The sequence below is a fragment of the Talpa europaea genome, assembly GCF_964194135.1.
Source record: "Talpa europaea genome assembly, chromosome: 10".
NCBI classification, from domain to species: domain Eukaryota; kingdom Metazoa; phylum Chordata; class Mammalia; order Eulipotyphla; family Talpidae; genus Talpa; species Talpa europaea.
Genome location: NC_140077.1, coordinates 14,261,903 through 14,406,081, shown reverse-complemented (window position 1 = coordinate 14,406,081; position 144,179 = coordinate 14,261,903). Strand labels below are relative to the sequence as shown.

General features: G+C 44.7%; 1 protein-coding gene across 1 annotated transcript; it reads right to left on the bottom strand.

Moving 5' to 3' along the window:
* Positions 1-71,690: 71,690 nt before the first annotated feature.
* On the bottom strand, positions 71,691-120,107 carry XPNPEP1 (X-prolyl aminopeptidase 1; the record flags this gene model as incomplete). The annotated part of the gene is made up of 21 exons (XM_084244556.1): positions 71,691-71,819; positions 75,071-75,169; positions 76,275-76,351; positions 77,311-77,484; positions 78,279-78,348; positions 79,656-79,716; positions 80,524-80,595; positions 82,042-82,119; positions 82,253-82,311; positions 83,498-83,548; positions 84,130-84,219; positions 85,945-86,155; positions 87,593-87,674; positions 89,952-90,047; positions 91,781-91,924; positions 92,187-92,279; positions 96,458-96,562; positions 97,765-97,828; positions 106,601-106,725; positions 113,769-113,857; positions 120,076-120,107. The coding sequence occupies 21 exons, from the start codon at positions 120,105-120,107 to the stop codon at positions 71,691-71,693; spliced, it is 2,001 nt and encodes a 666-aa protein (XP_084100682.1).
* Between the last annotated feature and the right edge of the window lie 24,072 nt (positions 120,108-144,179).

The window sequence follows — 144,179 nt, the reverse complement described above, 5'->3', positions numbered from 1 at the left end:
CATAACTGAAATAACAAATGCAAGAATATTTCCCTGCATAAAGCAAACTGCCAGCTGACATTCTCTGCTGTATCCACTGCTTTCCCCCACCCAGTGGCAGAGATAAATCCTAGTGTCATTTTTACAGCAGCTCTTATATAAATCTGGGTATTTTATTATTTGAAATTTTGCATTGACAAATTTCCAAAATTAGCTCATCTTATGTTCCTGCAAGTCATCATGTTGGGGTAATGAAGAATGCATGTTCACGACAGAGAATGGCTTAGCAGATGCTCTGGGGAACATCAGTCATTCGGGGTCCTCCTCCTCCTGCTGCCTTAGCCCCCTCCTCCATTCAATTTCCTTCTTAAGGAATGGTAATCTTTTTAAATTGAGTTTCAAGAATAAAGATGGAAAATTGGTTACCTCTCATGAGCTGACTGTAGTTACAGGGCTGTCCAGCCTCAGTGTTGAGATGAATTCTGAGGTCTGGTGGGCTTAGTGAGAGAGCGTACTGGGGTTGGTTGGCTGCTGGGGGTATACCCCCAGGCAAAGTATTAGCACTCATGCCAGATAATCCTTACCTGCCACTGTCAAAAGGGGTCAAGGGACAAATAGAACTTATAACCCATTATGGAGACCAAGTGTCGTGAGCCTGGTCTCCAGGAAAGTGCTGTTGCCACTATACTGGCTTTAAGTTATGTGGAAGATGGCTCAATCTTGATATTCTTGAAAGGTATAATTGGAGAGTTCTAAAACTCATCCTTAGAATTTATTAACAATTTAGCCTGAGGCAGACACTATTTTAAGCACTTTGCATGTATTTTCTTAGTCATTTTCAAAACAGTCTGATGAAGCAGGCTTACTATTATCATCTCCCTTTTGCAGGAAAGGAAATAGATGTAGAAATGTTAGGTCCACAATTACAGACACAGGGAGGTGGAGCCGGGAGTCTGAGTCAGGCCGTCTGAGTCCAGTGCTCTTGACCGCTGTGTGTACAGGCTGCAGAGGGTGGGAAACTCATTCTGGGATGTGATGGGACCCTTACATGCTGCATAATGTGCTCCTTCAAAAGCATCATGGCCAAGGTGGTTCAGCCCTGGCTAAAAGCATGTGTGAACTTTCCACACACTCTCTCATCTAAGGCCCCAAATTACTCCATGGGGTTTCTGTAATTATTCCTAAACACACACCTACAGGTTTACAAGCCAGTGGTCAAAACTGAATTTTGTACACATAAATCAGGTTTGGGATATGGAAAACAGGGCATTAGAAACAAGAAAAAAATGTGTAGATCCCTATTCATTCCCAATGATGGGACCTTTCAATAAAAATGCAAATTTGTGGCACGCTGTAAGAAATCTAGAGCTAGTGATGAGTTAACTTGCTTCTTTATGTTCAAATCACATCAAACCCTTCTTCACTACAGGTAAATATTTTATGGAACTCATTTGGGTTTATGATTCATTATGTATCTCATTTCTTTTCTCTTCAGTGATCCCTGGTTTATTTTAAACTATATCCCTTAGGAGCCCCATTCCAAAGGAGCTAGCTAATCAGGATATTGGATCATAATAAAAAGATAAGAGCCTCTTTCTAGCAGTGGGGGAAACACCAAAAAAAAAAAAAAAAACCCAGTAGGCACTTTATGGAAAGCAGTTAAGTCATTTTAGAGATAAACATTGAGTAAAATCAAATTCTTAGGAAGGGATGTAAATTAGAAGAGATGGAGTTATCTGATGATGGCATTTGAGATTTTTTTTAATTCAATCCAATAAAACAAAAACTCCTCTTTTATTTCAAGTCCCTAAACATACCTGAAATTGTATTTTTAAAACACAATTCATGACTATAGGAAAAGGGAGAGCTCAATAAATGAGAAGCCACTGGGCATTCTAAAAAGATGGAAAGCAGAGAGAATGGGCTGAAGAAGGAAACCACAGGTCCAGCAGCAGGAGATACCCTCACCCAAAGGTTCCCATCCATGCAGGTGATAGATACTGGGAAGAGGGGAAACCAGGAGTACTAAGCCCACTAAAGATTTTCTATTTATGGAAGTGAAATTCATATAGCATAAAAGAAATTATTTTAAAGTGAACAATGCGGTGACATTTAGTACAATGTTTCGCAACTATCACTTTAGTACAACTACACCCAGTTGTACTTAGTGCAACTATCATTTTGTCACACCAAAGAAATCCCAAACCCACTGAGCAGTCACCTACTATTCCTCCCTTCCCCACAATACCTGAAAATTGCCAGTCTGCTTTCTGTGTATGTGAATGGACATTTCATAAAATGGTATCATACAACATGTGAGCTTTTGAGTCTGGTCTTTTACTGTTTTCAAAGTTTCCACAGTATAGTATGTAACCATACATATCTTTTTCGTGACTAAGTAATATTCCAGAATAAATATATACCATATTTATTCACACATAGATTGGTGGATATTTGGTTGCTTCTATCTATTGGTTTTTGTGAACAGAACTGCTGTGAGCATTCTTGACCAATAATTTGTTCAAGGACCTCTTTTCAATTATCTTGGGTAAACATAACTAGATGTATAATTGCTGGATCATATAATTCTATGTTTATCTTATTGAGGCAGTACTAAACTTTTTTCTTAATGGCAGTACCACTCCCACCAGAAATGCTCCACTTTCTCCACATCTTCACCAACTCCAGTAGACGTCAAGTGGTAACTCATAGTTTTGATTTGAATTTCCCTAATGACTAATGATATTGAGCATCTTTGCATGAGATTGTCATCCATTTGTAGGTCTTCTATAGAGAATGTTTATTCACATCCTTTATCCAATTTATTTGTATTTTTTTATTGTTGAGTGTTAAGGGTTGTTTATATATCCTGAATAGTAGACCCTTGCCAGATACATGATTTGCAATATCTTCTCCCATCCTTAGGTTGTTTTTAAAATGTACTTTGGTGAAAAATGTTTTTATTTTTATAGAGTACAGTTTATCTATTCTTCTTTTGTTGTTTGTATTTTTGATGCCCCATCAAGCCCTTTGATGGCAGCCCATCAAAGCACATGACATTCTAGTCCTTTCTGCCCTGTCCAGCCTACTGATCTACCTACTCATAGACTAATCTTCCCTCTCCAGCCTATCTTGAGCCCTTCCTGGGTCATTCTCCCTTATCCCTTTAGCAGAGTTTACTTTATGTTTCCTCCCTCATCTCCATGATCTCCATAACTTCAAAATACCTTACTCAGTAGGTCCAAGGTACTTCTGTTCAGAGATTAAACACGGGAATTACCCTACAGATATTCTATATCCTTCTCTGGAGAGCTCCTTGCCTTTCTCTTAGCAACAAAGCCTCATGAGTTACCCACATGGACTTTCTCCACCTTCTCACCCCTTCTGCAATCATATCTCAGCCATATCGGGGAAGTCACCTGTGACCTTCATTTTCAAAGCTCTAAGGGAAATTTCCTGTTGTTGTAGCAGGTCCCCTCTGCAGCACAAGACATGGCTTGTCAATTTCTTTTAAATTCCATCATCCCCTATTGACTTCTGTGACACAAATTTCAAAAGGCTACAATGTCCATAAAATGGCTGCAGGCCCTTAATATCCATTGCGCATTCACCACTGCTCCATTTCACCAGAGCAGAAAGGATATTATCGCTGTGAGGACTTATTTGATTCACGTTTTATAATCTGGCTTATGGCCTTGGCCCTGATGTTCACAAACATAAAGCCTCTTTGACATGGTTTCACGTGGAAAATCAATCCAATATATAATGGTTCTAATTCTACAAAGAGCACTAAGGATTAAGGAAATGGGTGTTACATGTTTCAATACATAAGCAGCATTCCATATTTCCTTCATAGGGTGATGGATGATGGGAAGACCAAGAGTCCCCAGACAGAGCTCAAAGATGGGCAGGTGTCAACAGTGGTACCAACCAAGGCAGATGAAAACCAATCTTCAAAATTTCTAATTTACTAGAAGATTCCCTGATTTATGATGGGATTTAACTGCAAGACTCTTTAAATGGGCAGCTTTCCCCATGTCTCTAAGTGTTTATTAATCGCACATTAGCCAGGAAGCATCTGAGGGAGCTTACAAGAGCTTAGAAGTAAAGTGTAATTATGCTGATCCACTAAGAATCAATATAAAACAAAAAGGTAGTATTTCTAAAGTGGTTGATTTATGTCAGAAGAAGCAAATGCTTTCAACTTATAAGAATTCAGCATGCAACTCAATGATAAATGGCTTAATATAATGACTTTATTTTCTCATGAAAATAAAAAGGCCAAGAGTAATATTTATCTGCCCATGCAACTTGACTTAAGAGTCGAAGGGCATACTCACAGTCTCCTCTCTACACTGGTCCCTTTCTGGTCTGGTCGTGACAATATGGTTGCAGGAGAAAATATGGTTCCAGGCAGCATCTATGCTCGCATGTAGAGAGCAAAGCTTCTTGGGATGCATTTTTGATATAGTTAGAACCATGCAGAATTCTCACTCCAACACCCAGAAGAGATACTTTCATGTCTTCCACTTGCAATGGAGGGTTTAGCTTGTTGCAATACAGTCAGCAGAAGACTCCCCCACATAGTAAGAGGTGTCTTCTGGAAAACTGGATGTGGGGAATAAAGAGCACACAGGAGCCAGAGTGGGTGTGGCAGGGCAACACGATGGGAAAGCCTCACACTCGATGTTGGAAAACCTAGATTCTTTTTCCTACTCTGTAGAGAATATCAATAGCTGACATTTTTTAAGCATACTGCTGATAGTCTCTAGTTGTTCTCATTTTCTCTGCTCAACAATGCTATGTGGCAGACACTGAATTGAGACTTGAAACCAGGGAGTTTGAATTCAGAAGCTCAGAAAGCACTTCACTATATGCTTCCTGCCTGGTTAGTTGGGGAACTCAGGTGTTTCTTTTATAGGCATTTAGTGTGTTTGAGTAGGATGATGCCAGCTCCTTACTGCATAAGCCTGATCTAAGGGTTCAATGGAAAGATGTACAAGTGCTTCTAAAGTGTGATATCATAGCACTGTGCATAGCAAATGTGTCTATGGAGGCCAAGGATGGGAAGGGTGTGAGCCTCATATAAAAGGCCAGGCTTTAAGGCTGCTATGTAGCAATATAGGCCAAGAATAGCAAGATTTCCATATTTCAAGAGAAGCCATAAATCCACAGTTTTATGTGAAATATTTAACTTTAAGATATTGGTTCATATTTCTTTTTTTAAATGTTAGCAGATCAATAAAGCCAACCTGAAGCTATATGAATGTTTGGGGGGTGGGGGAAGTGTGTCCATTTTCTAGCCAGCTTTATCAAGATATACTTGACATATAACATTATGTAGGTCTAAGGTACATAAGGTAATGGCCTGATATATGCAGATTTGCAAAATGATTGCCACAATAGTGAAATATTCATCACCTCACAGTTAAAAAATTTTTGTAGTAAGAACAAATTTAAATCTCCCTTAGAAACTTTCAAATATACAATACAGTATTTTATGTAGTCACCATACGTTACCTTCCCAGAACTTAGTCACCTTATAACTAGAAGCGTATACCTTTGGATCACCTTCATTCACTTGTCCTACTCTGCCTTCCCCACCACTGGGAACCACCAACCTATTATGTTTCTCTGAGCTTGTTTTGTTAGATTCCACATGCAACTGAGATCATGCAGTATTTATCCTCCTCTGATTTATTTTACTTAATATAATAAATAAGATCCATTCATATTGTTACAAATGGCAGGATTTTCTTGTGTTTTGTGACTGAATAATATTTCATGTATATATATAGTTATATATATATATATACATGTATATCTCTGATAGATAGATGGATGGATGGATGTATCCGATGGACAGATGGACCTAAGCATATTCCATATTTTCTTTATCCATTCATCCATCAATGGACACTTAGGTTGTTTCCATATCTTGACTATTATAAATAATGTTGCAATTAATGTAGGGGTGCAACTGTCTCTTCAGATAGTGACTTCCATTTCCTTTGGCGATATACCCAAAAGTGAGATTATTGGATCACATGGTGATTCGATTTGTAATTTTCGAGGCATTTTCATACTGTTTTCCATTATGTTGGCTGTACCAATCTAATCTTTAAAATGGGTCTGGCAGCAGCCCTCCTGCTGGCTGGGACTAGGCAAGTGTTCCCCTTCACCAAGCTTCTCCCTTTGCAAGCAGCAGAGGCAGATCTCCTCCCAACACTGCCATCTCCACAAAGCAGGCCTCTCTTTAAACAAATCTGTTCCTCTCAGGGACAGCTCTTTCTGCCCATATCCTCTCCTTTTTATAATAAACCTGTGCAAGCATCCTTTCCTTTCCTTTTTATAACAAAAATGAGTGTGATGAAGATATATTGGACTAGGTATCTCAGTCCCCTCATCCCAAACTCTGTCCTACAACAAAAACTCTTACATGAAAAGTCATGATCTTGGTTTTGAACAGCTTGACTTATGTTTGAAGGTGTGGAAGGTCGATGGAAAGATGTCAGAGCATTTTTTGTTCACACTTGCCAAGGGAAAAGGGTTGGAAGAAGGAGTTAAACTTGAAGAGAGGGTCAGCTCTCGGAGGACAGGACAGGTCCAGCATCGGGGTGCTAGCCATGGAGGGATGTTGGTCAAGGGTTAGACAAACAGTCTGAAATATGGGGAGTGGCCTTTTGGTGCAGGGTGTTCTGGTTTAAAAAATAGAGTACTCCTAGGAGACTCGGGAGCTGTTTCAAATGCGTAAGGCTGTCAAGTAGGAAGGGAAAGAAAAGAAATCCATCCTGCATGTTCCCAGGAGTGGACTCTGCATCCATGGGGAAAAATACCAGAGGCAGATATAGCTTTAAGCTGAAAACTAGGAGTATCCTGGGAGCTGCGAGAGATAGACCAGGCTGCTCCACAGCAGGTGAGGAGACCGTCTCTACAGGCATTTGCACAGATGCTACATGTGCACTTGGTGAAAATGTGAAAGGACAGATCTGAATATTAGAAGCTGGAGCTGGAATGAATGAGGAGGGTAGGAGTTCAAGACCCTCAACTTCAGCCAAGTCTACCCAGCTTCCAAGTCAGACTGCCCCTCTAACCACCTGTGACATTAACTCCCACAGATCAAGCAGAGAGATCCTGGCTCACCAGCTCAAGAGAGAGCCTGTGGATCGGTATTCTTAGCCAGCAATCCCAAGTGATGCCTTCCAGCTCTCTGCCATTTCCTTTTTTATTTTATCTTATATATATTTTACATCATTTTGCATTTTTGCACAATGTATGCATTTTTATCTTGGTTGTAGTCCCCATACAATTCCCACCCCTCTTGTTTTGATTCCTCCACCCCCCACAGTGTGTCTCTGGTCACACTCATAGCAAGAATTTAGAAAACCTAAATAAAGGGCCAGGAAAAAGAATTATAATAAATTATAATAAAAATTATAATAAAATCAAAATCAACAAGCATCTCTGCCATGTCTTTCTAACGTGTTGATCTCATTACATTCTCACTCACCCTCTGGAGTTTGTGTGAATCTGCACAGGGGTAACGGAGGCTTCAGTGGGTCATGTGGTGAGTAGCTGAACAGAGCTGTCAGCCAGGTTTTACTCCAAAGTCTTCTGACATATGTACATAGAACCAAAGTGTTACCAATAAGGTCCGCTCCCAGAATCAGGAGTTCTGGTAAAACACAAAGGAGTTGCCCCCAGGAAGAGAACTGTGTGAGCTCCCAATCTTGGAACTCTGACTCTGGTCAAGTCTGAAAAGGGAAAATCATGATTGACAGTCTCCTGCCTCACCCTGAGGGCTCTGTGAGTCTGAGTGCAATGAATTCCAAGGGTGGAGATAAGGAGGAGAGGAGAGGATGAGAGAAAACCTGAAAAAAATTTTTTTTTCCAAGTGAACAATATTTATCTGACTAGTGCCTTGGGCTACCTACCCATGTTTAATGAGACTCTGAGCTCAGAGCTATGCAGTAGTTTCTATAAGGAACTGATTGGGCGGGTATGCGGTGAATATGTAAAGCAAACGCAATAATACAAATGCAATCAGAGGAACTGTTTCAGAGCAGGGGCAGTGCCTATGGAGCTCTAAATTTCAATTTCCAGCTGCACACAGGCAGGGCCAGCCCTTTGTGATGATCAGGCAGCTCTGGTCACCTCTTTAGTTTATTTTTCCCGGCAGGATAGGACAATGGAAATAAGAAAGTCAATTTTCTTTTCATCTCAAACAGATTGAATTTTGCTAAACTCAAATGCGCTCTGGATAAGTAAAGGTCAGTCCAGTCAGGGATTCTTTTTCTTCATTAATAAAAAAAATCAACACCTGCTTTGTCGCTTCCAGCTTTTACCAGCGATACTTGGAAATGGCATCCATGGGGCACCAGAGGCTATATCACCTCACCCCCTTTAGTGGGCAGCTCCAGCAAAGGCTGTTACTGTGTCCGTGTGTATGTATTTTACATAAAAGCATAGTAAGCGCACTTCCGCGTTGGCTATCATGCTATTAAGATGAGCGAAAATGTCTTTCTGTAAAGAACAATAGGGCCGTTGAGTTGTTGGCCAATTCTGTTAGTTGGAGTCTTCTGTGCCCTTCATGACCGGGAGTATCAGCAGGTCGTCGGGGGCCCCAGGACACGCTGTGCTGCTTCTTTCTTTCCCAAAGTGGTGAGATGTGTTGATATTCTCTTAATGACACAAAATAGGGAGGCTTTCCACAGAGGCTGACTGAAAACTCTAGCAGTAAATATAACCTGGTGAGGGGAGAGATGCCGTTGGGATAAATGCAGAAACCTGGAGCCCATCCACAGCCTGCCCCTTCGGGACCGGCCAGGCAAGAGGCAGAGCACCACTGGCCAACGACGTCCTCTGAGGACGGGGCTCTCGCTGGACCTGCTGATACAGCTGTCACCAGTTACATGAGGAACTTTATTAATAATGATTTAATGTTATGTAAATTTATGTCATTTTAGTTTAAATAGCCCCATGTGGCTGGTGGCTTATAGTGTGGATAGTGCGGGTACAGGGCCTTTGGGGTGGGATGAGCCTTAAAACACAGCCATCCTTTCAGTCTTACCCTCTTAGGTGCCAGGCAACCTGTGGCTTATTTCTGGAGATGCATCAGAGCCCTCCTGCCTGAGAGCAGCTCTGGTGAGTGCAGCCTGTAAGTCTTCTCTACCTCCCACCCAAAAACAAGAGGCTGGATGAGCACAGATGGCTGTATCAGCCTGAACTCATTTGAGCTTCCAGGGTCCAGATCCCAACTTAAAGACCGCCTTCCCCTCTAGATCTGCCTTTGTCATTGTGGATTTCTGAAATGTGTACAAATGTGAACACAGGCCTCTGTTCTCAAGGAGCTTATAGGCCAGTGGAGTTGCTAGAATTGAAAATGCCTTCACAACTACAACATGTTATGAAAAGCTTATAAAAAGAGAATTTCGCCCCATCCAGGGAGACAAGAAGACTCATCATCAGTCCAAGAAATAGGCACAGTTTCCAAGGAGAAGACGCCTTGGAAAAGGAGAAGACTCCTGCCACAGAAGCACATGGTGGGGGCTATGGAGCAGAGGGAGAGGGGTCTACAGGGCCACCTGCAGTGACTCCCCATCCAAGCTTCTCTTTTGAGAGTAGTTAAGCAGCTGTTTTGTAGGACATGAGGTTTGCTGTATTTCCAGGGTCAGTAATGCTGTCCCATAAGTGACCAATAGGTTGGACAGTATGTCCTGCTTTTCTCCACCCACACTGATATATGTGGAGCTTAGTGTAATCTTTAAAATAAAAGCAAGAGAAGACTCAGGAGTTGGAAGAGCTGAATGTGGTAACATGAGAGAACAGACTTTGGGCGATTGCTGAGGCTACTTAAGATTTTATTTTTATAATGGACCCTTCATTTCCTTCACAGTAGCTGTGAAAAATGTGGCCCATTTTAGTACAAATCCTCTTTGCATGACAGAGATGTTTCCAGTTTAAAAAAATATGCAAAGAGAAAGAAGCTAAAATACTTTTCTATTTTGAAATCTGATCTACAGCTGTTTCGATCTGGGGCATAAGCACAGTAACTCGGAAATGATGGTTTTGCTGAGGGTTTTCTTCCACATTTACTGTCCTTCCACCACAAACAAATGTGATGTTTTGGGGGACACAGCCCACTTGGCATAGTTTGTTTCTGATACCCCTTTAGCATCTCTGACATGTGTCCTGGCTTGTGATACATCTCCAGAGACGTAGTTACAACAGCACTTAGTCCAATTGTCAGGCAGCAAGAGTGGGTGCTAATGGTTTCATTTTCCCTGGACAAAATCCAGGAGAGTACATTTGCCCATCCAATATTTAACATTCTAATAAAGATTCCAACATAAAGACTGCATTTCAAGAAAAACACTTTAAACACAAAACAAACACCACTTGAAGAACCACACGCATAAAAAGGAGCAGAGCTGTTCTGAGGGAAATCAGTGAGTACCCCCCGCCTTCAATGTGAACATCTTCCCCTAGACTCCTTATTCCACAATTTTCTGGGTGCTGTATCTATTCCCGGCATAAGGGGAGACTTCAAGTTTCCAAAGGATTCACTTCAGGCTTCTCGCCAATTAGGAGCTGTCCTAACTTAAAGTAGAATTCAGTTTATAAGAAACAAAACCGGACCTTGCTGGTGGCACAAGGGGTTAAGCACCACACTATGAAGCAATCTGCAGCCACTGCAGCATGAGTTCAATCCCCGGCCGTCCAGGGAGCAACCCACATTGCGCAGCAGAACTTTCCTGACTTGCCCGCTGCTCCCCTCAGCAGTGTACTTTGGTCAGTCTGCCTGTTCTGTTCCCCACTCTGTCTCTGGTGAATCCTCTCACCCCCCGTGCCTCTGCCTGTACCCCAGCTATTGTATGCATAAATAAATAAATCTTTTTTTAAAAAAGAAACAAAACCACTCTTCCCTCCCGAGGTTAAAACGCCTCATTCCTGAACAGAAAGTGCAGAGACTCTCTTCCCAAGAGTCCAGTGTGGACCAGTATGGACAGGAGAGCCAAGAGTAGCTGTACCATAGAGAAAACGGGAGAATCATGAGAGAAACATCAGACAAATCCCAAGAGTGGCCCATTCTCCAGAATTCCTGACCAGTATTGGTCACAGATGCCAAGATCATATAAAACATGGTGAGTCTGAGAAACTGTCTGGCCAAGAGGGGCCTAAGGAAACAGGGCTGTGAAATGTAAGGTGGTGTCCTCGGTGGGACTCAGCAATAGGAAAAAATGACATTAGATAAACCTAAGGACAATGAACTGAGATGAGATATTTAGTTAATAATATCAATAGGGGCTTGTTAGCCACAATAGAAGTACCATACCGATGTTTAAGCTATGGGTAGGGTTTGGTGTGAGGTATATGGGAACTCAGCACTGGCTGCAATTTTTCTTTAAGTCTGAAACTTTGAAAAAAAAAAAGTGTGTGTTAAAAAAAACAGGCACACTTGACTTTGCAGGAGGTGAGATGCCCTTGTGTGAAGCAAGGAAGAATAAAGGGTATTGTTGTGCCACCTATGGGGGCTCCCCTCCTAGAAAAGGCCAGTAGCTGGGCAGACACTGTGGGGTAAAGCTGCTGTGTAGCCCCAGAGAGATGCCTCCCAGTCACCATATTCCCTGTAATGTCTCTTGGCAGAGATGAAATTAGTAAACAGGCAAATATAATAGAGATGTTATTTCAGAGGTACACGGTGTTGCAGGAAGTTGAGATGGGTCACCTTGAGAGGCGACGTGTCAGCCAGGGTCAGGGCATCCTCCCTGGCTCGGAAGCACAGGTGAATACACAGCCTGCATCACATCATCGCAGGAGTCAGTTCCCAGGAAAGCCACAGTCAGGAAGCCTTTTGGGAGGGTTCCAAGGATGAGAAGGAAAACAACTGACAAATGATCACTTTACTAACTGCAAAGACTGATTAATTAAAATCGCTACCTGGTTAGTATTTCGACATGAGTGAATATTTCTGTTCATGTAGGAACATTCACAAGGGACAAGCCGGCGGTGGCAAGTGACCAGTGATGGTGAGTAAGTAGGTTTCTAAATCCTTCACGTCTTCAACTGAAGCACCCCCTTTCTCAAGCACCAGCCCAGCCCACCAAGTCCTGCCACTTAGACAAACTGTCTGAGCAGACGTTTGCTCCTTCCATTCCCACAAATCTTGCTTCTCTCCAGGCCTGTTGTTTTAATGTGTATGCTTCCTGGTGTTAAAAGGTTGCAAAGTATATCTGTTGCTTTTCAGTGGCAGTAATTTAGTATCTAATGGGCAAAACTCAAAAGCCACCCCCAGGCTTGCAGAAACTCAAGGGTGCAAATGGCAGAGATTTCATAAAGGGAACAAATCTGACTCCATTATGGGAATGAGGTGGAGGGACAGGCGCCCATGTCTGCTTGGGAAAGATACACAAAGAAGGAACTTTAAAGGCAGGTTATTGATGCAGGTGAGATGCTTCAGAAAATCCAAGACTCCAGAATCAGAGGCAAAGCAGCTCCATGTTGGCATCAGCTCCCCTTGATTCCCCCAACCCCCATCCTAGAGGGACAGTGCAGGACATCCTGGCTCAATGCTGTGCTTGCAGTAGGTTTGCATCACAGCTGAGGAACCCCAAGTTTAGGAAACCCCAATCTTTTATTGATGTTGCCACAGAGGGAGACATTATTATCTTGGGCAACAAACAAAACTTCATTTGTCCTGGAAGGTAATACCATCCACTCCAAGGTCATTTGCTATATAGACATCCTTGAAAAGATTGTCCTGAACCAAAGGTGGTTTAAGACATGCAGAAATAGGAAACTAACAAATTGTTGTTACTCAATCATATAAAGGTACATAAATGATTCAAGGAAAGCACTAAGAAAAATCTCATAATCCACTCTAATCAGGAGATGGGAGGGAAAGAGGTGAGCTGAGAGGAATTTGAAAAATATTGATTTCACTATTGCTTAGAGTCATGAATCAATAGTATTAGTTTAAAATTATAAGAGTAAATATGAAGAAACATGACAGACACTCACATGAGACATAAGGCATGTGGCATCATTTGCAAAAAGCAAAATGCCTACCTAACTTTGTCACCTCCTTGTGGAGGCCCTCAGTAAAAACCAGACCAGATTCACTGTCCTTGGTGTCATCCCCCACAGCTGCTGAGGTCACACAGCTGGTTAGTGGCAGAACTGGAATTCAGGTCTAAAAGAGTTGGTACTGAAGTTGAGCTCTTAGTAACTCGGCTCTGCTAGCCACCCCCTGGTGCATCTAATTAAGCACCATCCACACCTGCTAGCAGAACTGTCTTTGTCCTTTAAATTTTCAAAACACATTTCTCCAATTCTTTTGGAGTTGACACCCTGACTGTGCCCCCGCCCCATTCCCTAGCACAAAACATGTACTGAAATCATTCAATACATGATTACGAACACAAATGAACTTTTGGGGATCACAGGTAAATGCAGACCAACCACAGGTCTTATAGTGGAATCTGTCATTTTGCAGGAGGAAAGCCAGGGTTGAGTGTATCCCTGGCCTGAGCACTAGATCACTATCTGTCTCTAATGAATTACATGTGGAGTGCCTGAGGGGGTAAGGGGAAGTCACACATAGACCTTGAAATAGCTTTAAAAGGTGAATAATGCATGCTCTATATTTAATGCATGAGAAAGCAAAATGCAGAAAAGAGGTCAAACTTGCATTCCCTGCAAGGAGGGTTTTTTACATCTTCTCACCAATAAATGAATCACTGGTAATTATTTATTTTTAAGTATATGAACAGCACCCCAAGGATCCATAAGACCTGTTTTTTCTGAACTTTGTTAAACCACCGCCCAATGGTGCAAACAATCTCAACCATGCCATGGATTTTGCACCCTTCTGGGAAGTGGGAGCCATAACTACATTTCCTATAAAACTGGCTACCAAGTTACAATTAGAGGAAAACTGAATCTCACTAACCCCTGACTGTGTAGCTGAAACCAAGACAGAGAAGACTCTGAAAAATTGGGATCTCTGACAGTGTAATTTTAACACTGCCAAATGTTCAGCCTTTTTCTTAAAATTCACTTAATATTTCACACAGATATTGCTTTTGCCATCCAATATCACCTTGGAAAAAGTTAATAATTTAGGGGCTTTTACATATTTTTTAAGGCCCATATGACAAATACATGAAATGTCACAACCAGGTAGCCCAGTCCTCCTGCAAGTTGTGTGTGATCACTCCCGTTGGCATCATCAGCACTGAGCAGCAGAGAGGAGGAGGAATACCCCAGGACCCCCAAATCAGCCTGCTCTAAATGGGTTCTGCCATGTGCCTCCTCCTGTCTTCTCTAGTTTCTCCCTGCTCAGCTCCATCCTTCCTTGGGTGGGGCAGGGAACATGGACCCTCCCCTTTCTATGGACATCATGCTTTACAAGTCGACTGTGTGCTGACCACATGGCAGGCTCTATCCCAGGTGCTCCACACCAGCTACCTACTTTAATTCCCTTTAGTACCACACCATGGGTAATACCATGAACTCTATTTTACAGCTGCAAAAACTGAGACACAAAGCAAGTTGGCTAAAGTCACACGCTAGTATGAGTCACAGTTGCTATAGACACTATGATGCACTGGCTCCTAGCAACAGCTGGGTTCTAGATGTGCAGCAGAGGGACAGGGGACTGAGTGTGTCCCTGTTTTCTGAGTCTCAGAGTGACAATCCTGTGCCATGTGCCATCTCTCTTCTCCAATACATCCCATTCTTGGTATTTTCTCTATGGCAACCAGGAATTCATCCATGACCTTAAAGATATGTTTCTGTCTTCCTAACTACTGTAGGGTTAAATTCATTAACCTAAGTGTGCCAGGACATGATGGTTTCCAGCATGCTTTTGAATGAACTTGGTGATGAGTCTTGAAATTCTAGGAATCAAACTGCCTTCTTTCAAACCCATGCTCTGCAGTTATCACCTATAGGTAAACTTGAGAAGTTAGCCTCAGCGAGAGCCAGCTCCTTCCTCATCTACATAGTGAGGATAGAAATATGAGAATATTATCAGGATTGGATGGGCAATGATTGGTCTTTAGAAAGTGTTCAGTGAGTGATGGTTTCACCACTGAGAGCACAGGACAAACTTTCATCCCTTTAGCTGTAGGATGGAGATGTCCCAGACTTTTACTCTCAGAGCTTCCCAAACCTTCCCCCTTTTGAAGATAGTGATAGCATCTCCCATAGTGTGAGACTCCAATTATGTTTTCCAGTGGGCTTTCTGTGGGTCATCTCAGAAGCCTAGGAAAACAAGGAGGGATCCAGGAAAGAGAACCTGTGGTGAAATGCACAGATAATTATCCAGTCAGGCCCACACCCTGCAAGTCAAACACCTTTTGTGGCTGCAGAGAATTGACTTTAATTAGCGAGATACCCCCTTCTAAATTGCCTCCCTGTTTGAGAAAATGAGCCAGAAGCGATTGATGAAAACCCTCTTTCCTATTTTAGTCAGGATCTTTAGAGATGGAACGAATAAAACTCTCATCTCATCATACCACCAAACGGGCAGGAATGTCTTCTGGGGAATTTGCTCTAAGAGGCCTGAGTGCATGACCGTGAATGTTCAGCTGCTCCACAAGAGGTGCGTCATTATGTGGCTCAAAATAGGATGAAATCCAGGCAAATCTCCCAGATGCACACTAATTGGAGCACAGACCTTTGTATAAACAGATAGCCAAGCTGAAACTTTCTGTGCTGTTTTGTTTTTGTTTTTTGTTTCAGGTATGCTATATTCCAGCTAATGACAAAGTGATCAGTACTTTTCCCAATTCCCTGACACACATCAAGCCAAATCAAACCCACAGCCCTACTATGACACACATGAGCACCTGACAGCCAAGGGGGCTTCCCTGCACCACCACTGTACCCCACTCACCCTCTCCTGAACCCAGAGCATCAGCTCGCCCTTCTGTGTGGTTTTCTCTGACATCTCCTGCTCTCACTGATATCAGAAATCAAAAGGAACTTACATCTCTACCAAACATTGATTATTTACTCATTTTCTATAAGAACTGGCAATTTTTTCTTCCTCACATTTACTGATTGAAAGACAAAGGCTAGCTCGTGTGCCTTCCATCTTTTCACAGCTTACTGATTTCAGTAAATATTTATGGGCTCATTAGTAATAACTTCTGTGTAAATAAACATTGCAAATTTTGTAATAACCGATCAACTTGAGTATTTCACAATGCAATGTTCCTTCCTCATCCCTGATCTTAAGAACTCAGTATTTGAAAGCCAGGCAGGATCTTAGGGATTCTTCATTCAGCCACCTTGTTTGGATGCAGGAACTGAAGCTGAGGGAGGCGAGGCTGAATAGGAGCCAGTGTAGGCCTGTAGACTTGGGGTGCCCCTCCCTTCCTGTTACACATAGCACAGGGCCCCAGGGTTTCACTCTACTGATGGTTTGTCCATCAGAGTTGAGCAGAGGGAAGACCAGACTGGGTGTCAGCTGGCTTGGGACCAAATCCTTATTCCTTCACTAATGCACTGTATGGTCTTGGAAAATCATCCAACCCTTTGACCTCATACTCCACAGATGCAAAATGAAAGATGATAAACTGTGTGTAATCTACAACCAACATGTCAAATCTCTCTCCCTCCATCCCTTCCTTCTTTTTCCTATGGTTTTGTCTATTTCTTGGTTTTGTTTCTTTATACCCACATATTTAGTATTCTCTTTTTTTATTTTTATTAAGGTAACTTTGGTTTACCATACTGTATAGTTTCAGGTCTGTGGCTTCTTATCTCAGCAACCACAGAGGTCACACCACACCCCCCACCAACTCTGCAGTCACCATCCATCCCAACCTGCTGGCCCCTTCCACCTGTTCCCTCCCCCACCTTCCCCTCTGGGGCCTGGTATTCTCTCAGGGTCTTATGATTTGCTTTTTTTGTTTCTGTTTGTGTATTAGCCTTTATACTTTTTATGTATCCAGTATTTCATAGAATTTTTAAAATTTTAAAATGTCATTTTTAAAATGTCATAAAATTTTTTAAATTTCATAGAATTTTTAAAATTTTTTTAAAACCCCTGGTGGCACAGCGGGTTGAGCACAGCGCTGTGAAGCTGTTCGAGGCCTCTACAGCACAGGTTCAATCCTGGCCAGCCAGGGAGATTCCCACATGGTGCAGCAGACCTCTCCTGTCTTGCCTGCTGCTCCCCTCAGCGGTGTACTTCAGTCTGTCTGCCTGTTCTGCTCCCCGTTCTGTCCCTGATAAATCCTCTCACCCTCCCACGCTTCTAGCCTATATCCCAGTTCTTGTATAAATAAATCTTTTAAAAAAATAAAATAAAATGTATGGGGCCTTCCTGGTGGCACAGGGGTTAAAGACTCAGTGCTATCAAGCTATCACCAGCCACTGCAGCATGAGTTTGATCCCCAGCCAGGGAGCTGACCCTCATGGCACAGCAGCCCTCTCCTGTCTCACCCGCTGCTCCCCTCAGCAGTGTATTTTAGTAGATCCACCTGTTCTGTCCCCCACTCTTTATCTGGTGAATCCTCTCATGCCCCGCACCTCTGGTCTGCACCCCAGTTCTAGTATGCATGAATAAAAATAAATCTTTAAAAAATAAATAAAATGAAATGTAATTAAAAAATAAATTTAGGGTGTGCATGCTCATTTAGCCATCTAAATGCCTCTTCATTCAACTGTACCTGCTTTGTGCAGTTGTCCTTGTAGAGCAAAGAGAGAATGAGATAAGAGGGTGGTCTGTGAAGTTAAGGTTTGTCACTGGGATGCAGACACACAGGACAATCTGAACAAGAGGGTAAACATTAACAGTGAAGGCATCTGTGTCTGAAAAGAAACACAGCTTGAGGCAAAAATACACATAGGCCCTGTCCCGCAGGCTGTGGATGCAGGAGCCCATGGGAGTGCAGCAAACCCAGGCCACAGAGCACCAGAATCCACTACCTTGGCAAGTGCCCCCGCTCAGTCTGGGGCTGTTTCAAACACTCTTCACAATGGCTGAAATCCTGCATAGAGGGTGACACTGTGTTGTGTTTCTTTTTCAATGAAAGTGTCTCAATTCTTTGCATAGAGGGATAGCAGTTATTGGGGCTATCCACATCAGTTATATGATTGTCTTGTGTTCCAAGAGCACTTTGAAGCTACCTTCCCCAGATACTTTATATAGGAACATATTGGTTCAGACCAGAGCTTGTGGTCTCCCTAAAGAACCAAGGGGTGCATTATTGGAGGGCTCTGTTGCCCTTGTGACAACATCTGTGGGAGACAGGGTGGAGGATGTTTCTGCATGATAACACCTTATTGCATGATCCCAGCAAAGGAGAAGGCTGGAGCAGGACTCTTTGATATCAAAGGACCATTGTTTTTACACCCCAGAAGATGCTAATGCAGCAATAACCAGTAAAATACATAGGGAATTACACATATTATTTCAGTCATAATTTTAATGACATCCATTATCGAAAAAATGGCATACAGAAATCCCAGAAGTATTTTATGTAGAAATAATATTACTCCTACATTAAATACAGATTAGACATCTGGAACAAACTGGGGGAAAAAAGTAACTAAACATTACTAAAGTTACCTACATCATGATTCTAAACACTTTAACAATATGCATGTGTGTGTTAATTTGTAACTTTTAGTGTCACAGCCTATGACAGGAGATTGAGCCTAACCCTCACATTGTGCGGATGAGCCTGCTGAGATCCACATGGCTTAAACAACAACATCTAATGGTTTGTGAAACACCTGAGACAAGAATCTGACTCTTTGTCCCCCCAGCACAGAGCTTCCAATCTTCCATCTTGTGCAGAACAGCCCCAATCATGGGCCACATCACAGAGCCAGTGGCTCTCATTTGAACGCCCATTAGAGTTTGAAGTTATGGGAAAACTCTGAAATAAGTTTATTTCTCACTCTTGGGTAGCCAGGGGCTCTGTTCAGTAGAGTCAGAAAAAAAAAATGAGGATTGTTGTTTTCTATTCTGTAGATGAGAGGTGGGGGGTAGCTGCCTGCTGTATGCAGGATTCATTAGAAATGAGTCCCCCTGGTTTAGAAATACTTCATAAAGACACTCATAGCAGGAATTTAGAAAACCTAAATAAGGGACCAGGAAAAAGACTAATTATAATAAAGCAAAAATCAAAATCAACAAGCAACTATAAACCAGAGACTACAGGGGGGAAGAGGTGTGAGTAGAATCAAAGTAGGGGGAGAGGTGGGAATTGTATGGGGAAGACAACCAAGATGAAAATGCATACAGTGTGCAAAACTGGAAAATGATGTAAAAAATATATAGAATTTAAAAAAATAAAAAACTAGTGAAAAATTGAAAAAAAAAAGAAATACTTTATAAAGATACTCTGTCAGAGTTGGCTTCTATACAGGAAGAAAATCAGAGTTGCAAATGCAAGAAACATGCAGTGTACCAAACCCAGGATCAAAGAGCAAGGGCTTTGATGTCCCTTGAAATGTATGATGGAATGGAGCACTGGGGTGCACTCTGGATAGGTTGGGTTGTTTTTAACTCTTGGGGAAAGGGAGACCTAAGACTACTTCCCCAGGCCTGGACCATGGCAGGCACATGCTCTGGCACCCCCACACTCATATTGGAAGCAGGCCACTCATTTTTCATTTCATTGGTTCCTTTAGACCTGAAGGCTGGTTCTGAGTCGAATTGCTTTAGAAAGTACAACTCTCTGCCACCTGCATACCTAGCCTGAGTTCTTCTCCATATGAGGACCTCTTAAAGATCCTGCCTTGTCCCAGGCAGGCCCAGAGGTCACCTCTGCCTGAGTCCTGGAGCAGCAGACAGTAATCACAAAGCTGCCTGAACAGCCTCTCAAGATGACTCCAGGTTTAACTTGAGTGCCCTCTGTTGCCTGGACAATGTTTATTTTCCCAGTGCACTGGTCTCCAGACTTGAGATTCTCCCCAAGATCAGCCTGCGTCATCTCCCTGTACTTCTCTTAGTTCTCTGGACCTAATCATATTACCCCTCACTATTTAGGGTCCACTGGAATTGGATGGAATAGAGCATTGCTCTTAGCGGTGTTACCCAGTGTTGGTTCCATCACAAGTCATGAAAATCCCAGAGAACCAGATGCAGTCTAACCTTGCCCTGCCCTGACACACCATCAGCAGTACCAGCAGGATCTCTGGTGCCCTTAGAGCCACACACTATAAAGAACCAAAGGGTTTAATGAGAGGATGACCCTGCCCTCAGAGCACACAAACCACCAGGACAGGAAGCAACCACGATGGCCCAGAGGCAGGTGTGATGCCAGTCCTGTGTTTTTGACTTTTGCCTTTTCTATCCCTCATTAGTTGGATGGACTTAAGGCTGTTTCCTAACTTCTTTGAGCCTTCATTGTTATCAGTGTAAAATGGAAATACTACTACTAACCCCATTCAGTGGTGATTACACATATCACGTTTCTTACTGTGGGGCCTGGCACATCATGAGCTTGTAATGAATGGTGGCACTCATCATTTTTATCATGACTAATAGAATATGTGAAAGTGCCTGGAATATAGTAATAGCCAAACAAGTGTTTGTGGAAGGAAACTGCTTATTTTAGCATTTCATTATTTTATCTCCTTACAAATATATAAAAAAGCAGGAGCCTAACAATCTTTTCCCTGCTTCCTGAATTCAATGTGTCTCTTCTTTCCAATCCTATGTAATTATCACTATGGTTTATTCAACTCTCAGAGAGCCCCATGGCATAGTGTCAAAGCGATGTGTAGGCACTTGTGTGACACTGAACATTCCCATGCTCCCCATCGCTCGCATCCTTACTACAGCCAACTGGGCGTTTGCGGTCATTATCCCCTTTTGATCGATGAAGTCATCAAACCAGTTAAGTGTCAGAGAAGAGGCCAGAACCCAGATTTTATGATTTTTCACCCTAATTCAGGATCCCTATTATAGACTGCTCCTCCAAATCCCCCCAAAACCTGTGAATCAGATGGTTAAAAAATCTCCAGCACCTATTAATATAACCCCTTCATCTGTCAAAGGTCTGTATTGAACAAAGCCATTCTGCAGATTCTCAGACAGCAACTACGAGCACACTCCACCCTGTAGCCCTCTCAACCCTCTGTCCAGTAGATGCCTGTGGTCTCGTGAGAAGCACAGCACACCATCATGATGACAGCAGCTGGGGCCAGCTATAATTTGTAGGCAAAAGTAGAGGAGCACTAAATCACTTGTACTAGAGTCTGAATTCATGAAAATCAAATGTGTTTTGTGTCATTCATTTGTCTTCCTTGAGATTCAAATTATTCACAGAAGTCTTCATTATTCCTTGCCTAGAAAAGACCTATAATCGCAACAAACAAAAAGAACACTTGGGCAAATAAATATGACTAGAATTTCCTATTTAAGATCTACCCCAGGTTGAGAGAAAAGCTCTCCATCACTCACACACACACACACACACACACACACACACACACACACATACCCCAGAGTAGTGGCATGATAGAACTAGAAGGAAGGGGCAAAAGAAATGACATCTTTTTTAATCATCTAGACTTGGGATGCATCTCTGTGGTTTACTAAGATGTCTTTTTTTTTTAAGATTTAATTATTTATTCATACAAGCACTGGGTACAGTCAGAAGTGCAGGAGGCTGAGAGAATACACCAGAGCCAGAGCGGGGAACAGAACAGGCAGACCAATGACATACACTGCTGAGGGGAGCAGTGGGTGCGGCAGGAGAGGTCTGCGCAACATGAGGGACACTAGCTGGCAGTAGGGGATCGAACGGGCACTCCAGAGGCTGTGGGCAGTCTCGCAGCCCAGCACTCAACCGCTGCGCCACCAGGGTAGGCCCTGCTAAGGTGTCTTAATCTTCTGACAACATCCACATGTTTGTGACATAGCTTAGATTAGAAAGAAACTTCTGGGACAATAATGGTTAAGACATTGCAGGATGGTGACCCATTAAGAAAGTCACCTCTTTTTTTATTATTTTTTTAACATCCTTGTTTATTTTTTCATATTATAGAGAAAAAAAGAAACACCTCACATTAAGTGGAATGAAATTTGGGGAAATTGTTATAAACAACCTATGCCATTAGATTTCTTCACAAAATAAGTGGCTGTTCAGAGAAAAGCATTTGTAACACAAGAACTCCTGGAAAGAGGAAAGTTGTAAATATATTCGCAGCTGTCTCCCCGCGGGGTTTAGGTTTGCTCCAGAGCCAGTTTTAGAGTCTTATTTCAATTGAAAGCTTTTACCGGATCAGAAAGGCATTGAGATTCCATCAGGTAGAATCCATTGAGGGAAATTGCCTCCTGTGATGATATATGATTCATTCATTCACATCTCTGAGCTATTTAGGGGAAATTATCCATGGATTCTATCATTAGTTTAAAAGCCACTGCAGTTGTTTTTCTGTCAATATAATTTTAAACCACACAAGATCATTAGTTGGAAAAACATATTTTGAAAAGCTCTATGACTAGTTCTCTCACTGGAACAATATGATTTATGTTGGAGAAGCGCAGCATTGGAAAGTAAACATCTAAGTTTAAATCATCCGTAGCTCTGACATTTGAGCCCCACTTTTCCCTTTCCCTACCCCACTGTCACTAGGAATGGAAATCCATGTATGAAACGATGTCCAGAAAGTGCCAGGATACTTCTGTTCTAGAAGTACAGAACTCTACTGTGAAGGTATTCCCATTATAGCTGCAAAACTATTGTGATGATAAAATATGTCTCTAACAACTCACTGAGCAAAAAAAAAAAGAAAGAAAGAAAATCCAAGATGTTCTTTTTTTTTTTAAAGATTTATTTATTTATTTATACAAGAACAGGGGTACAGGCCAGATTGGCAGGGGGTGAGAGTATTCACCAGAGACAGAGCAGGGAACAGAACAGGCAGAATGACGAAATACAATGCTGAGGAGAGCAGCGGGCGCGACAGGAGAGGTCTGCCACACCGTGTGGGACCCTCGCCAGCTGGCCAGGATCGAACTGGTGCTGCAGAGGCTGCGGACAGCTTCACAGCACTGCGCTCTACTGCCTGCACCACCAGGGGATGCCCAAGCCAAAATGTTCTTAAGCTTCATTTTTCTATTGTGCCATTAAGCAGCCTTAACCTTCATTCTCAGCTTTGGTGGTCTCCTTGAAAGTTGTCAGTATCTGACTGCGGACAGCCGCCTCGACTATGAATTAGGAGGCAGAAGTATGGATTACATCTCTACCCAAATTGCTGACACTGCCATCTTATTTTGAGTCTTATTCTTGACTTTTAGACCATCTTTTCTTCTCTCCTATAAGAGAATAAGACTTATAAGAATAAGTCTATGTGAGATGAAATTCATTGAGATCCATAAACTCTGTGTTGTGGTTTTGTCATCTAGAAATTTTAGGACAAAATCCTATAATTTGCTCAGAATATTATCTTTTGATCTCACTAGTGTCTGCACATTTGAAGAAGCAATCACCTCTTAAGTCTTTATATACTGACTTCAATGAAGAAACCTATCACTACTCAACCCAGCCAGAGATTCTGGGAAGACCAGTTGGTGGGAACCAAAGATGGTACAGCTGTTGTGGTCAATGGATGAGCCTTCATGAGTCCACTGGAGAGCAGACCCACTGCCAGGGTCCATGGGTTGATGGGCTCACTGTTGGACTCAAGGGTGGGTGGGTCCTATGGCAGGATCTGTGGACTGACATGTGTGGTGCCAAGGTCCATGGACACACAAGCTCAGACTGGGGTCTGCGGTCAGGTTTGCTTTTCAATGAATGAATGCTTCAAGGATCTTTTTATAGCTTTACTTAGTATAAATGGCATACAAAGAACCATACATATTCAATGCGTACAATCCACTGTATATATATATATATATATATATATATATATATATATACACATCTTATTTATCCATTCATCTATCAGTGACATCTTGTTTGCTTCCATCTTTTGATTGTTCTGAATATTTCTCTGAATATGGGTATATTCTGTTCAAGGCTCTCCTATTAATTTTATGGGGGCATATCCCAAGAAGTAGATTTACTGAGTTGCTTTGTAATTCTATTTTTAATTTTTTGTGGGAATGAATAGATTGTTACATTTTAATTCTTAAATTTATACTTATTTATACATTTTAAATTACTACTAGGAATGACATTCAAGACATTTTATAGGTCTTTGTGACTTATGATTACATATTGACATTAATAATAATTTTTATTAATAATAGTAACCATTTCCTTTCATATAAGTGGCAAGTATTTTCCCAATCCTTGTTTGCTTTTTAATTCTATTAAAGATGGTGTCTTTGTACACACATTTATTTTCAAAGAAGGAAGAGGACAAAGCCATCCTTTTTAAAATAAATGTGTGCAGGGGCCTCCCTGGTGGCACAAGTGGTTAAGCACTGCACTATGAAGTAATCCGCAGCAAGAGTTCGATCCCTGGTCAGCCAGGAAGAAACCCATGCAGCGATGCAGACCTCTCCTGCCTCGCCCACTGCTCCCCTCAGCAGTGTACTTCAGTCAATCTGCCTGTTTTGTTCCCCACTCTGTCTCTGGTGAATCCTCTCACTCCCACCCCGCATCTCTGGCCTGTACCCCAGCTCTTGTATGCATAAATAAATGAATCTTTAAAAAAAAAAAAGCTTTAAAAAAATAAATTGTGTGCAGTGTGAAAATTCAAAGTTTGTGGACTGACATGAAGCATAGTCTTACAGAAATGGTGTCCAGAGACTAGTATATCTGGCATTTGATTCTTTGTCTTTACCACAATCCTTGACAAGCAGGCACACCTGTTCTACAACCTAAATTCCCTCTGTCCAGCATTTAAGGAGGTGAATGTTCTTGCAGTAAAAGCAATAAATTTATAGGCAAAATGCCCATAAAGTCTCATTCAAGATGCTTAGTTGGAAAGACTTTGGTGAAAATAGAAAATTTCAACTATATTGTCAGTCAGCTGTTTGAGAAATAGGCAATCAAGTCTTATTAATGAGCATTTCCCACATCCTTCATGCCAACCTCCCTGCAGCTTTCTCCTCAAACACGAATACGTAGTCCCAGGGGAAATCCTGTTTTCTCTGGTTCTGAGATCTCTTTGCTTCCTATGCCCAATGCTGTTTTCTAGACCATGCAGCCATATTGGGGGAAAAAGGAGTAAAAAGAATTACCAAGTTTAAAAAAACAAATAAGACAAAAAAAATCTCAAGGTCTACTTTCATTCTTAGCCCAGAGATGTCTTCAATTTCTTATTATTTTTATGAGGTATTGTTGGTTTATAATACTGTTTGTGATTTATGGAAGTAGGTTCATACCTGTTCAGATCTATGTTACCACACCACATCCACCACCAAAATACCCATAGTTCTCCTCCATGTTAAAGATTCTTTTTCTTTTATCTCTTGACTATCAGTTAACTCCATTTTTCCTATTCAAATTCAAAAGTAACACCACTGTGTTAGTTAAGCAAAGAGGTAGGTGGAAAATTTGTATTTTTAATGTTAACATCAAAACCACTCCTTTACAATAGTGTTTTTCAACCTTTGATTCATCATCTCTCTCTCTCTCTCTCTCTCTCTCTCTCTCTCTCTCACACACACACACACACACACACACACACACACGACGCTCTTTTAGATAATTGTTTCAAATCACTCTCCAATGATATTTTAATATCACAAATATACTGTATATCTGTTTATGTACTATATGTATAACTGTACATCAAAATAGTGAGGTTTTAAGGGGTGGGGGGAAAAATACAAAACTAGCAGGCAAACTATAAATCAGAGACATATAGCAGGGGAGGGAAAGGGGGAGGGATCAAAACAGGGGAGGGAAGACCACAAGAGACTATGGTGATGGTGCACAGGTGACTTGGTGATGGGAACTTTATGGGGACTACACCTGAGAGGAGAAATCAAACATTGTACAAAATGAACAATGATGTAATGTGTGTTTGTATATATACATACAAAATATATATATACAAATACATATATGTGTGTATATATACAAATATAAATATAAATATAAATAAATAAATAATATATATATATATATATATATATATATATATATATAGTGAGGGGTCTTTTTGTTTTTACCATGCTTCTCCAACTGGAAACAATTTTGTCCCTTTGAGGATAATATCACCTCTGTTTGACAATACATGCTCTACAATGTTTTCCCTAAGAGGTTAATATTCACCTTTAGAATCACAAAATCTCAAAAACATAAGGGAACTCATTATTTTGCTAGCTGAAATTGTTCTGACCCATTGATTTGTGGTAGACTCATTTGGGAAGACTCTCTTTCAAAATATAAATGTTGGAATGCCCAAAAATAGATGACTGGATCAAGAAGATGTGGTACATATACACCATGGAATATTACTCAGCATTCAAAAAAGATAAACACATGCAATTTGCAACAACATGGATGGCGCTGGAAGGGATCATGCTCAGCGAAATAAGCCAGAAAGAAAAAGAAAAATACTGGATGGTCTCACTCATAGCAGGGATCTAGAAAACTTAAATAAGGGACCAGGAAAAAGAATAACTATAAGAAAGAAAATATCAAAATCAACAAATAACTATGAACAAGAGACACTCTATGGGGGTTGTAATTGTATGGGGAATATAAAAATAAAATTTAAATTAAAAAAAATTCCTATCCTATACCTGCCATCAAGAGGTAAGTTTTATAAATCAAATTACGATGTAGTGTCCCTTGGCATACTATAATAAAAAATGTTATATCAGAAAAAAAATATATAAATGTTGGAGTTAGATCTAAGATATGATATATCAAACTCTGTAGTTAGGGCCTGGATATTAATGTCAAGTGACTTAAGTGCACACCCTAAATTTTGAATGACTCGTTGAGTTCAATTTCTATCGAATAATAATTTGTAAAATAACTTACCTTTACTGAATGCTAATGAATGCTAAATTCCTTGTCCTAATTTTTTATCTGAGATCTCTTAAAATAACACCCTGAATTAGGTACTACTATTTTTTTACATACTGGGAAAATGAGGCTTAAAGGAATTGAGACATTCTCCCAGTGATACACAACTAATTTATGCAATCTGAAGCCAGAATCTTACCTCTTTATTATTAGCCCATACAGCCACATAATCACCTTTATACATAAGTAATCTATTGAGGTATAAATTTCTTGTAGAAGATGCATACCCACACACATTATTCCTTTTATACTTCTGGATAAATGTGTTTTAAGAGAAAAATCATGGGACTTAAAGTCAAGTAAATTCTGATTGAATTTTAAATCCTCCATTTTCTCATTATTTTGCCCAGGATTTTGTTAACCTCACTGGGCCTCGAATATTCACTTATAAAATAGGTTTAGTGGCACTTTGTAAATAAGGTTGTTGGGGGATAAAATGAGATAATATATGTAAAATTCCTAGCCTAGTGAATACATGTCAGGTGGCCAATAGTTATTAGTTCTCTTTCCCCTTCTTTCCTTTTCTTTCTCTGCTTTAACATGTCCAGTGAAAATAAGCTCACTGCTTCATAATGAGCCAACTAAAATAGAGTAACATTTATCTGTGACCAGTACATAGCCCATAGTAGTTTCCAGACAGGCACTGGGGCATACTTGTGAACACTGCCCAGCTGTATAGCCAAGCCATCAACATGCGCAATATATTTTAACAACACCTAAATAGTCACATTATCTGGGTGATGAATATCACGTGCAATCAGGAAATTTTAGCAGTGTGCAACATATCATGAATAAGAAGAAAGGAGATTAACACCAAGCTGAAATAAACAAAATTTGACCTTGAAAGAACATTCCAGAATATAAGAGAATGCTGTCAGGGCTGTAGGCAGTACTAGTCAAGAAGTAAGAGGCAGGATAAGAGTAACCAAGTGTGGTCTCCCTGGTGGCGCAGGCAGTTGAGCGCTGCACTGTGAAGCTGTCTGCAGCCTCTGCAGCGCAGGTTCAATTCCGGCCTGCCAGCAAGAATCCCACATGGTGCGGCAGACCTCTCCTGTCTCGCCCGCTGCTCCCCTCAGCAGTGTATTTCGTCAGTTTGCCTGGTCTGCTCCCCACTCTGTCTCTGGTGAATCCTCTCACCCTCCTGCGCCTCTGGCCTGTGCCCCAGTTCTTGTATAAAAATAAATAAATCTTTAAAGAAAAAAGAGTAACCAAGTGATGTTGTGAAAACCATGGGTTGCTTGCCCAGATATCGAGTGTCACAGGCTGAATTCCCTGGGAAAGAGACTGAGATGGAGATCTGCTTGCAGAAAATTTATTGGATCGTCATCTGCAGGGAAGGTAGAATCGTCAGAGAGGACTTGAACTATGACCGTGTCGTAACAGTGTCTTCAGCAGATTCCCCTCTGGGAGGGAGTGTGACCTTGGGTGTGGCAGGTCACTTCAGCTGAGAGCAATTCTTGGAGAGTGACTTGGATGAAATCTGTCAGCTGCCAACAATCTCAACAACTATGAGAATGAATATCTCAGTCCTAAGGGAAAGTGGCAGAGCTGACAGGTCTCTTGACCTCTCGCGTGTCAACAGCTACCTATCAGCACCCAACTCCTCAAGCCTGCATCTGTTACCAAGGAATGAGATTGAATTTATCTGAGACTCACACACAAGTCTGTTCTGTTCTTTCTTTTTCATCCCATCTCATTCTTATCCATGTCCAATACTCATGAAGACACCAGATCTGTGCCTAAGATACCAGCTCTGGACCTAAGATGCTGATCTGGAGGTGCTAGAAGACACCCACCCCCAAACCAGGGAAAATGGTCCATTCTCGTGCCCATGCATCATTGGTTCTCCAAGGTCCTGAAGGGAATCTGCTTGAACCAGAGTCTTAGAAAGCCACACTACAGCTCCTCCACCATTGCCTTTAATGCTTTCCCTGTAGGAATCGACACTACACCAACGGATGAATGGGCTGGGTGGATCAGGGTAGGGGTGGGAATGGGAAACACTTCTTGCCCTTTGAAATCTGCTCCCCCTCTTCCTCTATCATTCCACAAATATTCTTTTGCCATAAGATAATATTAACAACAGCACACCAAAGTCCAAAATCCATACATTTCAGTTCATGTAAATCCCGGCCCTGCTTCCAGCTAGAACTCCCTGCTAAAGGGGGGCTGTGAGAAGAGAGATTGTCCAGACTGAAGCTGCTGGCCCTCCCTGAGTGCCCCTGCTGAGGCTTTAGCGAGTGCAAATTTGTGTTTTAAGAACGTGTCATCTCTGCAAAGGGCAGCCCCGTATTTCTCTGTGACTTGAGCAATGTCATTACTGTCCAGAGAATGGAGAAAGAGGGGATTTACTGCTTAAAAGGCTTCTCGGTAAGTCACTGGCCTCAGCAGAGATGCATATCCATAATTTATGGAGGAAGTGATCAATCACGAGAAAATACATCCTGCTGATGAAAGTGAGCCACTGGCCTCCGGGCTCCTGACAGCCCACCCTGCTGACGTGGAGGGTCTGGGCAAGCACACTGGACTTCGCCCTCTGCCACTGGCTTTCAAGACACACAGGATTATTGTCATTGCTTCAGATTACAGTCAAGGCCTACAAAGGAGCTGGGGATTGGGAAATAAGTTCATATGGGGAAAACGAGGGACAAGAGGCCTATTTTTCATCAAATCTGTCTAAAAGGGGGAAGCTTGAAGCTATCCCTGTAAGTGATGGGGAAGTGCCTGAACCAGCAAATCTGGTATATGTGACCAGAAATAAGAGTTGGAGATTGAAAGCTGGTGGCCAAGCTGCAGCTGTAGAGACGTAGAACGAACGTTTGCTTACCTACTCCACCTGGAAAATAAGAGGAAAGAGCAAGAAGAACACTGAAGGTGAAGGACAGAAGTAGTCACAGAAAAAAAAAAAAGTATTTACTATCAAAAAACCAAAGGGAGAGAGAGTAAGCTGGGATCTAGAGCCAAAATGTGTCTGTAATTGCACCACTCTTTGGCTACCTTGGCCCAAGGTAAAATCATTCATATTTTCAAATACCCAGGAGCTCTAAGAGATCCCAGGCTCCTGGAATTTATGGAAAAGCCAAGACACCAGCCAGGCTGGGCAGATACTCCTTCTCCCACTGGTCTGGACACAGAGGCAGCTCAGGCTGCTGTTTCCCGACCCTCAGTCCCCAGGAGTGAGTTCCCTGCCCTCCAGAGAGGTGCAACGGTGGCCACGAGGAAGGACCTGGAGTTCATACCCTCCCCTGCTCCACAGAGGCTGCTGCAAGGGCCCCTAGGGAATAAAGTGAGAAGGTACCTCCCACCACCCAATTTTTTTATTTCTTCACTCAAGTTCTCATAAGAGACAGCACCCTCTCCTTGCCTAACAAGCTGCTCACAAAGACATGATCTACACTGACTATCTGGAGAATTCATCCCCTCTGTGTTTTCACATTTTAACTGAGACTGAGACCTAAGTCTACAACAATGATTGCTAAGAGCAGGATTTTAGTTAAGAGCCAGCCTTTTAAGTAAGTTGGGTCTCAGTGAAATTCCCTGAAAGACACTGAAGGATCCACCTCTTCCCAAGTCTCTGGCGCTTGGCTCCCACCTCAAATGCACCACCATCTTTAAATCAGTACCCAGAAACTTCCTGTTATTTATGGTCTGACCCAGTGGAGTTACTTGACTAGGAACCACTTTTAGCCAGCACAGCACCAACTCCTGGCTGGAGGCCCATTGGAGAACCAGGAGGCCCCACAGAGAACTCTTGACATCACAGGTTGAAAGTTCACCACTTATAACAGAGAACCCAACCAAATTGCAGAGGGAACCCATGAGGAGGTATGAAGAGCAGCTGACTCTGAGCAAAGAGCCCTTGAAACTTCCTTACCCCAACACCCACCCATCCCCCATCCCTAGTCTAGCAATAAATATCCAGACTGGAAGCCATTCTCAGAGATAGAACTGAACCTGTATGCACCTGTCTCCTTGCCGGGCCACCCTAGAAAATAAAGCATTTGTTTCTGTAAAACACCAGTGTCTCAGGATCTGTTTTTTTCTGTGCATTGGGCAAATGCTTGTGGTCACGATCAAATTCCTTACCCTGGGGCCTTTACACACAACCATCTCTCTCTCTCTCTCTCTCTCTCTCTCTCTCTCTCTCTCTCTCTCTCTCTCTCTCTCTTCTCTCTCTCTCTCTCTCTCCCTCTGTAGCTTTTCACATCCCAGCAGAACTATCACTCCTTCAAGGGAGTCTTCCTGCACTCCCAGACAAGGCCAGGCCTCTCTAGCAGGCTCTCAGTGCCATGGACCACTCCTAGGTACCCAGCTTGAAAATTTCCAGTTCCTGAAAGAGGACCCTTCTGTCTGGGGTATGATGGGAAAGGGGTGATGAGTAGGCCAGAGGCAAACTAGCTGTTTACACAGGCCCATAAAAGCTTATTCAGGATTTATCCTACAGAAAATCAGAAAACACTGGAGGACTTTAAGTGGTGGGGTGGCTTGACCTGGTTTGCTCCTGCACCTGGGTGGAGATGGTTGGAGGGTCGGGGCAATTGTACCAGCGGGGAGATCAGCTGGAAGACTGTGGCACTAAGGACAGCTGAGGGAGAGGGATGCTGAGCATATTTAGTGGAGTGCGGGGAGGGGGGTAGATGGATTTGGTGTACGTTTAGGAAAAAGGCACCCGATGATGTATTCACAGTGATCGTGGCGTTGGAGGGAAGCACAAGCTTTTGACCTGAGAAGAACTAGTAAGTGCAGTATTGTTTATTGACAAGGGAGAGACTGACAAGGAGTAAAGGGGGGAGTCGATGTTGCTTTAGTAAGTTAAATTTGAAAACTTTTCCAGATATCCAAGTGAAAATGTCAAGAAAGCAGATGGAATTGCAGGTAAAGGTCAGTGCTAGAAAAAGATATTAGGCCATCCTTGACCTTTAAATAGGTTTACCAGAGGCAAAGTTGCTGCTTGAGTATATGAGAGGGCGGCCCCGACATCAATGATGTGTTTGCAAATGAGTGAAGGGTTGATCCTGAGAACCTGAGGAAGAGAAAGAAGGGCCTGACAGCAGGGACAACAGCTGAAGGTCACAGGAGGCTCTGTGTTGCTATGGTGGGCGGTCCAGAGGAGCTGAGATGGAAGGACAGAAGTGATGGTCAGTGGTTGTATGAAGGACAGATGTGGACCTTTTGGGGTGACCTTAATGAAGTAGAGACAGAGGTGGATTTTTAAGGATGCACACTTGAAACTTACATAATACTCTAACGCAATATTACTTCAAGTAAATTTTGTCATAGCACCTCTCCTTTCAGGCACCAGTCCATCCACAGACACAGCCGCAGTGACTCAGCTTTGTGACTTCAACTTGGATAGGCTAGGCTTGGATAGGATAGGCTTGGATAGACCTAACTGGATAGGCTCTTGGGCTGCCCACCTGTTGACCAGTAAGTGGACCCGGGAAAGGCCTCAAGGTCACTTATGAACAACTTCCCAGGTCACTTCCTGCGAGATTTCTCCCCAGCTCCACACTCACTCTCTGCTCTCCACTGGGGCACTGGCCAGTCATCCAGCAGGAAGCTCCTTGGGAGTCTCTCCCATGACAATGCCTGCTCTGCTTGGCCCCTCTTTACTAAGCCTCTGGTCGGCATGGAACCCAGCAGCTCGGCCTGGTCGTCCTTGGCATTAAAAACCCCCGTGAGGGCTCCATGACCCCCCAGAGCCCTTCTCCTGCCCACCAGCTCTTCACTCAGACCTCCCTCACTTTCCTCTCTGCACTTGAGAGTACGTTTCCAACCGCCTTGTAAACATGTTCCTTCTGGAATGTTTTAATTGTCTGCAGGAATGTTATTCTGCTCCTTATTCCATTTTTAACATCTTTTTTTGGAATTGGATCTCAATCTTCTTGTTCATTTTTATAGGGAATTGGGTTGTTTTCCTTCCTAACATCGTGGCTCTGGAGCTCCCTCTTCTGCTGATTTTGTGAAATGCTCATAATTGTCTTTCTGAAAACCGACCTGCAGCTTCCTTTTCCTCCTGGACTCTTGCTCTGCAGAGCGGGTGCTTCGCTTTGGATCTTATTCCCTCACTGTAGGACTCTGTCTTAAAATCCAGCTTCGTTTGTTTATTTTTGAGAGTTCTCGTAGTGCTGACTACCGGGTCCTGTCAGAATTCATTACCTGGGCGTCAGAACTCCCCCACTGTCAGCAGTCCTTCTCAGGCTGGCCTCTGCTTCCAGGGAACCCCTTTCCTTGTTGTGCCGACCAGGCACAGGTCGGCCGCTGCTTTGCTTTCTCCAGGGCCCTTGACTATGTAATTCAAGCGTTGGGTATTGGTGGTTTGTCGCCTCACGCTCAGCTCTAGGGTTCATGAAGATGCCTTGTCAAGCTGTTTTGTTGTACATGTGAACTGTAGATTGGGGTGAGGGTTGGGATTTTTCTATCTAATCGCTTGACTTAATATTGATGAGATTGGTAGAAATGAAATACAAATCCAGACATTGTCCTGTGCAGTACCCACTGCTGGTCACGCTGCAAGGCTGCTGCAGGTCATTAAGTTGTTAGAATAATGAGTAGAAATTGAATAAATGAACAATAGGGAGAAAGCTGTTTGGGGCTGAAAGAATGGGGTAGACAAAGAGCCTGAGATGTCCCTGATTTTGAGAAATTGGAAGAAGTCAGTGTGGCTAGAGAGTTGTGAGACATTGGGGGGCAGGGAGATATCATGAAATGATGCATGAAAAAGAAGCCGAAGGAGATGAATCAGGACACATGAAGCCAGGGAAGGAATCTGTGTTTTACCCATTAGGCACTGCACAAGATGCATGTGATACTCCAAGAGAACTAGAAAGAAGGCTCTCTTCATTTAGATAACTAAATCTGGAGTCTTCAGAACCTGAGGGATGATTTGACCACAGGATATGGTTGAATGGCATGCGGTGGTGCATTCATTGCCCATCAAGAAATGAACCATCATAGGAGTGAAAATGGCAGCCAGGGAGGGAAGAATCACGAGAATGGAAGCCAGAGAGCTTGGTCTGGGCCAAACTGAGAACTAGACAGGTCTTGCTTAGCAGATGACGGGGAGCAGATGACTCTCTTCACCTCAGAGCCATGGGCCTCTGACACCCTCTGAACTAGAATGAGCCACTGCTTTAGGCTGAACAGAGAAGTACTTTGTTCCCCAAGAAACTGCAGCTCCTTTAAAATTTTCAGGGACTTGCAAGGAGCTCAGCCACATTCAGCTGAGGAGATATTTTGGGTAGTGATGACTGCCCTTTCTCGCTATTCCTATCAATGGCCTTTTGTTATCGTCACGAGGCTTTGTGAGCTGGCTTTGTGATAACACTTCAGTACAACGTGATATTCAGCACTTTTCCTATTCTCATTCAAACTTCAACAAAAATATCAGGGAAAATGGAAGAAGGCATGATGACCATGACTAGGATATTATTTTAATCTACCGCACATGGAAGAAAGATGCCTCAATGCTATGGAAGTGTCTCTCTGAGATTTCATATATCCAATAAATATATAAAGCAGAGTCACTTTTCCACACTTCACTGATGATTTTACTACTAGGGCTGCTGCAGGCTTCCATCTTAGACTCTGCTTCCTTATTCTAAGTTTGGAATCATTGGGAATTATTTGTTGGAAAGGTCCCTGGGGAGTGAGCCAGAGGACATAGGCTGAGAGGAAGTAGGCAAGACAGCTCCAATCAGCTAAGGGCAAGCTTGTGGAAAAGAGAGCAGGTGTGAGCCATTAGCAGCCAACACCTGCAGCAGCTGGGAGATGCATGCACCTGCCTAGTCATGGGAATCTGGATGGGTACCAGTGGCATCTGCTGCATGGGGTTCAGGTGGGACCATATCCCACCTATTTCTCACAACACTGGATAAAGGGTCTATTCAGCAATATCCTAATCTTTTCAGAATTATAATAAAATAATTTGTGCTTTCTGTACAGAGTAGCTATGGTGTCTCCTGTTGTTTTACTCTTCGACTTTTCTTGTGTAATAACATTGCACACAGGAAACCCAAGGCAGAGACTCCTTGTCCGAGGGGAAAATGAAAGCCAACACCTCCAAATCCCCCACTAGACAAGAACAGTTCGAGTCCCTATAAACCTTTAAGGTTTGTGTAATATGTCTCCCGAGAGTGTTAGAAGCAGTAAGGTCTTAGAATTGGTCCATTTAACGCATCCCTGAAAAAACAAAGACCACAAAAGCTGAGATGACTGGCTTAAGGTCAATGACTAGGTCATAACAAAGCACAGATTAAAATCTATTCTAGTCCAACTTCCACTCTGTTATCCCAGCTAACATCTGAAATTGAAGGTGCCACAATTTTTTCTTGGTTAAATTTATAGCTTGAAAAAGATATTCCCATCTAATTTTTTTGTTCCCCCACTTCACTTGACTCCACATTCTGCACCTAAGTTTTTAATCAGAGGATAATGGAGCAAATGTGATTATGGGTGTATTTCAAAGAACAGCAAGAGCAAGGCAATTCCATGGAGCCCAGCTATCTTTTAAAAGCAATAATCTCTACAGAGTCCAGTAAAGAAACACAAGAGCCCTCCCAGATCACCCACATGCTCCTGCATCCGGGAACACCCAGCAGGCAGCCAACAACTGACCCAGCAAGGAGGCTAATTAAAGCACACAGCAGGGGATGAAGCTGGCCACCTGGACCATCAAACCAGTGTTTGTTCAAACAACTGTAGCATTAAGAGAAGAAAAAACAAAGAAAATTCTACTATTGTAGTTGATTCCAAGAGAGACAGGCTATAGTCTCTTTGATGTTCCTGCAGAGGATGCATCTGCAACCAGCAGCCAGGCCTGAAAATGTGGAGCTGTTCAGTCAAGAGGTCGGGGTTAGGATCAGATGTACAAGGAGAAACTGGTAAGCTGGGCCTGGTGATTTTCAAGACTGCTGTGGAATGTCTAAGGCTTTGTACGGGAAACCTATCTGTACCATGCTCTGGGGTGGCCATGACACAGACGAAGACAGGCCGTACTCTCCTAATCTAAATGGAGAGACAGGCCACTCCACACTAGTGACAACGACCATCAGAAACATGGACACCTCAGTGCTGGGTGGGTAAAAGAGCAGTGAGAGAAGAAGGCATTAAGGTGAGAAGACCCCCTGGGGTGGGAGTGAAGGAGGACTCAACTTAGGAGCTAAGGTCCGGACCCCCCTCCCTTTTGGTCACCTCCTCAAAGCCAGTGTGTTTTGGGTTTTTTTTTTTTAATATTTATGTATTTATTTATACAAGAATCAGGGTATAGGCCAGATGCACAGGAGGGTGAGAGGATTCACCAGAGACAGAGCGGGGAACAGAACAGGCAGACTGACGAAATATACTGCTGAGGGGAGCAGCGGGCACGACAGGAGAGGTCTGCTGAGCCATGTGGGACCCTCGCCAGCTGGCTGGGATCGAACCAGTGCTGCAAAGGCTGTGGACAGCTTCACTCAACTGCCTGCGCCACCAGGGGAGGACCACGAGGCCAGTGTGTTCTAACCTTAATGGGACATTATAGCTTCACCCACTGCTGACTGCTTTGTGTTTCTTATTAGGGCTTAGGGAAAAGTTGGGGACATGACCACCTACTTCTGTGCTACCCCTTGTGTCCCCAGCACTGGCCAGGGATATGTGAGAAGCTCTTCATCAACTCAAACTAACAGAATACAATGCTGCTATTTCTCATGATCCTGCTCATAGACTTTTTAGGCCCCATCTTCCTCAATGACCACCGCTCACAATCACTTCTCCAAATCTCCATGGACACTGTCCCTAGCGAGGCCTCTGGAACAGCCTCCTTCCCCCAAAAAATACCGTCTCACTTGGCGTTCCTGTGACCCCTGTAGCCACTGGGCTTCCTCATCACCGGTTCCCTTGGCTTGTGTCTTGGAACAATACAACTCCAGAATAATTAATGGTTCGTGCTTATCTTGTAGTACCAGTGAATCTCTTCACTCTTTTTAATACACATTTAACTTGGACTTAAATATCCCAGGGAGCTAGCCACAATATAAGAAAAATAAAAAGGTTCTCTAAGAGCCTCTTAATTTTCCCAAGACATATGCTGAGGTTGTTATCCTTAAGTATCATTGTAAGTGTTATTTAACAGTGCACTGGCTGCTGTGAAGGAACTAAGATGTGTTCCCTTCTCAGCAAGAAGGAGGAACTCTTACTAACTCCTGAAATACGCATTTTTGCTAAGAAGTCAGGGAAAACACAATAGGAAAAGAGAGAGACAAAATACTCAGGAGGTTGGTAATTACTTGGCACAAATGTTTGGGATGCATGGAGGTTTGTGTGTCTCTGATCATGAGCTTAATCAACCCAGGGACCCACTTGAAGGCACTTGTGAGGCTCCTGGAACATTGCTCACATGACTTAACTGGCAGCAAACAAGTTTCAGTTGGGAAAGATTCCCTTAACTTGGTTCGAACCATTAGTGTTAATCATTCTGATGACTTTGAACAACCGCCCATAACCTCCAGACAGATCACACCCTGCTCTTAGTGGGCCTGTCCCTGGGCTGGGGCTGTCACCCACACAGTCATTTTTCCTGAGGAAATGAGTGAGTTTTCAGTGTGCACAGCCACCGGCAGGCCCTGGGTATTCCATGGTGAGCAAAGATGACAAGGTGTCTGTCACAGGGAAGTGCACTGTCTAGTGGTGTAGACACACCTATACACCTGTGACATGTGTCTAATTACATTTAACCTGGAGGCAAAGTCCCATGAGAGCTGTTGACAGGGACCCCACCTAGTCTGGGAGTAGAGGTGGACAGAGAAGGTGTCCCTGAAGATGTGGCGATGAAGCAGGAGAGGGACAGGTGAGTGGGGACTAGTTAGGGAAGGAGAGGACTGAATGGCAGCCTTGGAGGCCACTTAGCAGAGAGGGGGACACATCTGAGGAAATGGCTGGTGGGAAGCTCAACTAGGAGACAGAACTAGCCAGGTGTGAGGCCAAAAAACCAAACCAGGTTAGGCAAGGTCTTGTTCACATGGACAATTCTGAATTTTATTCCAAGGACAATGGCAAGTCATTGAGGTGTTAAACAGTTGGTTTTGTGGTCCAGGGAACTATGAGAAATGGAGAAAGGCTTGAATATTTAAAGCAGACATGACTGTGACTGATATCACCAGGGACACCTAAGAATGCCATGGGAGGCCTTTATCCTCTCGACACCCTAGTGGGGATCTTTGCTCCTGACTTCTCCAACAGGCAGGAAAGAGGGGGTGAATGTGCTTATTCTGGCTCTGGATTCAGTAGAACCCTCTATGCGCTACCGGTCTGTCCTCTTGTGTTTCCTTTGGAAATCTACCATTTTGTGAGTCTAAGATCAACAAGGGAGCCACAGGGATGGAGGCGTTTGCTAGGGTGGTGAGTGTGGGGGAGGGTGTGGGAAAGTGAAGGCAGACTTACAGTATGGAAGAGTAAGGCTGTCTTCCTTTCCCTCCCCAATCGCCCTGAGACCATGTTAAAAATATAGGTTATGCAGGTTAACAGAAATAGCTACAGAATTTTTGAAATGGATTAAATATCAATTTAAAGTTAGCAACCCAAAAAATTGACCAATCCATAAAGATTACTGAAATTAACATCTTGAGACACTATTTCATTTAGGGAAAGCTCAAAATTATGAAGGAAATTTGCTGTTGACCCTGAACCACTGCTGCCTCCCCAGGTTCAATCCAACAGCCATTTGCCTGCAATTATTCCTTCTCTTTTTGTTGAGGTATAACTGACATGTAGCATTATATTAGTTTCAGGCCTTACAATAAAACAATTCAATACTGGTACATGTCCGGAAATGAGACCACACTAGACTAACATCCATCATGATACTAGTTATAATTTTTTTCCTGTGTTGGGAACTTTTCAGATCTATTCTCTTAGCAACTTCCAAATATGCAGCCTAGCATTATTACCCACAGTCACAACTGTACCTTCCACCCAGGACTTATTTTTAAACAGGAATTTTGTACTTTTGACCATTACTCAGCTTTTAAAAAGGATACCCTGTCATTGGGGACAACATGAATGGATCCTGAGGACATTATGCTAAGGGAAATAAGACAGAGAAAGACAGATACTGTATGACCTCATATATTTGTAGGATCTAAAAAAAAAAAAAAATCAAAGACACAGAGCAGAGATTTGGTGGTTGCCAAAGATAGGAGGTGAGAGGTAGGTAAAATGGTGGAGGACAGTCAAGGGTATTCACTTTTGTAATCTATCTTGGCACAGCTTTATCTACCTCCTCTGAGCAGCCAACAACTTCTCTACCCAGTTTATCTCCTAACTGCTTTCCTTTCTCCTTTTTTATTCTTATTGATTTCTTTATGGAGTGAAACTGAATAAAGGGAAATGTATGAAGAAACTGGACACAATAATATTACGTCAAGAAGAACTTCCTGAGAGTCAGCTCTGTTAAGAATGAATTCCCAAGGGAAATAAAAAAAAAAAAGAGGCCAATCACCTGAGTTATTTAAAAATCAGCTGGACAAAGTCATCAAGGGTATGCTGGCAGGAAGTCCCCACTCTCCCATCAGCCCTATTGGAATGAAGAAAATGATCCTAATAGGATTTTCTTCTCATCTCACTTTTCTCTAGGCTGAATTCTTTAACTCATACTGAAATCAATTATATTTATAGACAACAAGATTCACTGTTTTCCTGTGGCCAAATTCACCAGAAACTAGAACAAAGCATTGATGGGGGGTGGGTAGGAAGAGAGATATTAAAAAATCCCTACTTCAACTATCAAGAAACATCCTTTCCAGTGGGAGAAAAATCAATGCAGGGTTCTCATTGCAGGCCCGCTCTTGATTCTGTGATCAAAAGGAAGATTCTCAAGAAACAGGAGGGTAAGTTCTGCTAACATTTCATGGTAAAAACTACTGTTATATACAGACTTCTATAGAGTCTACCTGTAATTTTTGCCCATCTGCAAGTTTTATTCCTCCCCAAAAGCACGTTTTCCTATTAAATATTTATGGAAATTTCTCTGAAGTCCTTTTTTGTAGTTACAGAGCATTGCAGAAATCTCAAATTCAAAATATGTGAAACATAGGCATTATGATATTGTGCAGATGAATGTCCTTACCACCCAGCACTGTGGGCACCCAGGAAAGGTGTTATGGTTTTCTATGCTGACATCATCAATGAAACATATCACTTGACCCAAAACAACAATGGAAAATCTACCATAATTTGATAATCCAGTTGTATCTCATTCATGGAGCTCTTCCACAAGTGTTCACTCTTTGGATCCTCCACTTGAGTATTACTAAGGCCACTTACAAATGGAGGGCCTAAAACTAAAAAAAAAAAAAAAACAGGGAAGGAGGTGGAATGATTCTTCAATGAATGACACGAAACTAGCAAAGTACAGGCTGGAACTCATCCTGGACCTGTCTTCAGAACCTTGGATTCTTCCCATTCTACCACCTTCTTCTTCTCAGGGATTTGGAGTCTCACCCTAGAAACATGCAGATGTTGAGTTCTAAATGCTGAATGCATCCCCTAAACATGCCAAACCAAGCAACTACGCATTCAAATAGGCGTGTATTTTTTTTTACCCAATACCGCCTTTTTTCATTTTACTCTTTGTTTTTTCTTTTTTTTCTAAGCTAGAGGTAATATTTTTTAAAAATAAATAATCACACCCAAGAAAACAAATCAAACTGTGTCTTTAAAAACTTCTTTTGCATGAGAAAAAGATTAAGAAATTTATGATATTGTGAATCCATTGTTTTCTTCCATGTTTTTTGTATGGGATTATTTTAATTTTTTATTTTTTTATTATTTTATATATTTTTACATCATTTTTCATTTTTGCACAATGTATGCATTTTCATGTTGGTTATAGGCCCCATACAATTCCCATGCTCCTTATTTTGACCGTAAACCCTCCTATTCCCCCCCACCATGGTGTATCTCTGGTTTATAGTTGCTTGTTGATTTTGATTTTTACTTTATTGCAATTAGTCTTTTTCCTGGTCTCTTATTTAGGTTTTCTAAATTCCTGCTGTGAGTGAGACCATATGTTATTTTTCTGTTTCTTTCTGACTTATTTCACTGAGCATGATCCCTTACAGCTCCATCCATGTTGCTGCAAATTGCATGTGTTTATCTTTTTTGAATGCTGAGTAATATTCCATGATATATATGTACCACATCTTCTTGATCCAGTCATCTATTTTTGGGCATTTGGGTTGTTTCCATAGCTTAGCTATTGTAAATAGTGCTGCTATAAACATAGGGGTGAAGGTGCCCTTTCAAATTAATGATTCTATGTCCGTTGGGTAAATACCTAGGAGTGGAATTGCTGGATCATATGGAAGCGCCATCTTTAGCAGGTTGAGGAATCTCCACACAGCTTTCCATAGTGGTTGGACCAGTTTGCACTCCCACCAGCAATAGACTTGTATTAATAACAATGGTGTTTTAATCACCAGATGAAATAGCTGCTTGATTACTTTCAAGCATTTTTAGTCATGGGGATATAATCATTCAAGTTAATTTAGACTGTATCTCTCTGTTGAAGGAGATCACCTGATCCCCAAAAACTGAATCCATTCTGCCTGCACCCTCTGCAGGTCCCTGTCTTCCCAGCACCCTTACCAACCTCCTTTACTCCACAAGGCAGGATGTCTCAGGGTGTTCCCCTGGGTTTTGAAAAAACAGTGTGTTGGAGCACTGGCAATTTGATGTTGCTTGGGTTTAACTAGGAGACCAAGCAATGTAAACTCACACAATGTCTTGAGCAGGATATCAAGTCTTCGGCAGCAGACTGGTCCCCTACCAATTCCAAGGAAAATGAAAATTGAAAAAAATGATATGAGTAAGTGAAAGTACTTATCGACACTGATCAAAAACTTTGCACTCATGCTGCTTGTTGGACACATCCTAAGGTGACCCCTATAAGTCACCCCTTACATTACCTCCTTTTGTGTGTATTGAAATAAGTTGATTTTTGAGTTAATCAAAACAGAGATTGTTCTGGGTGGGTCAGACATAATCAAGTGAAAACCCTTCAAGAGGGACCAGGGAATCTCCCTGATGTCAGAGATTTCCTCTCCTGTTTGCCTTGAAGAAGCCAGAAGCAAGCCACTGTGGGCTCTACAGGCACCAAGAGAAGAAACCTGCCAACAAACTCAGGGAGGCGAGCAGCTCCTTTCCCCATGTGGTGGCATCTGGTCCAGGCTCCTCAGACCCTGCACAGATGAGCTGACTAAGCTCTGCCTGACACCTGCTCCCTAGAAATTGTGAAATCACAGATGGGTGTTGTCTGAAGCCTCTAAGTGGGTTTTGCAGCAACAGAAAACAATCCATTGACTCCCTTCCTACCGAGATGACATCCTGTGGGGATAACAATAGGTTTTTTCATTTGGGGTTTTGGAAGCAGGGGGATACAATGCTGACGATTTCCAATACCTTCCTGTCTCCAGTGTCTGAGATCGAAGTCCATTCAGCCAAGCTTGTCAACAAGGATACTACTTGGGAATCTTCCGATACTGACCTTTGAGAGCATAGCCGGTATTAAAAACCCAAAGGTAAGTTCCCTTGTTTTGTTTCTCTATATTCCACATGTGAGTGAAATCCTCCAAAATTTGTCCTACTCCTTCTGACTTAGTTCACATAGCATAACTGGATGGAACTCCATTTTCATCCGTGTCACAAATGGCAGGAGTTCATTGTTTTTATAGCTGAAGAGTTTGTGAACCTATTCCCCTAAATCATGGGCAGTGTTGTAAACCAATGTCATCTCAAAAAAAAAAAAAAAAAAAAGAAGCAAAGATATCTATGACCCTGAGGAGCATGAGAATAAAGCCAACACAAAGCAAGGCTCTTTGCCTCCGTGCCCTCTGCAGGGTGGAGGAAGGGAGAACCTGGGGACAGGGCCCCCAGTCACGTCTGAAGCCAACAGTAGCCCTGGACTTTGCCCTCCTGTGAGCTGGCGTATTCCTATTTGGCTTGAGATGATTGGGGTGGGAGATGCTTTTGTTTTCTGTTATTTGCAACAGACATTGTCCCAATTCATACACAGCCACTGCCAAACTCAAACAAGAAGTCTCGTTTCTCAGCTTGATCTCTACAGCAACACAGATCCATCAGTTATGATTCCTTAGGACTACAAAAGAACAATGGAGTTTCTAGACCAACACACTTGCTTTATGGATTAAAGTCTGTAGTACCCAGGGAAGGGGCTGACTAGTAAGTGACAAGATCAAATTTACTGACTTGATGTCAGATGATTTTTTTTCCACTATATACATTACTTCTGTAATACATGAAGAATCTAGTAGACAGTGATTCTTGAGAACCAACCATGTGCTCAGCTCTATCAGTTCTTTTCTGTAGAATAATTGGATATATGGTTGATAGATACACAGATATTCTGCTATCCAAAGGCAATAGAAGACATGGTTCCCCGTCTCAAAGACTTTATATCCAATACCATAAATCCAAGAGTATCTACTGAATATCTATTATAAGTTCCCAGGCCTAGTGGAAGACAGGAACTATGATTCCAGGAGCAGTGGTCAAGCTTACAGATCTGGAGTCAATACAGCCCCAGGGTTAAACCCCACCTCTTCTGCCATCACAACTAGTAACTTTTGACCATGAGTGATATTCTTTTTAATTTCTCTACTTTCTAACCTTAAATTTTAGTTAACAGTTGACTTCCTATGGTAAAGGTTCAAATACTTAAGGTGTGAGTACTTAACACTATATGTAGTATTCAGTGTATGAATTAATACATACACTGTATGTATTAATTACATATAATTACATACTGGAAGCACTATACAACACAATGCATGTTTTAAACTCACACAAGGCCCTCTGAAATACAGCAGGTCGCACAGCCCTTTGTGTTAAGGGGTAGATGCCTGGTCCTCAGAGTTGGCAAGCCATCAGCCTACGGGGTGAATCTAGTTGGCAAGTGTGACAACTTGTGTTTTTAAAAATATTCAAATTATTTTCCAACTCCTAAAACTTCAGGCATTTTTTATAAAAGTTGGAGCACTTCTCTTGAAACCTCAGAAGATCTGAAAGGAAGCCACGAGGCTGCAGTTCAATGTTAGTCAGCTGGGCTGAGTGGGGTTTGCCCAGTTCTGAAGAACCACCCACCCACTGTGCCAGAGACCCTCTCATTTGTAATTTCTGTCCAGCCCTTGTAGGTTTTAGAGTTTTAGAATTCAAATCAACATTTGACAAAGATTTTCTTGGAATCCCCACTTCTACGCTATGCAATGTGTGATTTACACCCACGCCCACATAGGCACACTTATATATCTCCTTGGTCACATACACTGGGAAACTCTTCATAATAAATCCTCAGCCACCTGGAGCAGCACAGTAGATTATAGAAAATTTTCTCCCACAGAAGACCTGGTAACACTATCTACATTAGTGTTTTTGGAAAACAGATGGAGATTATCATAATAAAACTGAAACTGTGTTTCATAAGAAATAGTGTATCATGATCTCTGTCCAAGCATAGACATTCTCCAAGCTACACCTTCAATATAAAACTAATAGACAGTGTAAAAGTGAAGTTGGGGGAATGGTAGCTACGAAAAGGCATACAAGACAAAGGAATGTATTTTGCAAAAAAAGAACGCGAGTATGGGGAATTAAGCCAAATAAATTTTTGCTGCCATTTCTTGAAAAGAGGCAACTCTGTGATAAAGTCACCCAGACAGCACGAGCCGCTGCTGGCACTGGAACAAATCTCAACTTTGATCTGCTGTTTGTTTGATGTGTCTTTGATTTTTCTCCATATGCTATATTATGGCAACTTAATAGCAGATTTTCCTTTGCACAGTAAATAGACTAGAGAATTTGACTTTTCTTTTTTCAGCATGCTAAATTCAGATTGATCAGTAAACTTCCCGTTACATGGACCAAGAGATAAGCCAGTTTACAGTTCATTTCTGTCACTCAGAAAAGATTGGTTCTACTCTGTGTCAAGGACTTGGCTTAGTGAATTATCAAATATTAATAATGCCAGTAATTTATGGCAAGATTAATTTGGCAAAGCTTATGTCTTTAATTTTATGAGGCAGGTTTGCTTGTTTTGAGTACTGAAGGAATGGATGTTAGATAAAATTGGAAAATACAGACAGAACAAAGAGAACTAGAAATTAATTGAAGTTGGTATTAAGGTTAATATTTTGATATATTCCCTACAAACTTTTTAAAAGTTTGAAGAGTCATTATTTCAGGATGTGTATAGGACATCTGCCTGCCGTTGGCTCCAATCATTGCTTTCTGCTGCCATTAAAGACTGAATACTGAGAAATACTACCCTTTGGGAAAACTGAATAAAGGCATTAAAACATCAGAGTAACCAGCAAAATAATAAAAATTCTGTGCCCCTCCTAATATTTTAAAACAGAAGATTTTATAAGATTTATGTTTTTCCACATCTAAATTCCTCAGTCTTCAAAATAGCCTTTTTTTTCAATTTTTTATTTCGTTAAAACACACATTACAGGGCCTCCCTGGCAGTGCAAGGGGTTAAGACACAACCTATAAAAGGTCCATCCTAATCCCTGTTGGCCAGCCTGTGGCCTCCAGGCTTCGCTTGTGGACCAGAGCACCCGGGAGCCTCCCCACAGGAGCAGGCAGCACCTCACTGTGCTCTTGCCAGGGGCGCTTCTGGACACTGGGGTGGGGAAAAAAAAAAGACACAACCTATAAAGCAATCCGCAGCCACTGCAGCACAAGTTCGATCCCCCACCAGGGAGTTACCCACATGGCGCAGCAGACCTCTCCTGCCTCGCCCGCTGCTCCCCTCAGCAGTGTATTTCAGTCAATCTACCAATTCTGTTCCCCACTCTGTCTTTGGTGAATCCTCTCACCCCCCACACCTCTGGCCTGTACCCCAGTTCTTGTATGCATGAATAGATAAATCTTTAAAAAATAAATAAATAACATAGAATTCATAATAAAAGCTGTCAGTGGAAATATATTAATAGTTGAGTTGTATTTGTCAAGGACATTTTAGACAATTTATTTCCAACCACTTCCTCCTATCCTTTATGCTGTCTTTGCCATGTATTTTAATTATTTTATATACTATACACACAAGAGTGTATGACACAAGTATGCATCATTTAGTAAAATTAAACATCAATAAAAAGTGTAAAAGGGGCCTCCCTGGTGGTGCAAGGGTCAAGACACAACCTATGAAGCTATCGGCAGCCACTGCAGCATGAGTACAATTCCCAGCCAGCTAGGGAGCAACCCACATGGTGCAGCAGAACTCTCCTGACTCGCCCACTGCTCCCCTCAGCAGTGTACTTCAGTCAATCTGCCTGTTCTGTCCCCCACTGTGTCTCGGGTGAATCCTCTCACCCCCCGCACACACACACACCTCTGGCCTGTACCCCAGCTCTTGAATGCATAAGTAAATAAATCTTTAAAAAAAAAAGTGTAAAAAAATTTAAAAAACTAAATAATTTTCATGCTCTCTTATTTTTTCTTTCTTTGTTTTCCTCAGCCACCACTATCACCATTATCATTTAATGCAGAATGTATTTTACTTAGTCAACGAACTTGATCACAGATCAGATTTATTAAAACACATTTTAAGAACTAGTCTATTAGAGTGATTTTTGATGAGATTATGTGATTACATGGAGGTAAGAAACTTCCTATCTTAACCATAATTCCCTTATTACATAACAATTCCTGAATTATGATTATACATAAAAATAAATATAGGAAATGTATATTTACCTCTATATATAAAATGTAATATCAGAAGTTATAAATTTTTCTCTGGCATTTTTAAATATAATGCTCTACACTGTATCAGCACCAGTATTTGGACTTGTTTTACTGTCAATGGCCCAAAAGAAAAATTACCTTTTTTGTTAGCAAGGAACTAGCTGAAAGCACTGGATGAGGGACAATCTTTAAATATGGATTAGTGTTAAATTTGGAGAATGCTGGCTTTGGGGACTTGTTTCAATCTGGTTTAATTGTAGCATGTATTGGCTAATGTAAATAAAGGCGATTTTGCTTCTGGCCATAATAAAATAGCTATGACTTATTCTATCTCTTGATGTATTCTACAATCAACTTGATCTAATAGATATTTATGGAACATTTCACCCAAAACTTCAGAATCTACATTCCCTTTATTTCAGATGTAACTTTCACCACAGCAAACCAGGTTCTAAGCCATAAAACAAGAATCAATAAATTTTGAAAGACTAAAATCAAATGTAGTACATTCTCTGACCTAAATACAATTAAATCAGAAATTAATAAAAGACATTTTGAAAATCTCCACATAATTGAAATTTAAACAAAATTCTTCTAAGTAATCTGTATGTCAAAGAAGAAATCACAAAAGAATGAGGGGGAAAGAGCTGAAATAAAATGAAAATACAAATACAGCTTACCAAAATATGTATGGTGCAATTAAAAGGCCACAGAAATAGAAACTCTGAATGCTTACAGTGAAAAAAATAAAGGTATAAAATCAATAGTGCAAGTTTCTTTAAAGAGTGGAGAAAATTAAGCAAATTAGGCCCTAAGGTAAATAAAACTAAGAAAAAATTAAAGACAAGGAGGAATCAATACATAGAAATGGTCAAGTAGAGAAATTCAATATAATCAAAATTATTTCATTGAAAATCTCAGTACCGGGCCTCCCCGGTGGCGCAGCGGTTGAGCGCTGGGTTGCGAAGCTGCCCGCAGCCTCTGCGGCGCCGGTTCGATCCCCGGCTGCTCCCAGGCCACCAGAGGAGGGTCCCACATGGCGCGCAGACCTCTCCTGCCGCCCGCTGCTCCCCTCAGCAGTGTACTTCGGTCCTGCTGCCTGCTCTGCTCCCCGCTCTGGCTCTGGTGAATTCTCTCACCCTCCCGCGCTTCTGACTGTACCCAGTGCTTGTATAAATAAATAAATAAATCTTAAAAAAAAAAGAAAATCTCAGTACCATTTATAAACTTCTGGGTATATCAATGGGAAAAAAACAAATTATTTATGGTTTTGTTTAAAACATTCCATTTGTTTAATATTACTACCTATGTTTGGGGGGAAGATTACTACTGATGTTATGAAAGAGGGGAATTTGTTACACATCCTATAGACGTCAAAAGAATAGAAAGCTAATATTGTGAAAAATGTCATTTCATTATATCCAACAATTTACATGCAATGAAAAAAATTCCTAGAAAAAGAGAATTCCAAGAAAGACTAAAGTCTCACAAGAAATAAAAAAGTTAACAACCCCATACATATTAAAGAAATAAAAATCATATTATAAAACATTTCTACAAAGGGAAATGAAAGCTCCAGATAGCATTATTGGTGAGCATTATTAAATATTTAAGAATATAATACAATGTTAAACAAATTCTTTCATAAAATACAGGAGAAAGAAACACTTCTCTAATCATTTTATGAGGCCAACTTACTCAGATACCAAAAAACAAATATATTGAAGAAAAAAACAACAGCTCAACAGTCCTTGTGAACATGGATGTTTCAATTATTTTTTAAAAAATTAAGAAAGTGATTTTTAAAAAATGTATTTCTTAAAAGGCCAAATGCAAGTTTTCCCAGGAATGTAAGTTTGGGTTAATATTTAAAAACCAACCAATACAATTCAGCATATTAGCAGAATAAGAGAGAAAAATTATGATCATTTTCTTGAGTGCAAAAATCATTTTATCAAGTTCAACAATTTATAATAATAATTCTGAACAAACTAGGAATAGAAGAGAATCTCTAATAGCAAAGCATCTATGAAAATTCTATTGCTAACATCATATTAAATAGCAAAAGGTTAAATGTTTTATTCCTAAGACTGGGAACAAGGCAAGAATATACCCCAGTACCACCGCCATCACCATTGTACCAAAGGTCCTAAATAATGAAATAAAAAGGAGGAGGAGGAAGCGGAGAGAGGAATGAAGAAAGGGGTACATATATTTGTCAAAACATTAAATTGTACACTTAAAAATGAATGGATTCCATTGTAGATAAATCTCAATAAAGTTGATTTTTTAAAAGATTTATTTATTTATGCATATAAGAACTGGGGTACAGGCCAGAGGTATGGGGTGGGGGGTGAGAGGATTCACCAGAGACAGGGTAGGGAGCAGAACAGGCAGATCTGCTGAAATTACACTGCTGAGGGGAGCAGTGGGCAAGACAGGCAAGGTCTGCTGTGCTATGTGGGTCAGCTCCCTGGCTAGGGATTGAATTCAGTGGTGCAGAGCTGCTGAGAGCTTCATAGTGTTGAGACTTAACCCCTTGCGCCACCAGGGAGGTCCTCAATAAAGTTGATTTTTAAACAAAAAAAGGTCAGCTGCAAGGGAAACCATCCTTTTCTTTCTGTGAGTTCCAATTTCTATGTGGTATTGGTCCTCCCAAATGATAATGCACTGCTAAGCCCGTGTTCTGAGCTGGCAATTTCCTGTTAGTGACATGCATCTATCACAAGAAATTTAAAAGACATCTTTGAGCTGGCCCTTCAAATGAGTCTCAGGTCCTAGTGGCTTTGAAAGGTGGGAGGATGGCTTCTGCCTTCTTGTCCCAGGGGGTGAAGATGACATTCTGCTTTAAATGATCTCCTTATCAGCTTAACCAATGCATTCCCCCCATGGCTGAGGCCCCTGGCAAGCAGCAATCATCTGACTGTGTGAGAACCTTAGAGGGAGAGCTGACAAATCAAGCCCAGGGACATGAGGCATTATATGTTATTGTTGCCACATAATCCTAGCACTTGTCAAGGCCAAGTAATCCTCCTATAACTCAGGCATGCTTCTATTTATTTCTTTTAAGATTTTATTTATGCATACAAGAGCTAGGTTATAGGCCACAGGTGTGGGGGGGTGGGTGATAGGATTCACCAGAGACAGAGTGGGGAACAGAACAGGCAGATAGATTGACTGAAGTACACTGCTGAGGGGAGCAGCAAGCGAGTCAGGAGAGGTCTGCTGCGCCATGTGGGTTGCTCCCTGGCCGGCTGGGGGATTGAACTCATGCTGCAGTGGCTGCGGACAATTTCACAGGTTGTGTCTTAACGCCTTGTGCCACCAGGGAGGCCCCTCAGGCATGCTTCTAAAATGGCAAACCTGGTCTTCCCTGGGGGCTCAAGTAGTTAAGCACAGCACTGTGAAGCTATCCGCAGCCACTGCAGCATGAGTTCAATCCCCGGCCAGCCAAGGAACACACATGGCGCAGCAGACCTCTCCTGTCTCGCCCGCTGCTCCCCTCAGCAGTGTATTTCAGTCAGTCTGCTCCCAACTCTATCTCTGGGTGAATCCTTTGACCCCCCTCACCCCCCTGCACTTCTGGCCTGTGCCCCAGTTCTTGTATGCATAAACAAATAAATCTTTAAAAATATAAAATAAAATAAAATGGCAAACCTTTGTTTACTGGTGCCAACATAGTTCTAAGCAATTATAAAACTAATTACTAAGAGGGGAAAAAGGGAAATAGCAAGTATTCTCCCTTTGTCCCTGCAGTTTTTCAGTAAAGGTTGATGGTTGTCCTTCATCATCTGTTCTATCTGGAGAAAACCAGGGCAAGGTATCATGAAGTGACTGTCCAGCAGAAGGTTGAAGGAAGACAATTTATCAAATGGATGGGCATGGCAACGTAAACTTGCCACAGAACTGAACACCTTAAGGACGGGATACATCCTAAAAAAAGCATCTCGGGGGGTTTCTTTGTGTGGACCTCACAGTGTTCACACAAACCTGGCCAGTACAGTCCACTGTGGGGTGTCAGCTGTTAGGACCACTGCCTTACATGGGGCCACTGCTGTGAAGCTACATGTGACCGTGTGGTGTCACAGAGCCTCAGAATGGGGATGGGGGTGAAGGGACTGATCCAAAGTCTTGCTGTTGTTTAGCAGCAAAGCTTGGCATGAGATCTCTTTCCATAGCATCTCTCCCCCAGTTGGAAGTGGCCACGCTCTCCCCAGCACACTGAGATCCCTGCCGGGATGCCACCTGACCCTGTGTCCTCCAAGCGGGCGCTCACAGCAAATAATTTCCGTCATTCTTGATTTCAAGACATAGCTCTTCGGACAAGCCACCTCTATATACTCGCAAATTGCAGTCGTTAGGATAATAATAATAACATCACAAGAATAATCAAGTGCTACTGAAACAAAAATGCACCATTTTAGGCTAGATTTCAGCTTCCGTAATGTGCATTTAAGTTCATGCACAGTTATGATTTATGATAAAGATGACGCCCTTTATGACTCCCTGGAAGCTGTGACAGACTGCCCTCTGCAATCTGGCTTTGTCTGGCAATTTATCTTCCCTTCCCCCCAAGCTCAGACTTGAAAGAGAGGGAAATCAAACCACTTGCTGCATTCTGAGCCTATGCATACAAAGGCAGGGCTAAAGGCATGATGAACTACTAATTAATAATTCCATTCAATCCACTTTTCACTGGCAGGACCAGATTGGGTCTGTGGAAATAACCTTCATACAGCAATCAGGTCAGTGACTCAGCCCCTTTATCACTCTCCTGGGGCTGTCCAGATGACACCGTCCCTAGCCCCGAGTCAGCTGGTCTCACTCTAGCTGCAACTCTGGTAATTTTCAGGCTCTTGAAAGCAGACATTGTCTGCCACTGACAGTCTCTACAGGAAGGAACAATCCATGATCGCATTTGCATATCGAGGGCGTTGGGTTAACTTTGGGGTGGAGCCCAGCGAACACTAAATTAAGCCCAATCAACATGGGTGCATAAGATTGTCCCTCCCGTTACACTGGAATTCCTGTCTTTAAATACTTGATCTAGAAAAAGATAAGAGGGATGAAGGGGTGCTGGCCAGGTCAAGTCCTTCATAAGACCCAGGTATGAGACCTGCCCCTGAGTTTCAGGAAATAGCCTTGTGTCCTTCTGGTACATTCTCTTCATATGCATAAACTAGTTTGAGAGGTGTTTGCTACTTTTAACAAAAGGCTATTAACTAAGACAAGTATTTAGCTGCATGGTGAGAGCTTGCTTGCAATAGGAATTCAGAGAACAGAGAGGTCTACACAGCTCGTGGTAGCCATAGAAAATGTCACAGAGGAGAGGGCATCAGTTGGACCTTAAGAAACCAGAAATATTTGGAGAGGAAGGAAGAGGAGGACAGAGTATCACAGGTGGTGAGAGTAATAAAACCAAAGGCAGAGACAGGAATGAGCACACACAGGGCAGACCAGGTACCAGCCTGACTGACAAGGCCTGTGTGTGTCGTGAGGCTAGAACAGGCTGAGCAGAAATGCCCATTTTGAGGACAGTTAAGATTGCTGTCCCTTGGGACGTTGACTTAACCTATCAACAATGCAACAGAAAGCCTAAGCTTTCCATTACCTCCCCATTACTCCTGCAAGATACTGTGACAAAACCAGGCAGTCAATTATGAATAAAAGCTCAATCGTGGGGACCAACCTGACTGAGACCTGAACCCATGTCCATCATTTACGAGTGAGACTAAGCAACATATTTACACTTTACTCAGTTGTAAACTACAGATTATAATATCCATGGCAGAAGTAAAATAAAGGGTAAATACGAACTGTGTTTGCAAAGGTACTTGGTACAATAACTCAAAGATGCCAAAATATATGCCATTACCACACCCTGTTAATTAGGGTTGTAACAGCTCTGATCAGTAATTATGATGATAACAATAACATCGCTGATTGTTACTGTTTATTGAGTACACCCGGCGCCACAAGCTCAAGGTTAAATGCTTTAGGTATTATCTCATTCAGTCCTCACAAAAACCTTGACAGTGAGACAATCTCATACATGTTGGCCCTTGTAAAATTATTCCACTGAAATTGTGGCCAAGTAATTATCAAACTGGGACAAGTGAAAGCTTCTCCATTGCAAAGAGAAGTTGGAGATGGTCGTGACGACAAACGCTGTCCCCCAAACCTAAGTCCACCCGGCCCTAGAGAACATGGATTTTTTTTCTCTTAAGAAATGGGGGGGGGGGGTGAAGGGAGTTCAAAATCCAAAGAGCACTGACCGTTCCTAAGTTGGTAATGAGAGAAGGCAACCAGTTTAGTCAGCATCAAACAGGCAACAGGGAGGCCATTGAAGGGCAGTGCCCAGTAGTGGACAGGCCGCTGTCTGTGGGTTCTCACCTGGGTGCACAACTGCAAGACCACTCAGCTCAGGGAACAGCAACAGGGTTCATTCAACAAACAGGAGAAACAAGGAGTTTGCAAGGCCACAAGTGACCGCTATGTCATCGCAGACAGTGCCGAAAAGCCCTAAACAGAAGACACTCACCCACGATGGCACCGTCCTGTCAACGAGGGACCGGAGGTCGTGGCATGCCAGCAACAGAGGGCAGGGAGCCAAGTGACCAGCTGGAGGTGCTCACAGGCAGGGCTGCTGGGATGACGCCACAGCAGCCCCAGCCACAGTCTGAAGGTTGGAATGGACAGCATCGGACAGTGGACAGCAGCAGAGGCAGGGCAGCAGGAGGTGCTGCTGGATGATCTACAGCTCTCAGAGGTGACCCGTACACATGGTGCCAGTCACCAGTGGTGGGCAGCACAGGCCATTAGTGCCGGTCACCCGGCCATTAGAGTTACAGCTCTTTGTGAGTTGTTGGCCCACACCAACAACCAATAGCACATTCTGGTGTTCCCACCAGGCAATATCAGAGGCGGGGCAGAGGCAGGTGCAGTGGCTGGGCCTCTGTGAAGCTTTTCGGCTCCTCCCTTTGGAGGTCAGCTGCTAAACGCTTCTGACAGCATCCAGTCCAAGCAACTGAAACGCATCCAAGCAAGTCTCAGAGTGTGCGGGAACTGATTCTCCTCAGAGGCCAGGAAGAGCATCCTTCCCAGAGTGTCAGGCAGAGCACACATCTCGGAGTCCAGGGAGTGCAGGGGTCCTACGCTCACTTCCCACATGCCTTAGCTCCTCTCTTAGAGTCCCCCCCACCTACAGTCTGATTGGCTGGGTTTCAATCCTATGACTGATTGGACCATCTACAAATCAGCTCATAGCTCGCACCTGTTCAGTTCATTCCAGGAGCCAAACACCAAATCCCTAGGCCAGGCCATCTCTACTGCCTGCAGCTGGAGGAGCCACAGCTGGCCCCATGGGGATCCAGGAGCTGCCTGCCCTGGGGTGCCTTCGGCCATCACTGCTGGCATCAGTCACTGAGTCCTTCACCTGCACACACAACAGCAAGACTACTCAGGTTCAGAGAACAACAATAATGGGATTTACTTAACAAAGGAAAACAGAGTCACTGAGGCCACAAATGGCCTTTTACCTCACTCGAAGCAGTGTCCAGTGTTTCAAAGCCCTAGACACAAAGTCTCCTTAGATGGCACCTTCCTGTCACTGAGGACACAGAGTCCCTCTCCCAAATGGTGGCCTCACTCCCGACATGGCGTCTTCCCGCCACTGTGGGCCTGGAGCAGGTAGCAGCCAGATTATAGGCCGGCTTCCAAGTCAGGAAGATACCAGAAGACACAACAGGAGACACTCCGGAGATGCCGGGATGCCCCAGCATGGCACCAGAAAATTGATCTCAAAATAGCAGCTGCAGCGGCTGAACGACCTGACAAACGGCCCTACTCACGCAGCTCAGCACAGCGCCCAGCTCCGGGTCTTTTGCCTTTTCCTTCCAGATCGTAACAGCAGCAAAACCGGGAACAGTTTCAGTCACTCTGCTACCTGCAAAGCCTCAGAACATTTCTTCCGAGGTTGACTGCTGGAGGCCTTTCTGCGTCCTTGAGAGACGCACAACAGCCTTCTGGAAGATCGGCGTGGTGGGGGCAGAAATGGCTGAGCTGGGAATGGCTGGAGATCCAAAAACACTGAAATCCTGACCCTGGAATCCTGGAGCCCCTTCTGCCAGCCCTCAGATCAGTCTCAACCCCCACCCCCTCCCTAACACTTTGTTCACATTTCTCCTGGGGTGATCTATCCTCACCAGCAACCCCCTCCAGGGGGAGCCACCTGCAGCAGTCTGGCTACAGTTAAATTAGTATCACCCAGGGCTCATTTTGTTTGTTGTTGTTTTTAAATAGAATGCCCAGGCCCAAGCCAGGCAATTAAATCAGCATCTCTAGAGAGAGGATCCCAGGCAGAGATATTTTCTTGAAGTCCCCCTTGTGATTTTAATGTACTGCCAAGTTTGAGGCACAATGAACCAGATGATTTTTTGTAAGATTTATGTATTTATGCATACAAGAGCTGGGGTGCAGGCGAAGCGGACCTCTCCTGTCTCGCCTGCTGCGCCCCTCAGCAGTGTACTTCGGCCCTTCTGCCTGTTCTGTTCCCTGCTTTGTCTCTGGTGAATTCTCTCACCCTTCACTGCCCATGGCCTGTACCCCAATGCTTGTATAAATAAATCTTCAAAAAAATAGAGCTGGGGTGCAGGCCAGAGATGCAGGGGTGGGGGGGATGTGAGAGGATTCACCAGAGACAGAGTGGGGAGCAGAACAGGCAGATTGACTGAAATCCACTGCTGAGGGGAGCAGCGGATGAGACAGGAGAGGTCTGCTGCGCCGTGTGGGTCACCTCCCTGCCAGGACTGAACTTGTGCTGCCGCGGCTACAGATAGCTTCATAGTGCTGTGTCTTAACCCCTTGTGCCACCAGGGAGGCCCCTGAACCAGATGATTTTTAAGAGCTCTTACAGTTTTAAGATCCAAAGTACCAGAGACTTGATACAAGATGAAGAAAAAGTAAATGCCCCATGGTTTAAATCAAAAGGGGTCTATGAGCATGGTTTGGTGCAAATAAAAATTATGGCTGCCTCATTGTTGAAGGCAACTCTTGAAAGACTGAGCACAATGTGGTCAAAAGATATCAGTCTAGACAAAGAAGATAAGATTGATAGTAAGCTTAGAAATTATCATCCAGGGAGATTTATTGAATTTGCTCAATAACTATTCATTGGCCGTTTAGTATGTGCCAATTTCTAATGGACTCTGAGCTGAAACACAGGTAAGTTGTGTGTGAAAACACTATCAGTGGAGACAACAGTCACTTCTCTGAGCACCAGAAAAACTTCAGGGAAGAGATGGTATTTGAATTAAACCCTGAAGAATGGGTGGAAATGCTTGTCCATGTGGAATTCAGGCTGGTGTGGACGACACAGTCCAGGCAGGAGGGAGAGGGCAAAAAGCTTCCCACTGTACATTCTCCAAAACTGAGCTGTTTCTCCACACTCCCCATGCCCTTTCCTTGAGGCATGCCTCCACACTATGCGTGCTACCTGCCTCTGATGGCTTTCCTGTTTCACGAAGACAAGTGTCCTTTTTCATTTTTTAAGAGCCAGCTGAAAGTACCTTCCTCCAGGAAGCCAACCCTGGGTACCAGGTCTGTCTCCTAACACTGCCCTATTCTTGCTTCAATCACATTTATATACAATAGCCCCAGTGATGCGCTGAGCTTTTCAAGGCCCAGGGCATCCTATTTATTCATTTCATGGCCTGCTTTCCAGTGCCTATTACATGTCCTGTCTCTTAAGGGGTCTTCAATAAATATTTATTTAACTGTATCAAGAAAATAATCTTTTATAAAAGATAAATCAGAGTGTATCATTCTTTAACTTCAAATTGTCTAATGGCTTCTTGATTATTTATAATAAAATGCAGACTCATTACTTACAAATTCCAGATGATTTGGCCTCTAAATGTTCCTCTAACATTAAATCACTTTCTTCCCCTTTTCACCATGAACATAAAATAAACCATGAAAGGTCAACCCGATCCACCGGTAAATGAACTGGCTGCCAGAACAAAACTCAACACCCCCATCAAGGAAGACAAGGAGCTGCAGACAACCAATGCTGCAGCATCTAGTTCACAATCAAAATTCACCGGCTGTATGAAAAAGCACGAAAATGTGACCTATTACCAAAAGAAAAATCAATCGATGGAAACAGATACAGAAATGAAAGAGATGATGGCATTAGCAGAGAGGGCTTTAAATCTGCCATTAGAGAAGATAAAAATAACACATTTTTAAAATCTCAGTTAATCTTAAAAGATGCAGTACCGGAGGTAAAAGGGAACAAGGAACAGATGAATAGAAAACAAACAGCAAGATGGTCAAACCCAATGAAAGGTAAGCAGACTAAACACTTAAATTAAAGAGGAAACATTGCTTGGATAAAAATAAAATTCAAAATAATTGCATGGAAAATGGCAAGAGTCCAGTTTGACCAGCTCATCAGATTTGAAGAGCTAAGTAATAGGAGGAGATAAGAGGAGGAAGTTTGGGGCCTCCCTGGTGACCTAGAGGTTAAGTCTCAGCACTACCACAACTGCAGCCTGAGTTCGATCCCCAACCAGGGAGCTACACACATGGTGCAGCAGACCTCTCCTGTCTCACCCACTGCTCCCCTCAGCAGTGTATTTCAGTCGATCCACCTGTTCTGCTCCCCACTCTGTCTCTGGTAAATCCTCTCATCCCTCGCACCTGTGGCCTATAATCCAGTTCTTCTATATGTAAATAAAATAAATCTTTAAAAAAAAAAAAAAAGGTGGGTAGGAAGTTTGAACTCAAATTATGTCAGGTTATAGATGTTAAATCCTATACTTACTACAGGCCCTTGTGATTCCAGTGTGCAGATAAATAGTCCACCCTGTGAAATAAAATGACCTTCGAGAAGACCAGGTATAAAGCTGACTTACATTCCAGAATGTTTTATCTCATAAGGAAAGCAAATCTCTCTCTCATCTCCTGACTTTTACTTTCCTTGTAAGCCATGTCCATTCATTTCAGCTGCTCAGGCCCCCACTGCATAAACAAGCCAGGTGACAAAGAAAATGTTAACCTTTAAGCTGTGTGTTAAGATCTTCCTTTTAAAAGTAAAATGCATTTGGAAACTGAAGAAAGTAGTAAGTCTAATCTTCCCTTGTTGTTAAATCAATAAAGAAATTAAAGACAACATTACTCAAAATGGGGGTTCTTGGGAGATAGCACCTTTTTTTTATTATTGTCATTATTATTATTGTTGTTTCATTTTTCAGTGGCCACCGAGTATGAAAGTTCCTGGAGTTAAAGGCATAGCAAGATATAGAAAAGATATTGCTTTTGCCTGAGTTTCATGAAGCTGATATCAATCTTTTATTTCATAAACTTCAAGCTGGTTATTGCTTAAACGCAGGCTTTGGTGCATTCTGTGTGGCACTGACAGGAAAACAAATAAGAAAATTCCCCATGACATGAAGCAGGGAGGCTGAGGCAGGACTGACCTCCCTCCCACACCCAGAGAATGGAATTTGGGAAAAGTCACAAAACAACCAGACTTTGGAGATCAATCTGAGCTCAATGGATGACTCAGAGTTGCAGCTTTTGCTGTTTATTTCCCAGGAAGAGAAAGGACAAAGGATTTCATTGAACCTCAGAATGAGGTTAATCTGTCCTGAGGCTGAAAGGACCCAGCCTTCAGAGTCAGAACACCTGGACTATATTCCTAATTCAGCCCCTTAATTAGCCCACTCCACCAGGCTTCAGTTAAGAGATGCAAGAGAGCATTTTGTAGAAGCTAAGCTCTGAATGTCCTTTCTGGCTTGAAATTTTAAGGCCATAGCTCATACTTATATGAAACAATTGTTATCATTTGGAAAACACTTTCTAAAACATCAATTGTCTTTGTGCTAATCACAATCTTGAGAGAAAATGTAGAGTATAGTTGAGTAAACTGAGGTTTTACTAACCAGTTGAGCTGATCCCAGTTCTGAGGCCTTCTGGCTTCGAATCTTGTTTTTCCTCGGGTCCCACACTGCCTTTCTGCAAAGACACTTATTTAAGGAAACAGTCAAGCAGGACGGGAAAATTGTGCTGTTTTCCTTCAGAAAGGACTAGGAGGTGGGACCAAACCCTAAATGTGAAACAAGCTAGTCCATGAGGCCTGGAATGAGAACAGGGTCACCCCCTCCCAGCTGTGAGCCCAAAGAATCAGAAACAGGTCCTCAAACAAGGCACCTCCCACAAATGTCATTAGTGTCAGGTGATAAGGACAAATCTTTTTAATTTCATATATTGAAGCAACATTGGTTTAGAACATTATACAGGCTTCAGGTGTGCATACTTATAACTCAATATCTGCCTGTACCCATTACATTGTAAGAACAAGTCTTTATGTTGCAGGACAACCGGGTGATTTCTCCAAGGACTGCATATTAAAGGGCAAAATCCTTCACTTGCAAAGTCCCCAAATCTGGCCTTCTCTTGTTTCCTCACCACTCGATTCCACACATCAGAAGCTCCAGTCAGACCAAAGAACAATTCTTTCCTGTTCCTGCCGCCATGTCCTTGATCACACTATTTCCTCGGTCCATAATTTATACTCTTCCTTCATCTAAATACATCTCCCTAGTTCCAAGAAGCATTCCCCAATTCTTCCGCCTGGAAGCGTGCCTCTTCCTTCTCAAAATATTTTCCTCTTTCTTCTGCGTATCCTTTGCTTTACTCCTACATTGCAATCATCCCTAAATTGCTTATCTCCCCTTCTAAATTTCACTTTCCTTTAAGGGCAGAGGAATATGGACTTTCCAAGGACATGGATTTAGGGATTCAAACCAATCTTATTTTGATACCTTGGAGACTAGGAACCACTGTCATCTTAAATTGGATATTAAATAGCTCAGTGAGTAGTAAGAGCACAACAGCATTTGTTGAATGTTGTTTATTCATTTGATCCAAGTTCATTTGAACAAGAGAACTCCTTTTCAATCTTTTTTCATAAATTAATTTTTAAAGGCTTTTGGAATATTATCTGCTATCAAAACAAATCTGTCAAATAGTTGAGAACTTCTGTGAGCATTTTGGGGGAATTTTCTTCTTCTAAAAGAAAATGGGATCAAGATTCCAGATCTCTTTCCCATTGCTCAATTCTGATGTCATTAGAACTTCAGCTTGGGAGACAGAATTTTCTCTGTGACATATTTTAAAAGGCCCTGATGAAAAGATGCTGGCTCGAAAGAAGATATTTTCATTGCATTGCTTTAAATCCTTACTTAGTTGACTACTAAAACTCATATCTAATCATGGCACATATTAGTAACCATGAAATATTTATAGTTCAGTGTCTACAGTAGGTGATATATAGTATATTCATCCCAGAGTTTAATAAATTCTGAATACAAAGACTGAAATTGATGCTCTCCAGTGATCGTGTCAATGCAAACAAACTTCCCTTAAAAAACCGTTCATCTCCAGAATCTGATTTTCCTTCCGAGATGGCATTATCTAGCTATGTCTTAGATGACATAAATAAGTCTAAGCTGCAGCTCTTTCCTGCCTTGTGACTGAGTCACTTCCAAGCAGGTGAAGTGCTCCTGCGGCTCATAACATGTTAGAGCGGATTTGCTAAGTTAAGATTTGCTAAGTGAAACAAAATTTCTCAGTTGAATATCCCAGGATTCTGAACAACTCCCCTCTACAGTTTTTTTTTTCTATCTAATTGAAATTTATAGAAGACTCTTCCCAACCATAGCAGAATATCCATTCATTTCAAGTGCCCATGGAACAGTTGTGATGTCTCCTAGGCAGTGCAGGCGCCGTCAGCGAGCTTACCTGGGAAGCAGGCGTGTGTGGTAGCGCCCCCCTGGTGGCCACCAGCTCACTCCGCCTTCAGAACGTCCCTGGACTGACCACCCCTCAGCAGGACGTGAGCCTTTGGTGGCTGGAGACTGAAACCATTTTGCTAACTTCTCTGTCATTCGTTTTCCTCTTTAAATCGTGTTTCCTCTGCAACTTTCCTTTCTCTGGTGATTTCGCAGCCATCAGCGGGGGTCCTTCCCTTTCTCACTTTGTATAGTTAGTCACAAGAATCGGTTAGGGGATGATCAATAGGTATTTGCTGAAAGAATATAAAACAGGTTGTGAAACTTGGTTCCCTCCTGGAAGGTGTGGCATAGGTGCTGGAGACGTGTGAGAAGACGAGGGGCCTCTAACTTGTGGAGTTCAGGGTCTAGGGAGGAAGACAGAGCGCCAGTGAAATCATGACAAAATAAATGTTGCTTGCAGATGCAATGCATGCCAGGAAGGGGTGCATGTGCAGGGTGAGAGGGTTGATGGCGGCAGCCCTGAGCTGGTCAGGAAGGGCAGGGGAGGGGGCTTTCCTAGCAAAATGAGGCTGAACTGAGATCTGGATCATGAGTCGGGAGGTAACAGTAACAGCCCAAGACAGAGGACCGTTCCAGGCAGAGCGAGGTGGTGCTGCAAAGACCTGGGGAAGGTATCTGGAAATTACCAGGGCCTGAATTACCAGGCGTTTCTCATGTTCAAGCTGCTGCTATTTCCATCCACTGGGCTGTGTCTTCTTGCTGTCAAAAGTAGGGTTTAGGGCGGTGGCAGGGAGAGAGAAGTGAGGGATGATTCTAGAAATGAAGTGTGACATCAAGTCATGCCCTTAGCTTCATGTTCCAGGGTCTCTGTTCGAAGCGCCATTAAGTCTTTAGCAGAGGGTTGACATAATTGGATTTGGGTTTCAAAACCAGTGAGAAAAGTATTGATACAAAAGGAGGAAAGCAGCAGCACTGTGGTGAGGGGAGGGCAATATTGACCAGAGGTTGCCAATAACAATATGCTTTCATTATTGAGCTTTTACTGCGCCCCCTTCTCGGTGCTCAATTAACACATCTGTTCCTGGAGAAATAGTCTATTTGAAATCATCTCCAAAAAGATCCTTCGCAACCCAAGTCCCTGTGCTGGTCTTTGGTCTCCAAGGAAACAAACGAAAACAATGGAGGGAAAGGGGATGAGTCTCACCAAGACATTTGATGGTATGGTGCATCCCCTAGTGGCCACCAGCTCCTTCAGCTTTCAGAGCACCCCCTCCCCCACCACCACTAAAAAGCAGGGTCACTGTCACCCCAACTCAGGGCTGCGCTCTGACCTGATGACCGTCACTGAGTGAGCGCCCCATCACATGCCACCTCACTCTTGCAGGGACCCCAAACATTGGTTCTGCATATGAACCAGCAGTCCTATTTGCTTGCCCTCTAGTGTGTTTTAATGAGATTGACGCCCCACCATATCCTCCAGCTCCTAGGCATAATAGGGGCCTGTCTGGTAAACGAGGGGGCTTCTTAATGAGACATTAACAACGTGTGCACTTTATCATCTTCGTGTGAAGTACAGGACTAACTTTAGGATTCCTTGTTTTCGAGGACTCCAGAAGAACCAAAGACATTCTAACTGGGGATCTGAGCCTTTACGCTTCATTCTGTCTTCCTGATGAGACCGAGGAGTTTGTCTCCCCGGGAGGGGGTCTCAAGGATTGGGCCCATCCCTACTCCCCCTCAGTTTAAGTTCCACCAGTCACCAGGGTTCCTCTTTCTAACAATACTTGTCCTGTTGAGCTTTCCTTCATTAATGGCCCTCAAGAGGCCAGGATCGATCTCTTTCTTCTCTAAATCTTCCAAGGCTTCCGTATCACAGTTTGACTTTTAGACTAACACCCCCACAGACTTCCGCCCCTCTGTAGCTACTGGAAGGCAAGGTTTGGATGTGAAATCTACATGCTGGAGTTTCCAGGGGAGACATCATGTGTTGAGTCTAACTGTGACCTCTGAAAGGTCCCTGAGAACCCAAAACATAAATTCCAGCCTTCCCAAGGCTGTCTTAACACTGTAGGAAAATACATTTCTCATGTTCAAGCTGCTGCTATTTCCATCCACTGGGCTGTGTCTTCTTGCTGTCAAGATAATAATAAATACGAAACCAACCCTACAAAATGAGGGAAGCGTTGTAGCTGAGAGAACTGGCATCCCAAGTGTGCTAATGTGTGAAAATCGCTGAAGAGAAAAATGGATACAAGTCAGCGACTGTATTATGGGGGGGGCTTGTTTATTTCTGCAAGCAGCTGTTTGCTTTCCTTACAGAAACTTAGATTGCTAAGGAATTGGGGCCACTTTTAACTTGGATCCACAGTACTCAGAGCTATGCCTGGTTTGTAGAAGCCCCACAAATATTTGTAGAAATTGTTTCTGGTGTGCCTCATCACCAGCATCAAAATAAACCCCATCACTGACTATGTGTCATCCCTTCCCAGACATATTTTCATGTTTAAAAGGACAACAGCTGAAAAGAAAGCTAGAGCTACATCTTTATTAAAGTCAGCTTCTTGGATTTCTTTTAACCATGACTGTTCAAGAACTTCTCAGAAGTTGTCCTGTACGCCCAGTTCTTTTTAATTTTCCAAGGACTCAGCATTCCTCATCACCTGACACAGAGGTGAGCACGCAGTGGGACTGCAGGAACGCTTGGTATCTCTGACCAATGTTAGGGGCCAATCTCAAGAGCAGGCTCAGCCCCAGGAATGGACACCATGGACTCAAGCTCACACTGTGTCAAAATATATACTCACCTATCCAGGAAGAAGTCAAGGCCTTCCAAAAGGGCCAGTTTAAAAAAAAAAAAATGAGTAAAAGGACCATGTGGCTCTTTTTCTTGGGAATATAATTTCTTTGACCCACTTGTCACCAAGAGATTATCAAACCAGCAAATCTAAATGTACCCTTACACCCACCAGAGAATAAGTCCATCTTTGAACAGCTCTGGCTGTAGAAAGATCATCTGGATACTGAGACTGTCCTCCCTGTATTTACCTCCTTATTGTTTTAACTCTTAATTCAAGTGTAAAACATACAAATATTATATTATACATGCTTCATAAGAATACAGTTCTCCAATTTTTCAAAAACTGAAACCAGCACCTAACTGAAGAAACAGCATCGCTAGTAGCTCAGAGGCCCTCATGCTCCCTGCAGTCACTGATCCCCCACCCAAGTAAGGGATCCTGACTTCTAGCCACCTGGTGCAGCCTCCCCTGTCTGCCCTGCCTCCACGTGACCCCAGAGGCGTGAGCTATTTGGGGTCAAGTTTTTCCACTGGGTATCATCCACGGTACTGTATGTGATGAGGGTGTTTTACAAAAATATATTCCAGAAAGTGAAGGTACATAAGTTTTTCATCAAGTTAAATATGTTTAAATGAAATGACTATCCTTTATTCTGAGATAATGTTCTTCCATCTATTTTGTAATATAAAGTCCTGGAGGTTTGGTTGGTTATTTTGTTTGGCTTTATTGTTGATAGGTTTGTTTTTGCACTTGTTTAGTAAATTCAATCTCTACAGTATATTGTCTTGAAATGTGGCCAGGCCAGCAAATCCCCAGATGTGGTCTGAATGGGCACCAAGGTTCTGGGCACTGCTGTTACTGGGCCAAGATTCCAGAGCGTCCTGTTAGAGCACCTTCTCATGGCTCTTGCGAAAGGAAGCTGTCCGCATGAGCAGTGCCTGAGAAGCAGAGATCAAACTTGACTTCTCTTGAGAGAGTTAGGGGAGTCTTGTAGCCCCACCCTCTGAGGCGACACAGTGAGCAATAATTTCAACTTCCTTTTAAAACAGAGGAGATGAGGGGCCTCCCTGGTAGTGCAAGGGGTTAAGCTTCAGCACTATGAAGTGGTTGGTGGCTGCTACTGCAGCAGGAGTTTGATCCCCAGCCAGGGAGGTGACCCACATGGCGCAGCAGACCTCTCTCGTCTCGCCCGCTGCTCCCCTCAGCAGTATATTTCAGTCAATCCATCTGCTCTGCTCCCCACTCTGTCTCTGGTGAATCCTCTCACCCACTGCACTTCTGCCCTGTACCCCAGCTCTTGTATGCATAAATAAATAAATCTTTTTAAAAATAAACAGAGGAGATGTTTAAAAATCAACAGAGGAGATGAGGTTTTGTCAGGCAACTGAGAAATCTGGGCTAGAGGTAGGATGGGGTGTGGCAGGATGGGGTAACCCCCTTAAAAGACAGGACCAGGAATTCAAGACCTCAACTAGGATCCTGCAAAGAATTCCGGAAGAGGAGGCTGGCCCAAGGGCTGTGTCCTCAGGAGGCCCTCTGAGCAAGGGAGGACCTGGAGCCTGCCTGCCTTGGGGCAGACACTCCGCTTTAAAGAGTAGTAATAATGCTGTGGCGCTGAGTTCCCAGGCAGAGGCATAAGAACGTCGCCTGTTCCGCCAGTCGTGAAGGCGATCGAGCCCATCTGACGGCATCCACCCAAGAAAGGAACCTGTGGAGAAACCTTCAAGGAATAATGACTCAGGCTCACTCCCTGCCCTGAAGGAGCCCTGAGGAAACAGGGTAAATACAAGAGAGGAAAGAAAGGAAATCCCAGGGCACCCGGCTCTTCAGGAATGATTGTCCGGTGATATTGTGGAGTCTGGTGTGTAACCTTCCATCAAGATCCACCCAAGGAGACAGACATTCAAAGGCAAGCTCAGCTTGCCCGTCCCCCAGGCAGGCAGCGGAATCGCTCAGATCCGTCCAGGAACAGCCGTTTTCACCTAAAACCAAATCGGCGAGGCTATGTTTTGCATCACTAGTTTGCAAAGGGAGGTACCAAGAGTTCTTTTTAATAAATGGTTCCCTGGTCCATCATAATTCTTTTTAAACCTCATGTATTGCACACGGCAAGCTGTGACCAGCATCTTTCTGCAGTTGCTTGTTTCCGCCTCTGTTTCTACAAGGGGCAGTTCAATTTTTTGTTTTGTTTTGTTTTTGTTTTGTGGCTGACCAGCCTTCAACTCCAGCCGCTCCATTTCTGCCAGCTGCACTTTCTTTGGGAGAATTCCCCAATTTGCAAGGTCTTGGCAGGAGGGCAGATCCCCACCCCCACCCCCACCCCCACCTCCCACCCACCCCACCCCATGCAGACCGGGTAAAGGAGGAGTTCTGGAGCCCTCAGGGGTTTTGCAGGTCTTTCATTGGGGTTCACCAGGCATATGGCAGGCAGGGGTGCTGGGGGGCCGGGAGGCTGGCAGGCCTCCCAGCGCCCAGCAAGTCTTTGCTCTGTCTGGGTTCTCCAGCCTTCTCTCGGCTTCTGCTCATTCTTGGCTTCTACTGGCGTCCCCGTGACGCCGCCCTTATAAACTCAGTCTCAGCCCAGGTGAATTCCTTTTACCTAGGCCCACACCCTACTCCAGGTACCCGCCATCAGGCATGCATTCAGGACCACAAGGTTCACTCATCTATCCTGATGGCGGGAGGACAGAGAAGCCTGACATTTTTCCTTACCCTACACCCACTAATGGAAGTCAAGGGGCCCATCCATCCTCCGCCACTCAGTGACCCTGGTGTCACAGTCAGTCATCCAGGACCGCGCCCCTGGGCCAGTGGTGCTGACAGTGGGAATGTTCAAAGGGCAGATTCAACGCTGTGACTGAGGCTTTTGCCAGCAACTGCCCCCGATGCCTCAACACCAAGGCCCCCAGCAGGCTTCCATGGTGCCTCTCCCTTCCGTGTGTTCTCCAAACTATGGGCAGAGTCAGTTTGACTCTTTGCATGAGAACCCAGCTGGTACAGTTTCTCTGAAACCTATAATGTTTCCTAAATTCCACCTCTAACACCTGGCAGCTTCTTCAGTGGGGGCACACATCGCCCCCCCCCAAATTCCACCACTGAAATTGATGCTCAACTCTGGGGTTAGGCGCCTCTAATGTGGACCAAGGAAAGGAAAAGGTATTCGATGACTTCACAAACCAAGACATCAACACTTAGTATGAAGTTCACTGAGAAGAGGTCAAATAGCAGCACCTGGGATCTCCTAGATGCATTTGGCTTTAAATTAAACAATAAGTTAACATACTAAAGTGCAAGACTATAAATAACTCCACTTCATGTCTGCCTCTGGAGACGCTATGTCTTAGCTTTTTCATTTTAAAGTCACTCTGAACATTATGTTTTAATTAATGAACCTTGCTTCATGCAGCAACAAACAACATTTCTGCCAATTAGTGTCAGCTCTGTCTTGTACAGGAGTCCTCTGCTTCTGCCAGCACACGCGGGCGAGGGGTAGAGAGCGCCGACCTCCCTTTTATGCGCATGGATTTTTTCACCCACTGGTACTTGTGTTCATCACTTCCCTGCCAAAGGGCAGCATGAACATCTGTGGCTGCCGAGGCTTCCTTGACCCATGGTCACAGCAAATGTCATTTCCTTTGCAACAGAGTCTCCAAGAGTGCGCCCTCTGGCCCCCACCACTTCCAGTTTATGCAAGAAGTATATCCACACCTGCAAACGTCAGCTGCTGACTTGAGATCCCCAGGCATTGGGAGGGTGGGCACATGAGGTCGGCATGGGGCGAGGGGCAACCACACCTTTCAGATGCCAGCCTGGTCTCCAGGGTCAGACTATCAGGTGAAATTCCTTCTCCCATCCTTACCAGCTGTGCAACCTTGAGCAAGTCATTTCATTGCAGCTTTAGCTTCTTTAAATGTAAAATTGGATTATTAATAGCACCTGCCTTCCAGGGCCGTTGAGAGGATGGAAGGAAACACCAATGGGTTACACTAAGCAGCACACCCGGCACTCAGGGTGTACACTAAAATAAGCGTTTGCTGTTTTCCCTTCTCCGTGTGCCCTTCGCCCAGACCTGCCTGCCGGTCTTCACAGCAACCCCACAGACCCAAATGTGCCTAACCACTGGCTGTGGGTTTTCTTGCTTCCTTGTTGAACCCGGTGCCCAGTTTGGAGACGGGCTGCACTGAGCGCTTCACACTCTCCGTGCCCTGGCTGCCACTGAGTGCAGAGCTGCAGAGGGGTGTGCAGCCTGTCCTGGGAGAGACACCAACCGCAGCAGGAAGTGCACAGCCGGGGTCAGGGCCCACCTGAGCACCATCCCCGGGGCCGGCAGCAACACGAACACACAACGCCAAGCAGCAGCAGTGCTGGAGAAGAGGGCAAGAGGCGATCCCCCGCGCTGTGCACCTCCGGGGAGCCCAACACAAAGGAGCATGTCCCGCGGGTGTGGAAGTACATGGAATCCTGTGGTCTAGGGTGAGAAAGACCTATAGATATTCAGGCTACCAGCTGGCATCAATCAAGCTAGGACATGCAGGCACCAGGAATGCAAAGGTAGGGGATAGTGGGAGAAAGGGAGTGAGCACCCACCGAACATGTTTTGGGACAGATTCTACAAGGTACTACCTGCCAAGCCCATCCCTTTTGTGAAGGTCAGGACTGGACACAGGGCAGGTTTTCTAGGATCCAGCAGACCGGGTAAAGGAGGAGTCAGAGTCCTTAGTGGCTTTTGCAAGTCTTTTATTGGGGTTCACCAGGAATATGGCAGGCAGGGTGCTGGGGGGCCGGGAGGCTGACAGGCCTCCCAGCCCCCAGCAAGCTTCACTCTGTCCGGGCTCTCTGGCGTTCTCTCTGCTTCTCTGCTCTTCTTCTCTCTCAGCTTCTGCTGGCGTCCCCGTGACGCCGCCCTTAAAAGCCCAGTCTCAGCCCAGGTGAATCCCACCTACCTATGCCCACACCCTACTCCAGGTGCCCGCCATCAGGCATGCATTCAGGACAAGGATCCATCATCTATCCTGATGGCGGGAGGGCAGAAAAGCCTGACATTTTTTCTTTACCCTACACCTTTCCAGAAAAAAGCCGGGGAACCAGGCTGAGTTCCTGCAGAAAGTAAGCATTGCGGAAGCTCATCCCCACCAGGCAAGCGCGGCCACCCTCCCAAGCCCAGGAGCCACCAGGGGAGAGAGGGAGCCAGGAGGGGGGCTCAGAAGCCCAGGCTCTGCCTCAGAGGTGGGCACAGGAGAGAAGCAGAACTGGCGGAGAAAAGACTCAGAATCAGCTCAGCTTGACAGAGGATGAGTTCAGTCCCGAAAATGGGGGCCAAAGGAGCTCATTTTGGACTAAAGGGATGGGGCTGGGGAGAGAGGCCAAGACCCTGTGACAATAGAGACTAGGTTAAAAGTGTTGGCTGCGATCAGAGGAAAAAGGAAATCCACTGGCTCCCCTGGGGTTTCAACAAAGGATTTTGATCTTGTTGGTGCTCAACTCCAAGCCACTAACTAACCAGACTCCCTGGGGCTCTAGCGCACAAAGCAAAACACGTGGAGAGGCCAGAAAAGGGTTCAGGGATCCGGATGAACACACACCTCTAGTGCTAGAATAGCCGAAGTCTTTGTTCAAATAGGAAACAGCACAACAGAAGGGGACCCTTGGCCTCCACTTCCCACTGCAGAGAATGGAACCCACTTGGGGTTTCCTCGCTTAAGACAAATGAGATGAAATCAGGGGTCACAAAAGGCAGCAAAGGAAGAGTCCCAGAGGGGAAGGGAGAGCGTGAGCCTGTTTAGAGTGAAGCTGAAAAGGCCACACTCATTTTGGGAGAGAGTTTGGCAATTTCTTACGGAACTAAAAATGCTCTCATGGACAGTTTCCATCATTGCCCTCCTTGGTATTTACCCAAAGGAGCTGGAAACTGATGTCCACAATAAAACCCTCACATAGGTGTTTCTAGCAGTTTTATTCATCGTTGCCACAGCTTGGAAGCCGCCGATATGCTGCCTGGGCACACAGACTGGGATACAACAGACAATGGAATATTACTCAGCGCAGGGGGAAGAAAAGGTGTCAAGCCACGAAAAGGCATGGAGGAATCATAAACACATATCACTAAGTGAAAATAAACAATCTGAGAAAACTACATCCTGTATGATTCCAACTACTGACATTCTAGAAAAGGCAAAACTATGGAGCCAGTAAAATCTCAGTGGTGGCCAGGGGCTGGGGGGGCAGGAGGAGACAAACAGGTCGAAGACAGAGGATTTTTAGTAAAACTATGCTGGATGATACCGTAAGGATGGATACATGTCACTATCCATTTGTCTAAACTCATCAACTACGACACCCAGAGTGAACCCTGATGTTAGCTATGGACACTGGGTGATTGTGACGTGTCCATGGGGGGTCATCAGTTTCAACAGATGCACCTCTAATGGGGGATGTTGCTCATGGGGAAGGCTGTGCATGTGGAGGGTAGGAGGCAATGAGGTGTCATGGGACCTCATAATTTTATTGTGAACCTGAAACCGCTCTTAAAAGAGTAATAAAGTCTATTTAAAACCCACAGTCTGAGGGTTGAAGCTATGGTGACTTCCAGGCACCAGACATGTTGAACCACCTTAGCAGAGGTGGCTGACACCGGGGGTCTGAGGCAGCTCAGGACGTGTCCGTGGCACAGAGCTCCGGGCAGCCCTGGAGAAGTTCTCTAAAAACTTGCTGCCCCACTTCCATGACTGTCCCTGTGCTGTAGCCACCGCTGGCCCTGTCATGTCTGTTAGGGCGTGTCCTCTGGGGCCATCTCTGTCCCCACCACACCCAGCTGACCGTCCCATCAGAGCTGCCCATCGGCCCGTCTGTGGTAAGTGAACTCTCCTTGAGTCCTGCCTGCTGCCAAGGACTGGGGATAAGACCTCCGAGGACACTGAGCTGCAGCCATGTGAGCTCCTGAGGGTCCCCCAGGACTTTAATATCTGGCTGGCATTCCACTGGTTCCCCGCAGACCGTGCCTGCTCTCACCGAAGAGCCACACTGCCCTCTGCTGGCAGGACACTCAGGAAGCTGGTGCCCGGCGGCCCTGCAGGGGTTGCTGGAAGTAGATGCCTGACTCGGGAGCATGCCCTCCTCAGCCCTGGCAGGTGGCCGCACTGCTGTGGAAACAGGCGCTGTCCCTGTGGCTTCCAAGCATCTCCCTGGCCTTGCCATCCTTTCCTTCTGAAGTCTTTCCCTTGCTGAGAAATGTGTCTCCACCACCCCCACCACCTCCACCACCCCCACCCGGGAGTCCTGCAGAGTCTCCTGGACTTCAGGGGAAGGAAACAGCGGGAGAAAGCCAGACACCTTCCATCCCCCCTCTCCAGCCCCAGGTCACAACGCCTTGGTCGGAGTTTCTGTAGTGGGGGTTGCTTGACACTTTAACAGCTCGGGAACGAGGCCACGTCTCATGCAACAGTGGTGATATCTCAGCTTAGATTCCTAGAGAAACAGGCCGGAGACAAAGATCTGCATGTACATGGTTTACTGGGAGATGGTCTCGGGAAATAAGGAGAGAAAAAAGGAAAGTAGGACAGAGAAGGAAGAAAAGGCAGTTGCCATGTGGGCGCCTCAGACATCACACCAAGGGTTGAGGAAGCCTCGTTCCCACCTTCAGGCTTTGGGATGTCCAGAGAGAAAGCCCCGGGGCAGGGAGGCGCAGGCACTTGCCTGAAGGCTGTTTACCAGTAACCAGGCAAGGGGCGCTGGGAGGGGAGGGGCTCGGCTTCTACCACACCCGGAGCAAGACTGACGCCTGGGACATTAGGGTGTTTTCATCCATCTTGCATATTGATGATATATTTTTAAATCAGAAAAAAATAATAACATTAGGCCTTCTAAAAAAAAAAAAACAAGAAAAGAGGCCTGTAGTGAAGCCAGAAAACAGGGAGGCCAGAGATCTCCCCTCCAAGAGGGTCCCCACCGAGGCAGCAGCGGAGGCCGGAAACAGACAGCTGAGACAAAGCCCGTTTTGACACTTTATTCGATGATCATAAATACAGCCTCATGAGCATGAGGGGACCTCGAACGATGTACTAGCACCTGGAACTGACATCACAGAGCACTCTCGTCCCCCAGCCGCGTGAGACCTCGCGGGGCTGCTAGGCGTCTCCCTGATGAGTGTGTTCGTCTTTGTGGGGCCCCCTCCTTCCGGTGCAGCAGTTTTATTCTTGGCTCGGCTCGCGCTCAGCAATTTAAAAAAATCATAAAAGATCAAGTGTTTGCAAGAAAATATCAAAGAGGATAAGATTCTCAGCTCTCCTAGGAGTCTAAAAGTAAAAAGGGAGGGAGGGAGAGAGGAGAGGGGCAGGAAGATGTCTGGGGTTGGCCACGAGTCTTCCTTCCCCGGAGCATTTCCACACACAGAACCCTGGGCGGCATTAACGCTGCTTGGAGACGGGCTGCGTCTCTCTGATGAGCCACTCGAGAGCTTCCTGGCGGCCCTGTTTCTGCAGTTCCTTCCCGATCACGTCCCGACAGGTCTGGTGGTAACTGTTGAGCCAGTCGCACTGCGAGGGGGAAGAAAGCACAGGACTCACCATCACCCCTTCCCAGAGGCTCATGGCAGCCGAGGGCCCACGTGCTGAGCGCCCATCCTTCCCCGCTTATGCCGGGGCCTTCTGCTCTGTATGCCTGGAAACAGACAGGAGGAGGCCACAGGGCTCACGGCGAAAATGCTCCCGAAGGGTCCGCAGCAATTGGACGGGCCATGACTGAGAGGAAGCCTCATCCTGGCTCAGGCTCCCCTGAGTGCAAAATACTTGTGACCAGGTGTTGCCCTTAGCGGCAGCCCTGGAAGCCTGCAAGGTGTCTCACAGGTCACTGTGGCTGTGGCGGCAGGGTGGGGAGCTGAGAAAGAGCCCCGGGACCCCTGTGAAGACTCCTGCCAAGACACACCTGCAGCTGCCCTGTCAAGGTGCCGAGCCTCCTCTCCCACATCCACTATGAGCTGAGCAGCCTGGAATCAGCCATGTCCATGGGGTCTCTGAACATGGCTCTCTAGCTAGACCCAAAACCTCTGAGGTCAGGGAGGTGGTGCCATGAGTGGGGGGCTGGGAGTGAGCTGGACTTTCAGACCCTCTGCTGCATGTGACCAGCACCCCAGAGAGAAGCAAATGAGATAAAAAGAAGGTCTGACAGGACTTGGGGCCTGGGTGGAGGCTGATCCACCGACCTGATGGCAAAATCTCTGAAGGCATAAAAGGGGCACGTCTCCACCCAGGGTAGGGGGCGAAGGCTGGAGTGAAGCAAGTTCTACCAAGTGGACGGTGACCCACTCTCTGCACTGTCCACACAGTGGCCCGAGTGAATCCCTGGTTAGAGGGACACACACCCCCTTGGCGTGGTTGATGAACTCAGCGCCATCTGAGGCAGCACTGGGTGTGTGACAAAAGCACCGGCTTTGGGAACTGCGGTTTGGACCAGGTACCAAAGCCTTGCTCAAGGGTCAAAAGATGTAAATGAGGCCACAGGGGTGAGGGCAGACAGAGGACACTGGCTTAGACCCAGTCAGGGCTCCAGTCCCCACTGACTGACTGGAGCCTACTACCCCTGCTGGGAGCTGGGCAGGGGACCTGGACAGCAAGCAAACTGCTGTGAGTCACCAGCAAGGCCAGGTAGAGCCCGCTGTCCACGCACTCAACAGTGAAGGTGACGGCAATGCTGAGGCCACTGGGGAAACTCCCAAAGCCCTTTTGGTTAGGGGGAGGCTGACCCTGCAGCCCGGGCCTGAGCAGCATCCTGCCCGCCACACCAAGTCCTCTGCTGCCACCTGCTGACGCGCGGCGGGAGTGCAGACCGAACTGAAAACGCCCTAGGTTTCGGCTCAAGACAGACTGGGAGAGAGTAAAGGCAATGACTTGGTGTTCTAGAAGCCCGATGGACAGACTCTTGCTGTGGGGGGTTATTATGCCTTCAGAAAGAATGGAGCCCAGATTTATAGAGAGGTATGTGGGAAAGGCATCCTTTTGCTAAGAGAGATAATAAATGATATTGCATGTAACTGTTATTTGTGGAAAGTCGTTTATGATCTCAGGGGAAGAAGATATTATCCTATAAAAGCTAATTGGCGAAAAGAAGAACTCAGTGACTTGGGTACGCAAGGCACAGCAATGAGCCACTGGATAAGAGAATCCACTTTCCACAGCCAGTGTCAGGGGTGGACTGAGTCACAGGTTAACAAAACTCACCCTCAGACAAAAATGGCCTCACTCACCCTTCCTCACGCACTATCTCCCTGGATAAGGTGGAATGTCAGTGGGAGAAATGTCTCCTGGTCTGCGCAGTCTACGTGGACAGCAAGGACTGTCACACAGAATGACTTGGTAGGAAGCCACAGCCTTGGGCTTCCAAGAGCGTGAAGTGATTTATTACCGCAGAGTCTCTTGCTAAGACCCTGGCAGTGTGCCTGGGGCCACTGCAAGAGATTGGTTCCTACAGACACAGGGCTCCTAAGCAGGAGGCGCCTGTGCCCTTTCTGTGTTCTCATCCCTCTCAGCTAAGCCCTGGAGAAGAGTCTGGAAACGGCCGGAGGGCCTCTCCCTGCTGAGACACATCCGACACTGTACTAGGCTGCATTTCCTGTCTCTCCGTGAAAAGCTGAATGAACCAGCCTCGGCAAGGCCCTTCTCAGGGCTGTGAATGTGTCTGGCAGAAGCACAGGCACTGATGGTCAAGCAGAGGCGCCCGGCACAGACGAAGGCTAAGTGCGGAACAGATGACCTTCCTGGGTCACCTGTCTGTGAGCTGGTCAGGTGGAAAGGCTTTGAGCTGAACCATCCCAGTCCACAGCCCTGGGCGGGGGCTCCTCAGTCATCACAGGCACTTTCCTCCACTGCCAAGAACGAAGCCCGGGCGGGCCCACTGCCCCACTGAGGATGCGCTCCCACCTCAAGACATGACCTTGAGGGCCCCTGCGATGAGGGCCCCTGCCATTGGCTGTCTTCTGCCTAAGTGACACCAACCTCATCCTGCCTGTGGCTCCTGCACATCAGGAGCTTTTTTGCAGGAACTTCTGACCACCTGTCTTGCTCCGAGTTCATGTCCTCTGGCCTCAGTCTTCCTGTCTTGAGATCTGCTTCTCTGCTCAGTGCTGACTGTTGCTTCCCCATCTTTGACCTTGTCTCTGCACTAACCTTGATCACTTACCTGGCCCCTCAAGTCTTACTCCAGCTCCCCAGGTCTGACAGCTCACCTGTAGGATTTGATGGGGCTTCCTGACCTGTAACCCTGATCAGGGTGGGTGAGCACTGTCGTGCTCCTGGGTTGTGAAGTGTTTCTCAGCCCAGAGTGACCAGAATAATAGGTAGCACCTCACATCTGTGTGAAAGCCAGGCATGTGATATTAGATCGGCTTCTCATTCCTAATGTTGATGCAACACAAGAAAACACCCGGTACGTGTAATGGTCAACAGGCCACGACGCAGCTGGCTTTTTGTAGGGAAGACACAGGGTGTGTGCTTGCTAAACACACCTCAGTACAGCTGTGGCTCCTGCCCTCTGGGAAAACAAAGGCACACTATGTCCTACAGCCTGCCAGACTGGGGTGGGGGGGTGGAGGGGGCATGACGATCTCTGCCCAGAAGTCTAACAAGCATAAAAAATGTGCCCATGGGCCTGCAGAGACCTAGGATTTCCAGATTTCGGCTGCCTTGACCTCTCCATTAAAAAGTGAGAATGCAGCAGAGAATGTGGGGTAGCTCTCCACCTGACCCCCTCCTCCCCACACACACAATGCCTTCCCCTGAGAGTCCCTCCTTACCTCTTTGTCTGTGAGAGAATCCACATCTATCATTTTGGTCTGGATTGGAACCAGAGTTAGAGGTTCAAAGGTGAGGCTTCCCCGGTTATTGAAGTTGTACTGTGGGAGAAGGAAGAACACAGAAGCATTTACCCCTCTTCACAAAAGCCACCATGAGGTCATTCCCACCAGACATGACCATCCTGCTAGAGCAGGCGGAAGTGGGAATCAAGAAGTGATGAGCTGGCGGTGCCATTTTCCAGGGGCTGCTGCCTGGCCATCAGGACCAGCCAAACCAAGGGTAGAGAGTCGCTCCCAGTGGCAGGTCCACCAGCTGAAGCCTGCTGGGAGGGAGATGGGGTGTCTGGCCTCAGGGGCCTCGCTGCTTTGGGCTCTCAAGACACTGCTGGGGTAGTAAGTGCCCAAGATCAATTTTTGTTACACGCAGCATGACCTGACCCTGCAAGTCCCACCAGGTGACAGGTAACAGGTTTGTCCACTCTACGGGGAATGAATTACCAGGCACACAAGGGCACACTGCAGGGCCTCTGAAAGGCGAGAGGCCACTCTCAAGAACAGTGGCCTTAAAGTGCGAAGAAAAAATGGATCCCTCCTTGCAGGCTTGAACCTACTCCCGTCCCACTATTCTATTTCCATAAGCACCAAAGGAGGAGAAACAAGCAGGTCTTCCAGGAACATTCCAGCACCCACGACCTAGAACCTCTTGGTAATGCCAATGGGGGAGGGTAAATACCTTCACACATCCAAAAGGCAACAAGTCCTGTCTACTGCTGCTTGTGGGGCCTGCCCCAGGGGAGAACTCAGGGTTTCTGAGCTTCACCCTGTAAAAACCACCTGGGGTGCTGGTTGGATATACCATTTCTAGGTCCGAAAGTCTGACTTAGGGTCCGGGAGGGGCCTTTCAACATGCACCCCCAGCACAATGTCCAGACTCAGGACAAGCTGCCTCTAGAAAACCCAGAGCCCCAAATCATGTCAAGCAGAGTCTGCCTGAGGCTCTGTGAACCCCAGTTCTAGGGCCCCAATCATTAAGAATTTTCTCTCTGGTTTTGCTGGAGAGTGATTTCAAGGAAAGTACCCATTATCAGGGGACACAGAGATTCCTTTTTGGCCCCAGAATGGCATGTTCTTGGCACCAAAGACATAAGTTTTCATCATCCCCCATTAAGGAATAAGGACATTTTTGAAGTACATGGTTACTCACCTTGGTCTTCACAGGAACCACCAGGACAACATTCTCAATGCGAACTCCAAAAGCACCGTCTTCATAATACCCTGGCTCTAAAGCAAACCAAACCGCACAATCAGAAGCAGCCATGATGAAGACATACATGTAACTGAGAAGCTTCACTCATGGGGTGACAGCCCTGCCCCAGAGATGGGTAACAGGGGACTGGCCCACGGATCCAGAGCATCAGCCCACAGATGCCACCTTCTCCCACGGGGCCACTTTTTTTTTTTTTTTAAAGAATTTGTTTATTTATACAAGCACTGGGTACAGTCAGAAGCGCAGGAGGGTGAGAGAATTCACCAGAGCCAGAGCGGGGAACAGAACAGGCAGACAGACGAAGTACACTGCTGAGGGGAGCAGCAGGCGGCAGGAGAGGTCTGCGCGCCATGTGGGACCCTCGCCCGGCGGCCGGGGATCGAACCGGCGCTGCAGAGGCTGCAGGCAGCTCTGCAGCCCAGTGGTCAACCGCTGCGCCACCAGGGGAGGCCCACACGGGGCCACTTTTAACAGGCACTTGAGGTACAGAAAGACAGTTTCTGAAGTCCCAGTAGTGCAGACAGCAGAGTCACGGTCTCTGCCATATAAATCACAGGGCGTATCCCCAGAATGAATGATCCAGGCAGCAAAGTATATTCACAAAGATTTGGAAATAGAGTGGAAAAAGGTAATATACTAAATAAGAAAGCAGAATACAAGCAACATGTCCAGTATGATCTCAATGATTAAAAAATAAATAGACACACATAAAAGACCAAGAACTAGCACATCAAACTAGGAGGTCATGTTTCCCCTGGGTGGCTGGATACAAATGATTTTCACGTTATCCCTACATTGTTCCACAGTCTCACTTTTTCTACAAAGAACAATGACCACCTTTACTATCCTAAGTGGTTGCTGCTGTTAAGTTCAAGGTGACAGGACGGGGTCATTTCCAATTACTTTAACATAAGGAAACTCAAAGAGTTTCCAAAAAGCACCCACGCACACCCTCTCCAAGAGGGTCACCTACCATCAGTGACGATCATGCCCGCCTCCAGGGGCTCATCGGAGAATGTTTTATAACTGATGCCACAAGGACCCTCGTGAACATTCAGAAAAGACCCAACACCGTGGCCTGTTCCATGCAGGTAATCCAAGCCGGAATCCCATAAAGCTGAGCGGGCAAAGGAGTCGAGAAGGTGGCCTGCAAGGCACACAAAGGACCGTTTGATGACATGCAGACAGGACTTTTCAATTTGCAAAGCACTTTAGAGATTAGATTTGTTATGTTTGGCTCCAAAAGGTGAAACATAAACCAGTAGGGAAAAAAAGTGACTGGAGGGTTCAGATTTCAGCCCTTCACAAGGAAGAACTTTCTAACAATTGCATTCTGCAAAGGGCAGCTCAGTCTGAAGCAGAGGTTCCTTGGTTCAGTGTGCTGGGGCCTGGGGAGGGACACCCGCAGCAGGCAGGGCTGCACTGATGACATGGACAGTCCATTCCTAGCACCAGGACCCCGAGAATTCAGATGACATGAGAGTCTGACCAGACTGCACACAGGCCAGCCTGAGAGGTGAGGAAACCTATGCTCAGGGAGACAGGTCCAGGCCCAATCTCACTAGATTTAAGTACAGCTCTTGTTAACTCCCAATACAACACCCCACCCTAGTCCACAGGCAAAGGTAAAGATGGATTCCCAGAAAAAAAAATCCCAATAGAGATCCTGGCCCATTGGTGAAGGGCAAACAGGAGGTGGCACCAGCTTCCTCTCGGGCCCTGAGCTTCCTGCGGGAGCTACCGGTATATGGTGTCCAACACTGAGTGGGTGGCCTCTGAGCTCAGAGGATCTAGGGGACACACTCCCTGCAGAATCCCTCCTGGCCCTGACTGGATCTGACATGGGCTGGGAGTCGACACATCAAGGAAAGGGCATTTTTCCACTCAAACTTGAGGCCCACAGAAGAAACAAGCTGCCACATAACAGAAGAAGCTTCCTACCTTTGGTTCCAGCCGGAAAAACAGCTGCGCTTACAGCTATGTGGCCCTTGAGGACATACGTGAAGCATTCCTGCCGAAGGAAGCCCAGGAGACATGTTACAGAACAGGGCAGATGCTGCAATCATGTTGTTTTCTGGTAGTTCAGAAAACCTTGTTTCCTAAGGGGCTTAGCAATACCCCAGAGAGAATCGGAAAAAAAAAAGATAGGGTAGACGAGAAAGTTTTGACCATTGGACTAATTTTCCAGAAACTTGAAATTCAACTGAATACATTAGAACTATCACACAGAGGACCTGACACACTACAGCATCTACACCTCAGAAGGACTTGGAAAGTCATGACCAGCTCACACGCACGGAGCCTTTACCCTGCGCCAGGTACAATACCAGGTACTGGACACGCAGGCCCACATTTCCTCGTCCTGCATCATCTGTGCTCCTCACCACCAAGCTACACTCAGGGGCTATTCCTACTGTCTGCACAAGAGAAGGGCCATTTGGAAGGTTAGTCACTTGCCAGTCAGTTGCCTTTTCAGCTCTTAACTCTGCCCTCTTCCATCTGGCTGGGATTCCTTACATAGCACAGAGTCCCAGTTAAGTATTCGGACCCAAAGTTAAATTAAGTAAGGCTCTGGTGCCCACTTATGGAAGTGGTAAGGCGCCTGCGTATAGCACATACAACCATCTTCCTCATATAAACGTCATGCAGGAGTTCCCAGAAACCCAGATGCACTCAGAGACTCGGTCAGCGTTCACTGAGCAGTGTCCATGACCCCGGAACCTGCTGGGCTGGGGGACCCTTCACAAGCAGCCTTGGAGGCAGGGACTTCCCTCCCCATTTTTATGGCTGTCTAAGTGCTTCACTCAAGGTCATGGAGCCAATAAACTTCAGAAATCCAAAGTCCAGTCTCCAGGCTCGAGGGACACGTATCACTCCCTCTCAGCTGCTTCCTCCTTTCCATGCCAGGCAGACCAGAAACTGAACAAGGTGTGTCACATCAAAGGGTTCCTAGAGAGCTGAGACTACAAATAGCAACTCTGAACTTGAAAAGAGAAGAGGGGGCTTTCAGAATCAAATCTAGGCAGTTTACAAAGAGCATATATTTCTCTGCACCATTCCAATCCTCAAAGAGATTTCCTGACTCAAGAAAAGCCAAAGCAGATTAAACTGGAATCTGAGCTGCTCTGACCTTAGCAGACAGAATGCTTTAAAATTTCTCCAATAATTAAATGGATATCATAAAGCAGATAAGCCTGGCTCCACAGCAATGAGCTATTTTACTTTCCCACATAGCATTTTTATTTATACAGTCCCTTTTCCTAAAAGCAATGCTCTTAGGAAAGTGGAAGGGCTCTGGGGTCTTCTGCTCCACCCTACCTTTTCGTAGGCTGAAGGTGTCCCAAAATGCATTGTGCGGGTCACGTCGGTTGTTCCATCCCTTTCCAAAGGAAAACAGGCAAATGAGCTTCCAGTCAAAATAAGCATTTTCCTCAACTATGAGATAGATGAGGGTGTGAACAAACTCCAGTCCTCATGCATAGCTGACAGGTATGTAAAACGGTGTAGTCACTTTGAAAAAGATTGGAGTTCCTTAAAAGGTTAAACATGAAGCTCCCCTTCGACCCAGCAATTCCACTCCTAGGTAAATACCCAAGAGAATTGAAAATGTAGGTCCACACAAAAATGTGTACATTATTTTTAATACTCAAAAGGTAGAACAATTCATTATATCTCCTCATGGGTTCCACATCTAGACCCAACAAAGTAATGGATTCTCCTCTGAGAAACTGTCCTAGAGGAGGACTAGGAACACAGGAAAACATGAAGAAGGGAACTGAGGGATTCAGGGGTGATGCTAACTTCTTATTCATTACTTCAAAATTAATCACTCTCTTCCCGAGGTCCTGGGGGCCAGATGCGGGTAGCAGGAGCTAGCAGGCACTTTATGGGTAAGGGCAGGAGATTTTCCAGTGGTTCTAAAAGCTGACTTTTAGTTATTTATTTAGTATTTAACAACATCTGGCCAATGACTAAACATTTCTATGAAACAATCTGGTGTGGAAACAGATACAACCAGGCTATTTCAACTTGGGGTGAAAACAAGGACAAAATAAGAGACTGGTTCCATCAGAGGCCAGAGCAGAATGAGATCACCAGCTGAGGGCTCTTGGCTGGAGCCTGCCATGTAGCTGCTCAACTTCCTTGCCTCAACAGGCTAAGTTGTAGGTGGCCCCAGTTCACTTACTTGTACTGAGCCCCAGAATCAATGAGGTACACCTCATCCAGTGACAAGGTCCTGTTCGTCTCAGGAATGGGCCTAAGAAAGCAAATTAAAAATTATTTTTTGAATGTAAGTGCTTGCTGAATCCAGTAGGTGGGCATACAAGAGTCCCTTGTACTAGTCTTGCCTTAAGTGTGAAATTATATCAAAATTAAAAGTTACCCAATAAATGAATTATTTCAGCTAAAACTAACGCTCTACTGTTCAAACCCCAGTCAGCCTATCTCCCCAATAGATAAAGAACTCGAGAAAGAACACATTTCGTTATGGCTACCTCCATTTGTCTCTGGAACAAAATAGATATTCATAAGGTCATTGGAAAAGTTATAAAAATAATCATCAAGAGAAACAATGGCCTTCGCTAGAAACCTGGGGAGAAGTGCCTGCCTCAGGCAAGGGGTGCAGGGCCTCCAGCTCCCTCTCTCAGTCCTGACCCTTACAGAACTTATTTCCCAGACCACCAGACAGGCCCAAGGAGAATGTGTCCATTTGGGAGAAAAACCAAAAGGATCTGTGCAGGGAAAGGAGTAGGTCATGATACTCTTATGCCTGGAGCCTTTTTTCAAATGAACACAAGATATTTTTAAAAAGCAGTCTGCTGTCCCATGTATTTTCTATTGCTGTTCTAGGAAATGAGAGAAGGGATGAGAGCATCTTCCCCTTGTAGACAAGAGGGGTTCTCCTTCACTCCTGGCACCACCCCCTCACAGGCAATGAGGACACCCTTGGCTGAACTACTGAAAAAGACAAGCAGACATGAGCCCGGCTTCAGCGCTGATGCTCGAAAGGTTTCTAACAGCCAGAGTGAAGAAACACCAAAGGAGAAGCAAAATTCTCCCCCCTCAGTCTAAGATTTTTAAAGTGTTAATTATGCAAACTTCTGGGATGGTATCCAGCCAGGAAATTCATCACCTGACTTAAACATGACAAAAACTGAAGTCCTTTTGTATTTTAATGTTGGAATGGAAGCATTCATGCACAAGAACTTTACAGTCCTATGTGCGATTGCCTCCCACACACAGTTCAAAATTCACCCCAAAACTAAAATGAAAAGCAATTATTTGAAAGGAGGGAACAACTCCCTCCCAAGTGCAGCACCATGAGACAGACCAGTGCTCCTTCAGTGTGGGCATCTCACAGACATGGAGCAAAGAACCCAACAAGCCTAATGCAGGGCACAACCACTGGAGCCAGGTAGAGCTGCAGCCTCAGAGAGGAAAGACGGCCAGCTCATTTGACTACATCAGGAAGACCGTCAATGCCAAACAGGTGCACCCAAGAGGAGGTTCCCAACAGGCTTGGGGACTTAGAAAAAAATGGGAGAAAAAAAGACCTCAAAAGGTCTTATTTTCTATATAAGAACAGTCTGAACAGACACACAGAGGTGAGCACTGGGGCCTCTGGTAAAATAATGTCTCTCCCCTGCTCAGGCTCCTGCGCACAGCAGCGAAGCCAGGCAGCGTGCTCCTCCGCATGCCTTACGCGTAGTGAATGATGGCGCCATTGGGTCCCGTACTGGAAATGGTGGGGAAGCTCAGGTCCACGAAGTCAGCCTGCTGCCTAGAACAGAGAGACACAGCAAGCAGAGCAGCTTAAAGGTGTTTTCACTGTGCTGAGAACCAGGGCCCTCCCAGCCTCCTTTAAGTCACCCAGCCAATAAGCACAAGGACTTGGGCTACAGAGGGAGCCTTACCTGCGAAATTCTTCAGCTTTGTCAGCAACTGAGATCTCCGTCACGCCACCTTTGGGCACCTACGAGGAAGGTGCTTCTAAATCATCTGGTGTGGTGAGTTCCCATGATTCATACATACTTTCTCCTCAATTCTTATGTCTCAACTATGTAACTACAGGATACAATTACATCTCATTTTTAACAAGGAAAGTATTTCCAAAGGCTTTCACCAAAGCTATCCAACATAGAGGTGTTTCTATTTAAATTTTCACTCAACTACTTTGCCTCAGTATTATATCCTAAAACCTCCCCAACCTTAGTATGTCTATGCTTAAAAATTCAAAATATCCTAGGATATCATTCTAAGAAAGTCATTCTAAATAAATAAATGCAAAGATATTATTAGGACTACTGACACTAGATATTGCAGGACTACCCACACTAGCAAAAAAAATTAAAAACAACCTAAATATCTAAAAATAAGAAAGGAGTAAGTAAATCAGCATAGCTATTAAACAGTCTATTTGGATCATCTTTTATGGCCTCAAAATACAGGAAAAAATGCTTATACTAACACAATAAAATATGTAATTATTTCTGCACACTGAGACATGTAAAAATGATTTCCATTGAAAAATGATTTACATAGATGAACAATTGTCAGAGGGGAAAAAATGGTTATACTGGAGGGAATAAGCATGATTTTTCTTTTTGTTTGTTTTTGGTTTTTTTTTTTTTTTTGTGGGACCCTCGCCGGTGGCCGGGGATCAAACCGGCGCTGCAGTCGCGATTTTTTTTTTCAATTTAAGCTCTTGGTTGTTTATACAATATTTAAAGAGAACATGATATTGTTGAAAAACAGCACAAAGAAATGACCCTCCTGTCACCCTGAGGGATTGGTGAGGCAAGGAATGAAGGACCAAGAATCAATTTAATATATAAAGTTTTACGGTTTAAAAGAAGTTCAAAATGTGCACAAAGATCTTCTCTTAATATACCCAGCCTTGTTACTGATATTTCACCTAGTTACAATTCCTTAACCCAGGAAGGATCCATTCTGTTATTACTATTTTCAACACTAAAGATTTTGTAAATACACACACACCAAATTTCTAGAGAGAACTTAAGAAAGAATACTAAAATTAGATCAAGATCTTAGAACTCATGGTCTCCAGAGCATGGAGGGATCCAGGGAGTTTGGAATCACATTGTAGACAATTTCTGAATAATCTGTATCCATGTGTTAAATAAAGACCAAGAACCAACCTCTTTCTCCAGCCAGTTAAAGAGCTCACAGAGGGCAACAGCATCTTTAATCTGTGCAAACAATAGAGACATTTTTTTAAGTTATTACTGAAAATCAGCAGATCCAAAACCCAGTCCTACTGTGCTACTGAGTGGGTCCATTTACAGGGCCACAAATCATCAGCATAGCCAGGATTTATATCAAGCAGTTTCCTGTGAACAAGTTTGCAGCAATTCCCACTCAGGAAAAGGGCTCCTTTGCTATTCAGCCACTCAGGCACAATCAGAAAGGGCCCCCAGAGCACACACAGCTCCTTCCGAGAGTCTGAGGCCTGCCCCACAGGGGACAGAAAAGACAGGCTACAAATACCACCCAGGGCCCCAAATCTTTCTAGACCCACTGCTAGCCCTGAAACACCATCTGGAGGTTCTAAGAGGCTTCGTCCTCATCATCACCACCATTATCAATATCTCTGTGTTCTTTTGTTTTATCTTGTGAAGACCCAGCCCATCAAGTACTTTATTTCATTTCTCATTAACTCTAGAAAGCGCAGAGAGATTCCGACCTTGTGCCAGGTTCAAGGCCATAGGCAGGTAAGAGAGCTGGCCCTCCTCCACCACGAGTCCTCTTTCTACCCACACTCTGTACTCACGTGAGCTCGTCTCATGCCTTCTGACTCAGCAGAATTCTTCACAGCTTTGGCAATGCAGATGGGGGTGTAAGGCATACAGCAGCGATGATCCTAGGGCACAGCAGTATGGGGAATCAGCCTGGATCCACACTCCCAGGGCCAAGGCAATTACCTGTCCACCCTGCACATCACACTTAAATCATCTGAAAAGCTCCCAGTGTCCTCTGGGGCCCAAAGACCTGCGCCTTTTGGTTGATGACTCCGCACATGACAAAGGAAGCTTGAACTCATTCAAAATAGTAAAGTACATCAAAAAGGGTATTTCTCTTCTATCCCTCAACCCTTGTCTCTGCAAGACTGCTGGTGGCCAGCTACCTGCAAGATAGTGCTTTCAATTCTCCATAGTTGTGGTCAGAGTTCACCTACAGATCAAAATTTAACCCCTTTCTTGCCACACAAAGGAGGCTTTTTCCCACCGCCTGGGGATGCACATGACTGATGAGGGAGGGCTCCTGTCCCACCTCCTCCTGCTCAGTGATCACGATCAGCTACTACAAATGTTCATATCCTAAACAGCTGGGGAAGAGCCTTCCCACCAAAGCCCCATCTGGGATCTCTAGCCCTGTATTACAGCAAGGGGGCTTCCTACCACCAGTCCTTGCACAGAACTTCCCAGAGAGCTTCATTCTCTCCATGCTCCTCACTCTGCCTCTCACATACCTGCCCTTCATGACAGAGAAAGCAGGGTGATCTCCACTAATCAAGGGGGTGAGGCTCTGACTCACACAGTGCAAGGGGGTGAAATGGCACATCTAGAGGGTCAGGCCTACCGTGACAGTCAAAAAGGCTACACCTAAGGTGGCTGGGATACCTGTCCTGACTCAGAACCTAATTAAAATGAGGGAACAGGGCTCTGCTGCTTAGCACTACCCAGCAAGGGCTTGGTGAAGGGTAGGCTATCATTATCATTTGACCTTTGACAAATACCCAATTCCACAAACTGTCTGGACCTTAACTATAAAATGGGGGGAGGAGGTAGAGGCTAGTAGTGTTCCCCAAATGTCAGACATTCTCATACCACCTGCACAGCTCTTACCCTAGCTGCTGACTATCTGTATCCTTATTTAATAATTTTCTTTAGATTGTCTTTGAATCAACTCAGCTTACAGAAACTCAACTTTGTCTCAAGAAATAATTTTCACAATATCATGGTCTCATATGCTAATTGTATTTTTTCTTTTTTTTTTTTAAAGACTTATTTATTTTTATACATGAACCGGGGTACAGGTCAGATGCATGGGAGGGTAAAAGGATTCACCAGAGACAGAATGGGGAACAGAACAGGCAGACTGGAGAAATACACTGCTGAGGGAAGCAGCGGGCGAGACAGGAAAGGTCTGCTTTGCCATGTGGGATTCTCGCCAGCTGGCCGGGATGGAACCCGCGCTGCAGAGACTGCAGACAGCTTCACAGTGCGGCGCTCAACCGCCTGCGCCACCAGAGAGGCCCCTGTATTTTTTTCTTGTATACTAAAATACTTTTAAAACAGATACATTTAAGTAAGCTAAGTGTTAATGTGTACCTCCTGAAGTCATCTCTCATGCCACACTTTGGAGGGCCCAAGGCTCAGTGAGCTCGAAGGACCTCAGATACACTATGTGGCTGCAGGCCCAGGCCCCTCCAGGGAGCAGACACCCTCTCATCCCATAACCAGTGCTGGTGATCTGCCTGAACAGCCACTATCTCAAGGACAAAGCTGTGCAGCGTCAGTACAGGGGAAGGGGCTGCCTGCTGGAACATGATGGGGTTTAACTGGGCTCCAGTGAGGCTACCCACCTTGGGGATGGCCTCGCTCACAGCATAGCTGGCCTTGTCGCTGACCCACACCTTCTCCCTCGGGGAGAGATCAGCACACAGGGTCTTGAGTTCGCTCAAGATAGACTTGTAGGGAAGCACCTGGATTCTGAATTCGGCTTCCAGGCCCAAGTCAAGCAGCAGGTGCTCCTTTACACTTGGGGCATCAATGCGCTCACCATCAATGAAGAGCCTATAGGGAGCAGAGATGAGGTGACAGAGAGAGTAGGGACACGTGAGCAGAGGACGAGAACTCAGACTCCCACCCCACCACAGACAACAGACTCTGTCTCTGGCAGTCAAACTAAGAAGCTTCTCTCTCTTCCCCTGTCCTTTCCAAAATCCTCCTCTCTAAACAATGTTCCCGGTCCCTGTGGGTGTTGCCATCATCACCCCATCCTCTAAGCCAGATCCTGTGCACTATCCTCTCCTGGATGCCCCTCCTTCCCTTCTTCATTAAGATCTTTGGACATATAACCTAAATCTCCCTCAAATCTGTCTGGCAGTAGCTAAAGCCTTGCCTAGTCACTGCCATCTCTTAGCCTATTACTGCCACAGCCTCCTAAGTGGTCTCCCTACCTCCAGTATTGCTCCTTTTCTGCCCTATTCTTCACACTCATAATAGTCTTACAATTTACATGCCAGTGAAAAATGCATTCATTAGTGCCCCAATGTTCTCAGAACAAGAGCCCAAGAGGCTCCTGAACTTGGCTCACAAGCCTTACCCCTATGTGGCCCTGCTCACCTGCTGGACTCACCCTTATGTTCCGACCACACTGACCTACTTGGGCCCTCCACATGCAGCTCCCCACCACTATATCTTGCCCAGAAATAGCGAAAATGCCGTTCCCTGTACTTAGATCACCATTCCCCCTCTTTTACCCTCTCATTCACCTTGCTAACTCACATGCACCCTTAATCTCTGTTTCAGTATACTTTCCTCTGACCCCTGAGTTTAGGTCAGCCCCATCCTATAGCACCCACACCCATCCCACTGATGAGTCAGTGTCTACTTATGTGCCAAAAGCCCCCAAGGAGATCCTCGCCTCCCCAATTCCAACCCGGAGCCTGTCTGTCTCATTCACCCAGCACCCAACAGAGGTCCTGGCACATAACAGGCACTCAGTAAATGTGTTGTCTGAATGAAGAAGTCTAACTAGAAGCAGGAAGACCTCAAGGATACTTTCAAGAGGTACAATTCAGGGGCTTTCCTGTATGATTTCTGACTTTCAAAATGACTGGGTTTTTTACACTGCTTAACTGAGTCTACATTGCACTGGCTGCCAGAAAACTTGGCATCAAATATGTGGCCTGAATAAGACTGCAGCAGGAATTTCATGAACTAATGTCACTCACTCCAATTTTGTTCCAATGTCCTCAGCTATTTATTCTTTTATTTCATAGTACTATAGATACTTTCATAGATTTGAAGTCATTTGGGGTAGAGGCAGGGTATAAAAATATACCTACTATTATGAAAGACAAGAAGGGATAGGGAAAAGGCAAGAAAGAGAGAGAGCAGAAGAAAAGCAGCACGTAGCAGAACATCAGGCAGTGACTGCTGGGCCAGAAGCCAAAAGGGGAGACTGAGGCATCTGACAGCTGTGGAGAAGCACTTTCACACACTCACATGATGGTCTCCAGTCCTATGATTGCATAGGAGAAAAATACCGGATTGTGCTCCACATCTGATCCTCGGAGATTGAACAGCCCTAAAAAAATAAAACAAAGGCCCTGTCACCTGCCTGCAGAGATCTGAAAAGGTACCTCAGAGGTAGAGGAAAGCACTTCAGTTTGGGCCCCACCCCACCCCGTTCCTGCCACCCCCGCTTAGGAAGGACAGTGGCTCTGCTCTGAAAGGCAGGAACCTCACTTTCGGGTTCTACCTTTGAGCTGCAGATGCTCACATTCGCCAAATGATGGCACCAGAACTGTTCCTTCTGCCACCACACACAGTCCCAGGAAGGGATTGGAAGAGTTATTAGTCAGAAAACAAGAAAAATGCCCTCCAAACAAAGAGCTGAAATGGTCAGCCCAGTGGTGACCCATCCACCAGGCCTGGTCTTGAGCAGAAAAACCTCTAGCATTTCCAAGCAAAGGGGAAGGAGCCAAGCACTTGCTCCCTTCTGAGACAAATGACCTAGGGGAGAGAAACTGAGATCCACCCAAAAGGGAAGCCAAAGTAGGCCCTCCCTGTAAGGGTCATGAGCCCCACAGAGGCGGAGCTTCCCAGCAGGGGAACAAAAGCATTGCGTCAGCGGGCCTTGGGCCCAAGAATAAAATCCAGCCTCCTGTCCACCCAGGGTCTCTCTTGGCACCTTGTCTGAGTGGAGGAGCTTTCAGCCAGGGTCTGGTTTGTGATGCCCCTACACGTTTGAGAAATGAAAGGGCCAGCAGATAGCACAGCTCTGGTTCCAGAATCCAGCAGCCTGATGCCTGCTCTCATGAGTGCAAAAAAAGACCCAGGTATCAAAAGTACCTCTTATCTTGTAAAATAATGGTTTCTCAAAGTAAAGCAATGAGGCAACAATTTTTACCTATCACACAAGCATTTTTTTTTAAATGACAGTATCTGGGGCCAACAAGGGTGTAGCAAGATAGACACAGTCATTTGCCACCACTGGATCTTTCTCACAGGGCTGTACAAGATGGGTCTAAAGCCCAACAACGCACATATATACTAACCCATAACACCATCCCTAAAAGCCAACTGGAAACAGAAAGAAAATTACCAGAAATTAAGGCGTGCATTTGATGTACCAAGATTTGGATGGCAGCACAGCAATAAAATCATAGGGAAATTAGAAGTAACCCAAAGGTCATCCTTAGGGGAATGACCAAGCAAATTATGATATCACCATATAATAAAATATTTACTATTCATTTAAACTATGCTAATATATGCTGATAGCCTACAAATACATTGGGTAAAGTCAAGCTACAAAATTATATATGCACAGAATATTCAAAGTGCTTATCTCCAAATAACAAGATTATAGGTGTTCTTTTTTTCTTCTACTTCCTTTGCATTCTCCAGATTCTTTCCACGAGGAGAATGTTTTTTCTATAATCACAGGAAGAAATCAGCTTTACATGTTATTTTCTCTGATGCTGGGGTAATTTAATTAGGGATATAATCACTGATAAAACTTGACAAAATTTTTGGGCTGGATCTCAAGAGCTAGAATACTATGGGGTCTCTTGTTCTAGTGAGAAAAAGATAAGGCACTTTTCACTTGTCCTGGGTAAAATCCAATCAGAAAACAGCAGATAGGATACAAAGGTTCAACCAGATTCCTTCAGGGTACTAAAAGATAGAAGGTACTGAACAATTTGCTTGGTGGTAATTTAAGATCTAAAGATTGAGAAACTGCTGTTATATCTGAGGGCTTGTGAAAAACTTCAGTTCCTGAATTTTCTGAGGTAGAAATATTTCTAGAATAGCCTCACTATGAAAACCTTAGAGATCTGCAAGAAAAGTACAAAGAAAAATATCTCTTCTAATCTCACTTCTACACCAAGACATGACTATGGACAGGTAACAAATGTTTGAAGGAAATGTCCTTCCACAGAGGTGCACAGTCCGGAGGACGCTAGTCAGAAATGGACTTTACCAGATTTTTTTTAAACATTTAATGAACATCTTTACTGAACATCTTTTTCTTTAGCACAAGCTCTAAGTTTCATTTTCAATATTACATTCACTTTTTAAAAATTTATTTTTTACATCATTGTTCATTTTTTAACTTTACCACAGATTTAACATCAGCCCCTGGCTGTAATATTATGCCAGGTGAAGTTCTATTCCTCAACCCCACTCCCTGTAACTTTCTGTATCGGATTTGGCACATTGTGTGGCATACTATTTGGTAACAGTCATTTTCTTATTTCCTGGCCACTCAGCAAGCTGAATAGCATGAACACAGATTCCCAGAGAACCAACGGAGAAACTGGGTCAGGCACCCAAACAGTGAAACTAGAGCACTCACATGCAATCTCATCCAGAGCCGTGACCACAAACCAAACGATGTTCCTCTCAGCCATTTTCAACCGAAGGTCTGCAACCTTTTCCTTCCAGGAGATGCCTGCGAGGAACAAATGTCATTGTAACTCCAGCCCAGGCACCCGTGGGAACTCCAAATGTCTGGAACCCAAACATTCTTAACCAGCACATCCTAGGGAGCATGTTGTCTGAGCAGACAGGAGGCCGGGATTCAAGCCCTACCCAAGAGGTGTGATCATCCAAGCCAGGTGACTGTCAAGAGCCTCACTAGCAAAATTAATTCATTTGTTTGTCCAAGAAATATCTGTGAATCTAGGCTTTCCAGGTTTAGAGATTTGCTAGGCCACTGGGCTGGTCGGTGTGCTTATAGCTCTGAGCTGTCTAGGTCCTGCCCTTTACAAGGTTTATTATTCAGAAGGGGAGACAATCAAACCAGCAATGAGTTACCCTGCTGAATAAAAACTGATGTAACATGAAGCACAGAAGTTTTGAGAACACCCAGTCTTGGAGGTCAGGGGAGTATTACCCACTCCCCCCTTTACATTCCTGGAACCACAAGACTTGCCTTTCAATGCCAAGACCTAGGAATTCCCTGCAGTCTGAGTCACTGTGACTACTATTTCCAAATCCCACTTGCCCTCTCAGACACAGCCAGGACCTTCCTGCTGCTCCCCAGGATGAAAGTTTGGCCTAAGAGGACCTCACCCCATCCCCACCAGTTGCCATGAAACAGCATTTGTAACCTAGGTTACAACTGTTAGGGGGAAAAGGATGTCCCTATCCGGGTTGCTCTATAACACAACCACCTGAGAACAGGGCAGGTGTCTGTCTTACTCATCCAGCACCAAGCATAGCGTCCTGCACATAGTAGGCATACAAGTGTTTACTAAACAGAAGTCTTTTCAGCAACATTTGGTCTCTCCTCTCCTATGAGAGGCCAAAGCCTCTGCTTTGTTTAAAAAACAAAACAAAACAAAAACATCAAAACAAGCTGATATAAAATGTTTAGCTGACCCTGGGCCACTCACTGGGCCCATCCCCCCAGCCCCTGAATCCACAATACCCTCTGGTGATGGCGTCATGCAGGCAAGCAAGCTGGGGACTGCCCCCACAATCAAACGGTGCTTTGAAGATCAACTCGGGAATGCTGATTAAACTTGGCTGAGAGTCTGGGTTGTAATGCTTTCTTCCCAGGACCCCTCTGGGCAATCTGCCTACATTCCAGACAACCCCCATCCACCTCTCCTTTTCTGCTTCTACAGCAAGCCTCCCTCCCTGCAGCCCTACCTCCCAGGCCTCTCCCTCTGCACAGCTCACTGTTCCATAAATCCACTCGTCTCCACTTGATCCTCACCCACCACAACCAAAGGCCAAAGAGACCAGGTCACATCCCAAAGCCTCTAAATGCAGAAGATACAAAATGAAGGGTGAGGGACCTACAAGGTAAGCCTACAAATGCTGACAGAGGGAAGAAACTTCTGTTTCCTGTATCAGACACTTCTGTTTCCTGTATCAGACACGTCAGAATGGCAGTTATCAACTAAGTGGTAAAAAAGCCAACTTAGCAGCACCCAGAGGCCTGCCCGGAAGGGCCTGGGAGAAAAACTGTGCCAAGTAAGTGGCAAATAGGTGGCAACAAATACAAATGAAACAAATGAAGCTCCCGGCTTCATCAAAGACCCCTCTGTGCCAAGTGGGACAAAATCCTCCCATCAGCTCAAGGTCAATGTTGATTCACAGAACTGGGATGGAAACAGTGGTCATGGGTGAGGGGAAAAGGCTGGGGACCCTGGGGAGCACAGGAGTGGTTCTGACCTGTGTAATCCAGGCCCAGTGTGAGGAGGGGCTTGCACGGGCGCTCAGGACGGTCTGTCCAGATCTTATCCACAAGGTTCTCCTTGACAGGAATGAGGTGGTGGCCAGCACTTCTCAGAACCTTGGCCATCTTCTTCCAGTAATCTGGGGAGAGATGCAATGGCCCACCATAAACTGAATGTCATTTCAGCAGAGGCAGCCAGCAGGGCCTTAAAAGCCTGGCACAGGCTACTCAGGATAAGGACCTGTCTTCCACTAACTCTGCCGGAACTCTCCTCCTCACCTTGATCTTCACCACCACTTTAAGACCCCCAAATGTGTCACATCACATAAGCAAACAAGGAGGATGAAGAGACATATGGAACTCACTTTCTCACCTATATGGGGGGAGCCCAAGTTCACTCACCTGTAGGGATGATCAGTGGGTCCACACCAACCCTGGATCCTTCAGGAAGCACACTCACCAGCCAATCTTCCTGAGTTGGTGTGTCCTTCAGACCTACAAAGGGAAGACTAATAAGAAACAATTCCCAAAACCATAATGAGATGTGAGAATGGCTCCAATCAAAAAGACTACAGGCAACAAGTATTGGCAAGGATGTGGGAAAAAGGAACACTCTCACACTGTAGGTAGGAAGTAGACTGGTCCAGCCCTTATGGGAAAACAATATGGAGGTTATCTCAAAATATAGGAGCCAACAATCCCTCTCCAAGAATGCAAAAATGCTAATTCAAAGGGATGTATGCACTTCTGTGTTCACTGCAGCACTATTCACAATGCCAAGGTCAACCAACCCAGGCCAAGCAGGTTCACAGCTGATTCAGCAAACAGAAAAGAATCTTGAAGCCCTCAGGAGATTGACAGGACTTTAATGGTGAAGCAGGGGACTGGGTACATAGGCAGCCAGCAGGCAGGGTGGCAGGTGGGCAGGGAGGTGGGAGGCTGGGAGGCAGGCAGCACCTGAGTCTCCCAGGCCCCTCAACCCCTGTGCTCTCCCTCTGGCTTCCTCCTCTCTGTCTCTAGCTTCTCATCCCAGGTTTCTGTTTGTATATGTGCACGCCTTATGCTCTCCGGCTTCTCAGCTTGGTGTCCATGAACATAGGTACATGTACCCTCTGCGTGTGCTCCAAGCACTTTTTGCACTAACACGATATCAAATGTGGGTAATGAAACGTGGGAGGAAAACAAAGTCAAAGGTGGCAGCCATAGAGGCTCATGGCAGGAAAGCAAAAAAGAGCCTGAGTTACTCCATTTTCCTCATATCAAATTATAGAAATAATTTAAATGCCCAAAAAACTGATGAGTGGATAAAGACAATTTGGTCTGAATACACATTGGAATGATATTCAGCAGAAAAGCAAATGAACTCCTGCCATTTGTGACAACATGGATGGAACTGGGGGAGTTCACCTAAGTGAAATAAGTCAAGAGAAAGACAAATACAGCATGATTTCACTCATGTGGAATGCAGAATAACAAAACAAACCCTAGAAATCTGACTGCAGAGAGAGGCTCCAAGAAAAGGAGGCTGCAGGCTGGGAGGCAAGGTGTGGAGGGGTCTGTGGACTATGGTGAGGACTATGGGTCCTTGGGGCAGGCATGGTGTGGAAACACGTCTGAAGACGTGCGAACCTCTACCTCTGAATCATATATGGTGTTATAAACTGATGTTACCTCAAAAAAAAAGGTGACACGATTAAAAAAACAAAAAACAAAAAACCAATTCCTGGTGGGCCCAAGCTCATCATCCTCCCCCAGAGGATGCAATTCACTGGCACCAGCAGAGTAGATCCTTTAAGCACCATCTATAAGGCAGATCAGTAGCACTTGGAAAATCTAAATTTCCTAAATTCTGGAAGACTGAAGAAGCCTAAGATGGTATGCAGGAAAATATAAAATAAGGGTGAGACCAAAAAAAATGGTGTCACAGGAATCATTGCAATACAGATACTGGTGTCGTTGTGAAGATCATCTTATCAGCCTCAGTCACTTTACCACTACTGGGTGGTGACCTGGGGATGGCTGGGGGCCTCCCTCACTTCTCAGTGGGTGAGGGGAACACGTGCCCCAGTGCCCTCCCTCAGTGGAAGGCAGTGTCACTCAGAGAAAGCCCCACCCCCAGCCCAGCCTCCCCAGAGGGCTGCACACAGGTCTTGGCAGCAGAGAACCCCCTGCACAGATCGCGAGAGGGGCACAGGCACCCGCCACGGTTATCTGTAACATGGCCTGGCTTCCCAACTCCCTAAAGCAATCATAGGACACCAGTAAAGTTTCACAAAAAGAACAAGTTATTTTTGATATTCCATTTTTCCTTAATCCAACATCTCCTATGTTTGGGATGTGTGCTTTTTTAACTAACCAGACTCTTGCTCAACAATTACTATCTGGGTAAAATATTTGTATAGAGTAAAAAGTTCACTTCCAAAGACAGTGCTTCCCTTTACTATTTTCTCTGCTGCTAACTGCTAATAACCACATAACCACAGAAGGGAAGCACTAAGTTTTATAAAGAAATGAACTCATGAATCTCAGCTCTCACAAAACTGGCTAGAAGCTGATACTGAGTTGGTATTTTGTTATTTGATTCCTAGTTTTACTTCATTCCACTATACAAGCCACTTACAACAGTTTCTTTTCATGCCCCTAGTCATCTTCTAGCAGACAAGTAACAGACAAAACCCCACTGACCAAACCCACCAGAATCTCCCTATAGAAAGAAATCTGGGGAGGGCCTCCCCTGGTGGCACAGCGGTTGAGCGCTGGGCTGCAAAGCTGCCTGCAGCCTCTGCAGTGCCCTGTTTGATCCCCAGCCGCTGGCGAGGTCCCACATGGTGCGCAGACCTCTCCTGCCGCACCTGCTGCTCCCCTCAGCAGTGTACTTTGTGGGTCTGCCTGTTCTGTTCCCTGCTCTGGCTCTGGTGAATCCTCTCACCCTCCAGCGCTTTTGACTGTACCCAGTGCTTGTACAAAAGGGAAGGAAGAAAGGGAGGGAGGGAGGGAGGGAGGGAGAGAGGAACCTGAGGAAAGATATGCTTAGCCAGGAAACAGCAGCCTGGAGAGACATCGGGAAGGGGAATGGACGCTGCCTGCCTCACACCGAGCTTGAAGGAAAAGGCAGGCAGCATTTGCTCCTCTGAGGCTCCGACCCCAAAGCACCAATAAACCAAACAGCTGGAGTTGTGAGCCACAAGGAGAGATGCCCACACCCACACTCAGCGACCCATTGGGGTGCAAACAGAAAGTACTAGACTGCCTATTTTTATTTTTTCCTTAAAAAGAAGATCAATCTTTATTCTTTTACAATTCAGATGTGTGCGTAGAAGAAAAGAGATGGTTTTGGTGTTTTGATATTTCAAAGAAGAATGTTGAGGAACAGAAATTTACAGTAAATCCACCGCCAAAACAAAATGTTCCTAATTTCTCCCTAAGACGAACAACAACACTAATGTGTACGGAGAAAGTGTGTGGCGCTCCCACACACGTGAGCACACACACCACACCTCCAGTCAGCTAGATGCTTGAGTCTCAGCATCAGCTCAAGGCAGTGTCAACAGCCCCATTTTCCCGCCTCTTCTGCTCTCCAAGTTTAAAGTTCAGGAGCGACCTCTGTACAGCCACTAACAACACTAACAACCAGGTTTCTAAAGGCTATTTTTAACAGCATGGAAAAATGCACATGGCAAAAAATGAGTTGAGAACCGGCGCAAACACTTACACTTACACAATAAACACCGAGCTCTATGTTTTTTTCCATATGTTATTACTTCTACATTAACTATTATCTTCCCATTTACAGATGAGGAAACTGAAGAGCTGAAAGCGAAATGACTTCCAAGGGAGTTCCCGATGCATGGTCCAGCCCTGAGCACGGTTCTTCTCCAAGGCTGAGCTGTTAAAGGCAAGTCCAGGATCTTCGGAAAGCAAAGCAGCTCATGGGGAGGCCGTCAGAGCTGTTGCTGTCTTCCCTTTGCCCTACACTGAATCACATGACAGCAAAGTGGTGGAGAAAGCTCCCCCCTCCTCGTCCCACCCCACCACACTAACATCTGGGTAGCACAATGTGTGTGTGTGATCTGCAGCCATCCACTGTGCTTCCTGGTCCTCAGGTTTCCCTCAACAAAATGAGCTTCCTGAACCTTCCAAACTCAAATGCACAACCCCTTACATGTATGTTAGCATGCCATTTTCTTGCTTCTTTGTCATCAACTGGACATACCCCAAATTCGTATGTTAAAGCCCCAACTCTCAGTATGATTGTATTTGGAGACAGGTTTTAGTAGGCAGTTAAGGTTAAATAAATTCATAAGGGCAGAGTTGTAATCCACTAGGACTGGTAGCCTTCTAAGGAGAGAGAGAGAGAGATCCGGCATGTAAGGACATAGAGAGTAGGCGGCCAATTGCAAGCCAGGAAGAGGGTCCTCACCATAACTGGCCACACCTGCACCTTGATCTCAGACTTCAGCCCCCAGAACTGAGAAATAAATTTAGATACTCGCCAGTTACTTAAGTCTCACAGCCCATGGTGATTTATTATGGCATCCTGAGCAGACTAAGACACCTTAGATTCTAAAAAGGGTCCATGAGCCCCTAAGAGTGAAGATCCAGGAACCCTGAGGAGCTCTAGAATCCCTTCCCAGAGTTGTCACCATGGTTGAGCTGGCCATTCCTCTACATACCCATCTTCATGAGTGTCCAGTTGCTATCCATCTGCTTGGCAGCCTGGAGAAAGTAGCGCCCATCAGTCCACATGGCTGCATGCTCTTCTGTGATGATGGCTGTGCCTGAAGCAGGGAAGCACAGGAAATAGAAAGGTTTCTGACAGCATGGAAAAGGTGCACAGTGAGAGCCGGGGTCCTGTGCAGCCCAGCACCCACTGCTACTCCAGGGGGGTGGATGGAGTCGGGCCTTTGACTCCAGGGAAACCTCTAGGCAAGAGACGACAATGCCCCTGAGAACCAATTGTGGGTCAAGCTCTGAAGGGAAGAGTCTAGAATCAGCCCAGATTGCATGGGTGCTGAACCTTGCACAGAAAAGGCCCAACTTGTACAGTGAGTCAAGGTCAGATGAGAAGACAACTGTGGACCAAAATAACCTTGTAACCACCAAGACAGACAGAGGTGAAACTGGTTCCTGCTCAGCGATCCCAGTGGTTGGCTCCACCAGACACCTCAAAGGAGCTATTCCACCTTTCCCAAAAGACCAAGCGGCCTTGTGAGTGCTCCTGGTGACTTGGCAGTCACCAGCAGGGAGTTTATGCCTCCCACCTCTCCCTGCCCTCAGTTCCCACAGGCAGAGTGTCAGCAAAAAGCAATCCAATGTGGCAACCAACACAAGCACTTACATCAAAGGAAACAGTCATGTTTCTTTGGGCAGGAAGGCTCTCACCAAGTCTAGCTTAAGGGATGGGAATCTGAAGGGGAAAAATCTAAACTCAAGGGCATGTAACAATTCTGAAAGGGTTACGACAGGACACCAATGTAGCTCAATAGTAACCTCTGTTATTTAAGCTGAAAGTGAAAACAGACAAACCAAAAGCCAAGCACTTGGAGAATTCTGCAGGAGCAGTAAGCTAAAGAGTGTGTGTGTGTGTGTGTGTGTGTGTGTGTGTGTGTGTGTGTGTGTGTAGGGAGGGTGGGGGAGGCAACCAGGGTGCCCATGGTATCCTATTTCTTATTTGGAGTGTTAAAAAGGTATAGTCCATTTAATTGCTATATTTTTCTCTATGTATACTCAATAAAAAGTTCAAAAACATATTTAAATAAAAACTTGAAAAGCAAAAACATAAAGGAAAAAAAGGTCACTAAAAGGTGACCTCAGGGAGCTAGAGGAGGCTGGGAACTCACACCTTTCTGCAGAGGCTCAACAGGGAACGTCTGGTTTACATTTTCTTTTCGGTTTGTATCATAGGCTGAAACTTTCTCCAGTTATTTTTGGGAGAGGAACAATAAAGTACAAAAAGAACAGAGAGAATTTAGCGACTCACCAGCAGAGCCATCGAATCCAGAGACGAAGGCCCGACGACAGTCACACGGAGCAATGTATTCACTCTGGAAAACCAAAAGGACAACAAATTGGAGCTCCATCGGGCACATGGCAGCTGCTCTCCACGTGCTCAGCTCTGTGCTCAGCCAGCAGGCACCTCGGCCAGCAGGCAAAACTTTGGCACCTGCCTTCAAGGAACAGCCTAGTAAAAAAGACAAGCTGGATATTTAAAAAAAAAAAAATTAATGCACACTGAAGACCCTTATTAACTACAGACTAAACACTGTCCCCTTCAGCTTCTATTTCCTTACCTGGAAAACAAGACAAGTCAAGAGAGCCCATGAAAACTGTCATTTTCTCACTGAGAGCTCACTGAAAGAGCAAACCAGTAGCCTTCTCCCTTCCTTGCCACTGACATTTAGGCAGCTGTTATTTTTCTGAAAAGTCAGGCTGAATTTGTTTTAAATGCCAATAGTTCTGACTTTGGTTGCTTTAGGTTTAGCTCATTTCTGACTTCCTGTTTGTGTCCCCCTCCAAGACCACGTCACCAATCTCTCCCACGCAGACCCTGTCCCTTCCTGTTGGGGAACCAGGGGAAACACTTCCTCCAATCAAGGAGGTTTCAGCAAAATAAAATGTCCTGTCCAAATCTAGATCCTTCCTAGCTGATAATCCTTTGCCTCTGAATGGAAAGGGGTTAAGGGCTGAAGAAAGAGGTTCTCATTTCTGGGCACAGGGTATGAGGCCACAGTGTGCAGCTTCTGGTATGAGCTAATGAGGCACAGGGAGTTAAGTAATTTGCCCAAAGTCACATAGCCAGTAAGTAGCAGAGGCAGGATTTGAACCTGGGGTCAGCTCCAAGGCCTCCACCCTGAAGTCCTATGCCAGCTCCTCCTACAGTAAATAGACTCTTACCCTTGGAAGGACTCTCCAGAAAAAGACCAATAGCAAATGAGAAAACTCAGATTCAAAGACAGAATCTTTAACCTGATGAACAATAGTCTTCACTTGCTTATTAACCCAGCAATCACTGAATGCAAGACAAAAAAATACAAGTAAAAATGGGGGTCGGGGTGCTTGAGATCCTGTGCCTCTCCTAGGACTGTTGTGAGGAACAATAAATAAATGTTTAAACAACTCACCAAGAACTCTAGAGTGCAGAGTATATGCAACAGAAGAGAGGTATTAATCTCATCTTCCTGAACAGCAAAGAGCATCTAACAAACTGGGAAAACCAAGTTAATGAAAATAACTGTCAGGCCAAGTTAATGAAAATCACAGTGCATAATGGAGAAGCCATGGAGAGGACATTCCTGACCAGCAGGGGGTTACGCTGGCTTAAGGATCTCCCACCTGGGAGGTGTTTCCCTAGAATGACCCATCTTAAGCAAAAAGCAGGAGGATTTCTCTGAAGGGAGGAGGAATTAACAGCAGGTAGATGGATATGTTTGCTTTGGGATCAAGATGAGGTCTGGGGTAAGAACGTCTAGACATGACCTAAGCAGTCAGCATGCCAGAAAGACATTGTCGACCGAAGGTGTCACCTCCACACAACCAGGCTAAGCAGAGACCAGACAAGCAGTGGGCCTGGGCCTCCTACTCCTTTTCCTCCACCCTTGAAGTTGACAGAACCCAAGAACACTCTCCATAGAGAACAGCCAGTATCTAAAATAAGCCAAGGTCTTAGCACACAAGGAAAAAGGCACAAAAAGCACAGCTGTTGGCTTTTTCTCCCAAGCATCCATTTCTCCCCATCTCAGAAACCAGTGCTCAGTCCAAGCCTCCAGCATCTGCCCTTGAGCACCCGCCCCCACAATCCGCCCTTCACACATACTCAGCGATAGCTTTTCAAAATGCCTGTCTCTATATCGTGTTGACATTCTCTTAAACCCTCCAATGCCTTCCCAACATACTTAGGATCAAATCCAAAGCCCAGCCCAGCCCCAGGTACAAGATCTGGCCCTGATATCCCCTCACAACTCCCCTGCCACTCTGCCTCACTCACGATGCTCCAGCCACACCAGCCTGCTTTCTGCTCCTTGTGCTTCCCAAGCCCGTTTCTGTTTCAGGGTCTCTGCCCATGCTCTTCCTTGTGCCTATAAATTCTCTCTCTCTGATGGCAGCATGGCTAGCTCCTATCATTACACTTCAGATTGGATGCCACCTCCAGAAAGGCCTGCCAGGACTACCAGCCTCTTTCACCTCTTTGTACAGCACATTTTTCTAGATGTTTCTCCTCTGAATGACTTCCACATTGTTATTATATTGTCCTGCCACCCACCCGCCCACCAAATGTAAGTCCCATGAGATCAGAGAGCTTATGTCTCATTTATCACTATTCCAATATGTGGCATGGATGATCTAGTAGGTCCTCAACCAGTATCTGCTGAACAAATAAACACACAGAAGGCGAGATGAGAACTTACGTTCCTCTACCTAGCTAAAACCTTGGCCATCTCTCTGAAGATGGAGAAAGGCACTACAAGTCAAGTAATACAGGTGGCATCGAGGAACTGGAAAAAGGCCAGGAAATAGGTTCTCCCCTAGGGCATCCAGAATACTGTGATTTATAATAACTGTACTGTACAGTCATTTGGCTGACCAAAATCCATTTCTCATATATATAGCTGGTCCTCTTCCACAGCTCCAAAAGCCTTGGAATTTCCTGAAAAATCTGAGCAATGGGAACATCTTTTGTCATAGAACTGGTTCTCATTCTCTTCAGAACACAAAAGTGAACTGGGTGCCCTACTGTTCACAAGCCCCCTTCCATCACAACTATGTTTATAATAATGAGGTGACTTTTGGAAAACACCTAAGGATGGGGGCTGGTTGCCAAGGGGAACAATGATGAATAGAGGGTTGGAATTTTCAGTCCTACCCAATTTCCAGGGAGGGGGAAGGGGCCAATGATTTAATCAGCCATGCCTATGAAACGAAGCCTCCATAAACACCCAAAAGGGCAGGGTTAGGGGAGCTCACAGGGTAGTGGACATGTAGAGATGCTGCAAGAGGGTCACGGTCCCAGAACGCTGCTCCCTTCCCCCCCACCCTACCGTGGCTGCTCCTGGGTTATATCCTTTTATCAACTGGTCACCTAGTAAGTGTTTCTCGGAATTCTGTGAGCTGCTCTAGCAAATGGCTGGAACCCAGGAGAGGATCATTAGAACCTCTGATCTATATAACTGGTGGGACAGAAGCACAGGACTTGTGACTGGCACCTGAAATGTATGGAAAGGGGGAGAAGGTAGGACTAAGCCCTTAACCTGTGGGCCCGTGGACCTCATGCTACCTCCAGACACAGTCACTGAATTGAGGACAACTGCAGGACACCCAGCAGATGTCTGAGAATTGCTTGTTATTAGTGTGGAAATCCCCTACCACCCACACACTGGAATTGTGTGACCTTTTAATAGCCCTGCTGGCGCGCTCTAGAGCTAGACCTCCAGGACTATAAGATAAGACATTTGTGTTACTTGAAGCCATTAAGTTTGTAGTAATTTGTTACAGCAGCAACCGGAAACAAATTACATTGTCCAAAAGAAAAAGACCAGAAGCCATTATAAGTGGAGTCTCAAACTCATATGCCTAGGGTGCAGGCAAGTAAACTAGATGAACAGAGAGGGGCAAGGTGGGGGAGAGTGTCTTTTCTAAAGAGAGCAGCTCCTACTCAGCTCTGACTCTTGTGGTGCTAAAATGCGCCACACGTGCAACCTTCGGTATTTCAGAAGAAGCTGGATACACATGTGTACATGTGAGTTAGTTCAACTTTTAAATGTTAGCATCTAATTCAAACAACATAAACAAAGCACATCTGTAAACTTAAAAAAAAAGAAAAATGCCTATGCCATCTCATCAAAATCCAGCACAGAATCACCTTCTGCCATAAAGCTCTCTGACCCGCCCAGTTTTCAGATCTCCCACATCTCAGAATTTTACAGGACCATCCCCGCGTGCATTTATCCATGCCCTGCCTTGGGTGATAATAACAAGTGATACTGAAGTTTCCCAGTCACCTGATAGTTGCCAACAGCTATATTCATTTCATCTAGTTCCAATCCCAACAGCAGCTCTGGAAGGTATCATCCTCCCCATTTTCAGATGAAAGTAAAAAACTCAGAGGCATGAAATACTTCACCAAGGCACATGGCTCTCAGCAGCGGACCAGAGATATAATCTCTTGGATCTCCCTTTCAAAAGTCCATGCTCTTGCTTTGTGGCCAAGCAACCTCTTTTATTTCATAGACACTGTGCACATCTGGTCTGTACAACCAGATTATAAACACTGAAGAAACAAGGAACACAAGGCATGCCCCCATTCACCACTCCTTTCACCTCCCTGGTGACAAACACATCTACATTTAAATCTGTTTACTAGGGGGGTCAACCTTGGGTTCTAATTCCTCAGCTGTAAAATGGGGATGGTAATAATATCCACCTTGGAAGTTGAGGTATGACATAAAGTGATTAGCACATACTAAGCTTTTTGATAAAGTACAGCACCACTACTGTGCACTAGACAGTAAGCTCGACTCTATAGGAAACATAAGAAAGTAGCTTCTAGGAGTGGACAACATGTCAGCAAAATAAGACATACCTGTGGAACATCAGCCCCTAGTAAACAGCCACTGAGATGATGCTCAACACACAATATTGTATTTGCTGTAGTTCCAAGGCTGCCCTGATGCACCTGGAATCCATCAGGCCACACTCAGATATCTGACCTGCACCATCTCACCATCCCGGTGAGAAACCCGGGAGAAGGCCCAAGGGCAAGTCTCTACAGTGACAGTGAGTCAATTAGCCTGACTCCTGGACAGAAAGTTTAAGAGGGCAGCAGTAGAGTCTTCGAAATGCAGGCTCAAGACAATGGTCAAGGACCTCAAATAAGGGGCTTAAAATTTATCCTGCAAGTTCTGGAGAAAGACCAAAAGTTCAAGAGAACAGAGTGAGGTTTTAAGAATGATCAACAAGGCCACATGCAGATGCAACAAGGCAAGCAAGACTGAGGGCCAAGAGCCGAGACAGTGTGTGTAAAGTTACGAGGCCCCATGCAGGGATGATATCGTCTTCCCTCCCTGGCCCTTTGGACCTACTATGTTCTCAAAAAAAAAAAAAAAAAAAATGAAACCCATGAGTAAAGGTGTGCTCACAGTTTAGACTGTGAGCGGAGTTTAGTCCTACAGTTTAGACTGTGAACGGAGACAAAGGCTTATTCCCAAATACTATGATAACTCTCAAGTGATGGCATTTTCTTCTCTCTTAAATGAAACCAGGTCAAGGCCCTATCCTAGTGCAGTCCCTGGAAAGAGGCTTCCCATCTGGGACTTCAATTCCCAGCCCTCTTGCATCAAAGTGGGGTCACATAACTGGTTCTCACCAGTAGAATGCAGTTGGGATGTGAATTGGGTCGGGGCAGTTAAAAATGGGGTGTCTTCTCCATACCACCTACTAGCTAGAATGGTGGCATCAGAGGCTAGAAAGAACCTGGGTGTCTGCATCACTCTTCCTCCTGGAAGAAAGTTGCCCACCCCAATCAGGACCACCCACACTACACTGCTACACTGCTACATGATCAAGAAACAAGGCTCCATAGTAGCAAGCCACTGAAACTTTAAGAGGTGTTACCACAGATAGCATTACTCTAATACAGTGGATAAAATCACTACCCTCACCCCAGCAGAGAGAGTCTGTTTAAGAAATACAAAACAAAACAGGAAGCCAACTCCAGAAGAAATGGGAATAGGATCGAAAGAGTTTAGGAAAATCTGATTCATGTCTTCCAGAAGGAGGAACCTTAAACACAGCCAAAAATGCAAGTTGGCAGAGTCATCCCTGACAGAACATCAGGGTCCAAGAGCAGAATACAGGGCCTCACCAAAGTGGAGGGTAGCGAATTTAGATTTGTAAAAGGGAATGTGGCATAGCTCTGGCACCAAGCAATAACTCTCCTGGTGTGGGGTCAGGGACACCCACAAATCCCAACATTTGACTTAGCTGGTACATGAAACCTTTCACATTTACCAGAGAGAATGGACAATACCTCACTGTAAAAGTTCCCCTGGGCCCAAACTCATTAAAACCACAACCCTTGTTCTGAGTTTAAAAAGAAAAAACCCTTAAGAGTTGCAGAGGACAGCAAGCAGCAGACCCCCAGCGTGCCCAGCCCTTGCATAATTATGCACTGGGGGTGCATTTTCCTCCGGCACAGAACAATGTGTGGGTGTATTTGTATTTTGGAAAGTATACAAAGGACAGAATTCAAGAATCCCCTTCATTCTCAGACACCCTCGCTTCCCCACCCTGAGGAGAAATTCCATTAACCCTGAATCTCGCCTGAAAAGAACAGTTAGAAGCTAGAGCCACAGAGAACAGCAGCTTCTCTATTACCCAGGAGCCTGCTGTGGCAGGTCACACACAAAGCCAAACCTTCCTCCTGTCCTCACAGTCCTGGCTAGGACCCCAAGTCCCTCTTAACAGTTGCCAAGACGATGCCCTCCTCTCCACAGGAACCAAAATGGGGAACAAGAGACTTCTCATTTCTTACAGTGTGTGGAACCACACTCTCAGATTCCAAACATGTCAATCCCCTCTGCCACCTGCCTTCAATGCCCACACCCCACCTGTGTCCACTGCTTTTCCTCCAAATCCTTCCTCTCCTCTCTCTAAGGTCAGTCCAAGTCCAATCTTCCTACACCCCAACTCTGGGCTCCTGCAGTGGCCTCCTCACAAGTGTCTCCCTTCTCTGATCCATAAAAAGCACGGCTCCCTCTGACTGATCACGTCACTCTCTGTTCAGAGATCCTCAATGGATCACTACTAACAAAAGTCAGTTAATTCCTGACTCAGTTTCCTCATCTAGGGAGAAGCCATCCACTTCTGTTATCCAGGATAACGAGCAGGTGATGAGCTGGGCAAAACCTGGAAGATCACCTGCATTTCACCAGCCTTACTGCCATTCCCAAAGTTTAGTAAGAAATTGTTTGAGGTGCATCAGGCTCTACACCAATCAGGGTACTGAACCAAAAAAGTTTTATGATGATCAAATTAATTAATTAAAAGTTGGCTCAGGAATATCAAGATAAACCCATTGTAGCTGGGTTTATTATGCAAGGGCTGGGCACGCTGGGGGTCTGCTGCTCGCTGTTCTCTGCAACTCATAAGGGTTTTTTTCTTTTTAAACTCAGAACAAGGGTTGTGGTTTTAATGAGTTTGGGCCCAGGGGAACTTTTACAGTGAGGAATTGTCCATTCTCTCTGAACATTCCCTTCTACTAAACATATACATTGTATCCTAACTCAAGGCAAATGAAAACTGAAACCGAAAGGTAGTGTAGAAATCTGCTCACACACCCTTAACTGGAAACCTTCAACTTTTTATTCAGTAATACTTAAAAGGTCAAGTCTTTCTTCACACCCCCGGAGGTGAAGGCTCACAAATAAAGCAGAACAATTAGGATTAGGTGTCTTTGTCACTTCTTGACAACCTGTGAGACCGCTTTCAGAGGACAGACCCAATTTAGACAAGAGTACCAGGGGAGGGGACAATGATGGTTAATTTCATGTTGCTTTGACTGGGCTACAGAATTCCCAGATAGTTAGCTGGTAAAACATGACTTCGGGTTGTGTCTCAGGTTGTTTCTGGAGATTAATATTTGAATAAATAGACTGAGTTAAAGACTTCTCTCACCATGTAGCCAGGCATCATTTATCCCACCGAGGGAAGGTGGAAGAATGGCACATTTTCTCTGTCCTGGGCATTCATCTTCTCCTGCCCTTGGTTATTAGTATTCTTGGTTCATAGGCTTTCAGAGTCAGACAGGAAGTTACACCATTGGTGCCACATGCAAGCTGAAGAAACAGTAAAGCCAGTGGTGTAATTCTAGCCCAAAGACCTGAGAATCAGAGGAGCTGATGCCTTCTGATATCATAATAAAACATAATTGTCTGTGTCAATCCCTCACAATAAAATTCCATATCTATATATGAAATATATATATATACATATATCTATCTCTATCTATCTATCTATCTATCTATCTATCTATCTATCTATATCTCCCCCACACTATTGGTTCTATCTCTCTGGAAAACACTGACTGACACAAACTCACAGAAGTTCCCAAAATAACTGCTATCTAATGTACTCCAGCCAAAGGACCACTACTTTGCCCAATGCTGATAGAGCACAGCCACAATCAAATGAGCCCAGGACTACTGCCAGGTGGTTGAAAGGCAGAACATGAAAAATGCCACTAGTGAATCCAGAGAATCCATGTGACATGAAGCCTAAGTCCTACAGGTGAGAGACTGACAGGAGGTAAGAAAGAACCCATCAGAGGGGTCCAGACAGAAGAAGAAAAAGGAGTTCCTCGAGGCCATGGGCAGGGCCTGCCCTCCTTAAATGATGCGATGCCCAGATCCTCTGCTACTCACAGATAACGTGAAGGAGGCCCAACCTATATAGGCCAATCTCATTCAGTACTTAATCAAGATGGAACACTGGTTCCAATGAAGATGGTGAATCTTACTTATCTACTCTAGAGAACAGAGGACAGAATTCCACCACCAAACCCCAACCTAAACCTCACCAGTCTCTCCTCACCTTCCAACTGCCTACTAAATCTAATATTAATGGACCCAGCCACCATAACTTCCTCGTACACCAACCACCCCCTTCCAGATCAGCGAGACCCTATGGAACACTAGGTGGCTGTGGTAAGCCCTGGAGAAGGTACGTGGTTATGGGTTGAACATGATTCCCACAAACACATGTGGACTTGGAGAAAAGAAAGGAAAGGTTTGTGAGTTCCATCACAGCCCATCTCTGCTCAGTACCTGGTGGGCATCTCCAGATGGAATGATGTAGGCTTGGATGGGTTCTGTAACATACTCGGAGTTCCGCATGGCTTGTCTCAGCTGTCGAAGCAGTTCTGAAGTTACCTTTGGAGCCATTCTGCCACCTGCAACAACAGAAGAGTTTGTACCAAAACCAAGCTGCCACACACAACTCAATGAATAGTACAAAGAGAGCCCTAGAGAAGTATCTGCCATGCTCTGCCCCAACCCACATGCTCTTCAAATTGACCACCCCACCACCAGAGCAAGGCCTAAGCTCCCAGAAACTGACAGTAACAGTCCTGAAATACTATTTCCCAATAGCCATTTGTTGCAAGAACAGTTGAGCTTATATTAACACTTACTTCCAAGTTGATCAGTTATCTCTTCTACTTCTAGGACTTTCTAGTAAGATAATTAAACATGTGCACAAGGAAACAGTTGTTTGTCTTTGTTAAGTAGCCAATCACAGATGTGGAATAGAAAGATCAGTCCACTAGAAGTCAAGTCTTAAGTCAAATGCTCAGATGAAAACCTGCTACCAACTGGGTGTATGACCTAGGGGGAAGGGGACTAGAGCTTGTGTTCTGTCTGTGTTCTCCTCTCTAAAATATGGTGGGAGCAGAGTAAATTTAGGGTTTTCAGACTGAACCCCAAAAAGTTCCAGGGATCCTGAGAAGCATACCATCTCAACAAAACTAGAGCTGGTGTCTGCACTTCTAGAAAATACAGAATAATAGAAATACAAAAGCCTTTAAAAAGAAATTGTTAGGAATATTAAATGTCCTACTAGAACCCTTAAATGTCTTCTAATTTCTAAGTAGTCAAAATCAAAACAGCACTGTCTTCCAGAGTACAAGACTATTTCTACATAATGAACACACAGATGTTGCAAGCTAACTTTAAAAACACTTTAGTTGGTTATCTGAAAGAAACTTATAGCTCAACAAATATTGATCTGCGCTATCAGTCCTGATTAAGATTACAGCTTTAGTCCCTGCTATTCAACAAAACAATTAACAAGAAGTCAATCATATAATATTAATTATACATATTTTACAATATCTCACTTATAAAACTAAACTATTAGAATTCAAAGTAGAATAGTATGCTTTTCCACCTCATTTTAAAATAGTTTTATGTTTTTAGAGCAGTTAAAAGTTCATGGCAAAACTGAGCGGAAAGTGCAGACAGTTCCTATATATCCCCCAGCCTCAACATATACACCGCCTCCCCTACTGTCAAGATCCTCAACAGTTACATCTGTTACAACAACAAACCTACATTGATACACCATCATCCACAAAAGTCCAAGTAACACTACATTGTGTTTCACTCTGGATGTTTTATGAGTTTTGACAAATGCGTGATATGTCTCCTCATTACAGTATCACACAGACTAGTTTAATGGCTTTCACTGCCTGAAAATCCTCTCTACTCAGTCTATTCATCCTGTCCCCCCTAAACGCTAACAACTTATCTTTGTACTGTCACCATAGTTTTGCCTTTTGCAGAAAGTTATGTAATTAGAATCATACAGTAAAAAGCTTTTCAGATTGATTTATTTCACTTAGCAATATGCTTTAAGATTCTTTGATGTCTTTTCAGCTTGATTTATTTTCTGTGCTGAATAATAAGCCTTTATCTGACTATCACCATAGTTTATGTATCCATTTATCTACTGAAGGGCATCTTGGTTGCTTACAAGATTATAAATAAAGTTGGTACAAACATTCATGTGTAGGTTTTGTGTGGACGTGGGTTTTAAACCCATGACTGCTAGATCGTGTATATAAGAGTATAATCTTGTAAGAAACTGTCAAACTGTCAAACTGCTTTCCATTCCTACCTTTAATAAATGAAATTTGTTGTTTCACATCCTCATCAGCATTTGGTGGTGTCAGTGTTTTGGACTTTGCCAACCCATTTTTTAAATGAATAAAAAATATTTTACTTAACCAGAAATGTTCTAATACACAACGCTCTAAGTAATGGAGAATTACAAGGGCATAATGCTACAGGTTGTCTTCAAGAATGGATACCCTGACTCCTCTGGCTGGCTATCTTTTTTTTTTTTTTTAATACAAGCACTGGGTACAGTCAGAAGCGCCGGAGGGTGAGAGAATTCACCAGCGTCAGAGCGGGGAGCAGAGCAGGCAGAAGGACAAAATTACACTACTGAGGGGAGCAGCGGGCGGCAGGAGAGATCTGCGCGCCATGTGGGACCCTCCTCCGGTGGCCGGGGAGCAGCCGGGAATAGAACCGGCACTGCAGAGGCTGCAGGCAGCTTCGCAACCCAGCGTTCAACCACTGCGCCACCAGGAAGGCCCTATTTGTAGATTTTTGTTGTTGTTCTTTTTCTTTAACATTTTCATCTACTTCTCCATCATCACCAGCACCTTGGACTTGCAAAACTCAGTTATTCTGGCCACCTATAATAGTTCCCCTATGAAGTATTTTATTGTTCTTGGGATTCATTAAAAATTACCCCACTTTTAGTCTGCAGCAAGGAGGACCGGTTCAACCACCGGCCTCTAGGCTTCACCTGGAGAAGTACTCAAAGGAATTGTCACTGGAAATGGGCCTATTCACAATTCAAACCTGTCCATGTTTCTTGTATGACAGCTGCTTCTGAATGCTTTTCAGAGGTACACCCTTTCCTTTTGTCTGACCTATTGAGCCTACAATTTCTCACCTCTCTGAGATAGAGGAATCAGAAGTATCTGAGGGCCTCCCCTGGTGGCGCAGCGGTTGAGCGCTGGGCTGCAGAGGCTGCCTGCAGCCGCCGGCGAGGGTCCCACAAAAAAAAAAAAAAAAGTATCTGATCTGACCTAACTTTTTATGTCAACACCTCCATACAGCTCAAAATGAAGCTTACTGTGACTTCCTCAGCTGCCAGCATCTGAAAACTTTGCTATGACATCTTTCAGAGCTTCAGAATAGACTGGCTTCCAAACCCTATTTCTGAGCAACTCAATATTAAAGAGTCAAGTGAAAATATAACCTCCTTCAGAACAGTATTTCAACACTGGCTGCACATTAGAACTGTGGAACTTTTCATTTAATTAGTCTGAAGTGCAACGTGGGCATATGGAATTTTAAAAAGCAAATATATGATAGAAGTAAACATTTTCTCTGAAGATCATGAATTTCTTTTTTTTTATTTTTTAAAGATTTATTTATTTATTTCTACAAGCACTGGGTACAGTCAGAAGCGCAAGAGGGTGAGAGAATCTACCAGAGCCAGAGTGGAGAACAGAAAAGGCAGACTGACGAAGCACACGGCTGAGGGCAGCAGAGGGCGGCAGGAGAGGTCTGCGTGCCATGTGGGACCCTCGCTGGCGGCCGGGGATCGAACCAGCACTGCAGAGGCTGCGGGTAGCTTCGCAGCCCAGCGCTCAACCGCTGCGCCACCTGGGGAGGCCCTGAAGATCATGAATTTCCTTATAGAATTTGGCTTCCATTGGGGTACATTCTGGCTGAAGATTTTGATGGCACTGACTATCAACATAATCAATCACTGACCTCATCAACAAATCAACAGGACCAATGGGAAAAGCACAAAATCCTCAATGGCAAACTGAAAACAATCAAAGGGAAATGGAAGGAAGCTCTTCTCCCTGGTCACCAGAACCCCCCTCCCCTCTCCCATACCTCGGCATCCCATGCTGCCTCTGCTCAGAATCATCTGTGTCCTCACAGATCTGTGTCCAATGTACCACAGGGGCATTTTCACAATACCACCTGCCCCATTACTACTCTTAAAACTTCCCCTACTCTTTCTCCTCATCCTCATGCCCTTCACTTTTGGCTTTTTGCGTGTTTGCTTGTTTTTGTTTTTCATTTCTATTTTCTTTTATTTTTTTCTTACATCATTGTTCATTTTGAAACAATATTTACCTCCCCCTACCCCTTCAGGTGTAGTCCCCATAGAGTTTCCTTCACCAAGGAACCCGAGCACCATCACCTCAGTCCCCTGTGCTCCTCCCTCCCTCCCTCTGATCCCTCTCCCTCCTCCTCCCCTGCAGGATGTCTCTAATTTATAATTGTCTGTTTTTGCTTTGTTGTATTTTGAACTGTTACTATTTTTTTACACTAATGTCTTATTGGGTTCCCCTATATTCCTGCTATAAGTGAAACCATCTGATATTTTTCTTTTTCCTTCTGGCTTATTTCAACTATGCATAATTCCTTCTAGCCCCATCCATGTTGCTGCAAATGGCATGAGTTTATCTTTTTTGACTGCTGAATAATATTCCATTTTTGGTTGGTGTCCTTGGTCCTTGAAAAGACAGCAACTGGCCATGGCTGAGGCAATGGGCTTTGGTAGTGGAAAAGCCCAGTGGAAAGGCAGTGTAAAAGGTAGATAGAGAGGGCAAAGGTGGCAGACATTAGGACAACAGATCCTGAAAGTAACTGAAAGGCCAAGCAGCTGGAGTTGGGGAAGGGACAAAACTGGTGAGATTATAAGACCAGTCACCGAAGTGGCAGTGGATGAAAAGACAGTCAAGATGGAGGTTGATGATCTTGGGAGGGGAATTTATATCAGGATTAGATAGTTACATCATATAAAGCACACTTTCCTGGCACTTAGTAAATGCTATGTGCCTGCAATGACTAGAGTTAGATACACATTAACTGTCCATGAAAACCATGTGTCCAGGGCCTCCCCCGTGGCGCAGCGGTTGAGCACTGGGTTGCGAAGCTGCCCGCAGCCTCTGCAGCGCCGGTTCGATCCCCGGCTGCTCCCCGGCCACCGGAGGAGGGTCCCACATGGCACGCAGACCCCTCCTGCCGCCCGCTGCTCCCCTCAGCAGTGTACTTCGGTCCTTCTGCCTGCTCTGCTCCCCGCTCTGGCTCTGGTGAATTCTCTCACCCTCCCGCACTTCTGACTGTGCCCAGTGCTTGTATAAATAAATAATCTTTAAAAAAAAAAAAAAAACATGTGTCCAGTAGTGCAGTGGGTATATATACTGCTGATCCTTAAGGCAGCAACCATGCCATCCTCTTCTCTGAATTTACATACATACCCAGCCTAGCACCTAACACATATGCTCACTCAAAGACAGCTAAATGAATGTCACAGTTTCTGTCTATAATTTTTCAGGCACAACATAATAATAAATTGTCATCAGTGGAAGAAGAAAGCTAAGATTTTCATTCCACATCACAGTACTTTTCAGAAATGTCAGAAGCAGCCAAGAGCTAATCAGGGTATGCAGGAAAGAGGGAAGCCAAGAACAACAAGCCTGGTCCATGATGTAACATTAGCCCATACACTGCCAGGTATTTTTAAATCATGCTTTAAAGAGAATGACTCATTTAACATCTTGATAATATAGCTCTGTTTTTAGAAATAAGTTCTTAAGCCTTCAGCCTTTATCACAAGCAAAACTTTTTACTGTTTAGAAGTACATGAAAAGCGCACCCTATTTACCTCTCTGGGAGGGGCCAGAATTTAACATGACAACATGAAAGCAACATTGTAAAGCAACCAACCCATTCCGGGCGGGTTTATGAATGGTTCTAGCAGCCACATGCTCTTCACCGTTGTTTGTAGTCGCTGTACTCCTCCATACACTCCACTCCTCTACCCTCGATAACGCACTACCATCACACCGCACTCTGCTGCACCACCCTTATAAATCAGTCTCTTAGCTCAGGTGTGCCCACCTACGCATGCCCACACCCTACTCCAGGTGCCCGCCATCAGGCATGCATTCAGGACCGCAAGGATCCATCATCTATCCTGATGGCGGGAGGGCAGAAAAGCCTGACATTTTCTTTACCCTACAATCATGCACAGCATCTCGTACATCACAGTGACTCAAGAATCATTACTTGAATCTAGATCTGAAGCACCAACTGGGATTCCTACATGCCTTGTTAAAAGAACAGAAGGGGCTGCTTAACTCCAAATTTCAGCATCTCATAACTCCTGCACAGATGCCAAGCTGCTCTTCAGCATCAAGCCTGAGAGGTTTGTTTCTCTGTCCCACCACTGAGTGAGGGCCAAGGGCTTTACACACACTAGTGGCTAATTATCACAATAATCCTCCAAGGGAGGTTTCACTATTCCCATATGACAGATAAGAGATCAGAAGTTATGTAATTGCCCGAGTCAATTGGATCATCAAGAGCCAGGACCCAAGGTCTACCCGATTAACAAGTCCGAGGTCCATTACGCCGTATCATGTAGGGGGCACAACCGAAGTTCTCGTACAGTATTCTGAGACCAAAGGCATCAAAACAAGTGGATCCCGCTTTTCAGTTGGGACCTGCAATCTGAGACAAAGGAAGCTCCCTGAACCTCTACTTCCTCACATACAATAAAAAAAGAGAAGTTCTCTTCACACTTTAAAACTGATGATTCTATCATTTTCCCCTTTCCTTACTTCTTTTCTTTCCCCTTGCTTGTACCTCTCCTCCCTCCGAAGATGGCCCAAAATACATCTATGTTTTTAAGGACCTAAAATTGCATGCAATAATAGTATGGATCTTGCACAGAAAAATCAGTCATAGTTTCTCAAGTGCTTCAAAGGATCTGTTTTTTTTCAGTCAGCTAAAAAGAAATGCTGTGGTTCTCCTGGGTTGCCCTTTAAAAAGCACTGATTTACGTGGGTTAGATAGACAGTAATAGACCAACTTTTTGGAATTCTGGCAACCCAACAAGACAACTAACCAGTTATAGGAAGAGAAGAGGGTTCCAGAAATTTTTCCTAAAATGCATTATCAATTTATAAAGCACAATTAAAAAAATTTCCTCATTTCAGAATCTTACAATGAAAATTGAAAGGTCCTCTTTAAGGTAATCAATAAAGAACCACAATAGAGATTAGAAAACCTAGAATAAACTTTTCCAGGAATAGCCTATTACCACCACTACCACCACTGCCACCACTTCCAATAATGGGAAATACATTCCTGGAATGTATTCTCTAATTTACTACTAATAAACATGGTAAGTATACAGAAATAGTAACCAGCTACCTAGGAAGCCAAAGAATAAAATGATTTTCAATTTCCCGATAAATGTCCCTTCACCCCAGCCATGATCCCTTACTAATCCCTTATGTTTCTCTTCTCTCCCAGCTTGGGGTTTGGGGTAGGGCACCTAAACTAAAATCCTCTTGAGATGCTCCATCTAATTTATAGGTAAAATTATTACCTGTTTCCACACCTGGGTCTCCTGAGTGTGTCACCTTGTTAGGTTCAATTATTCTTAAATTTTTCAGCTGCAAATCCTGGTGATCCGTCCTTAAGAAGAGAAAGAACAGGATATTGCAGACTTTGACCACCATAAACGTGGCAAGGCGTAGACAGAGAGGAAATCAGCTTGGCTTAGCAGTTTTGCTTGTGAGTATGAAGAACCTTCACCCCAGGACCAGTGACTAAGTAACAGTCTCAATTAAAACTTACAAACTGTCACCATGGCAGGTAAACCTTCTCAGGCTGCACCCTAATTCAAGAATTCTCTTCAGCTATGCCTTATCTCCTGTTCCACTCATTTAACTGCAATGACTAATTTTTCACATGTACAAATTCTATTTAGTTCTTTTTCAATTTTCCTGTTCTCTCATCATGGGGTCCTATTCTTCCACTACGGTTTCTATTCCTTCTCTTAGCATCTTAATTATTCAGGGCCCTTATTTTACAACTCACTTTATACTTTCCCTTAGAAAATCTTGAACAATAATCCTCAAATTGGCTGGGCCTGCTGGCTCCCTCTTGATAGGTCATTCCTTGTATGCTTTGTAATCTTTTACTAAGAGCTTATCTTCCATAGAGATTATTTTATCTAAGTGAATGAGACATGTTCTGGATAGCATAAGCATTAATGTCACTGTTGTTTGTGTCTGAGACTAAGTTTCCTTTTAATTTCTTAGGTAGGGGGTTCACACACAAATCTCTTGTCCCATATGGAAATAACATGTCACCTTGCACCTCAGGCATGAAGACCTGTGGTGTTCAGTAACTTCCCCAAGTTCAACTTACCACTTACCCTAAGTAAGGGGGATGCAGGCAATAGAAAGGATTCTGGATCTTAGTCAGCTATGGTCATAACGGTAATTTTGTTATCATTCAACTACATTTTTAGTAGCAGAGAGGGATCCACATTAGCTAAGTCCACCACACTGTCAGAATCAGAAACCAGCCATTTTCCACAGTCACCCCAAGCCCGCCTGCCCTCAGATGGCTGCTACTTTAGTTTTCACTAAATGAGCTGCTCTTTACTAGGAGAACCATGTATTCAAGAGAGAGGGAGAGGGGCCTCCCCGGTGGCGCAGCGGTTGAGCGCTGGGTTGCGAAGCTGCCCGCGGCCTCTGTGGCGCCGGTTCGATCCCCGGCTGCTCCCCGGCCACCGGAGGAGGGCCCCACATGGAGCGCAGACCTCTCCTGCCGCCCGCTGCTCCCCTCAGCAGTGTACTTCGGTCCTTCTGCCTGCTCTGCTCCCCGCTCTGGCTCTGGTGAATTCTCTCACCCTCCCGCGCTTCTGACTGTACCCAGTGAATGTATAATCAAAACAAACAAACAAATAAATAAATAAAACATGCCTCTATTTAAAAAAAAAAAAAAGAGAGAGAGGGAGAGAGGAAGAGAGAGAGAGAGAGACCTCAATATAATACAAATAGCCTTAACAAAATTCCAGCAAACTGAACCCAGCAAAGAGAACCATACACATCACCAAGTGGGATTTATCCCAGAAGTCTAACACTGATTCAAAATATAAAAAATAATGCAGGGCTTCCCCCATGGCACAGCGGGTTGAACGCAGCGCTGTGAAGCTGTCTGCAGCCTCTTCAGCTGCAGCTTTGACTCTCGGCTGGCCAGGGCAATACCCACATGGCATTGCAGACCTCACCCGCTGCTCCCCTCAGCAGTGCCTTCAGTCTGTCTGCCTGTTCTGCTCCCAGCTCTGTCTCTGGTGAATCCTCTCACCCTCCCATGCCTCTGGCCTGTACCCCAGCTCTTGTATAAAAATAAATCTTTTAAATAAATAAATAAATAAATTTCAGCTGGCTTCTATGAATAAATTGACAAGCATATCCCAAAATTCATATGGAAATGCAAGGTCTCTGGAACAGCCAAAACAATCTCAAAAAGGAGCAAACTGGTAGGTTCTCCCCACCACCCCAAATTCAAAACTAATAAAACTATATTAGTCAAGACAGTGTGGTACTTGCATAAAGTCAATAAAACAGAACTGCGAAGTTAAAAATAAACCCTCATATTTATTGTCAGACAAGAGTACCAAAATCATTCAATGGAGATCATAACAGTCTCTGCAAGAAATGATGCTGGGACAACTGGATATCCACATGCAAAAAAATGGATTTGAACCTCCTCCCTCATACCGAGAGCAAACATTAACTAAAAGGAATGAAAGACATAAATGCTTTCTTGGAAGAAAAGACAGACATGAATCTGCCTGACCGTAAATTAGGCAATCATGTCTTAGTCATTACATCAAAAGCACAAGCAAGCGAAGAAAATAGATACACTGGACTTCAGTAAATCAAAACTTATGTGCTTCAAAGGATACCAAAAAGAAAGTGAAAAGACAACACGAGAAAACATTTGCAACTCATCTATCTAGCAAGAGCCTACTATCCAGAGTTATATAAAGAACTATTACAACAATAATGAGACGGCCCAGTTCTAAAATAGTCAAAGAATCCAAATGGACATTTGTTCTAAGGAGAAAATAACTGGCCAAAAACTACATGGAAATATTTTCAACATTGTTAGTCACTAGGGAAATGCTAATGACAATCACAAGAAGATGCCATTTTGTATCCACTGGAAAGTTATCATCAAAAGACAGACAATAACAAGTGTAGTCAAGGAGGTGGAAAAACTGGATGCCAACACCTAAAATGGAGTATGGGCTTTGGACAACACTCCTACATTCCTCAAAAGGTTAAACAGTTAACCAATGACCTAGCAATCCTACTCCCAGGTATATACCCAAGAAAAGTGAAGACTTAAGTCCACATAAAAATGTGTATATAAATGTCCATTACAGCATTATTCATAATTGCCAAAAAGTAGAAACCACCCAAATGCCATCAACTACAAGAGGATAATAAAAGTGGCCCATCCAGACAATAATATTGCCAATATTATTTGACAATAAAAAGTACTAATACATGTGGGCCTCCCCGGTGGTGCAGCAGGTTGAGCGCAGCGCCGTGAAGCTAACTGCAGCCTCTGCAGTGCGGGTTCAATCCCAGCTGGCCGGCGAGAATCCCATATGGCGCGGCAGACCTCTCCTGTCACGACCTCTGCTCCCCTCAGCAGTGTATTTCATCATTCTGCCTGTTCTGCTCCCCACTGTGGCTCTGGTGAATCCTATCACCCTCCCACGCATCTGGCCTTTACCCCAGCTCTTGTATAAAAATAAATAAATCTTAAAAAAAAACGGTAAAAAAAGTATTAATACATGCTACAACATACTAAGCCTTGAAACATTGTATGCTAAGTGAAAAAAAAAGTCTCAGAAGCTCACATATTGTATGATTCCCTATGGAATGTCCAGAACTGGGCAAACTACAGACACAGGAAGCAGATGAGTGGCTGCCCAAAGCTGATATGGAGCTGGGGAAATGAGGAGAGACTGCTGCTATGTACAGGGTTTCTTTTTGGAAGTGAGAGAATGTTCCAAAAGTGACTGTGATGACGGTTGTACTCTGTGAATATTCTAAAAAACTAATGAACTATACTTTTTAATAGGCAAATTGTGTGGTACATGAATTATATCTTTTACAAAATAAAGAGGCTCTTTTTCTTGGACAGACAGAAGTCACATTCTCACTTGATTTCCCTTGACTTCATATGCACATTTATAAAATGGAGAACCATGGAAGCCGGTTACTCTATATATTCAGTGACTGGTAAGACTCAATTCTAGAGAGCTGGAGGGAGCTTATTTAGAGGTGACCCTAGCCACCCACTTTAGAGAACAAGAAACAATGATGACCTGCCACAGGTCATACACCTCAGTAGCTGCAGAACCAAGACCAGAAACCAAGTCTGACAGGTAAATGTTCCCAGGGAAGTTGAGTTGGAGGTCTCTCAGTGAGCACCTCCACCCTCCTGTCCAGATCAAAGTTACCATGAAGCAGCTAAAAATCACAATTGTCCTGCTCCTGTCATACCCTGGTATGACAAGCTCCAAGAGACCAAGCTCCATCCACCCCTCACTTAGTTGGACAGGGTCTGTCAAAGCAAGGTTATAGAGTTAGTGTGTACCTCATGGACTCATCCAACTCAGCTCCCTCCTCTAGGCAAAGAAACTGAGAAACTTTGCTTGGCTCAAGGCCTCAGTTATTTGGTGACAGAAATAGGTGAACACCAGAGTCCAGGCCTCCCAACTTTCCAGCTCAGTGCTCTTGTCTGTCCTAGGACTTCAAGACTTCACGTGCTTGTATCTTCACAACGTGGTGATGTACCATGAGGCATGTGAGGGGAAAGAAGGCAGAGAACTTTGTATTCAATCTTTGCATAAAATGGTTATGGCACATTTCTCTCCCTCTCTCTATTTTAAAGAAATCCCTGCAGGATGCTAGTTACTTTTCCCCTCCCCCAGTCGATGATGGGAATCTTATTATCTCTGTCAGAATAGTGGTAAAACAAAGACAAAGATGCTCAGTCACACCTTGTGAGGGGAGACAAGGGTGGACCGGAACATGTTCTAGGGTGATGTAGCCATCGTCGACACAGAACTCATCCTCCATCTTTTGATCAGAGCACCTTGGGTTTCCTTTTGAGAATGTCTATTCTTCATTTTCAATCCACAAAGTTGGGATGAGTCTCACCCACCCACTTCTGGGACCCTGGCTGGTCAATCCAACCCTCTAGTCACAATGATTGGTTCAGGGATGGACATAGGATCAAGTCAGCCCAGTGGGAATCAGATCTGGGATTTTGCTCCAACCGTTAGGAAAAAAAGATTGCTGGGATTGTCAGCCTAGAACTGTCATACCGATCATAAAGAGAAAGCCTGCCTGAAAATGAAGCCAACACTAAAGAAATCAGTGTCAAGAGATGCAAAAGAGGCCAGTGTTGTTAGTCTTCTGGACCCAGCTGCACTCCAAGCCAGCTACACCTCTTTTTACCTAAGTCAACATGAGTTCAGTTTCCATGACCAAAAGTGAAAGGAGGGCCTCCCTGGTGGCGCAGCCGTTGAGCGCTGGGTTGCGGAGCTGCCCGCAGCCTCTGCAGCGCCAGTTCGATTCCCAGCCACGGTGAGGGTCCCACCAAAAAAAAAAAAAAAAAAAAAATCAAAAGTGAAAGGAGTCCTCCTCAAAGTCTGCCAGGAGGAAAGGCCCCTGAGGTAAAAGGCCTCCCTTCCCTCAGTGTCTTAGCTGCCTTTTGTGTGAGGTGATGAGGCTCTACCTGTTGGTGTTTAAAGATCCTGCAGCCCCCAAAATGTTGCGATTCTAGGAATCTGGCAAAGATCATGCTGGTCTTCACAGGCTGCTTCTCTACCTACGACCTCCATCTTTACCCACTTTCCTGACACTATTTCCAGCATTTAACATACAGAGAGTTCCTTCCAAGTGCAGGTTGGCCGCATCTCACCACACCCTGTGGCAAGGCCACGGCCAGGTCAAGGCCGGCTTGGGATCGTCCACTCACAAACAGAAGCACCAGCCACGGTCTGTGCGCAGCAAGTGCGCCTGGCCACGCGGCCAAGTGTACTCACTCCAGCCCCAACTAGACAGAGGCGGCTGCCCCTTGTCTGCATCCCCTGGGAGTTTGGCTTCTAATCTCTGTGAACTCTGGAGACAATCTGTCCATCTCCCACTCCGTTAGCTGCTTTGACAAGTACACCGGGGCCAGGGGAAAACAGGCTGGGCTGTGTTTAATGTGCGGTGGGGCTGCGGGAGAGGGTGGGCAGCAGGGTGGGCCCCGGGCTGGCTGCCTGCAGGTCTTTCCTGGAGATCACACCAAAGTGTTCCTCTGCCGTCGGAAGCCACGTGGGTGGGGAGGGGAGCGCGGCCGCCCGTGTCCGCGGCGGCGGTGACAGGTCGGGAGCGCGAGCTGCCGGCGTCCGGGGGGTCATTTGAGGGTTGATTTCCGGGGACGCGGGGCGCGCACGGGGGCTCGTCCGCCGCCCTGGTCCCCAGAAGGGGCCGCGAGGGGCCAACTTCCCGCACCCACGGGCCTGCCGGCCCACAGGGCCCGGGGGCGGGGGGCAGCGTGGCCGCCCCCGCTCGGGCCGAGCCCGGCGGTTCGGAGAGCGCGTGAGTCCCGGGACCGGCGGGATCCGCCGGAAGCGACCCGGCGCGGGCCCGGCTGCCCGGCTCCCTCCCCTGCGCCCGCGCCGGGGCTCCGGCCGGCTCCGGCCCGGGGGGGTCCGCTCGCCGCTGCTCACCCGCCGGCCCCTGCCCTCCCGGGCGCACCACGCGCGCCCGGGCCCGGGGGGCCGCGCGCTGCCCGGACGCCGGCGCGCCGGCGGGTCCCCTCACCTGACTCGCGCGGCCTTTCTGGAGGCTGCCATTCGGCGGTGACGCGCCCGGCCCACGTCAGGGAGCGCAGACCAGCTGATCACCCGCGGCTGGGGGGGGGGGGCGCGGGCGGGGCGCGGGCGGGCCACGCCCCCCTCTGTGCCGTGCGCTCCCGCCGCGCCCCGCCCGCCCGGCCCGCCCCCAGCTCGCCCGCCCGGCCCGGCCCGCCCCCAGCTCGCCCGCCCGGCCCGCCCGCCCGGCCCGCCCCCAGCTCGCCCGCCCCGGCCCGCCCGCCCGGCCCGCCCGGCCCGCCCGGCCCGCCCCCAGCTCGCCCGCCCGGCCCGCCCCCAGCTCGCCCGCCCGGCCCGCCCGCCCGGCCCGCCCGGCCCGCCCCCAGCTCGCCCGCCCGGCCCGCCCCCAGCTCGCCGGCCCGGCCCGCCCCCAGCTCGCGCGGGGCGGGGTCTCCAAGCGCGCGGCTCCTGCCTCCCGGCCCGAGGGAGGGGCTGGGTGCTGCCGCTCCCCACTTCTGTTCACGTTCCTTCCCATTCCCCGAAGAGGCAAAAGAAGGGCTTTGCGGCCTGAAGGGGCTGTGGCGCGAGTCCTCCTGGGGTGGCCCGGCCATGGGAAAGGCGGAGGGAAAAGGACGTGACCCGTTGGGGAAGAACCTCGGGAGCCACTTACTGTGGCTTTCGAGGTGACCCCCAAATCACCTCTCCAGGCAGCTTCAAAATCCAGCTGCCCGCTCCGCTTGGATACCTAATAGACGCTGCAAACTTAACAGGATCTTAGGCCCTCCTGGCCCTCTGGGCTTGATCTTCCTCCCTACTCCGGAGATGGTCAATCCTGCCTCACAGAAGTGGTCGGTCTCTGACCCTGGCCTACTGGCTGCAGCCCCACCCCTGCGCGGTCTGGCCTAAAGGCACAGCCAAGGTGGATGCTTTGCACTCTAAGATAAGTCACCGTCTGCTTAGCACTTTTGGATGGTTCTGCCCCAATCCCATTTCCTACTGGTTCTCACCTAACTCCTGCACAAGTTAAACTGGCTTCCTCAACGTCCTTGAAAACAGGGCTCATACATGCCCCAAGGCCTTTAGACTTGCTGTTCACCAAATATGAGGCTCCCTTCCTCACCTTTCCTTCAACACGCCTTCAAGTTTTTGCTTAGCTTTACCTTCTCAATGAAACCTACTCTGACCACCCTATTTAAAATTGTAAACCCCCAAAACATACACAACCCCCTTAACCTGCTCTATTTTTTTCAGAATACCTACCACCTCTTAACATAATAAAAAGTTATTTATATGTATTAGATTCTGCCCCCCACACACACACATATACACACACACCTATCAGTGCAACAGTTATGTGTTTTGTTTAATGATGAATAATACTGAACATGTTTTAAATTCTCATTAAATATTTTCTGTGTGAATGAATGCCCCCAGAATGTACACTAGGTACAGGATCAGCACTTAGAAATATTTGCTAAACCAAAGTGACCACATTTTTAAGGTGATCTGCATGTCTTGGTTTGATCTTGGTGGAGGCCTAACACGCCTGTATCAAACAGGTTCTTCCCCCTGCAAGAGCTTGGAGTTCTAGTTTTATTCATTAGTCATTTAGACAAACTAAATTAGCACCTATCAAAAAAAAAGTCTAAAGAAACTAAAAGATTGGTGCCTTGGAAAACAGCAGATGTCTGTTCCATTTCCCCAAATTTATGAAGCAAAAAAGAGATTGGAAATAAAATGACTGGCTCCAGTTCACATCTGAGAGACCACGAGAAAGATCAAATTGTAAGAGAAAAAAGAGAGAGCGCGCACACAGGAGAAGTGGCACCTACAGGGAACAGGTATTTCCTAATCACGTTGTCTAGGAGTCAGCTCTGAATTTATGGCCACTGGATTCAGGTGAGAAAAAAAGGAGTGTTTTGTGTTTCTTGAACTGGATTTGAATTCCTGTTTGCAGAATAACAAAATAGCGCATGCCCTCTTGAACTTCTTCCGGCAGAATCTCAGGGAGAAGAGGAGCCAAATTGTCCCTTGCTGGTGAGAACCCTGGAGTTATGTCAGGCTCTTCCTACACATTTGAAGTAGTGGAACAGTCACATTAACTAATATTTACTGAGCACGATGTGCCTGGCCCACAGCCACCCAGTGAGTGAAGGATGGTATCCTCATTCCATAGGTTGAGGAGACTGAGGTTTGAGAGGTGTGTCACTCACCCTAAGTCCACAAGTTAGAAAGTAGTAGGACTGTGGTGTACATTTAAGCAGTGGATGGATTCCTAGTCCCCTGAATATTTAACCGCTAAATTATATGGAAAGGCACTTCGTCCAAACTGCTATTACACATGGTAGAAAGAGCAAGGCAGCCAGAGTCATCATTCAAAGTCAGACTGGATGGATCTTAGATATAGCCAGAAACATTTAATGTCTGCAAACCACTTATGGGTGGATGTGTTCCCAAACCCAATTCATATATTGAAACACCAACCCCCAGGACTTCAAAATGTGATAAATAGGATTGTCACAAAATCCATGACTTGTGTCCAAAAGGAGAAATTTGCACACAGAGAGACTGCCATGTGAGATGAAGGCAGAGATCAATATGATGCGGCTACAAGTCAAGGAGTGCCAAAGATTGCCAGCGAAAAACAGGAAGCTAGAAGAAGACACAGAACAGATTCTCCGAAGTGGCCCCCAAAAGGAACTAACCCTGAAGATTCCTTGATGTTGAACTTCCAGCCTCCAGAAGTGTGAGACAACAAATTTCTGTTTAAGTCCCCCAGTTTGTGGTACTTTGCTATAAAAGCCCTAGGAAATGTAATACAAACAAATTTTTAATGTCCATACAACTCATTTTCGCCACACAACTTATTCATCTCCAGCTGGTAACCATCTCCTAGTTCCCAGTGAAAACCCATCTTTTTCTCCTCCCCTCCCTTACTCTCTGTATGAACCTGGTGAGACGCAGCAGACAGAAGTCTGCTGTGACCCAGAATATGCCACAGTGCTAGGCTCAGAGAATACTATGGGGCTCTCTGCAATGAAATGTCATGGTGAGTGGGTGAGCAGAGACGTGGTCTCCCCCGCCAGAACCTGGATGGAAACACACTGCAAGTGCCACTTCTGCCTCTATGTGCAACCTCTGAGCAAAGAGGGAGGAAGGGAAGCAGAAGCCTCATGACATTACCTGAAGCCTGAATCCATTGTTTGAACCACATCTGAAAACGGATTTCCCATTAGACTTTTCAGATATCTGCCAAAAAATGTACCGTTGTATTTAAATCAATTTGACATGAATTTTCTGTCACTTGCAATCAAAGACTTCTCAATGAATCATTCCAGTAAGTACATAATTGGATTTTAGCACAAAGTGGATATAATGTTATTAATATAGATAATTACTCAGGAACTAAGGAATGGAAAATAGATCATAAAACAGTGTAATATCTGTTTTTTATAATTATATATCTGCATACATATGTATATTTGTATGTGTATATATGTATATATGACACATTTTATAATACAAGGGAAATGACCCACCAAATGCTAATTAACTCTGCTTATTTCAAGTTTGTAAAATTTGGGGTCATCTTAATTTTGTCCTGCTCCTTTGTTTTTCTGAGATTTTTTTAATTTAAAAGAAATTCAGATACTAATCATTTCCCTGATATTTTCACCTTGGAAGACAGAGCACAGAACCTCTTCCATCTTCCCAATTTGAGCACCACAAATAATAGTGATTCTCCAATATTCAACTTGATAACTGGCTATTGCCCTGACCATTGATGGGGGGAGTGGGAATAGCCCTTTTGATAAACCCCCAGATGAGAACACAGAAAAAAATAGAATTTCCTGTGGGATATGAAAGAAAATTACAACTTTATAGGAAGGTTTTAACTTTTCTTTCAGATGTTTTGATCTGTTTTAATAAAGGTGATAGTTGCAGAAACAGTGATGAGTGAGGCACTCAAAATTTTATAATATGGCCTTATTTTTTATAAAGTTAACTGAAAGATAGGCTTGTAGTTACACCCTAGAAAGGAATGGAAGAAGAAAAGCCAACTTTCAGAATTGCAGAGTGTGCCAAAACAATGTACTGTAAATTAAGGGTGGGAGAATGCATTTGGCTGAATTCAGAATCCACTCACCCTTTGTATTCAATGAAAACTGAACTCAGACCTTTGATATCTGAGTTCCATTTACTTTTGGCAAAGTTCAGTGCTCTGGTTCAAATGAAAAAAGAAAAAGAAAACCTTTAAGAGTCCCAGAGGGTTACTTGGACATCAAATAGTTCTTGCACAAACAACATATTGATGTGCTAAGTGTAAATAAATCAGAAACATACAGAGTAAGCATCCTCTGAAACACAGACCATCCCATGCTACAGGAAAAATGGCCTAGGGAAGCTGTCTCTTGCTCTTAGGAGTATCCCTTTCCCCCCATATTTTATCCCTTTGTCAAAGAAAGAAGTCATTGAGAGACTTTTGTAGAATGTGAGCAAAGGAAGAGAGAGTGTGTCAGCTCCTCCTGATACTGACTTCTCAGGATCCCTGACTGGCCGTGCCTTGAAAGCTGGACTTTGGATGAGGCAGCATGGCTTAGAGATCAAGGTCATCAGTTGACGGACATTTGAGTTGCTTTCTCTTTGAGGGTATTGTGATTAATGCTGCTTAGGAACATTTGTGTGCAAGTTTTTGTGTGGACATATGTTTTTATTTCTCCTGGGTATATATGCATGTGTGTGTGTGTGTGTGTGTGTGTGTGTGTGTGTGTACATCTATGCATGGAAATGTTGAGTCATGTGGTCACTCTAAGTTTAACCTTTCGAGGAACTGTTAGACTGTTTTCCAGTATGACTACACCATTTTTACATTCCCACCAGCAGTAACAGAGTTCTAATTCCTTCACATTCTCATCAACATTCATTACTATCTTTCTTTTTGACTGAATTCATTCTAGTGGATATGAAGTCAAATCTCATTGTAGCTGTGATTAGCATTCCCCTGATGGCTAATGATCTTTAGCTTTTTTTTTCATGTGTTTGTTAGTCATGTGTATATTGTCATTGGAGATATATGGGAGGGTATGTATGTGTGTGGTCTATATGTGTATATATGTGCATGAGTATATATATATGGCCTATATGTGTATATATGTGTGTGGAGTATATATATGTATGGTGTGTATGTGTATGTGTTTAGATCCTTTGCCCACTTAAAAAAATTATTATTGAGTTATAAGTATTCCTTATGTATCCTAGATGCAAGGCCCTCATCAGATATATGAATTGCAAATATTTTCTTCCATTCTGTGGGTTGTTACATTTTTCATTCTAATTAGATAGCAACATTTAAAAAGAAAAATGTTTACTGTTTAAAAACCCATATCTTCAATTTGCTTTGTAAAATCTCAAGGCTGGTTTGGCAGTAGGGATCCTTACTTCCAAGCAGCAACAAGTTGCAGGTGCTGAGCAGACACTGTTCCCTTGCCATGGGACAGGGTGCCCTCTGCTTGACCACGCAGGCGTGTCAACATTACCTTCCAGGCCCCTGTCCATGTCCCAGTTTGTGGCTCCTTCTCTTAGAGAATCTCACAAAGCTTGGCCTGGATTCGGACTGCAAAAAAGTTTCCCTTGTAATTGTGTTAAATCACTTCTTATCAAAATGTTTCACCTTTGGCACTGAAACATAGTATCCCCCCAAACAGTACCAACTAGCAAGTCCTCCACTCTTCATGGTTTGCAATTTAGATCTTGCAATGCAGGAGACAGCTCAGTGGGTTTGGCAAGGCCCCCCAGATTTTGGCAGCCCTGCTAGTGCTGATGTCATGAGTGTCCCTTGCCATAATATGTCCTCTTAGTAACTCAAATGAGCCAAAATCAAACAAATGGGGCTGAAAAACCGAGCAACGGGCTGCCTGAGCTTCAAAAATACCCAGAAAAACAATGTTGTACTTAGGACCATTGCCAAGAATGAAAATTGCTTTTTCTGATTGCTAATCCTCCCTTTCCCTAATTATAATTTGCCTGCTAAAAGCAGCCCTTTCTCAGAATAAAATGAGGATCTCTAAAAAGATACATCAGTAACTTAAGCTAGTCATATAACATTCTATTCACTTGTTTTTCATTAATCCATCCATTCTTTCATTTAAATATGCTCTATCCTTATTATTCTTTTTTTTAAAGATTTATTTATTTATACAAGAACCGGGGTACAGGCCAGATGTGCAGGAGGGTAAGAGGATTCACCAGAGACAGAGGGGGGAACAGAACAGGCAGAATGACTAAGTACACTGTTGAGGGGAGCAGCAGGCGAGACAGGAGAGGTCTGCAGTGCTATGTGGGGATCGAACCCGCACTGCAGAGGCTGCCGACAGCTTCACAGCGCTGTGCTCAACTGCTTGCGCCACCAGGGAGGCCCACCTTATTCTTTTTGAAAAACAATTTTGTTGAGGTAGTATTCATATTCTGTACAATTGTACACCCATTTAAAGTGGACAGTTAATTGGTTTTTAGAACATATATATTATTTAGCATATATATATATATATATATATATATTTAGTATATCTACAGACTTGTGTAACCATCACCCACTATCTAATTTCAGGATATTTTCATCACCCCAAACAGAAACCTCATATCTTTTAGCATCACATTCCCATCCTTCCCAACCTGGGCAACAACTTACGTGTTTTTTGTCACTAAGGACTTGCCTCTTCTGAGCATTTTATATAAATGAAATCATTTAACATATCACCTTTTGAGTCTGGCTTTTTTCATTAAGCATCATGTTTTCAAAATTCATCCATGTATCAGTGCTTCATATGTTTTATTGCATAATAATATTCTTCTGTTTTCCAGTCCATATTTATATCCATTCAAATGGATTTGGGAAGCTCAGACAACTCAGTTTTTTTTTTTTTTAATTGAAAATAGGCAAAGGATATGAATAGACATTTTCCCAAAGACATACAAATGAGGGGCTTCCCTGGTGGCACAAGGGGTTAAGACTCAAGCTATGAAGCTATCCGCAGCTTCTGCAGCATGAGTTTGATCCCTGGCCAGGGAGCTACCCACATGGTGCAGCAGACCTCTCCTGACTCACCTGCTGCTCCCCTCAGCAGTGTATTTCAGTCAGCCTGCCTGTTTTGTTCCCCACTCTGTCTCTGGTGGGTCCTCTCACCCCCACACCGCACCTCTGGCCTGTACCCATTCTTATATGCATAAATAAATAAATCTTAAAAATAAAAAGACATACAAATGACCAACAGGAATATGAAGATGTGCTGGATTGATGATGTTTTGATCATTAATCTTCAGAGAATTTAGGACTCGTAATCCAAATAACTGAGATACATGGGGGGGGGGGCATCTGCTGTCTGCGGGAGATTCTACCTAACCTGGTTAGAAGAAAGGTGGATATAGATGGATAAATAATGGGTGGGCAACTGAGATCTTCACAGACGTGGAGGGCTTATGAGGGGAGCAGATGATCAAATCACAAGAGCCAGAGTGCTGCAAGAAGGAGAGTGAGGAGGAGGCCACGGGGCCTCTGTGGGCCTCCCTTGGGCGAATTTCACACAATAAGCAGTAGATCCAAAAGGCCTCTACAGATTTGAAAAAGAAATCAAGACCAAGTGTTGCCTCAGAGCACATGCCCCCAAAAGGGAAGGTCTGGGAACAGCACACAGTCTTGGAGACTCTGCCCTCCCAGGTATGAGGAGCAGGGTCTTACCCATTTGCAGAAAGAAGCATCTGGTCTGTTCTGCAAAGCAGCACATCAGCACTTCCCATCAACCACTAACTGCTGATACACAGGCCCGGTGCTTCCCAGGCCAACAGGTCCTGTGGAGAAAACACTCCATAAACTGAAGTCTTTGTCACCCACTATCCCTGGATTTGTTTGTGGGGTGTGCAAACAAGCCGATTTTCCCCTCGCTTTTAGTCATTGAGGTGCAATTTGGTTGCACTGAAAAGAGCGTGTTTACCCTACACAGCCTGGTTCTCCAGTCACTGCTTAAGTGCCCCCTGGGGGCATTAGAGCCACCCCAGCACTCCTGTTCTGCCCCTTACTATCCCTGAGAACTTGAGCGGTTTACTTTTCCTTTCTAAGCCTCATCTGGAAAATGGGAGAAAGGATTCTAGATTCTGTTCTAAAGACCTACTCAAGAGAACACAGAAAAGCACTGAGTGCTGTGTCCGGAACATGAAGAACAGAGTAAATGAATGTTAGCGTTACTATCACTGGTGAGCTCCCAGGGCATTTTAAAAATCTGGTATCTATACATCCTCATAAAAATGACTGCCCAATCTGGAGTTACCCTTGGAGACCATCTAGATCTCTGAACTTGGGAGAAGAGCAGTTTTCTCCTGCAGAAGATGAGGTGGTAGCCAGGGCCAGCGTGTGGCCACTTCCCTCTGAGGTTTTGCTAATGCCCTTATTGTGAAAAGCAAGGCACACCTACAGACCAAGAAGCTGATTTGCTAGGGGAGGCCTCACTGTTATGCTAACAAGTCACCTTCCCCAGCAGTTTTGGCTCAGTACTTAAGAGTAAAACTTAAGAGGCCCCTGGGCAAGGCTCAGAGACAAATGAGCTCAAAACACATGTGGGAGGGCATGATTTACATCCTTCCCTCTTCGCTGGAGTCTCCTGAGTGTGAGAGGAGTGGGATGCACAATTCTCGGGTTGGAGTTCAGCACAGCTGTAAAAACAGCCTGTCCCACGGCTTCCCCCAGCTTTTTGGCACAAAGACGTCATGTAGCAGCTTCAGGAAGAGCAAAGGAGGAACTGCTCTTAAATGGAGAATACGACAAAAAGTTTCTGTTGTGTGACCTTGGCACCAAGCAGGTCTTTCTTCCTCTCTTTGATGTTAGGTGGGACTGGAATCATGTGGGTGTTCAATAATAAAAAGAAAAAATGTAATAGATTAATACTCTCAAGATTTTGTCATCCATCACAATCACTAGTTTGCAGGGACTGTTAACTGCAGTTAACTTTCAGTCTCTGAAATTCTAAAAACCTTAGGCAGCTATGCTGGTCAACCCTCCATCCCACCAGTGCCCTCTCTCTGGACTCCTGCCTCACCTTCCAGTTCCTCAAAGGGACCTTTCTTTGTGCCTCAAATCAAACTCTCCTTCTCCCTCTCTGTCCCAATATTTTTTTTTTTGACCTGGTTAACTTGTGCTTATCTTCAGGGTTCAGGAAAATGTCTCTCCCATTAGGAAACCTTCCGTGTCTTGTCAACCAAGTCAGGGGTCAGCTGTGCAACCTCCACAAATCCAAGCTCTCTGATGTCAGGGACTGTTCCAGTCCTGGTCCCCACATCGGCAGGGGCTAGTCCCTGGTACATAGTAGACACTCATTGTCATTAAATACAGCACACACAGCCCTCAGTATTCAGGACTTTTTTCTAACCACAGAGCTCAGGTTCCCCAAGTTTAGATGTACAAAGTTAGAAAAATCACCATCTCTTTGCAAAGCTCAATTGATTGGGATGAGTAGTGAGCAGACAGTATGAGATGGATTGGATCAGGCAATATTTATTAATTGCCCACCACATGCTGGGCATTATGCTCAGCCACACAGGGGAGTTCAAGCTCACTCAGTCCTGCCCCTTCTCAGGTGGGTATTAAACTCAGGGAGCTTTGGTTCCAGTTTCAGCTGAAGTTGATCTACCCTCGAGCTAAACTGTTCCCTTCCTCCCAACTCACATGCCCAGTCTTTGTGTTATAGGGTAGAAAAGGAGAAATTGTTCTCATCCTGTCAAAAAAAAAAATCAAAAAAAATATCTAAGCGGTATCATGCAGCATTAGGAGCTTAGAATATCAGACCTTTTGAGTTTGAGAACCTAAAAAAGGAGAGGAAGTAGGACTGTGATCATTTCTAGATAACTCTGATTCATTCATGTATTTAACTTTTTTTTAGGTCCTACTGTGTGCCATTCAGAAATTCTGGCCCATGCAGGATTTATTTCCTAGTGAATAAAGACAAGCCACAAAACAAATAAACAGTGTTAGAGATGGTGATAAGCACGACAGAGAAATAAAAAGCAGGGAAGGGAAATCAGGACATGGGGAGTGGGGCAGGGTACATTCTATTTAAAACTGTCAGGAAGGACCTCACTAAAAGGCCAACATTTACAGAAGAGTAAACCCTCCCCTGTCTTCACGGTTCAAGAGAACCACAGCTGCCAAAGTCTAAACAGAACAATTTGTGCCCTGGGCAGTGCCTGGTCCAGGAGCCTAGCCCAGCCCAGGCCAGCTATCTGTGCGGCTGGATTTGCAGCCTGTCCGCCTGTCCTTCGGCATCTACACCAGCACCCACCTGGGACAACCTTACTCTTGCACTTTGTGCCTCCAAGGAGCTGTGGTCAGTGTTATCTTTATCACACCTGTGATGGGCCATCTGACCTGTGCCACACCAGGTATTCCTAGAGAAGGTACCCACAATATGTTGAAAATGAAAGGTGCTGGGGATTATAGGCATCATTCAGGGAAGGTCTAGGGAGGACAATAGTGACAGTGAGAGTTCAGAACAAAAAAGCATAGAGGTACTATACGAATAATAGAGCTTCATCAGAAAAGAGGTGGATTAAAATTGAGTTAAGAACAACATTGTAAATGCCCTAAAGGACTGTGGGTTCCTTTGCATGCAGCTGTGCCCCAGGGGAGGTAAGGAGTGGTGGAGGAAGGGCAGAGAGAGGAGGGAGTGTTGGGGGAGGGGAAGCCTGGCACAGAGTATAGAGAAAAGGGATGCAACTGATCTCTCAGAAAAGCAACAGGGTGAACTGAAGAGGTTCTGGCTCTAACACTTACATGCAGCTGCCTTGGACTAGCTGCTGGGAGCGAGAGGGGCAGTGCTGAGTGGTCAGGTGAAGCTGTAGGACACGGAAGGCAGGTGGACTAAAGGGAAGAGAGCTCTTGCTTCTGCTGGCTGGTCTCTCACCCCGGTACTGCTGGGAGGTAGACACGTGGAGGAGAGACATGTAGAGACATTTGAAAGAGACACATGGGTGAGAGACATGTGGGGAGGCTGACACTGGTGGCTGTTATCTTGAATTGTACTTTGATTTTTGTTCCTTTTGTCCCGGACTTGGCTGGCTCCTTTTACCTCCTTCCTGTGGTTTCCTGATAGACGGTGCATTGGACTTGTGACAAGCTTTTGGGCATCAATGCCCTGCTTCAGGCCAATCTTGTTTTGCTAGGCATTTACCCACATGGGAATGGGTAACTTTGGGTGACTTATTGGGGAAAATAACATCTCTTTCCTCTCTATGCACACTAGCTCTATGAAAGATCTTTAACATTAAGAATTTACTTTTTCTGTCTTTACATTCATGAATGTCAAACCCCCTTACAGAGTGCAAGTTTGGGGGCTCTTGTTACCCCTTGGATACGTGCCAACAGATCTGGAGCTCTGGTTCTGCCCATGTGAGCTTTAGGAGGACCTCAGGGATCACTGCCCCCACTGTAAGAAAGAGAACAGGATGTTACTGTTCTAATATTTGTTCCAATATCTAGCAAAGAATGACCCAGAAAACCCTCTCCTAGGTTTGCACATTGAACACATATGTTCACCAAATGGCACATACAATTGTAGCACTTTTCATTACAGCCCCAAATCACAAACTATTCGAATGTCCACAAAAAGCAGAATGGTGAAGTGTGATCTCGCCATAAGCTTGAGCAGCATAACAAGACATGGGAAGGAACAGACCACTGGAAGGAACAGACCTCTGCTACGCACGCAACGTGGTTGAGCCTCACAAGCAGGACTGACTTCCCCCAGGCCTCTTTGCCAAGAGGTTTGGAGGTCAGCCTGCCAGAAACCCGGGGTATAGGGAGAGGGAGGTCACAGGTCACAGGTTTGGATTCCCATGCTAGCCCATCCCTGACAGTGTTTTAAAGAGAGTGCATCATTAGCGTTGTGACGCCAGCCTATCACTCCCCTGACACCAGGAGCTTGAAGTCCAGTTAGAACTCTCCTCCATGGGGTAGAGTAACCTTGAGGAATGGGATACAGGGGCGATAAGTAAGAGGAAGAAGGGCTTCTCCCTCTATTCCCTATGCCCATCAGCACAGGAGGGAATTGTGAAAGCCATCCTTTCCCTCAAAAGGAATTCTTTCATGTAGCTGGCCCTCCCCCCTACCTGTTGCTCCCACACGGCAGGTTCATTTTAACTTCTGCATATAGTTTCAGTTTCTCTCACCTGGAAGACACCTCTGCTCCTCTTCTATCTAATTCTGCTATCCTTCCAGGCCCAGCCAGAGCTATACCCATTCTCTGAAGTTGGCCTCCTCAACTATAGACCAGTGTTTTCCAATAGACCTTTTTGCAAAGTAAAAATATTAATTTTGCATTGTCCAGTATGGTGGCCTCTAGAATCCTGCAGCCACAGAGCACCCCTATGGCCAGAAATGACTGAAAAACTGAGTCACTTTATTTAGTTTTACTTAATTTATATTTAAATAACCAGAGGTGGTGAGTGGCTGCCATATTGGATAACACAGTCCTAGACAAACTGACTCCTTGTGTTGCCTTGACTCTATTCCTCCAGGAGCTGAATATGAACTTGACTGATTCTATGAATGTTTTATTTGCATAATTCTTGCCTTTGGAGATGGATTTTTTTTTCTCTCAGGAGGGAGTAAGAAGTCAGAAGAATCTACTCTTGTGGCCAGCATTGAGCAAGCTGTTCTCTGGCTACTGGGAACCCCAAGCAGCAGATGCTCCACTAAGGGTGGAGCCTGACTCCTGGAAGATGCTAATAGTTCCCCTGTTACAGAAGTTAGTGCCCAGCACCTGCCTGAATGCGAACACTGTTATGTTAGTTAGCTCCAGCCGAGTACCTCAACTTCTCTGAGGCCTTCCTGCATTTTCTGGAATCCTCTTCTTGTGCCTCAGAAGTGGCTCAGGCTTCCAGAAAATGCCCAGGTCTGAGGCAGAGAAATCATTGCATTGCGGTGGGCCAGAGGGAGCAGGAGGGCCTCTGGAGCTGATTAGAGGCCTCTGTAGCATTCCTGTGAAGTGTGACATCTCCCTTCCCTGCGCCAAGCCTCAGAAACACTGAGGTTTTTTCTCTAAGGTGCTAACTGAACAGCAGAAGTTGAGAGACAAGATGCTGGGCTGGGGAAGCCCTGGGTTCAGTCAGCACAGCTTGTTCTCAGCACTGCCCACCAGGGCAGGGTGTTTTCCACAGGGACAGGCCGTGAGAAAGAGGGTTGGCCCGGGCACCATCTGCAACAGATAGAAAGGAGGTGGGGCTGTGAGTCCACCGGGACGGGAAGATGGAAGAGGTGAAGGAACAGTTAAAACCTATTAAAGAATGTTCATCAGCTCCTCCCAAAACAAAGGCGTTCTCATGGGTCAAACAGTGTTTCAGACACAGAAGACTGAATTGCAAGATGAAGATAGAAATGAGAAGGAGAGGGTTTGGGGGAGGCCTGGATGCTGTAGCAAGCAATCCGCCTATTAGGCAGTCTGGGAGGTGCTTGTATGGGGTTGAATGCTACTGGGCATGTTGTAGATGGGCACCCTAGGGTGTCACTACGCCTGACCTGTGGACTGCATCTGTGTAGAACCCAGTCCCCACCTCCTATGCCCACATCTGTCTTCCCTGTCCAGAGAGAGGAGTACCAGCAGGTAAAAGACCTGAGAGAAAAAGCACTTAACCCCTTTAAGCCCTATCAGGAAACTGATGACTTCACTCTTTTCTCTGAGTTCTGCCCACTCCCCCCTAGTCCTTCAGAGGCAGGCTCTGCAGATGAGGCCCCTTGGCCCCTCAATGCCCGTCCCCCCCATTGACCCCTCCTCGATCCACCACATCCCTCTGCAAGAACCCCTACCAGTGACCTCCCAGCTGCCAAACTGAACAGACTCTGCTGAGGCCTCCTCTCACTTGGCCTCTGAGACAAACCCTCCCTGTTTCACGAGCTGCTTGTCCCTTAGATCTTCCTGATACAGTGGTCCCCTCACTTTCTCCAGATCCCTGGGCCCCCTTCCTTTTCCCACTTTGGTAAGTGTCAAAGAGTCTTCTCATATACCCAGCATTGCCTCTGGGCACTCACCCTGCACCTAGCAGCCTCCACTGTCTTGATTTTAACCACCCTATCTATAACTCCACCCAAACCCAGTTTTCTGAGTCCTGTTTTTTTTTAAAGATTTATTTATTTATTTATTTGTTTGTTTGTTTGTTTGTTTATTTATTTATTTATTTATACAAGAGCTGGGGTACAGGCTAGATGCGAGGGAGGGTGAAAGGATTCACCAGAGACAGAGCAGGGAACAGAACAGGCAGACTGACTGAAATAAACTGCTGAGGGGAGCAGCGGGCGAGGCAGGAGATGTCTGCCGCACCATGTGGGACCCTCACCGGCTGGCCAGGATTGAACAGGCACTGCAGAGGCTGCAGACAGCTTCATAGCGCGGTGCTCAACCCTCTGGGCTACCAAGGAGGCCCTGAGTCCTGGTTCTTATACTTACTTTCTACTCAACAGTATTGTCCAAAATTTCTGCAGGCACTTGAAACTCAACATATCTCAAGTTTAAATTCTCTTTGAAATTACATTCTCTTATTATATTTACAAATATTTACAATATTCAGCATCATTCTGTTCATTAACAAAAATCCAGCTCCCAACAAGATGTAGTTTTGCATTTATTCACCTTCCTTCTGTTGACAGTGCATATATCTACACTCAAGGCAAGATTCCCACCCTCCCCACACCATGCAGCTCTGGGGAAGATGGTGCCAGGCATGGTCCTAATTTACCAGCATGTTCCCATTCCCCTGGCCACAAAGTTTGATTTAGGAATAAGCAGTACATGGCCCAGTTTTAACTAGAGAGACATGAGACTATTCTCTGGGAAAGAACTGCTTATAAACTCTTTGGACAATTGCTTTTCTCCTAATGGATATACACAAGGAAGCAGCTACCTCTCACAACATTCTGGGAACCATCTGGTGGCCATAATGTGGTCAGTCTTTACGTGAAGCAGACAGCCAGGAAATCTGAAAAGAAACAGAGAAGAAATTAGGTCTTTGGTGACACTGTTGAACTTTTGGATTAAACCTTCCCTGAAGGCCACCTTGTCACTGGGCTTGTCCATGAATCCCCTTTATATTTTAAGACTTATTGGAACTGGGTTTTCTGTTCTTTGCAATCAAAAGCACACTAAGTGTAACCACTAGCTCTAAGTTCTCAGTAGCTATTGAATTGAGCTGACCCCTAAAAAAATGCATTAATTATGCCTTCTAGGCAATATAATGCCTTGATCCAGTTAAACTACACACAACTCATAAAGAAGGCACTTTAATGGCAAACACTGGCTGTTTCAGAGATTTTCAGAAATAGTAGGTCTTGTGAAGTGCCTCAATTATGCTGTGGAGTTAGCTAGGGATGCCACCTACACAACACTGGTTTTCTCTATGTTAATTTCTTTGCTTCTCAATTCAGGTGATAAAATTTGCACTTCCTTCTATTGCCCTTGGGTCATGAAAAAGCAGGAAGTCAGAGGTATTAAATTTTCTAAGTTTTTTTTTCCCCCTTTTCCATAGCAAGAGGTATAGTTGCAATCTATATAAAGTAGGCTTTAGTAAACTGCTTCCTAACCTTTGGAGGGGCAATTTCTGTCTTGGAAAATTTGGGAGGAGAACCCTGGAATTGGCTCCTTACATTAAGAAAACCTCTAAAGAGGTATCAAAATCATAAACAAAACTTCCATTCATTATGCCCATAACAAACTTACCAAATGATACTAAAATCAGGAAAATCTTGGATTATATAGGAACTAGATCAGAGATTTCTGACTGTACTATTCTAACACACTGGAAAATTAGAACCCAAATTACACTGTAGTGTGCAGTATAAGTAATTTCTTACTAATAATTGTCTAAGTATCATGGTTACTGTAGTGAAGATCTGTTAGTTTTGCCCACCCACCTTCCATTCTCTAGTTTCTGGTAACAGCCCTTAATTTTCCTTTAGGGAATATCCCACCCAGACTCTTAGTCTATATAGAGACTCCCCACTTCCATCACCCCATGATAGAGAGAGAAAAAAATACAGCCAGTCAGCATAACCCATTAACCCAAATCCAGTGACTGATTCAGGGACAGTGGCCCGTGCTACCATTTCCAAGTAGCCTTAATTCTAGGATTTATGCTGGGGAAACTTTATTGGGGAAATAAAGTTCTCTTTTCATGGAAAGGACTAAGCTTTGAGGATACAAGCTACAGATGCAAGCAGCACACTCAGGAAGAGACTGTCTGAAAATGTCAGTGCAAAGAAAAGCAGAACCTAGGGAGGAATCACTTGTATAAATTCTGCTGAAACTATCTGAGCTCCTGGATCCAGCCATAACTGAAGCATTTACTCCTAGATGTTCTGCAAAACTGTTGCAGTCAGTTTGCATTGGGGTTTTGCTACGTATGAGAATCCTGGGTTTGTATTTTTGGGGAAAAAATTACATGAAGATAAATAGAGTGAGATCAATCTTTACCTTATAATAACCTCTCTCTCTCTTGCATTCTTGAGTGAGAGAGAACAGGGTGGAGAAAGAGCCAACACCAGCAATGGCGTTCAACATGAAGTGTGGGTTCTTTTGAAGTGAGAGACCAAAAATCTGAGCCTCCCAAAGCAATGTGTCCTGCTTGTGACCATGATTCATGTGTGAGCCTTCCCAAGAAAAAGGTTGCAAATCTCTTTACTGTGGTATTTCTAAGGTCCCTTCAGCAATACAACTCCCAGAGTATGCAAATGACTTTTGTCATCACAGTACATTTCTACTGATGGCTTTTTGGATTCCCAAAGCCCTTCCCTGCTCAACTCACAGGCACATTCACACTTACACAGCCATAAGTATCCAAGAACAGTTATGACACCCCTTTAGCAGATGAAGAAACTGAACCTGAGTGAGATGAAGTGACTTAACCTGCCCCAAAGCAGGAAAAATTCAGGTTTGCTTGAACTAACCAGATCCCTTCCTCCTCCTGTGAGGGCAAAATGAGATCATAAATAGGCAAGCACTTTGGCAAGAAGGAAACTCTATCGATGCCAGATGTATTATTATAAAGCCAAGCCTAAGTACAGAGTGACCTTGTTATCACCCCTGGAAAGGGGAAGCTTACAGAGCGGGTCTGCTTAATCTCCTGGTACCCTGGAGAGAGCATCTGGGGTTTTCTCCAGCAGGGTTAAGTCTTGCATGCTCCTGACATCACTTTCTCCAGAGAGAACCCATCAGGAAGAAAAGACTGACATCGCCTTCATTCTTTAAAACCATTGCCCCCCAATTATGTTCAACTCCAGCCAATCCAAACGTCAGAGGGTGATAGTGTAGATGTCAGGATTCAAAATTTATAGACAGTGTGGACATATGTGATGGTTTGTTTGGGGAAATGGATTCGTCATGTGCAAGATATATGGCAACAGATAAAACATCCTGACAATATTACACACTTGGGGGTGGGGGTGCACGAGCATATTATTTTGAAAGCACACTGTTATGACATTTTAAAAATTCCAGAGTGAATGCTGAGCAGATCCAGAGGCTAATGCAATGCAGGAACATGCAGCTGTGCAGGACCATGAAGAATCACCCATTTTGCACCCCAAAGTGCATTTTCCATTTTTCTTCTCCCCCAAATCACAGATTGAGGTGGATTTAAAAACTGTGTAATATAAGCATAATCATACACATTTTTTGAAATTTTGGAAAATACAAATATCGAAAATTTAAAATATGCCTCATATTGCAGAATGTTCAGTCTGAGAGCCCAGTGAATTGGAAAATCTATTTATTCTGTTGCCCGCTGGCTAACATGAATGGCTGCCATTTTTATCAGGAGGAATCTTGCATTATGAAATTTGTTTTTTACTTGCATTAGGTCTTATAAAGTGCAATCCTTATATAAAATGCAATTTCCTTATACTCACACATACTAGACATTTTAAAAGGGCTTATTATGTATAGACTTGCATACATCTGCTATTTGAAATTTCACAGCCGGCTAAGAGATATATACCATCATCCTTATCTTGCAGAGGAAAAAGTGGAGGCTTAGAGGATTTGAGTAACTTGCCAAGTTTATATAGGCAGGACGATGCAAAGCCAGAATTCACAGGCCAGGCTTCTACTGCCTTATACAAAAACCACCTCAACCAGAAAGATACACATTCATATGTGTATCTATTTATCTCTATGCTTGTGCCAGGCACTGGGTTAGGTACTAGGTCAATGGGAACTGGAAGGTCCAGAGCCAAAATTTTGGAGGGACAGGCAGTGGTGCAAGATACAGGGTCCAAAATTCCTGGCTGGTTCCAGCAAGGCTCAGTGCTAGATTTGCATAGCGGTAAGAGTGAAAGATGGATGTGTGTTCCTTTTCCCAACTGATTCTTACTTTCTCTCACTAAATTCAAACCCCTGAGAGAGAACATCTGGTTGGTTCACTTAATCACTATTAACCCTCTTATGCAAAACTTTCATACTAGGTTACCTTACAGAATACGCAGCTCAGGCTATGGACTAGCTGCTTTTAGGTCAGGTATTTATCCCTGATCCAATCAACTATGGCTTTGGGGGTGAGGTCCAACAGAACTATTGATATGTGCTTAAGAAAGAGCTCAAGGCCATTCCTTCAGCAAGAAACCATTGATAGGTAGAAGGCTAACAAATAAAATATAGATTGCTCAATTAGATTTGAATTCCAGATCAACAATAATTTTTAAGTGTATACCAAATATTGTATTTGACATGCAAATATTATATGTTGCTTATCTGAAATTCAAATTTCACACAGTATTCTTTTTGTTAATTTGGCAACCCAATATGGCGGGGAATCCATCAAAGTAGTTATGGATATCTTTCTAAGGTCTGACAAATTCAAAAGATAAGAGAGCAAAGGCCACAAATGAAAAAGACATCTAAAGTAGTCAATGAAACCGAAGATCAGGAATTAGGTATCAAATATTATAAGCCCAGGACTCCAGAGAAAGAATCCACAGTTGGGAGAAATGAAGAGGGCAGACCTGATGTAGAAAGCTGTAGTCCTCAGACGGCATCTTGGGAAACACGTGGAAGGAGACACTGGAAGACAGGCAGACGGCTGGGTTGTGCTCTGGAGATCAGTTCATTCACACAAAAGACCCAACGTTTGTCTGTCAATAGCAAGAGGGCGCTATTAGGGATATTGTCCAGTTTGCAGACAATGTGACTTACAAGATCTAGCAGCATTCAGAACCCCAGTCCAGGGTACAGAGAAAAAAAAAAAACCCAGTTGTGTTTCAGTTAGTTGATGGTAACCACAGGCTGCAGTTCAAGAACAAGCCTCTGGGGTGTACCTCTGTAAGACCGGTATACTGGATCCTGGTGAGCATAACTAACTGGAAGTCCTACTTCTACAGGCTAGAGACTCTGACCAACTATAAGAGTGGCCTCAGGAACCAAACAAGGGTTAGCGCTCCTGGTCAGTGGGCTAGAAAAAGTTGGGCTTGGAGACTCAGACAACTGTCATTTGTCCAGTTTTCTCTTCCTGCGGTGCTGGGGAAGTTAACAAGTGCTGGGACTGGGTAGGGAACTAAGAGGAAGAATGTCTGAGACCTACTTAGTGGAGAGCACCAACCAGATACAAACCTAAGAAGGTCAGCTAAGAAGGTGATGCCAGGAGTAGCTGGGGAAGCCAGGCCTAGGGAGAGCTTCTGAGATAAAAGGTCCCCAGGGCCCTTGCTGCAAACTAGGAGTGAGGGTTGCTGTTTGATATAGATTTTGGTTTGGCTTTTGATCTTTTGTATCTCAATCTATACTTTATATACTGATTCAGTACACATATTTAATAACTGAGATACAACTTCACAAAACAATGTTTGCTTTCTCTATGAGGTTTGCATGCTGATATTTTCTATTCTGTTCATTTTTAAAGTTTTTAAAGAGTGTGAGTCACTAAATTTATTTCACAGCTCATTAGTGGATCACAGCTCACAGTTAAACAAATCTTGGCTTAGATTATATTTATATATCTACCCCCTGGCTATTCATTTTCTATCCATCACTGGCCCTTGACAATGCCAATTCCAAATTCTTTTAGTAGATGTGATGATTTTAGATGTCTATCCCTCTCATACAACCCTTCTCTAAGAATTATTCCCCTATCACATGAGCTCTCCAAAAGGAGTGTAGTTCTGGATCCATAAGATTATAACATGATGTTTCCAATATGAGCAGATGAAAATTTCTTTGTGTTGTTAGTTCCTTACAAATTTATTATCTTTTGTCTGCAATGTATGTAGCATGTTGCTTTGTTCATGCCACAGGTCTCATATTCTTTGGGGCCTCCATGCACATCAAATTAAATTTGTCTTTTTCTCCTGTTAATTTGTCTGTGTCAATTTGATCATTAGGCTGGCCAAAAAAGACCAAGTATGGGAGCGGAAACACTTTTCCTCCTTCAATAAAGACAGCCCTGCTGGAGGTAAATTTAATTTAGCTCCAGGGCTAAAATAGCCAAATTCTCTTGTACATATATGTAAAACAAAGAGAAAAACATTTTTATGATTTTTTTTCCAACTGCAAATCAGAATTCATTTAGAGGAAAAAAAATATCATTGCAAATTACTTTGGTCAGTTTCTTAGTGATTCCTTCAATAACAAACGTACGCTGGTCCTAAGACATCAGAGGATGAGAAAAGCCACTTTCTTGAGAAAAGGGGAGAAATCTTTGGTTTTTCTTTTAAAGCTCTAAAGAGTTTAAATGTAGTATATTAAGAGGAAACAGAGAAACTACTGTCTGGAATGCCAATCTACAGCAACCCTGAAACCTTCCTAGGAAAATAAAAATGCCAATGGAAATGTTAAATTTGAGGATACCATAGCCTCTCTCAGAAAGTGAAGGGTAACAGATACTTTGATAAGCCACATGGGGTTGGATAAATAGATATTTAGTTTTAAAACAACAACTTCCAAAGAGAGTGTATTGAGCTAAACACACTACTTTTTTAAAGATTTATTTTTATTTATTTATGCAGACAAGAGCTGGGGTGCAGGCCAGAGTTGCAGGGGTTGAGAGGATTCACCAGAGACAGAGTGGGGAGCAGAACAGGCAGATCTACTGAAATACACTGCTGAGGGGAGCAATGGGCAAGACAGGAGAGGTCTGCTGCGCCACGTGGGTTAATGCTCCCTGGCCAGGCATTGAACTCATGCTGCAGTGACTGGCAATAGCTTGATAGCTCTGAGAATTTAACCCCTGCACCACCAGGGAGTCCCCCACTTTTTTATTTTATTTTATTCAAAATGCATGTATAGGGACAGAGCTGAATTGCTAACAAGACAGAGTAGAAGCTGAGTGTGATCTTCCTCCTTTGTTTTCCCCACACACACCCCATGCAGGGCCTTGCCTCTCCTCTAGATATTGATTTGAAAAAATATCTGATTATTAGCCTTCCCAGGCTGCCAGATTGTTTATATGTCCATAGTACCCAAACGCTTCTATCTGGCTCTTGATATAAGTAAAAGGGGAAAAAGAACAAAGGAATGAGAGAGAAGAGTAAAAATTGAAGTGATAAATTGAAACCAGGTACAGTTAAGAGTCAACAAAACTCACCAAAGTTTGGGGGTGGTTTAAGGATGGTAACACGTTTCATTTAAGGTTTGCTCTACCAGGGCTATAAATACAGCTTCCATTTCTTCCTCGCCAATTTCTCAGTACAGTCTCCCAAACTTGTAAATACTTTGTGTGTATGTAAGTCAGAAAAAGACCTTCGTGGGCCTTCCTGGTGGTGCCCTGGGTTGAGTGCAGCGCTGTGAAGCTGTCCGCAACCTCTGCAGTGAGGGTTCAATTCCTGGTGGGCCTGGCAGATTCCCACATGGCGTGGCAGACTTCTCTTGTTCCGCCCGCTGCTCCCCTCAGCAGTGTATTTCAGTCAGTCTGCCTGTTCTGTTCCCCGCTCTGTCTCTGGTGAATCCTCTCACCCTCCCTTGCCTCTGGCCTGTACCCCAGCTCTTGTATAAAAATAAATAAATCTTTTTAAAAAAGAAAAGAAGACCACCTTAGTTTAATTTCTAGTCAACTATGGAACAAAGCAGAAACTACTGGAGCTGAAGAATTCAGGAAGGAAAAAGAATTGATAAGAAACAGATACCCTGTTGGGAATTCAGAGACATCTTAGAAAAGGTTTTGGCTATCTATAGGACAAGGAATCCAAACTTCACTCCAGTTCCACCTAGAACTCAAGGAAAGGGAAGCTCCAGCTAAGATCTGGGGGAGCAAATAAAATCCAGTCTGCAGAGAAAAAGGGTTAAGCAGATATACACAGAGAAAAGGTTGTTTATTGTATTAATTTAGTAGGCTAAGCTATAGCAACAAGTACACAGAAGTTTATAATTGATCAAAAACAATAGTTTATTTTTCACTTACTCAACAGTTTGAAGACAGCTCTTTCCATGTGATGATTCAGAAACCCAGGCTCCTTCCAGCTTGAGGCCTCACTATCCTCTAGGGCCTAGGACCTCACCATGATCTACATCCATCCAGCAGGAGATGAAGCAAGGAGGCCAAATGACCTCCTTGGCTTAAAAATGTCCTACATCACTTCCACTCACATTCTGTTGGCTAAAACTCAATGACAGCCACGTCTACCCGCATGTGCAGCCTAGGAAGTGTGGTCTAGCTTGTGTTCAAGAGGAAATGGAATTTTAGCAAGCAGCTGTCAATCTATCACAGTCCACCCTTCCAGAAAATAACAGTCCATTTATACTTTTTTTCCCTACGTAGACGGCCTACATTCATATCCTCCTCAAGAAAAACAACCCAAAGTTCCATTTGGTCACCACATCAACCTCAAAGTCTGGGGCCCTTGAGAACACAATGTCTTCTCAATCGGGTCCATATGTGAGTCCTCATGGTCCAGCAACTTTATTGACTAAAAGACCAGTCATCTGCTCTTCTAACACACATCCGCTATACCAGAATGGAGCAGGAACTGGAGAGTAACAGTAAAACTGCCCTTTAGAAAACAGAGGAGGGACCTCCCTGGTGGCACAGGGGTTAAAGTCTCAGCGCTATCAAGCTCTTGCCAGCCACTGCAGCACGAGTTCCATCCCTGGCCAGGGAGCTGACCCACATGGCGCAGGAGATCTCTCCTGTCTCACCTGCTGCTCCCCTCAGCAGTGTATTTCAGTAGATCTGCCTGTTCTGTTCCCCATTCTGTCCTGGTGAATCCTCTCTACCCCCATATATTTGTCTTATACCCGTTATTGTTTGCATAAATAGATAAAAATAAAACTTTTTTAAAAAAAGAAAAAAGGAGGAGCAGGAAAACAGAGTCCTTGGTTGATGGAACCCAGATAAGTAGGCAATGAAGACCTTCTGCCGTTATGAAGATATACACTCCTTGTTTAGTGCTTTAATCTGCTCTGTGGGAAGAAGTCCTTGTGTATTTTTCTAGGGTCACTGACTTTACCCTATTGGATATCCTTTCTTGTCCATTATCCTTTTTGGTCACTTCTGAAGTCCCTTCCTTGAAGATTGTGTAATCTTCAAAGCTCACTTTCTGTTCATGCAAATTTGGGACCAAAGGAAATGACTTGGTCAATCAAAGATTAATTTATTCTGACTTGCACCTTCTTTAGCAATATAATTGTCTCAAAAAAAACTTAGTAAGCTTCTCATTTTATTGTTTCTGGTAAATTCCAAATGCCAGTAACCACACCCAAAATTCTTTTCTGGACACAGTTCTGAAGAGTGAATTATTTGTTTCCTTGTCTCCATAACTTTCTCTCAACTTAATGGCAGCTACTTTGAGGCCATCTGAACAATAGACTTGGGTGGAAAGGCCACACCCTTAGTCTGATCTTTGTAGTAGGGGTTGAGTTGCTATATTTAACTGAGGATTCTTTTTTTTTTTTTTAAGATTTATTTTATTTTATTTATTTATTTATACAAGCACTGGGTACAGTCAGAAGCACGGGAGGGTGAGAGAATTCACCAGAGCCAGAGCGGGGAGCAGAGCAGGCAGAAGGACCGAAGTACACTGCTGAGGGGAGCAGCGGGCGGCAGGAGAGGTCTGCGCACCATGTGGGACCCTCCTCTGGTGGCCGGGGAGCAGCCGGGGATCGAACC